The sequence below is a fragment of the Panthera uncia genome, chromosome B4 (genome assembly GCF_023721935.1).
Source record: "Panthera uncia isolate 11264 chromosome B4, Puncia_PCG_1.0, whole genome shotgun sequence".
In the NCBI taxonomy this organism is placed as follows: domain Eukaryota; kingdom Metazoa; phylum Chordata; class Mammalia; order Carnivora; family Felidae; genus Panthera; species Panthera uncia.
Window position 1 is genome coordinate 8128703 of NC_064809.1, and position 144179 is coordinate 8272881.

A 144179-nucleotide genomic window follows, 5' to 3' on the forward strand; every position below is an offset into this window, starting at 1 on the left:
CACACACATACATCCTGAGCACTAGGAAGTTCAATGGATTTGCCTAAAGTCACACAATTAGTTCATGAGAGAGGCTGCATTTCACTTGGAACTTCAGAGCCATATTATTTTCATTAATACACATTGTTTACTACGAGCATCATACAAGGGATTAGAAAAGCAATGACAAGTAGAACACATGATGGTGTTAGATCTTATGGCCTCGTCTGAAAAAATATATAATTACATAAGCAAATGGTATCACATGTGCAGATGCTGGTACATGCAACTCACAGAGGGCAATGGGGTACCTCGAGGACCTACCCCAATGTCAGGGAAGGTTAATGACCAAAATGACCTCAAAGCAACAGCAAGAAAAAGGGTGTCTAGCTTTAGGCCAAGTGGCAAGAATATACACAATTTCACTGTATCAAACCCACCACTATTTTCAAATCTAGACAACCATTAAATATCATGGATCCTCTGAAAAATGGAAAGCCTATGATAATGCTATAAATTCAATAATTTGAGTAAAATGATTACACAGCACATAGCTTTCTGAAAATTTTTTAAGGATTAATGACTGTTTATAGAATTCAAAGCAATGCCTTTTCAAACTCAGCCAGTCTAAGTGCAAAGCGTGATTAATAACCCTGTGAGACTAAATGTTTGATGATACGGAGAAAAACAGTAAGTTGCTACTGTGGTACAAATGAACTTGGAATGTGGCAGAAAGGACATTGGAAAGAACTAGAAACATGCATTGTTACTTTCTTGGCTCCAGTTGTTGAAAATACACTTAAACCTTCTTGTTTGTTTAAGGAACAACTCTCTGTGTTCTCAAATAATTGAAAGTAAGCATCAACTTATTCTGGTTTTGGACATCTCAACTTCACTGAAACTTTAAAAAATATAATGGAGGTTGGGGGCCTTGGCATTTGCTAAGGGGAGAAAACTGTAAGGCTCAAGATAAGAGTTTTGCTGATAGACCAATCCAGACTTTCATCTCTCAGTAACTACAGTAGTTCCCTTTTAACATTGGGATCCTTTACTTGTGGACACACAGCCCATCAGACAAGGCAATAATTCTGTTAAAGATATCTCATTTGGTTTTTCAGAGTATTGAGAGTAACAGTAGAGTTTGTGTCAAATTCCACTTTGTAAATACACTAGGCAACTAGATAATTGAATCTGGTTTCCTTCCATTTATTCTCTGTATGTCAGTGAATACTAGTTCAGTGATTCCTTTCTTTCCCAGATTCATATGTCATATAGAATTTGATGTTGTTCTATGATGATTAAAACAGTTTAGTTTTACCAAGTTGGAAAAAAAAAGGGGGACCGCCCAAGATGATTACATTAGAAATAAGGACTAAAATCTTTGCCCCAAGCAACACTTGCCTCATAGCATGCCACTGACGTTTGAGACTCCATTCCACTCCAAACAATTGTTATTACATTTACCTTATCCATTTCACAAATCCAGAGTCAGACACTAAACTATATGCGATGGAAAAGGGTCAAACATCTGAAACTTTATAACAAATTAACAACTCTTCATTTTTATCTCTGAAAAGTTTATCATGCCTTCAACAGGAAGTGTATGCTAAGAGATGTTTTAGCTTTTCCTAGTTTATTCCTCTGTTAATAAAATAACAATAGCAATACTGACATAATTAATACGTCTATAGCCCTTTTTATATACCAGACACTGTTCTAAGCACTTTGCATGGAACAATGCCATTATCCCCACACAGTCCAATAAGCTAGGTAGTCTTTTTATCCTTATTTTACAGTGAGGAAACTGAGGCACAAAGGTTTGATAAGTTGCCCATCAATATATTCCATAGCTAAACCCCAGGCTACCAACAGATCAGCTAATATGCCAGTACATTTTATACAAGAATTAGCCTGGGGCGGAATCCATTATGGGACCCATGGTTTTGATGGCCCAGTGAAACAGTGCCAATATATTATGTGAGTGTGACTTATAAACATGAGCTCACTTCCTTCGGCTCTTTGTTTACAAGTTGTCTTCTAAGGGAAGCTTTTCCTGACACCCTCTTTAAGATGACCCCCCTCCCCAGCTTGCTTATTCTCTTCTCTGGTTTATTTTTGTCCAAAGCCTTTCCCATATAAGTACTGGATGTGTTTTCATATTTTTTAAAAATTATGCGTCTCTTTGCACTAGAATGCAAGCCCCGTGAGAACAGCGTTCTTCAGCTCATGCCTCGCGTAGTGCCTGGAAAAATAGTAGATGTTCCCTAAGTGTGAGTGGAATAAAACAATGAATGAATATGTTGAATATGTTAGCGTCTTTCCTAATCTTATAAATACTATGGAGATTATTTTTGCCTCGATCTAGTCAGACTTTCATTATTTAACACTGCAAGATATCTTCTCTTTAGTGATAGTTCCTTATACATGAGTAGGGAGCCTCCGAAGATAATTTAATTTATTTCTGTCATTGGATAAAGTTAAACTTTGGAAATGTTGTTCCTTGAACCTCTGGAGACTTTCTCTGCTAATCCTTTGGCAGGATCATGTTCCCTTGGTCAACTTTAACACCTACCCCTCCTAATAACAAGGAAAAAGAGGAAGGAAAAAAAAAAGAATGTTGACCTGTGCCAAGTAGCCCTTTGTCTTGCGTGTATATATGTCAAAAGCTGCTTCTATCTATATCATTTCTATCTATAACCATATCCATATCCGTATCAGCCTTTTATAATCAAACTACAGCACAACGTGATTCCACTTGCAGATGGGTCCCGTGACTCAGGAAGGCTGAGGGTCCTGTCAGGAAGTTCCTGTTGGCTACTTAAGCAAACCATGGTGCCTTACAATCCCTAAGAAAACCAGCGTTGACAAGTAAATTTTGCTCAGGGCAAAGAGAGTAAGTGAGTGAGAGCAGAGGTGAGCGCTGGAGACCATGTTTTACAGACACTCAGAGAAAGAGTAAATTCAATAGCTATGCAGGTGATCAAAACAATTTAACAACCCAAGTACCTATGCTCAATACAGATTTAATGTTGTTGGTCACATGTTTCTGAAAACACCACCAAAAATGTTACTTTTTCTCCTCCTCACCTCTTCATCCAAGAATTCTTTTTTTTTTTCCTTTCCTATTTTTCTGCAGTTTATTTTACTATATAGATCTTTCCGTGAGGTTGCGATCACAGTTTAAAGAACATTTTTTTTCCCCTGGAATACTTCTGACTTATGTTGGACTTCCCTAACCCCAAGAAGGGAGCACCCCTGACCAGCTCAGAATTCAGAGGCCAGGTACTCACCTCCATTTCCCAGAAACTTCTGGACAAAGTGTAAGAGTCTGGAGGGACAACTTAGGCCTCAAAGAAAGATTACTTTAAAAAGCAACTGGAGTTCTTACTAAAGTCCATGTACCTCTCTCTTATGGAAGAACAGAAGAAAGGAGAGAGAGGGAGAGGGAGAGGGAGAGGGGGAGAGAGAGAGAGAGAGAGAGAGAGAGAGAGAGAGAGAGAGAGAGAGAAACCATCTTCTAAGGTGGTAGAAATTGGTCAAATAGTGCGTTATGACTTTGACATATATATACGCGCAAGACAAAGGGCTACCATTATGACCAATCTTCTTGTTTTCTTTTTCAATGATTTCAGTGTGTCACCAAGAATCCTAGCCTGTATCTTCCAGATGAAAAACTTCAGCCATCCTCAGCTCCTGTATTTCCATCCTTCAGCCTTCTACCTTTGAGACCTGTTCTAGGCCCCATTTGCAATATTAGCCCAGCTTTATGATTCCTTCTTCTTTGCCCCTGCCAACATTTCCTTTATTCAGAAAAATGTGAATAACCTGTCAAACCATTGTACAGCATCCTCTCCTTCTAGGGCCCTCCATTTCTTTTCTCTTATCCAATCCTTAATAATCTCCAGTCCCTGTCTTTTCCCATCACTGCTCCTAGATTAGCCTTCCCTTCTTGGCTGTCCGCACCTATAGATCATGGTTACTTTCAGTCAGGCCCCAGTAATAACGTTTGTGAATGGCTCTCAAAGTTTTCCTTTTATGTAAGTTCTCTTCTGAGGGAGGCTGTGAGCTTTCAGGAGGCAAGGACCATATATGCCCTTTATGTGTCCCTCAAAATGTCTCCTACAGCTTGGAGCATGGAGAGAGTTCTTTGTGGGTGATTTTGGAATAGTCTCAACCATACACGTAAATATTGTAAGAGATATGTTAGTCTTTAGTCTTCATTTCTATATTTTCATATTTAAAAACCGTGTTTTGCTAGCTGAAATCATTTATATTCTATTTACTTCTCTAGAAGTTGTGGTAGCTTGAGTTCCTTCATCTCTCCATTTGTGGACAGGCCTAGAGAACACTAATCTGGGTCATAGCAAACCAATTTTACGGGAACTACAAGAAGCACCTCATAGTCTCTAAATGCATTAATTTCCTGTCTCTGATTCAGCTCAATGGAGATACCTTTAAAATAGAATCAATGTCCTCTCTATTGTCTGATATTCAACTCCTAGGTAATTTTCCTCTAATTTAAACTTATCCTGTCATTTACTCTCCTCCTTTATCAGGTCACCTCTTCTTTCTTTCTTCCTTTTTCTCTTTTCTCACTTCCCATCTATGATTTTTCAATTCCTACTTACTCTTTTCTCCCTCCTCAAGGTTTTCCCTTCGCAAAGCACCATGCAATTCCATTTTCCCAAGTGGTACAACATGTAGACCTCCCCTATCATGTGAATTAATTCATGGATTCATGCTAGCTTTCTCCCAAATAAAGTCAGCTTAATTCTGAAAATGACCTACAGGGCTAACAACCGTTAGAATTGGGGGGATATTCTAACAAAGTAGATGTTTCTATGGAGAAATTTTCCTATAATTTATAATGATGAGAAAACATCACTTTAAAATACATGTACTGAAGATTTATCTACTGAAATATTTGTTAAATACCTATCACATGTGTTTTACTGTATAATAAAAGTGTTTAATACATGTTCAGTGGGATAGAACTGAACTAAAGCTATTTTTTGCTGTTAATTTTGAAACTATCTTATTTGTGAACTTTCATTCAATGACCAGTAAGTAGCCAAATTAAAATCCTTTTCCCCCCACATTTTTCTTCAACATTCCATACTTAACATTTATATTGATGAATGAATATTACCTCTAGTAAAAACACATAACAAAATTTATCATCTTAAGTGGTGCATAACATAAAAAATACGTAATATAAAATTTATCATTTTTAAGTGTCGAATTAAGTAGTGTTAGCGTTAGCTATGCTCACATTGTGCAACAGAACTCTAGAACTTTGCACCTTGCAAAACTGAAACTCTTTAACCATTGAACAACTCCCCATTTCCTTTTCCTCCTACCCCTTGGCAACCACCATTCTACTTTCTGTTTCTAAGAATTTGACTGCTTTAAGAAACACATGTAAGTGGGGCCACACAGTATTTGTCTTTTTGTGACTAGCTTATTTCACTTAGCATAATGTCCTCAAGTTTCATCTATATTGTAGCATGTGACAGGATTTCTTTTTGTTTTTAATTTTTTTAATGTTCATTTATTTTTGAGGGGGGGGGGCAGAGTGTGAATGGGGGAGGGCCAGAGAGAGAAGGAGACACAGAATCTGAAGCAGGCTCCAGGCTCTGAGCTGTCAGTAGAGAGTTGGAGCAGGGCTTGAATCCACGAACCATGAGATCATGACCTGAGCCGAGGTCAGACACTTAACCAACTGAGCCACTCAGGAGACCCAATAGGATTTCTTTTTTTAAGGCTAAATAATATTTCATTGAATGCATATACCACATTTTGTTTATCCATCCGTTGATGGACATTTGTGTTCCATTCACCTTTTTGCTATTTTGACTAATACTGCAATGAACATGGATGTATAAGTATCTCTTTGAGATTCTGCTTTAATTCTTCAGAAGAAATTACTGAATCCTGTGGTTATTTTATTTTTAATTTGGGGAGAAACTCCATGCTGTTTTCCATAGCAATTGCACATTTTACAATTTTACTAATAGTGTACAAGCATTCTACATCCTTACCAATGCTTCTTTTCTTCCTTCCTTCCTTCTTTCCTTCCTCCCTCCCACTGTCCCTCCCTCTCTCCCTAACTTCTTTTTTTCTTTCTTTCTTTCTTTCTTTCTTTCTTTCTTTCTTTCTTTTCTTGTTCTGTTTTTGGATAGTGGACATGAGGTGATGCTTCATTGTGGTTTTGATTTACAGTTGTCAAATGATTAGTGGTGATCAGTATCTTTTCATATGCTTTTTGGCCACTGTATATCTTATATGAAGAAATGTCTATTCAACTCTTTTGTCTATCTTTTAGTTGGATTATGTTTTTCTTGTTGAGATATTACGGTTAATCCTTTATATGATTTGTAAATATTTTCTCCCATTCTGTAGTTTGCCTTACACTCTGTTGATTGTGTTCTACGGTGAGCAGATTTTGAGTCTGATGCCATGGTATTTATCGACTTCCTTTTTAATGCCTATGCTCTTAGTTTCAGATCCAAGAAATCACTACTAAACCCAATATCATGAAGCTCTTCCCTTATCTTTTCTTCCAGCAGTTTTATAGTGTAGGTCTTACATTAAAGTCTTCAGTCCCTTTGGAGTTAATTTGTGGAAAAGATGGGCCTTTCATCACTGTGCATTCTTGGCAACCTTGTGGAAGATCAGTTGATTGTATTTGCATAGGTTTATTTCTGGGGTCTCTTGTCACATTAACCTATATGTCTGTCTTTATGCCAGTACCACACTGTTTTGATTATGGTAGCTCTTTAACATGTTTGGAAATTAGGAACTATGAGGCCTCCAGATCCATTCATCTTTCTCAGGATTGTTTTGAATATTCAGGTTCCTTGGGATTACATATGAATTTATTTTTTTTTCTTTTCTTGCCCCCCCAAAACCCAAACAAAAACAAAAACAAAAAGACACACACACACAAGTGCCATAGGGATTTTGAGAGGGTTTACATTGAATCTGTAGATCGCTTTGGGCAGTATGGACACTTTGACAAGATTGAGTCTTCCAATTCATGAACATGGGATGTCTCTATTTATCTGTATCCTCTGTAGTTTCTTCAAAAGCATTTTGTAATTCTCAGTGTGAAAGTCTTTCACTTCCTTGGTTAAATTCATTCCTAAGTATCTTATTATTTCAGATGTTATTTTTTAAAATTTCCTTTTCATACTGTTAATTGTTAGTGTAGAGAAACACAACTAATTTGGTATGTTGATTTTGAATACTGCAGCTTTCTTAATTTATGAGCTCTAACAGGTTATATATTTTTTTAGAACTTTTAGACTTTTCTACATATAAGAATCATGGCACCTTTCTTTCAGTTTGGATGTCTTTTCTTTCTTTTTCTTGTCCAATGGCTCTGGGTTGGACTTCTAATATTATGTTGAAAGTAAGTGGCAAGAGAGAACATCCTTGTTTTATTCCTCATCTGAGAGTTAAAGCTTTCATTGTTTTTAATGTTGAATATGATGTTAGCTGTGGAATTTTCATATATGGGTTTTATTATTTGAGGTACTTTCCTTCTATTTCTTGCTTGGTTGAGTGTTTTATCATTAAAGAGCATTTGGTTTTATCAAATGCTTTTTCTACATCTACTGAGACGATCATGTGGTGTATCGTACTGATAAATTTCATGCATTGAACCATCCTTGCAGGAATAAATTCCACTTTGCCCTGGTGTATTATCCTTTTAGTATGCTACTGAATTTCATTTGCTAGTATTTTTTCAGGATTTTTACATCAACATTCACCACAGGTATTGGTCTGTAGTTTATTTTTTCTTTGTAATGTCTTTATCTGAATTTGGCATCAAAGTTCTATCTGTAAAGTACACATACCCTAAACCATTATGTTAATAACTTTGAGAACTGAAAATGTACATATGTTGCTATTAAGTCATAAGTATTAAAAGACAGTCGTCTGTAGGCCATTCAGAGATTCTCCATAGCTTGTCATAAAGAGGAAGGTATGGAGATAGGAGCATGGACCGTGGAGTTAGCCTGTATTTCTCAGCTTTCCTGGGGCTCCTGGGTGGCTCAGTCAGTTAAGCATCTGACTTGGGCTCAGGTCATTATCTCTCAGTTTGTGAGTCTGAGCCCCACGTCAAGTTCTGTGCTGACAGCTTGGAGTCTGGAGCCCGCTTTGGATTCTGTGTTTCCTTCTCTCTCTGCCCCTCCCCCATTTGTGTTCTGTCTCGGTCTCAAAAATAAATAAACATTAATTTTTTTTTTATTCTCAGCTTTCCTACATTGAGAAATTTACTTATCTTTGGAAAAGTGGGATCAATGTGCCTACCTTCAACGTTTGTTATAAGCTCTAGAGGTAATATATATCGATAGCTCATCTTTATTACTTACCAAAACAGGTGCTGCTTACATGCATCAGACTTGTTATCTCATTTGATCCTCACTACAATCCTAGATGGAAGGCTCTGTGATTATCCGCATTTTGTGAAGAAGAGGAAACTGTAGCCTGAGGCATTGAGTCACTTGTCTGAGGTCACAAAGCTATTACATTAGTGCAGGGCTTGAACCCAGGCATCCTACTCTCATTTTTCCTTTTTTTAATTGCCATGCAGTAGTACTTTCCATGTTCAGTGTGTAGCAAAATACATAGTTAATCACTCTCCTGTCCTACTCTTTCCCTTCTTTTCCTCCCCCTCCCCCTTGTCTTTCTTCTCCTTCTCTGCCTTCTTTTTCCTTTTCAAGACCCACATTTGAAGATTCAGATCATTGTAGCACCTCTGCTTTCTAAGCGAGCTGGGGAAACATCGCCATCAAAAGAAAAATATATTCATGACAATTAGTTATTAAACTAAGTAGATTACACTTTTCATTTTGGTTGCTCTATCTCTGGTGTTTGAGACTTATTTTATGGTAATAATCTCAATTATATGTTCTTTGTGTCTGGGGCCTCAAACCATTCAAGGTCACACTCTGCATGTATATTGAGCATCTAATATTCCAAACCCAGTGCTCGGCATTCCACAACCATTGTTTTATCTGAATCTCACACCAGTCATGGAAAGGCTCCAAGTCAAGAACTTATTGTCTTATTCCACGCTGGTCTCATGTGGGCATAGCTATTTAAAAACAGCCAGAATAAGGGCCCACTCTTTTAAAACTCCCTGACGAGTTTCTTTTCTGTGTATTTGGAAATTCAAAAATCCACAGTGGTAACTTCGTTAAGGGTGTGGTATAAACATATATGCTTCACAGTTAAAATGTACACTGCGACACAAAGAAAGAATGGTTTTGCTGAAAACATTTTTTTAAAACTGGGCATTTAAAAAGACTGCCCTGAAATCAATATTCATAGAATTTCAACTTCCTTCTCAGCAACTTTACTCAGTACAGACAAAGCCAATTCTTGTCCCGCTCAAAATAAATCCCCTTAAAGGAAGAAATGATGTCAGACAGTGTGGTCGTTACGGAATAAAGGTTTGTTGTCCTCAGGTGCAGATGGCTGCTTGGGAAACCTTGACTCAGCTGAGTGTCCACAAGGAAAGTGTTATTTCTGTGTGCTCAATGCATGTACCCATTTACCAAGCGATTCACAAGTGCATTGCAGGCAAGCGCTTCCCTGAATCCCTGGCAAAACTAAGGGTGTGGCTCTGGCCTTGGCATCAGCAGCAGAAGTGAAGCGGATTAGTAAAAAAGGAAAAGAGAGCCAGAACGAAAGTACATGCTGGAGATCTTATCTTCACTCACGAAACTTTCCAGCGTCTGGGTGCCCAAAACACACGACAGCAGAGGTTCACAGAGATATCAAAGATGGGGCAAGACAAAAAACAAAACAAAACAAACAAAAGACCACAAACGATCCAAATTCATCCAAACGGGAAGCTGCACTGCTTCGGTATGAGACAGTGCTGAGAGTCGACAAAAATCCTGAAAGTGAAAGTGGTTCCCTTTTAAGTTTTGCAAACTCTGGGAGGTGATGACAGCTTCCTGCGGATTGGCCTGTAGCTGATCAGATTTCAGGGGCTCGGTCGGCCCCCAGGTCAAGTTCTCATCCCGTGTCACAGTGGAGGGTGCACTTAGACAAGAGCCCATACGGCAAGGTAGCTGTACATTCTCCCTCTACCCACCCCACTGCCCGTTTAGGCAAGAGAGGCCAGCTTCTCTGATGCAGGCCTCATTCTGAGTTTGTTTTAGGCTTACAATTGCACGTGAGTATTTTCATTAGACGGGCAATGGTGCACCAGGAGTTAATGTCCCCAACGTTAAAGATTAAAATCACCTGGCAATAGTGCTTTCAGAATGATAACTTGCAACATGGAGACACCACTGGCTTTGCAAGTCTTTTGTTATAACTCATTGGCTCAGAGAAACACAAATTTAGGTGGCTAGAAAGTCAACATTCCATACTATTTCTCTTGTATATTGTATTGTATTTCTCTTACATGATAACTACGGGAAACAGATATTTTGAAAAAATATAGGAGATTCAATTCTATTTTAGGCGAAGCATGATTCTTCCCCAGGGGGGAAGAAAGTGTGTGTGGGTGTGTGTGTGTGTGTGGGTGTGTGTGGGTGTGTGTGAGAGAGAGAGAGACAGAGACAGAGACAGAGAGATAGAGAGACCGAGGAATGACAGAGAACATGTATTTTGCATGTCTGAGTTATGTCTTTCAAGACATGTGACGTTTCCCTGCTTCTAAAATTTTCCAGGGTTGCCATCCAGAATCAACACGCTCAGCGCAGAGACCATCATCACCATCTCGGGGCCGAAGGCCTAAACAGTCACAATTGTTCAATACGACCAGGGAAGCCTTCTTTGGAAATTGTCACTCACAGGCAAGAATCCCCGCATCTCAGACAAATCCTCCGAGATTCTCAGTCTCTCCTGCTGTAACTTCATCTTCCACTTCTGCCATGGGGTCATTTCCAAACACCGGGGCACCAGACATGCTACCTTCTGAGGCCCCAAAGCTAAGTACAAGAGAATGGAGTTTCACTACGGGCTCAAAGCCTTTCTACCTTGGAGACTTCACAGTCTAAGTCAGGACCCGGCAGTAACATGATCATTTGTTGTTTCAGAATGTTAATTGCTCCACTGAGTTATCTAGCTATTTAAAAAATAAAATCAGAACCCCATTAAAATAAATGAATCCGTCTTTCCTATGCCATGTCAAGAGTTAAAAAATTATCGAATTACCGAATATGTTGCTCATTCTCTCCTGACTGTTCATGGTTTCATGTTTAGGGTTGAAGTCAGAAATAACATTTGACTAAATTTCCTTTTTTCCCCCCTAATGTTTATTTATTTTTGAGAGAGAGAATGAGAGAGTACGAGCCGGGGAGAGGCAGAGAGAGAGAGGGAGACACAGAATCCGAGGCAGGCTCCAGGCTGTGAGCTGTCAGCAAAGAGCCCGATGAGGGGCTCGAACTCATGAACCATGAGATCATAACCTGAGCCGAAGTCGGACGCTTCACAGACTGAGCCACCCAGATGCCCCTAACTGAATTTACTTTGATTCTGGTTGTGATCCTGACTCGCATTTGCAAACGTGTGCAAATCACGTGGAGGCTGCCTTCGACGTCTGACTTACGTGGGTCTTCTCCCTCTTATTTTCACACAGATGAAGGTACAAGCCACCAGTGTTTTGAAATCAAACTTACAATATCATCATTGCTGCTCATGAGGATGAGGAACTTGGGCCTTTGTCCCCAGTTGCTGGTTTTGTCCCCACTGACTGGCCCTGCCCATTCTTCTGGCTGGTTTGACAGGAAGGGCACATAACAAGTGTTAACCCCCAGGATTTGGATGGGAGATAGGATGTGGAGTTGGCTTTGTCTTCAGACCTTTGCAGAGAGTTGCTGAAGCCACAGTGACAGCAGGACAAGCCCCTAGTGCCATTCTCCACAGTTAAGAGTTCACCCTGAGAACGTGTGCGCCCTCTCGTTCCTTGAAAAGCGAGAACCAGCACCCTTTCCATGGCAAACGTGAGCAGAAAGGGCTAAGAGAGAAACAGCGAACAGGTAAGAACTGGTAAGAGGAAGAAAGGAACGTATTGTCAACCGTAAAAGTTTTGCCCACAGTATATACCTTTTTCTCCCACTGCTAAAGAAAGAAACTTTATTCTGTACCCATGTGGATCAGCCTTTCCCGATTTAGACTGAGATTAAGGCCCCTGGTTTAGGAAGAGTGTATAATGAGGATATTGCTGTGTTCATCACAGTGTTCTCTAGTCAAAACCTGGATTCTCATTCTGAAGAAAATTGACATTTCGTTAACTGGAAATGTACTCGTTAAGGGCCCACTAAGCACGAGGCTGAGAGTTTGTGGGATTATAATATAGTTGTTTTAAGTTTATTTATTTTTGAGAGAGAGAGAGCATGAATAGGGGAGAGAGAGAGAGAGACAGACAGACAGAGACAGAGAGACAGAGAGACAGAGGGAGAGGGAGAGAGAAAGAGAATCCCAGGCAGGCTCTGCACTGTCAGCACGAGCCTAACGTGGGGCTTGAACTCACCAACCACTAGATTATGACCTGAGCTGAAACTCAGAGCTCAACGAACCGAGCCACCCAGGTGCCCCTGGGGGATGTACTCTTAACCACTAAATAACTTAACGGCAAGAAAAAAAAATCAGATTTACTTCATAAATAGCATAACTAAACAAGTACTTTTAGAAGTCCGTAAATAGATTATGGAATCAGCTACAGCATATATGTTAAGTACGGTTTTGAAAATAGTTCCTTTAAACCTATGATATAGAATAGTTTAATCATATGTTAATTTTTTCCCATGACGTCCTATAACCAACAATAAGTTGCTCAAGAGATGTCAGAGCATAGAGCATTCACTGGCCTTCACCCTTTACCATGTCCAAAAACCTGTTCCATGATTGTGATAATTACTTCCTCTTTGACTTTTGTGTCATACTGAAAGCCATTTTCTGCTAGATCATTGCCTATCTGAATATTAAAATATAGAAATTACTGCCAGACTGGTTAACTCTCAATAGCACACATCTTTCTCAGTCTAAGGGGTTCTATAAACGATGTGCAACATCTTAATAGTTCCTAAGCTGAAAACCTCCACATCTCTTGGTCTCCCCCACTGGGAACAAGCCACGGTCCTACAGAATTAGAAAGCCAAAGTTGGTCCAAAAAAAGCAACAGGGTGATGCCACACAATTTCTTTTTCGTTTCTTTTCTTTTCTCCGTTTTCCTTTTCACTTTCCAAATACTGAATCATGATTTTCCTTCTCAAGAATTTGGCCAAATCCCTAGGGAGGCAAGAACACAATGTTTTTACTTGCATTTAGATTCATGAAAGAAACATGGGGCATAGTTTGGAAGACCATCAAGATTTCTGAAACTTAACAACATGTTCCATGAAAATGAGTAGAGGGTTCTGACTCCCTACTGGAGGCACCATGTTGTTTCCTCCTGTGCCTCCTTCGGTTAATCATTAATGTCTTCAAGAGCCTGGTAAGGTTTCAGAGTTGATAGCCAGTGCACAACCCATTTAAAGGAGATAGAACCTGTAATTGCATAATACTTCCCTAATTGCTTCGGTTGAAAATAATAGCATATTTCTCTTCTCTCTTATGCTTTAATACGGAAAGATTGGGAGATGCCACAAATTCAAAAAAATGTTTAAAACTAATTATGCCAATAACTTAATCTGAATACTGTCTTATTTTTGAAAAATGTAATATTGAAGTGAAAAGACACTTCTCTTTTTTCCTAAAAATATCCAGTTATTTTTAGAGTTTAGAAAATAGGTATGTATTTCCTACAATATATGAGATATATCATCCATTCACAGTTTTTTTTTTTCTACTTGGACTTTCTAAGTTTTAGAAAACAGAAATCATATCGTTAAGGTTAAATATACTACAAACATTGCAAACTTCTGTAGTAAATGGAAATTAAATATAAAGTGAGACTTTTCTTCCTTTTAATCTAGAGAAACTTTAAAATATATAAAACAGAGGGGAGAATCAGACTTTCTGCTCCTTTTTATTCGTCTTCCTAAAACACATTCTGTAAGTAGTACCATCAGTCAATTTATCTGAATGTATTTTTCCTCTGGCATCTTACAAATAGGATGTGTTAAGACTTTGCCTTAAGTGGAACTTGTAAATCCACTTTGACACAAGTGCTAATTTCAGCCCAGATCTGGCACTAAAATGCATCCACTTGATTTTCTTTATCCTTAGTATCCTACCCATTACTTGAAGTTGTCCTTCTAACTATCTACTTAAAAATTTTCAGTAGAATTCTCATGTCTCACACTGAGGTCTGGGAACTAACTGCTGAGACTCACCTTGAGTGTTCATTCACTGTCACTGACTTCTCCCTCTCATCTGAAGCTAGTGAATCCCCATTTCTGGGATGCGTCCTGGAACGTGCATTTTTCAGACCCTTAGAAAATTGAGAATTATCGATCAATCCATTTCAGTTTGTCCATATCAGTTGGTTGATGTAACACGAGACTAAGTGATTATGCCCGTGGAAACTAGTACATCATCACTGGTGTCCAAGCCTATTTTTCTTAACCTTCTTCTGCTGTGTTCTCATTCCACCTTCTCGTCCTTCCTTAAACTGGACTTTGCTCAGATGATTGAGTATGCTCTACAACCTTCACCATGGAGATTTCACCTTTCCCTATTTTCTTCAACTTGTTGTATACTGTGTGTCTTCTCTGGTCCAATTAAGCTCTGTGACAGCAAGGATTTTGCCAGTCTTGTTCATTTTCATATCCATGGTCCCCCCAAAAGGGTGTCACACGTTATTAGATATTCCATAAATATCTGTGAATGAATGAATGTATTGAGGAGAGGTTTTGCTCTTGGTTCTCACATGCTTCTTCTATAACCATGTGTCTCCTCATTTGAAGTACACCACCAAATTATATGGCATCCCTCTTCTAATTTAATTAAGGCACCAATGCAAAAGGACTTTTCCTGCCTAGGTACTGTGGATATAAAGATGAATAGGGCACATTCCCATGTGCTGGAGAGGTTCAGAATCAAAAGTGAAGGCTCATGACCCCCATCAGCTTCCTCTCACCTTAATTCAGCACCTGATTCATAGTTTGCTCTCTGTTACATCCTTGAGCAACATCTCTGATGAACTTTCTGAAAGCTTGAGCTCAGTCTTCTGCTCCAGGGACACTTATCATCCTTTGACACTGGTCACCCATGGACAGAATACAGCTCATGCAATTCAATAAAATGTGTAACTGTACCACAAGGTCTCAAAATACAACGTTCCCCCATTCCAGATATGATTTATGAATTCAAATAATTTTAATAATACTTACTAAGCACACAGTATTTTTAAAGATTTAAAAAAAAGTTTATATATTTATTTTTGAGAGAGAGAGAGAGAGAGAGAGAGAGAGTGAACAGAGGGGGCCAGAGACAGGGGAGACAGAATCCCAAGCAGGCTCAGGGCCGTCAGTGTGGATGGAGCCTGATGTGGGACTGGAACTCACTGACGGAGAGATCATGACCTGAGATGAAACTAAGAGTTGGATGCTTAACTGACGGAGCACACAGTATTTTTAATGCATCATGCTAGAAGCAGAATGAGAGAAACATGTATGTAGTGTATACTATATACAACCATTATAATATATAAATCTCTCGCCATACAAATTTGCTATCAATTTTAACATAAAGATTTACATAGATATCTACATTAAATATCTCATTTGATCTGTAGAGTGGTCTCATTGTACAGATGGTAGAACAATGGCTGAAGTGGCTGAGGGCCCACAAAGGTGTCACTTCCGTTACGGCGTATTGCACCCCCTTGTTGCTTATTTCTTCTGCTAGTCCCGCTGAACATGCTCTTGACTGGCCCTTTGGGTCACATGGTCCCAATGAATGTATCTAGGATTTGAGGTTCTCTTCTGGTTTTAGTTTTCTCCCTTCCTGCCTTGTGCTACCTGGTGTCAACTTGGCCACAGCCCTGGCTGACACCCCGGCCGACACAATCTATTCATCTTCCTGGTGACAATTCTCAGACCCAGGTAACCTCAATCGTGGGCCCTCTTTACACATACACTTGAAGGTACAGCTGATAAAATGAACCCATTTCATTGTCAATGTAAGCTTTTGAAATAGAACCAGTCCATTTTTGCTGTTCAAAAACCCTTTTATTCACGATCTCTTGCTGATTCTCTGGTGAAGTCATCAACTTCTGACTCTCACACCGGCTGTATGTCTCTTCACTTTCTCAGGCACAGAACTCTTGTCTTTTTCTGCCCCATGAAAACGTTGCTCGAATATAACGTTGTGTAATTCAGTAGTCGTATTGCATCAGGCTGGTCTCCCGCCACACGTCCTTACTTCTGTCAGAGCACCGCTGTTCTCTCATTTACATAAACTCAATCTGACATATCCTTAGCCAAGAAGTTCCCTTACCTGCTCTGCATTTTCCCCAAGTGCCCATCTCATTAGTCCAGAATTGCTTCTTCTGTCATCTTCACACTGATATCACCACCCAAGAATTATATAATGATTTCATAACCGCTAAGGATATATTCGGACATTCTATTATAAGACAGAAGGTGGACATATTTGTGGAATAAATTAACGAGCACCCTACTGAATACATTTTTGACATATGGACAAATAAATAGCTGAGGTACGTACCCCATACCCCAACCCCCCCAGGCAGTTTTACGCTAGGCCTTTTCTAGGTAGAGGTCACATCTTCTTATTAAGAATTTTTCTCCTTTATTGCCCTCAATCTCAAGGTTCCCTGTTTCTTTCTTTTTTTTTTTTTTTAACATTTATTTATTTTTGAGACAGACAGAGACAGAGCATGAGCAGGGGAGGGTCAGAGAGAGAGGGAGACACAGAATCCGAAACAGGCTCCAGGCTCTGAGCTGTCAGCACAGAGCCCGATGCAGGGCTCGAACTCACGGACCATGAGATCATGACTGAGCCGAAGTTGGACGCCCAACCGACTGAGCCACCCAGGCGCCCCAAGGTGCCCTGTTTCTAATAAGCACTCCAGAATTTCATTTTATTTAGTTGATTTTAGTTTTGAATGTTCAATGACCTTGCGGGAATGGAATACAGTGTTTGCGGATTTTTATTAAACTCAAAACAATCCAGAACTTATGTATCATACAAAATCCAAAAAGACCTTGAAACTTCTTGTGATAAAGAGGCATAAAGATAAATTAATAACTACTGGTAGGTATCTTGCAGTGAGTAAATAATGAATATTCGAGGGGGGGGGAAGTTGAATCATGTTCTTGGAAGATGCTTGAAATCACCATGGAAGAATCCCTAAACAGCTCTCAGGACCCCTTCAAGAAGCTAACTCTTTACGGTTCTGATACCTGAAGTTTAATACTTTTTGCTTTAAGTGCAATCACTTTCCGTATATACTGTGTCCAAATCTGCGCCTCCAAAGGGTTCCCTCTTCTCTGTTTCTTTCTCTCAGATCTTTATTTTGCTTTTCATTTACAATTGGCAGTTTCATATGAAGAGTTATTCAATCAAGTATCTTAAATGCATTAGGGGAATGATGGTAACTATTGAATACAAATGTAACTCACTCCATGCCCTTTTTTACTACCAGTTACAGAGTTTTGCATCAAATCAAACCTGACTACTCCAAACCACATTCTTGAATAGCTTACTATTTTTAGTTACTTTACATTTTTGCAGAAATGAGCAAGTGGACCTCTTGACTCTCCAGCATTCTTTCCCCAAAGCGGGCTGCAGAGCTGTGGCTGATCTTTGAGTCACTAAAGACATGTTGTTATGTGTGGGTGGTTTTTTTCTTTTCCTTTTCTTTTTTTTTTTCCCAGAGACTGGTAAAGTCGCACCGGCTCCAGAGTTTCACCCTCATGCCCTAGCAATAGAGGTCATCAGTAGTGTGGAGTCAGTTTGGGATATCTCCCAATCAGAAACAAATAACACTGACTCCTCTGGGAATCCACTGAGACCATGGCAGGCCTTCCAATGAACAGTTAAGCTTTGTAGTGTGCCTCCTTGAGAAACAGCTGTTTGCCTAACCTTTGAACTGACCGATACATTAATCTGAAACATAATTTAGCTCTGTCTGAGCTTCTGGGGATGGCATAGCTTCCTTACATTCTACCAGACTCCAAAATAATACTTTTTGTGCTTTTTTTTTTTAAAAGGCTTTTTCCCTTTTCCAATTTAATTATGTATGATTATTTGATAAGGGAATGCCAGTGCTGGTGTATACTCCCTATACCCCTGCTCTGATAACTCTACCTCTATCTTTTTTCTGATCCTGCTGTTACTGATACTCATCAGAATCCATAAACCAGCTACTGCTGTCTGTCTCTGGAGCCCCTTTTCACACCAAAGAGAAGGCTGTGCTCAGGGCTTTCCTCTGGTGAGGAGAGGTTGAGAGGAGTGGCCCATGTATACAAGTCCCTGCATTGTCAAGTGGCTGTGCTTGTCAAAGAACACTGTAGCTTTCCACAGGAAAGCCCCAGTTGGAGGCAGCCTCCTGTGGAGTCTCCTTTTCCAAGCTGGAGAAGGTTTAGAGCGCTTGAAACTACCCAATTCTGTGATTCCTTTATTACAGCTAGATTCCTATCGGTGCAGGGGGAAGAAGAGGAGAGAAACCCTAGCGACTGGGAAGATACTTAGACAACAAATGTGTAACCGGAAGACCACAATCCCACTCTTCTGTGGTTGGAGGCAAAGGACATTGTAAAATCAGGAAAAACGAGCCTGTGACTTGAAACAGTTTCAAGTGAGAGAGAGAACAATGAAAACGCAATTGTGAGGTCCTCCCAAACCTCAGAGATGCGGTGGTCTCAAAGAGTCAGGGTTCGTTTGTCTGCGTGCTTTTAAAGGGAACCAGGAAACACAACTCTGTATGACTGAGTAGCAGCTGAGAGCTGACTCGGAGGTACAAAAGGGTCCACAGGCCCTGAGTGTTACGGGCTGATGAAAAGATCAGGAGCACAGATTGGGGAGACCGCACGCCGCCTGCCAAGTTTGAATCTCAGCCCCTCTGGAGCCACAGGAACTTTTGTCTACCTCGCCCCCCCCCTTGGATGTATCATCTGTAAAATGAGAACTGTCCTGATTCACTTCTCTTATAGAAATTCTGTAGGCATCAAAAGAGGTAACGCGTGTAAAGGAAGAGGCTGGCATAGAGTAAATCTCAATAAAATACTGACTAGAGACCTTTCATTCACCATCCACATGGCGGTGGATGAGGCATTCCACATTGCTTCACATGTAACAGGTGAAGGGACTAGATACATCCCCAAATAACTTCTAGCCACAGAATGCCATGAATCCCATGAATGTTTTCAGTGTTCAACATATCTACTCGTTAATATTTATAACGGTGACAGTAATCATGAATGTTAGTGTTGTATTTATCAGTTTAGATTACGCATGCTCGTACTTTTTTATTCTTACAAGAGTCCTTCAGGATGGGCATTCTTATATTTCTGTTTTGCAGATGAGGAAGTTGAGTTTCAGAAAGTTTACATGAGCTGCTCAAGCAAGGTTGTATTCACATTTTTGTTTTGACTATAATCCCAACAATTTTGATACCCTTGGGGTTGGCTATATTACCACAATGCATTTAAGATAGGTACACACCAAACTTAAATGTAAAGCAAATTTAATTGTCTCTGTGTATGTAGGATTAAAAACATGCAAAAGGCCTGGTCCCTGTGTTCCTAGGACCTATAGTTCAGGGCCTCAATTTTCTCATCTTTGGGATAAGGAGGTAGTACCAGGTATTTTCTAAGATCCTTCACCTTTGAGAGTGAGTTTTGCTGTTGGAGAAGATCTCCCTGCCTTGCAATTTACCCCTGTGTTTTCTTTTCCAATGAGGTATGTCCATTCTAGCAGACTCTATGCATTAACAGACCATCTTGCTCATTTCTAAGGATTTGGGTGAAAGACTATGGGGTCTCCAAAGAATCAGGCAGAGATTTCTCAGAGAAGGATTCACTCACTGTTCACTTGAAGAGCCCCCCCCCCCAAATCTTGGTACCTCATTTGTTTCATTTCTATTATTTCCACACACGATCTTCCTGGCACTTTTTCTTTTCTCACAAGGAAAGAAAGTTTGATTGCTGAGGTATTATTAACTCTCCTTTCCTGGAATATAGGCTTTAATTGTTTTTGGCAGAAAACTTAAAGAAAGGTCTCCTTCTGGGAACTTGGGTTGTGAAGAACATTGGAATGAGTGGAAGTTTCTATTTGCAATTAAGGGAGGTGATCTCCCATGTTTTCCCCGTCTAATCTGAGAGCTAGTATTTCCCATGAGAAAACCAACGTCAAGATACCCAAACACAAATATCACCAACAAAATTCTGTAGAATCTTGAAATCAGTGCCATTTTAGCTTCTGCATATCCTAACAACAGTACTATTTTCTGTTTGCTTTAAGGGGCCAGGGTGGGGGCAGGGGGGGACAAACAACAACAGCACCAAGGAAACAGCCCTGGTATAGACTTTATATAGACATTAGTGAAGGATGGTTTTAAAGTCAAAAACCCAACTCCATGTATTGGTAGGATAATTTAGAGTTGGCAGGTTTATGGATTCTTTGGATGATCCTGTTTTTAGTTTAAATCCCATTGTCTACATGGTAGCTGTTTCATTTTCCTTTAGACCCTAATAAAAAGGAAGCCATCAATGATAGCCTCATACCAATCAGTTCCTTCAGGGAGTGATATCAACAAGATGGCAGAATAGGAAGTCCCAGGCCTTCCCTCCTCCCATGGAGAAACCAACGTCGTCAATACACAAATCAATTCCTTCTATGACAAACCCAAAAAACAGTTAAGAAGGTTTGCACCCCAAGGTGAGTACAAAACCCACCATGTGGATGGTGGTTAAAAAAAAACTCATGGTACTCTCTCCCCAGCAAACAGTGCTATATCATTGGGAGAAACCTCACAGCTCTTTGCTTTTCCCCTGAGGAGTAAAAGAGTGGACTGGATTGTACATCCAACATTCTGATTTTTAGGGTCTGCCCAAGGGACTACTTTTGTCTTCACTGGTTTGAAGCCCTGTCACAACCCAGCATATACCAGGTGCCTAGGGGGAGACTGTACTAATGGTGTAAAAAATTTGTAATTTTCATTCTGGTGTAGAAGATAAAAGACCAAAGTATAAAAATAGCCATAATAATACAAATATGTTAATGGATACAGACCACGAAAAGGTATAATGTGTAACATCAATAACATAAGTGGAGAAGAAGATATAACGATTGTAAATTGTATCTGCACCCAACATCAGCACCTAAATATATGAGGCAAACTGACAAAACTGAAGGAGAAATAGACAAGCAACACAGTGATAGTAGAAGATTTCAATTATGTTCAAAACATCCAGACAGGACGTCAGTGAGGAAACAGAGGTCTAGAACACTACAGGTCAAATGGACCTGACAGAATATTCCATCCAGCAGCAGCAAAACATACTTCCTTCACGAGTGCATGAAGAACATTCTCCAAGAATAATGGTAGGGGACAGTATAAACCCAAGAAATGTAAAAAGACTGAAATCATACCAAATATGTTTTCCAGCTGGAAAGGAATGGAACTAGAAATCAGTAGCAGAAAGAAAACTGGAAAAGTCACAAATATGTGGAAATTTGATAACACACTGTTGAATGACTAGTGGGTCAAAAAAGAAATCAAAAGGGAAATTGGAAAACAGCTTGAGGAAACAAGGAAAAGGAACACACAACATACCCACACATACGGGATGCGGCAAAAGCAATAATATGAGGGAAGTTTATAGCAATAAATGCCTACGTTAAGAAAGAAGAAAGATTTCAAGAAATACCGTAAGACTACGCTGCAAGAAACTAGAGAAAGAAGAAAAAGCAAACCCCCAATTTGACAGAAGAAGGAAAATAATAGAGATTAGAGCATAAATAAACCTAATAGAGAATAGGGAAAAAAAATAGAAAAAAAATAGAAAAAAAATCAGTGAAACCAAGGATTTGGTTTTGTGAACACCAACAAAATTGACAAACCTTTAGTAAAGTATCTAAGAAAAAAGAAAGAAGACTCAAATAAAGCAAATCACAAATGTCAAAGAAGACAGCGTAACTGATGCAGAGGGTTCAAATACATACTTAAACTGATGCAGAGTGTTCAAATACGTCTGTAAGAGGCTCTTCTCTAGAGGCAAATGGAGAGGGGGCAGTTTGGAGGTTGGGGACAGACTGCCATGAAGACAAACCTTTGAAGACGCTATTGGAGTGTTCCAGCAAGAAATGCCAGTCTGCAAGATGGCAGTGGTGCAAGAAACAAAGGGAATACGTCAATTCCAGTGGCGCTGATAAGGTGATGATATAATGAATACCCTCTAAGTGCCCCTAGTGAGGGATAGACACCGAGGAGGCAATAGGAACGTGACCAAACAGCCCAGGCCTGTACTTTCTGGTGTGGCAGGAAAACAAAAAGCACAAAAGCAAATACGTTAAGAAGAAAATTATACATGTTGAAGAGTATCATGAAGGAAATAAGTTGGGGAGTAGTACCATGAAGACATGGAAAAATATTAAAGGTAGATTATGTCAAAGAAAAACCAAAGCTAGATGGGAAAGTGGTGAAGCCAATTTACTCAGGATTATTGCAATAGGGGAAAAGAGACCTCAGTATAGAATCTGATATAGAATTTAGAATCTTACTAAAACTAGGTTTTACAAGGGAGTACACAGAGGGGTGTAGGAGAAGGTTCTGGAGCCTTGACTAAAGTTTGGTCAGGATACAAATTTTGTCAACAGTAAGAATACTTGTTGTATTACATTCTTTGTCTAACTATCTTTTAAAATGTTTAAAAATGGACACTGATTTATGTGCTTATAAAGGAAATGTTGTACCCATTTTGTTAAAACAGAAAAGTGAAAGAGAAGAAGAGAAAGAGAAAGTGAGAATCACTTCCACCTGGTTTCTAAAATGGAGTATTTTTATACTTACACAATAGGCCAGCGATTCACTATGCTGTTACTTAAACATGTCAGATCAAACATATCCTTAGATAGATTAATTTTGTATTGGTTACACTATACCTGCAAATTAAAAAATTTTAATGCAAAATATGAAAATTATGAAATATGAAAACTTAATTCATATCTTGTTAATTAAAGATGTAAAGACATATCTGACATGCAACTATATATTCCATTTTCAGAAAACAGAACGTGGGGAGGCTGCAAAACGAAAGAGAGGTCTTAATGAGGGTTAAAATGGGAATCGTTTTAGGTGGGAGAGGTGGGAAACCCTTTAATTCAAATCAGGTCCATATTTATTAAACCTACTCTTGCAGAAAGTGCGCTCAGCCCTGGGATATAGGAAATCCCATCACTGTTCTCTAGGAATAAATTATCTGATGATTTAGGATCTGATGACAGTACATCAAGATATGATGTTACATATAGTTGTCAGGAGACTTCCTTTCTCCCCCTCTCTCTGTCTCTGCATCAGACCTTCCTTCCTCATCATGCTTATGCTTATTACCATCTACAGGTCAGCTTGCGGGTGTTTACGGGGAAATGTAGGGTGTTGCTGATTCCAAGTTTGTGATGGATGCTCGTTTGGGTTGAGAGAGCAATTCTCATATAATTTAGAGGGAAGTTATGACTTTTGGTTCTACGGTGCCCATTTATAAGGGATTGGTTAGAAATGTCAGAGTGGGAGCAGCAGCATGCTTATAAATGTTTAACAATTCATTCCCTGTGTGGGAGTAGGAAGGAAGCTCCTATTGACAGCATTTGCCAATTCCCATCGTATAAACACTCCCACTGTGGTTTATTTCAAGTCACCAACATGGCATTACTGAATGCGTGGAAGGGAAGAGGTGACCCTCGTCAGCTTTTGGAAGCTTGTAGGGGCAGCTCTGCACCCTGCTGAAGAGTGGCAAATAACTTGCAAAATTTGGTGGCCTGAATGAATGTCAGAGATAGCCTTTGTCACTAATAACTCATTATGGACACCTAAAACTCAAAACAATACCAACAAGTGTATGAAGAGGAAACAGTTTATGATGAAAAATGAATCATTCACAAGGCAGTGTAGATTTTATATAGGCAAAACTAAAAACTTACCAATGTTTCATTTTCAGTATTTTGGTTGGGGCACATTGCCAATTCTTACTGCCTAAAGCAAGGCTTTCTCCCCCTTGCCAGACAGGATTCAAAATATTGTCTTAAGTGCCAATGTGAAATAATATCTAGTTACTATATTCTAATCTACTAAATATCATACACTAACAAAATCACTGACAAACTAGATTTCATACACTAACTAAATCATTTGTAGGCAAAATTTAATGTTGAAGATGATCCAGAAACACAACAACGACAAAGGTACAGTGGTTAACTATGTACTTTCACCCCGGAATTTCCAAAATCTTGATATATCATCATTAGTTCCTAAATTATCAGATAATTTAACTCCTGGAGGAAAAGGCTGAGTACGGCTCATTCTTAGATTTCAGTGGCTAGCACAATTTCTGAAACAGAATAGGTTTAATAGATTTTGAGTTCATTTGGACTAGTTTTCTCTAGCTTCCAGTATCCAAATTGATTCTCTTATTAACCCTGGATTAAGGAATGTCTTCCCTTCTTATTCTTTCCATTAGCTTGGATTCACAGAAGAAAATACAAATCTATAAAACCTGACAAAGTAAGCAACTGGACCATTAACATATCAGCAAATGCAAATGTTAAGGAAATACATGAAAAATTTTCAAGAGTTTTATTAATCAAATATATGCCAAGCGAATGAATACTTAGGTTTCATTTTAGCTCACTTAATAAAAAATTAAAACCTAATATCTAATTGTAGGGATCTAGAGGTAAAATTCTGAGTTCCAACACTTTCTGCTAGCACCGGAAGATAATTCAAATGCTGTGCAGAGCAAAATAGATCAAGAGATGTAAGCCATCGGAAAAATACATATATGTACATATATAGTTGATGGATATATGTATCAGATGGGTAGCAAAGAGTCTCCGATATGACTTAAGGTGCTCATTGACTATTTTGTACCACTCAAGACATGAAAATAACCAAATATTTTACAAAGAGGGAAGACTAAATAAATGATATGATTCCATGCCAACAGACAAGTAATGGATAATTTAAAAAGGGTTCATCCATGTTGCTACAAAAGGCCATATTTCATTCTTTCTCATTGCCACGTAGTATTTCATTGTGTATACAAACCACAATTTCTTTATCCATTCGTCAGTTGATGGACATTTAGGTTCTTCCCATAATTTGGCTATTGTCGAGAGTGCTGCTATAAACTTTGGGGTACACGTGCCCCTATGCATCAGCACTCCTGTATCCCTTGGGTAAATTCCTAGCAGTGCTATTGCTGGGTCATACCGTAGGTCTATTTTTAATTTTCTGAGGAACCTCCACACTGTTTTCCAGAGTGGCTGCACCAATTTGCATTCCCACCAACAGTGCAAGAGGGTTCCCGTCTCTCCACATCCTCGCCAGCATCTATAGTCTCCTGATTTGTTCATTTTAGCCACTCTGACTGGCGTGAGTGTGGTTTTGATTTGTATTTCCCTGATGAGGAACGACGTTGAGCATCTTTTCATGTGCCTGTTGGCCATCCGGATGTCTTCTTTAGAGAAGTGTCTATTCATGTGTTCTGCCCATTTCTTCACTGGATTATTTGTTTTCTGGGTTTGGAATTTGGTGAGCTCTTTATAGATTTTGGATACTAGCCCTTTGTCTGATATGTCATTTGCAAATATCTTTTCCTATTCCGTTGATTGCCTTTTAGTTTTGTTGATTGTTTCTTTTGCTGTGCAGCAGCTTTTTATCTTCATAAGGTCCCAGTAGTTCATTTTTGCTTTTAATGCCCTTGCCCTTGGGGATGTGTCAAGTAAGAAATTGCTGCGGCTGAGGTCAGAGAGGTTTTTCCCTGCTTTCTCCTCTAGGGTTTTGATGGTTTCCTGTCTCACATTCAGGTCCTTTATCCATTTTGAGTTTGTTTTTGTGAATGGTGTAAGAAAGTGGTCTAGTTTCATCCTTCTGCATGTTGCTGTCCAGTTCTCCCAGCACCATTGGTTAAAGAGACTGTCTTTTTTCCATTGGATATTCTTTCCTGCTTTGCCAAAGATTAGTTGGCCGTACTTTTGTGGGTCTAGTTCTGGGGTTTCTATTCTATTCCATTGGTCTATGTGTCTGTTTTTGTGCCAATACCATGCTATCTTGATGATTACAGCTTTGTAGTAGAGGCTAAAGTCTGGGATTGTGATGCCTCCCACTTTGGTCTTCTTCAAAATTACTTTGGCTATTTGGGGTCTTTTGTGGTTCTATACAAGTTTTAGGATTGCTTGTTCTAGCTTCCAGAAGAATGCTGGTGCAATTTTGATGGGGATTGCGTTGAATGTGTAGATAGCTTTGGGTAGTATTGACATTTTAACAATATTTATTCTTCCAACCCATGAGCATGGAATGTTTTTCCATTTCTTTATATCTTCTTCAATTTCCTTCATAAGCTTTCTATAGTTTTCAGCATACAGATCTTTTACATCTTTGGTTAGGTTTATTCCTATGTATTTTATGCTTCTTGATGCAATTGTGAATGGAACTGGAGAGTGTTATGCTAAGTGAAATAAGTCATACAGAGAAAGACAGATACCACATGTTTTCACTCTTATGTGGATCCTGAGAAACTCAACAGAAGTCCATGGGGGAGAGGAAGAAAAAAAAACCAGAGGTTAGAGAGGGAGAGAGCCAAAGCATAAGAGACTCTTAAAAACTGAGAACAAACTGAGGGTTTATGGGGGGTGGGAGGGAGGAGGGTGTGTGTGATGAGTATTGAGGAGGGCACCTTTTGGGATGAGCACTGGGTGTTGTATGGAAACCAATTTGACAATACATTTCATATTAAAAAATAGAATATTACCAATAAAATAAATTCAAAGCAAAAATAAATAAATAAAAAGGGTTCAGATGGTAGAAATTAAGAAGTATTTTTGAAGTATTAACAAAAGTATAATGCAAAATCTGTAGCATTGTATCATAGTTCTAAAGCAGGAGTTAGCAAGCTTTTCTTTTAAACTTTATTTATTTATTATTGAGAGAGACACAGAGAGAGATAGAGAGAGAGAGAGAGAGAGAGAGAGAGAGCGCGCACATGTTGGGGAGAGGCAGAGAGAGAGGGAGACACAGAATCTGAAGCAGGCTCCAGGCTCTGAGCTGTCAGCACAGAGCCCAACACAGGGCTGGAACCCATGAATTGTGAGATCATGACCTGAGCTGAGCTTAACTGGCTGAGCCACGCAGGCGACCCAGGACATATATTGCTTTCTGAAGCATACTGTGAAAATGTACCTCCAATAATATGGAAAAAATAATATGGAAAAAAATCACACAAGACTGTTCATGGTGACATTATTAGTAGTAATATCAAAATACCTAAAATAATATAGATCTCTAGATGCATATGTTTACACATGTATGTGTATATATACATATATATGCATATAATATATATTTGGTATATATATATATATATACCCATATACACACACCATATACACACACACACCATATATATACATATAGTAAAGTAGCATTTAACTAAGAAAGGGATTGTTTTATAAAGCTTTACTTTTGAAATACTTTCCATTTCAGAAATTAAATTCTACTTTTGTGATGGTAAATTGAATGTCTAGATAAACTATTAATATATATCAAATAGATAACATAGCAACATACACACACACAAAAACACAGAAATCCAAGTAACTTTGACTGCATCACTCTTTCTGAACACCCTAAGTGGGCTATATTTGGGGGACAAAAGTATTACAAATAAACCTCATTGTGGTGCCTGGGTGGCTCAGTCGGTTGAGCATCCGACCTTGGCTCAGGTCATGATCTTGCAGTCTGTGAGTTCAAGCCCTGCATCTGGCTCTGTGCTGACAGCTTAGAGCCTGGAACCCGCTTCATATTCTGTGTATCCCTCTCTCTCTGCCCCTCCCCAACTCATGCTCTGTCTGTCTGTCTGTCTGTCTCTCTCTCTCTCTCTGTTAAAAATAAATATTAAAAAAAATTTTAAACCTCACAATATCTTTCCTTTTCTTCTTCTTCTTCTTCTTCTTCTTCTTCTTCTTCTTCTGATAGGCTTTCATTTTACAGTGTTTGGGAAGTAGAAATCCCCCAAAGTTTGTGTGTTATAGGACTGTGCTAATAAATGAGTAAATATATTGGTTGTGCTAGGACCAGTGCTATCTCTGCAGAAAAAAAGGAGATACAAAGAAGATACAAATAGGAACAAAGAAAGAAAATAAAGAACTCAGTAATTTATGTGCAATAGATTAAAAAAAGAAAAAAAAATAAATCTAAATGAATAAGCAATGCTACAGCAACAATGTTAACACACACACAATTGAGAATCCTGGACCTGTATAAAAGAATGAGAACGTTCTCAATGAATTGACACATTTTCATGAAGGGGCAAATCCATATCGAGTGACACCATACAAATAAACCAGACTGGACTCTTCTGAATGTCAAAGACAAGAAAGACAAAACATATCAACGAATCTAAGAAAACTGAAACGAAACAGAACCACCAAATATAATGCACACTTCTTTATGGGACTTTGGATGATCTTGAAAATACACAGGTGCAGAAGGCATTCTTACACAACGAGAGCTCAAGTATGGACTGTACAGGACATGTATCAGACTGTATTATGTCAATGTTAATGATCTGGGGTGCAATCATGGTTTAATGGTTTTGAAGGAGAGTATCTTTGTTACTGGAAAAAAATACGCATACGCAGAGGTAGTGCAGAAGTAGTTAGGAGTGAAGTGTTCTGGAGTCTGGGAGAGATTCCAAGAACTCAGGAGAAAAAGTCTGTATGGACATAAGTAGATGAATCAATTCAGCAAAAGGAAAAAAAATGTCGAAAACTGTGTTGTGATTCTCGGTAATCCATAGACCAAGTTCATCGCACTTCTTTGAGACTTTTCTGAAATTTTGAAATTGTTCAAAATAAAAAGTTGGTGTAGGAAGTAAACACTACTCTATTTTCCCTTTAAATCTGAATGACAGTTCATATAAAATTCTCAGAAAATCATAATACCATTATTTCCCCTGAGCACTTTGAAACCATGATTCTAATTTTTGCGGACACTAACTTGTTCTCAGCCTGTTATATATTTTTTAAACACGTCATCCTTTTTCTTTCTTCAACTGTTACAACTTTTCTCTCTGCCTTTGAATTTCTACTCTTTGTTCTAGCTAGGTGTGTTGGTTTATACTGACCCTAGTGGGCTTTGGAGCAGCCTTCAACTAACGAATTTATTTCTAATTTCAGATACGGAAAATGAGGAGTCATTTGCCTTAAAACAGTCTTCGTTTGGGGGCATCTGGGTGGCTCAGTTGGTTAAGCGTCTATGATCTGACAGTTTGTGGGTTTGAGCCCCGCGTCGGGCTCTGCGCTGATAGCTCAGAGCCTGGAGCCTGCTTGGGATTCTGTGCCTCCTTCTTCTCTCTCTCTGCTTCTCCCCTGCTCACATTCTGTCAACCTCTCACAAATAAAAAACATTAAAAAATTAAATAAAATCGTTTTTCAAAAAATGTTTATTTATTTATTTTGAGAGAGAGAGCAGGGTAGGGGCAGAGAGAGAGAGAGGGAGAGAGCAAATCCCAAGCAGGTTCTGCACTGCCATTGTGGAGCCTGATGTGGGACTCAATCCTAGGAGCTGTGAGATCATGACCTGAGCCAAAATCAAAAGTTGGAAGCTTAAACCACTGAGCCACCCAGGCACCCCGCCTTAAAACAATCTTTAAACTTACACCGTCTCTCTTCAGCTGTGGCTAGTCTATTGCTTAAGCACATTGCTCAAGCAGATATGTCGTAAAGTCTTTAAATTTCTTTGTCTTTAGTTGTTAAAGGATACCTTCCTAGTATTTGCTTTACTGATACTCCCTAAAAATGCCCTCGTGTATGATCTAGATTTTATGCCATATATTTGCTTTGTCTGTAGCACTGGGGAATGTATCTGTGTCTGACCAGTGCTCGTGTCAAATTATCAGTCTGATGTATGTAGTCACGTATGATGTGATTGGACCTACAGCTGGTTGTAGCACCGGCTTGGGTTCCCTGATTTACAAGGATGTCTTTGCAGTTTCCCCAGATGGGAAGAATTTTTTGTTTCTGTTTTGGACACAGATCAGTATCTTGTGACCCTACACTTTATGCATAGCTCAGTTGTAGATCCCCATATTTTAGGGCCTAAGGCTTTGACTTTCATTATTGAACTCCATCCTCCGTAGAATAGAAGGGTTTAGACTTGGAAAGTAAATGCACAGGAAGTGATCAGGCAGGAAGCGAGCAGAATGAGATCTATAGAACAAGTTAAAGGTGACAAAGTGATCAAATGAGGCAAAAATATTTTTCTGACATCATCTCATGCACATGAGGAACATCACTCATATATAGCTTTATTGGCCATCTATATGTATAACTTTACGTCCCTTTTCTGTTACGGCCACTTGTGTGCAATAGAATTGGCTCAATTATATTTATTTAACAAAATCCTAAATTTTCAGTTTGTAAAGGCACATTACAGGCATAATGCTCTTTCCCCTTCGCAAGAAATTACTCCTCTCTTCCAATGGTGAGGTCAACGTGGGATTTGCTGTGTTCTTGAAGCTCCTTCCTTCATGACCACACTATCTTGGCCAGGAGGGTAAGCATCTAAATTGTTCTTTCCCTGGAGTTCTGTAGAATCTGCTACTCGCTAAAAGTGATCCAGCCCCTTTCTGGAAGTGAGCCTGAGAAAACGGAGACATTTGGAGAAGATCCGAGAATAACAATCCCGGAAAGAGAGAGATAGACCAAGAGACTGTCTTCAGAATGGATTGCCCAGCACTGCCTGCCCTAGCTCAAGTCACACGGATTGGTGATGAGCTACCTGACCAAGCTCCCTTCCAATTCTGACCCGGAAATCATGGGCAGAATGATCATTTATAGGGGGCTGTTTTTCACACAACAATAGACAACTGGACTATTGAACAGAAAAAAAAAAAAGATCCTTTACGAAAGAACTATTTGCGATTAATAGACACATCAGCTTGCTCATATCCACTTTTTGACGCAAAACTACATTGAGAGTAAAGGGGACAGTGCTCATTAGCCGAGTGATACTTACCCACAGAAGTTCTGTTAAGTGACAGAAATGAAGACATGCCTCATCTCATTACAGACTGACACACTCTCCGAAATTCTGAGAATATCACACCTGGATGCCGAATTCAATTTGAGGCCTCTAAGCCCCAGATGGCCTGGAAGCATTTCAGAGAAGAGTAATCCCATCTCTAAGCCACACCTCCCCCAATTAGGAAATTTTTTAAAAAATGAGTAAAAGAAGAACCCCAACGACAGTCTACCCCACACATAAAACCACAGCGATTAACGAAGGAAGGTTTGGCTAGAGATGAAAGATAAAGCATGGAACTAACTACATGAAAATACACCTCAGGGCCAGCAACTGGTAACTGCAGGAAAGGGATGATCTGAGGCTAGAAATATTTGAAAGTTATTTTGTACCAGCAATAGAACAACGTTTTATGAGGTGTTACTAATAAGGTAAATACATACATATATGTGCATTTTTTCAAATTCTTTTCTTTTCCTAAGCCAACATTAATAATCTTGGAGCAAAAATGTGAACTTGTGGGAGTAGCAGATTTTGCTGAAGGTTGCAGGAGAGAAAACACACGTTTGTGTCATGATAACACCAATAAGCTAATCAACGTTCCCCCCTAATTCCTACTTGGACAACATTTTCCACAGGCCCCAGCCTCTCCCAATCTTGCCCATCACCATGTTTCTCCTGACTAGGCTATTGTTTGCGTGTGACCAAAAACTAGCTTTTAACCTCCTCCTTCTTAAATTGTGCACAGCACTTTAGTCTAGCCCCCAAATTTCCCTCTACTTCTCTCTTCACGTATCTACAGACCCCTTAAGGTAATTGGCTAAAGCATCGTCAACTTGCTGCAGGTTTGACTGCCACTTTTTACAGCCTCTGCAAGGAGCCAAAAATAGAGTTGCCCAATTACGGCAGCTTCTTAAAAAACTAGCGCCTTCAGTCAATGTCGGTTTTAAATAGCGCTTTCTCTTTTTTTTCTGTGAATCTGTAACAGGCTATCTGTTTGAGGTGTTTATTGTGGAGTGTCTCTGGAATCAATACCTCCATGTGGGGTCAGGGGAAGGATTGCTAATTGGGAGACCTTTTCACGATGGAGTGTGAGGTAGGGATCTAGCGAGCATGATGGTAAATATCATAGAATGCACAGGACAGCCCCTGATAAAGAATTATCCGGCCCCAAATGTGAATTGTGCCAAACTTGAAAAACCCTGTCTTTCATTGATCCCCAGGATCTAAACTAAATTTGGAACTAAATGTGGAACCAAATGGCCTTTATAGCCCCTCCTCCATCAAAAAATGAATACGGACAGGCTATTGCAGAAGAGGCTGACAGCTGAAGGCTGTCCAGTGGCCACACTCGCAGAAGCTGGACAATCACAGCTTCACTGGAGAGGGAAGAAAGCAGCACACTTCTGTTCCTTTGGTTCTTTGCCAAGATCATGTGGAAGAGTGCAGAAAACCAGTATTTCATGGTACTCTCCGTTTTGCTGAAATAAAGAAAAATCCATGCATAACTGAATGATCAATTTCTACTGGAGCAAAGCTAACTGTGTGACTGACAATGTATTGAATTTTGATTGGTCTGTAGATGCTTTATCTGTCCACCATGCTTCCTGTATCTTTTCTTGGGATCAGGCAGGGAAAATTAGAACCAAAAATATTTATTTTTCATTTTCAGTGTTGTAACACAATAAATAATTTATTTTTTAATAAAATAAATAAAATAAAGTAAAAATTATTACTATTTTTTTAAGAGAGAGAGAGAGAGAGCGTGAGCAGGGGAGGGGCAGAGAGAGGGAGAGACACAGAATCCGAAGCAGGCTCCAGGCTCTGAGCTGTCAGTACAGAGCCCGACACAAGGCTCGAACTCATGAACCACGAGATCATGACCTGAGTCCACATTGGACACTCAACTAACTGAGACACCCAGGCGCCCCTAAAAAATACTTATTTTTTAATAAATACTACACATCATGTATCTTGGTGCCGACCATTCTGAAATCTGGTAACAACAAATCTGTAAGTACTTGATAAGTTTTCTATCTCTGGCCAATTCAGTGCTACTCTCATAAAACCCTTAATCTTCATTCTGTGTAATCAAAAGCAAAATGTAGATGTTCTGGCTTTTAAAACCATGGGATGTAAGTAGAAGGGACCCTAGTATTCATCGAGTCCAATTTTGCAAGCAAACTACACATATATCCACAGCACCTCTCACAAATTATGATCTCCTTAATTATCCTCAGTGAATGCAACTTGCTACCTCGGTAGTATCTCATTCCATTTAAGACATATTGGTTTTATTTTATTTTTTCTTTATATTAAGTCCAAAAGTTCCCATCTACAACTACTTTTCACCACTCATAATTATGTCTATGGATACTTGTTTTCTATGAAACAATGCTGACAACTATTTTGTTTCCAAATTGATTATTTTTTCCAAATGTTTTCCTGATCAAAAGATTTTCCAAACTAAATATCTCTTTTTTCCTTCAACCTATATGCTTCATAAAGCATGGGCTTGACTCTGCTCATGTTCCTGGCTCTGGTAAACTCCAACAAGATATATTTTTGTTCTCTAATATCCCTTTGTCTTTCTCTACACTGAACAATTTTGCCTTATTGTTCAGAAAAGAAATTCAGAGTAACATTTTCTCTGATGGAACAAATCATAGATTGACAATCGAACAAAACTACCTTATTACATAATGTTATCATAAATTATTATTCAACATCATTTACAAAACAATAATCACTGTGTTTATTTTTATAATGTCTATATTGAGAAAGTAATGTCTGAAAATAACACAAAGATAGAGACAGAACAAATAATGGAAATTTTGTTTTTGTCATTATTTTCATTAGGGCAGTTTTAAAATTGCCCCTGAATATGTTAGTTATTTCTCTGATATTTTAAATGGTTAAAGCCCAAAGCATACAAATGATATTTGAATGTAATGAGGTTTTCCTTTCTGGAATGTAGTCCCTGTTATAAAAATATGAATGATAGTAGCAATGAATAGAATATGTTAATAATTATTCATAATGGTTAATTCTAGGTTTAATAATTAACATAAAATTGCAAAAAGAAATATTTGGTCATGTATAATGTGCATATTGTAAAATGACATTGCATAATCAATCTAGAGGTAGTTAATGGGTCCCATTTGAAATCCCTACTCGTTTATGTTTATGCTTATTAGTATATAGTAATTAATAAAATAATTGGTGATAAGAAAATGGAGCACGCAAATAGTTCTCTATATGTAAGCCCCCAGTGATGACACTTTCTTGGGAAAAATGATTCTCATATGTCACATTTTTAAGAGTCTGAGTTTAGTACATCCATTTCGGTCACCAGAATCAACTTTTATGGAGTGGATTCAGGACTCTCATTTTCTATTAAAAGAAATAAACATGTTTCTCCTCTTTGACTTTAAGAGAGTAGTAACCACAATGTATTATTGGCATAAAGAGAGAAATCCTTTTTTCTACAGTTCTCCAGGTTTTATGAATTTGGTGTCTCTTTGGCTCTAATTCCTACCTTCAGAAATAAAACTAATGTTCATTTTCATCACAAATATTTAAGAGAGAGAAGAGGCTCAGAATGCTGTATCACACAGGATAGGCCACCCGTTACAATCAATGATCCCCAAATCTTAGTAGATTCATCCAATAGAGAACTATTTTTGGTTCTGAGACAGTCTAACAGCATGTTTGTTGTAGGGAGAGATGTCATGCCGTAGGAACTTGAGGTCTCTGATTTTATACTGTGTGGAAGATTTTAGGGATCTGGCCCAAAAGGGACATATGTCACTTTCTCCCACACGAACAGAACTCCATCACTGAATGCTAGGAAAGCACAGGAAGGTCTAGCTGTGTTCCTTCACAAAAAGAAAATGAGATTCAGGAGTGCCTGGGTGACTTGGTTAAGCATTGGATTCATGGCCCAGGTCATGATCTTCCAGGTCCTGAGATTGAACCCTGCATCGGGCTCTGCACTGACAGAATGGAGCCTGCTTGGGATTCTCTTCCTCCCTCTCTGCCCCTCACCTCTCTCTCTCAAAAATAAATAAACATTTTGTTTAAAAGAATGAGATTCAGTGAATGGCACTGTCTCTCCCACAGACTGCTTTTGGAGAGTTATTTCCCTCAATTATGTTTTGCTGTAATTTCATCACCTAACTCTCTATCCCACACTCTATCCCTGGCCCTGGAAGGTGTTACAACCTTGGGTTATCCTAGCCTCCCAGTCCCCAGCCAGTCTGCAAGGAGAACTGGGACCAAAGAGGACCACTGAGGATTGTTGAGGGCCACCCTGAAGCAGAGTGGTCTCCCGGTCTTCAGAAAAGTGCCGTTCTGCCTCACCAGCTCTCTCCTGGTTGCCACTAACCTGTCTGGCCAACGACAGTCGCCACCAACACGTATCTCACAACCTGATATCTCTGTCAGCTCACCCGCCCTTTTTAAACCTAGCACACAAATCACTTTGTGTATGAACTATGAGTGAGCTAATTTTTTATTATCTTAGGTTACCTGATAACCCAGACAGTAACTGAGACAGAGGAGAGGAAGTGGCATCGCTGGAAGAGGAAGGAATTGATACATTGCTTTGTCAGCATTGACTGAAATTCAAGAGAAAATGACAGAGGAGGAGGCAAGGACACGAATTCTGATTCAACCTGCCCATCTAAACGATCTCCAAAAGAACTGAATGACAGACCAGAACAAATGAATGACATTTTAACATGGATTTTTATGATGTTTTGTCCACTTTGGCTGATTATAATATAATCTGTGTCAAATTGACAAAAAAAAAAAAAAAAAAAAAGCTGAATCTGTATTTTTCATGTTCTACAACTTTTACCCCACAGAACAGAATATGTGAACTTGAAACAACAAAAGCAAAACCCTCATGGTTGGCCAAAAAGTAGTTCAGTTAACTGTTCTTCAAATACTCATACAACGTCTTAATAATATTAGAGCCTAAAGCACACATAAAAGTATTGATGTTATTTGGAAAGTCCAAGCTCAGCTGGTGAGAGACAGGAGAAAGGTCGAGGCAAGATAAAGATAAAAGGCATTGGGATGTCATTCACTACTGTGATGAGAGCTCCTTTAACACAAGCCATGAATAGATACAACTCTGCTCAGAACATATGTTTGCTTGGCAGGTATGACTTCTTTTTGTGAAAGGTTTGCGAGGAGATTTCACACACAGAACACCCCATGAAGGACAAAAGGAGGGGAAATGTATCTATTCGATTTCTTCTGGTCTTCCATTTCTCACTGTCAAAATTTACTCGATGGAGAGCTAGCTTGCTCAAATGTTGAAAATGTGTCATTCAGCTCCTTGTCACCTTCTGAGGCAACTGAATGTCGTGCTGTCTCTTGGGACGTCTCAGGAAAGTGTGGGAATGGAAAGGAAAATCGGCACAGATAAGTTGTGGACCATGAGAAAGAAGAGACAAGGAAGAGGGAAAAGGAGAAGGTCTGGAAGGCTTTCACCCCACATGTGCCCATTCATACTTCTCATACCCATCTATGCCCTTCCAGTGCATCAGCTCCCTGGGGAAGTAACCACAAGGTGAGCCCATAGACCTGTGAAATGACCTCAGACCAGAACTGCGTTTATCACTTGATCTTCATCCCCATTCTAACTGGTGAACCATGGTGGCATTTTCAGTCTCTGGGTATCAGTGTCATCTAGAACCCCATACCTAGCATTCTTTTAAAAATCTCAGTATTTCCTATTCTCCAGTACACAGTGATCTTGGCAACTAGCCATATGGTTCTTCAGAGGAAAAACTGGAGGAATATTTACCATAAATTCTTGCTATGGAATTGCAGAGGTAATCTGCTCAAAGTCACTGCTCAAGGTAGATAAGCTTCCCCTTCCATCAGTGCGCCTGGGTATCTGGCACAGCCGAGATTTGGAAACTGGGTAAATAGCTCTGGCTTTTCATTGTACTAGTTGTCATTAGCCTTCTGCTAACATGATCCTGATTTATTTTTCTAATTGCATAAAACATATAGCATCCTGGGGCAGCTGGGTGGCTCAGTCGGTTAAGCATCCAACTCTTTGTTTCGGCTCAGGTCATGATCTCATAGTTCATGGGATCAATCCCTGCATTGGGCTCTGAATGACACAGTGTGGAGCCTGCTTGGGATTCTCTCTCTCTCACTCTCTCTCTGCCCCTCCCCTGTTCATGAGCACACACACGTGCTTTCTCTCTCAATAAAGAAATAAAAATACAAAAGAGAAAATATACAGCATCCTGTTCAGCAGCTTGTCAGTCTCACTCTCATGAGAATGCCATAATCTGTTGGCTGTTGGGAGAGATCTCTGTGGGTCAAGGTCCTGTTTGCCACTTTGGCCCTACTGCTTATGGTGATGATGAGCTCCATCTGGGTCCTGAGCTGGTGATTCATTGCTCCTACCTGAGCTATGCCATTCCAGAATCCCATCTTGCCCAGAGAGACTAGAGAGGCCAGGTCAATGGCGGAATTCCCTACCAAAAACCTCACCCTAGAGAGGACAGTCTCCCAAACTCTCAAAGACTCTGGTACCTATCACCACTGCCAATGGTACATACTTTTACTTCCCGGTGGACAGAAGATTCTTGATCTACTCTTGGGGAACTTGGTCATGTGGTGCATTCTTGAACTATACGTTCAAAAGAATCACTATAACATCCTCATGTACTAGAATTTTCTGATTTCCTAACATTTTTTCCAAGGAAGTTCTTATATTTCCACTTCATTTACTTCTGGCCATCATAAGACCGGGGAGCTAACAAAACAAATCATTAGGGCCCACTCCCGTCCTTTCTAAAACATTAAATCCTGATTCATGAGATTCTGAGCCCATCTAGTCTTATGTTCCAGACTAATAGTCTCAAGATCCAAACCCATACATAATTTCTGGTTTCTTGCTCTTACATAGCTAGGCACTGCCATTTCTTTTCCAATATAGGTTATCTCTACCTGGAGCAAGGCTTTGATTTCCCCTTTTGAAGCCATGCTGAGACCTGACTTTGGGTATGGCCCATAGACAACGTGTGGTGATGGAAGCACATCTCTAGGGGAGTAAGTGTCTTATTGCCACACCTTTCGTGTGTGAGATCATCACATTGCCTCCAGGTAAGAGGCAACTGAAGTATATCCTATGACAATTGACAAGGGCTGAAAATTTGGGGTTCTGTGCTGGTAGGTCCATCCACCCATTGCCCCATCCCATGTCTCAGTGCCCCACTCTTTCAATGCCCTAACTTTCTCATAGAAAAACTACCTACCAAGCCTGCAAATGTAGTGTCTTCTAGGTTTCTGAGTGTGTATTACTTTGGAAAGTATCTTCCCTGACTCTTTTAACCTAATAGTTAAGGTCTGTACTGTTGACATAAGTGATTTCTTCATTTCACAATGCTAATATCATGGCTCCCCAAATTATTAAGTTCCCTTGCCCTCCACCTGCACATCATCATTAACCACAGGTGGATGCTTCGGTAATTATGATACCACTTAATGCCAGCAGTTTTTGTTTCCAGAGAGCTGAGTAACTTAACTCCAAAGCCATATCCTAAGGTACCAATTGTGTTGACCTTGGCTGTCTGGAAAATAAAGCCTAAGGCAGAGAAAAAAGTGCTGACAGTTCATTGGGACTTTCAAGCACAGGGCTCTGAGACAGGAGGGCACAAATGCACCTGAGTGAGGAAAGAAGCAAGCCAGGGAGGTGGAGGAGGTGTACAAATACTGGAACCCACAGATTTAAAACAAAATCAAATATTGAAATACTTAGTCATTTTTAATACACTTTCTGTGGTCATGATCTTCTTGTGATCTGAATCAATATAGTTATATTTTGGGCGTATCACTTTCATGCTCTGCTTTACACAAGAATGAACAACAAACCTATTTACACATGAAAGCAGGAGATGGCGCATACTTAGGAGCAAATTACCTAGAACATGAAACGGATGCAATGTCTTCCGGGTCATCTGAACTAGAGGCAGAAGTTCACACACATAAAGGGGTGAGGACAATTACACACGGTGAGTTATCCAGGAAATGCCTGTAGTAGTGATTTCCTTAGATGACACATCATAAGTATAAAATCAATAAAACGGGCACTTTCAAGCTGTTCCTAGCATCTTCAAAACCTCCCTCAAAACATCCCTCCTTTTGGAAACTTGCCCCAGATAGAGCTGATCACTTTCTTATATGTATTCATTTAGCACGTATCACATCGTGTCATGGATTTCCTCTCTCTTCCCCAACTTGAAAATCAGGACGGCATCTTTGATCTGCCCTTATGCCCAAAACAGGAGCTCATCTGTGCAATGTTTTAGTAAATGGACAAATGAAAAAAAAAAAAAAAGACACTTTAATTTTCAAATGCCTCTAGCTGTTGGGTCTTGCACTTTTAGCCTTTGTCAACAATTTCCCAGACATTCCTCCAGGCATTCTTATACTTTATTCTGGCAAAATATTTTCTCAAGGGAGGATATTAAAGTCCATTTCACTTAAACATAAATGAATTACAACAGTTTGAGGATAACATAACCTATAATATATATAATCAATTTGAAATCTATTACTATTTCAAATACCTTGAAAATGCAATAGACAAATAAATAAATAAATACATAAAGATCATCTAGAAAAAGGAGAGAGAGAAATCAGTTCCAAAGCATCCGCATGTACTGCTTTGCATCTGAGCTTGTGTGTGTGTGCACGTGCATGTATATAGAGAAATTAGCTTTTCCCTAAACTGGAGAATTAGAATGCTTCGTGAAATTAATGAAAAGAGTATCCTAGAAAGAATAAAGGAGGCCTGGATAAATTAAAGATTTTATCTTCAACCAAACTGGAGTAATTGGCTAAATTAACTTGTCTTAAAGAGACACGTACTGAGACATTGCAAAATAAAGAAAAGATAAAAGGAAATTAGAGAATGTAATATGGAATACAAACAGCAACAGTTAGAAATGAAGGGGAGACTGAGAATCCCACTGTGGAGGGGAAAAGGTTTACATGTGTATCAGTGACTAAACATGTCAGTCCATCATGGGAAAGAATCCCAGCTTCTTTCAAATGACATATATGCAAAAATCTTGCATTCAAATTTTCTTCCCATCCCTATGTGGAAAAAGATCTATATATAAGTTAAAACTAAAAATGCATAAATATAAGAAATGGCAACTCTTTCCTCTTAGGCTATCCAAATTGCCCAAGATTATGCTCTTTACAGACATTTATATATAAATTTGTGCATAAAGTTTTTTGCATTTTTCAACCGCTGCCTGATGACTTTGGTGCTCTTTCTTTTTAAGTCTTGATTACGGAGTCATCATTGTAATTCTTCAGAGTTAGTTAAGGAAAAGGCACTATGAGAAAAACTGAAGTGGTATTCATGAATCATATGTTATAGAATAGACTACTGAGTAATATTTGTAAACATGCTTCTCTCCGTAAGAATCTCACAAAATGGAATGAACATGGGAAAAAAAAGTAATTAAAACTGTATGTATGTCCTAATACTACCTCATAAAAAAAAAAAGATTCAACCTTTGCCTTTGAATTTGGACTATTCCATGATCCCAAGGTCATGTCTAATGTCTATCCCCTTAGTGTAGCAAGGAAGAACAATTTAAATATTCACTACTTAGCCATTGTATTACTACTTACTGCTTTAAATTGAGAAACTAAATGTATCTTTTATTTTATTAGAATGATCACTGCAAATTTAGATTTCATAGAAATATTCAATTTCACATACCTCAGAATTTAAAGGACAGAAGCAATCTTGGTTCTCATTTAAAAAATATATTTGTGATGAGTTTAAAGCATGAAGAAAGGCAAATCATGACCTTTTTTCATGTGTGTTGATATGGAGAATTAATTTAGCACTTAGTCCTTACCTGTAAAGTTACCAGCCTGATAATCATACATCCTTTCTGCCCTTTCTCTGCTTTGTATTACCCATGAACATGTTTCTTCCTGGCAGTTTTCCCAAGAATCCTATCATTCCTCTATATTTACCCTGTGCAGGTATCATAATGGTAGCTCCTGGAGACAATGACCCAGTTTTGCAATCCAATGCTTTTGTGACTCTAAGAACGAGAATTTCAGTTAAAGGTGGTATCATGGCATTATGTTAAGAAAGCTAACATGACCCTTTTGTTTAGGCCTGGCCTCCCAAAAGAAAACCTGTGAATCAAGTCATTGTTATTACAATATGAAATATCCCAGGTTTCTAGTGGAACACATGATTAAATGTAGTTATAGAGTTCACACAGTCAGTTTCTGCCAGGTTCTTATGATGCATAACAGATTACAAAGTCATAGAAATTTGCATGGATAACAAAAAATTTTCAGCCAAAGACATCGCACCCATCATTGTCCCTGGGAAGCAGCAAAACTAGTCTCAGCTCCGTCGGGGCCATGTGATCCATCGAAGCCCCACAGATACTCCCAATGTTGGTGTTAGGGAAACCCATAAGGGCAGAGTGCTCAAAACTCTTTTTAAACTTTCCAAACTCTTTCTTTTTTTGTCCAGCTTGGGTAATAACTTGTGGCAACCTTAATGGGGTCCCTAAACTATTCGCTGTTCAATTTTGAATAATTTATTTAAATTCTTATTGACTATTTTTGCCCTAATATATCAGCAAGAGCTATTTTCCTCAGGAAAGGGGAGAAATACCATTCACATAACTTACACACCTCTGACTTACAATATTGTTATGGGTTTTGGTTGAAACGAGGCTTGAATATTCTAAAAATATGTTTAGATAACCTTCTCTTTCGGTCAGACTGGGAAATAGTCATGTCTATTCTCTTGCATATTGCTTAAATTTTATATTATGAACTGATTTGAGACATAGTATAAACACAATCCAAATGCTACGAGAGCCAGAGCGTGGATAGTGTAGTATAGGCAGGGCAAGGTCTTCCTGAAGGAAGCAGGGAATTCATGCAGATGTTGAATGGTCACTAGGATCTACACAGGTAGATGTGGGTGGACAGAGATATGAGCGTGAGCACAGAGGTAGGAATGGGCATGTACCAGGCATGATTGTAGCTCAGTATTATATGGTCTTGATTTTTTTTTCTTTTGGATTGTAATGAAAAATCATAAACGTTGCGTGAGGCTCAATCTTAGAATTCTCTTCTCATCTGTTCAGGAGAGTAACTATTATTGTGAATAAACCTAGAGAGGAGGCAGTTTTGGATAACACACCGGTGACTCTCCACTTTGCTAGGAAGAAGATAATGTCTGAATATCTGCATGCGTATACATTTATTTGCTAATGTGATGATGATTAAAACAGGTACAACGTACTGGTTACTAAATGCTTCGTATGAAAACTCATCTCTAACATACGAAGTAAGTACTGTTTTCATCTTTATTTAAAGAGAAAAAAAAACAAGCAAAAGAAACAGAGGATTAACTTTTTCATGGCAACACAATGTCAAGTGTCCAGCTGACCTAAAGACCCTGGCTTTTAACCATTCTGTAGTCCTTCATGTGTGAAAGACAGCATTTCTCTAGTACAAAGTTCTGTACAGTAATGCCTGTTTCTCTTCACCTCACACATAAGATCATACAGTCCAAGCATGTCAAAGGCACATGATTGTAATTAGGGTTCTTGCATGATTGTAATTCCAGGAGCACTGGAAGGAGCTTCCTTCATACATGTGTCTCATCGGAAAACCGGTGATGAATATAATAGCAACAAGCATGGAGTAGTGCCTTTGTCACTCAGACATCAGGTATATTTACCCCAGTACATCTCAACCCTGACTGTACATTTTTATCACTTGATTCACTGAAAGAGAGAACAGATAAAAAAAAATTTTTAAAAAGCTTGGGGTGCCTGGGTGGGTCAGTCTGTTGAATGTCCGACTCTTGATCTCAGCTCAGGTCATCATGATCGAGCTATTGGGATCAAGCCCCCAGTCGGGCTCCGTGCTGAGTGTGGAGCCTGCTTAAGATTCTCTCTCCCTCTCCTTTTGCCCCTCTCCCCTGCTCATGCTCTCTCTCTCTCTCTCTCTCTCTCTCTCTCTCTGAAAAAAAAAAGTGTTGGGGCCTGTGCCTACAGACCCTGACTATTTGAATATTTGGCATGGGTATGGCCTGGTTATTGATATTTTTAAAACCTCTCCAGTTGATCCAAATGGAAAACTAATAACATCCACCAATGTATCTTTAACCATTTGCGTATTTTTTAACCATTTGCATAAAAGGAGGACAATATCTGGCCGCCTGAGTGGCTCAGTCAGTTCAGCTTCAGACTCTTGATTTCGGCTCAGGTCATGGTCTCATGGTTTCTAAGATCAAGCACTGCATCAGGCTCTGTGCCGACAGCTCTCTCCTCTCCCTGACCACCACCTCCCCCCAAAATAAATAAATAAAATTTAAAAACAAAGGAGGATAATAACTTTACTGAATTTTCTAAGGAAAGATGGGAAACCAGGAAGTAAAATAGTGAAGTTGGATTGTTTGCTTTCACTAACCCTTATTTTTGTCACAAGCCCCTCATCCGCCATAAATTGTAGCTACATACTTCCTTCAAAGACCATTCTAGCTAAGCAGAAGAGCAACAAACCCAGCTTAGGGCAGGACTAGTATCATTTGATTAAAATCAAAATTCTATACCACTGAATTCTTGAGAACATATAACAGATTTCCCTTTACTGGTATGTAACATGCGGTTGAAAAGATTTCCGGTGAATATTTTTACATTTAGATAGGTATACGTATTTTTGCACACGCAGAAACAAATCATGAGCTTAAACAAGTTAGTAAAACATTACATATATTTTCCCTTATTGAAAATTTACAGCGTGCGATAACTAAAATTTTGATTGGGAAGCTAAAAATTGTATTTAATGTTAAATTTCCCAAGATAATTTGACAAATGCTTTTCACATGAGAGTTAGCTTATATTGTGAGGAATCAGTATGCTATGGAAAGAAGATTGTTCAAAGCACACATAAATGATGCAGAAAATCATTCAGGTGCCAGCACTATAATTAATACTAATAATCACGTCGCAGTTTGTTACAAACTTCTAAGTAATGATGATATTCTGCCTGGGAGTTTCTAGGTCATGGATAACAAAATGAATTATAGATATTTGCAGGATTTGTTTCAGTGTAGTACGAAAATCATTGATAGAAGTAGAAATGATACTCCACTGTGAGTTCAATGGGATGGTCTTAGATTATAAGAGACTGAAAAGCTGGGTTTATATCTCAGATAAAAGATTACAGACCTTGTGCGATTTTTTCTTAATCCTTGCTGTCGTACTCACTGATTATCTGTTATTATTAGTGTAGCCACTGGACCAAAAAATGTATTTAACATTTTTTCCATTCAGCTTAAATGAATGCTTCCTATTGTTAACATTTCAGTTGATAATATAGCATACTTTTGCTATGAATTTTATAGGTCTAGAATCAGTCATTGAATACCATCCGGCTGAAACACCTCAGTGACAGAAATTAGTTAACATTAAAACCATTGAGACTGAATATTGAAATTTAACCAGGAACATATGGTGTCAATTCTTAGCTCAAACATTGTTTAATAAATCCTCCGAACTATAAATTCCTTCCAAATTTTAGCAACACCTTTCCAAATACAGATCTAAATTACTTTTCCAGTGTCCTTACAGATACATTCACTTCCTTCTCAGAAAGCTTACTTTTTGCCTCAGAAAGCCCTTTGTACCTTTTTCCTGGCTCTTATCAACTTCTGGCTTATTCCTTCACTGGAAGTAAAGGATGTAAACTCCCAGAGGACAGACGCTAGCTAGCTTTTGGTTCTCTAATTGTGCCCAGCACAGTGACTTTCAAAACAAAAGTGCTTAGTAATGGCTTTTAAATTTAATTGAAATAAAGTAATTGTGACCTAAGTATGTAGAAATTTTGTCTAACCATTGGCAATGAAAAAACTCACAAAAAGCCTGCGATTGTGACTTAGTCTTTAATTTTACTTCCCCCAATATGATCGTCAGTCCAGATGTATTTGTACCTTCTCCCCAAAGATCCACAAGAAGTATGCTTCATGACCCTACCCAAAATAGAGTGTTTATGTTTGGGAAAAGATGCAGTGATTTTTCCGAGATGCTGATGTGTCTAGTGCTTTTTCTTTTGGCAAAATATTACTTATAGAAAAACAGATACTGTGTGTCACTTTCTAAAGGAAGAGACAACTTGACAACTGTGTGGCATGAGACACAACGTAACTGGTTTAACGTATTTATCTTAAATGAAATCTGATTGCTTCAAGACTAAAGCCGTAGCAACACTGCTGATCTAATGGCACATGTTTCTGTTCGAAGGAAATATAAAGCACACCCAAATTAATTTTAAAAATCTAAGGAATATTGTCTATGATACTCTCCTGCTCCAGCTTAGGAGGTGAATTTATAGCAGTTGGCACATTAACCATGTAGAAATTACAGATTGAGCTGCATTGGCTTAGTTTATCTTGATATTCCAAAGAAAGAGGTTGACATATGCCTATTTCTTCATTGATTTTAAATGATACATTCTTTAAAATTTTGCCAGATATTAATATTCTCATTATTAAGTAATCTCTCTCTTTAAGTAACTTTATTTTTTAATACATATAAAATTACTTCATTTTATCTAAGCATATCTACTTTATAATTCTAGCTTACTTTTGGTGTTATGATACTTAGGTAATTCTGATAAAGAAAGAGTGCCTCTTTACAGAATCCAATCATGAATACAAATACAACAGGCAGTTTTACTTCATGAACATTAATATCACAAATGGATTTGCAAGATATTGTGAGCAGGGACACTTTTGGTTACAATTTGTAACTGAAAAAGACGTATTGTTCATACAGAGAACATATTGCTAATATAATGAAATACTATTAAAAATTACTTATGGGGTGTGTGGGTGGCTCAGTTGGTTGAGCGTCGGACTCTGGATTTCAGTTCAGGTCATGATCTCCCAGTGTGTGATATCAAGCTCTGCATGGTGCTTAGTATTCTCTCTCTCCCTCTCTCTCTGCCCCTCCCCCTGCGCACGCACTCTCTCTCTCTCTCTTTCAAAATAAATAAACAAACAGTTAGCCAAACAACCAAAACCGTCAGCCGAACAAAAATTATTCAGGAAAAAAGCAGCAGCAATGTAAACTGGGACCTATTACTCTCACTGTAAACTCTAATTCTTACGTTGTTACGGAGCGATAAGAAATAGATTAATTCCAACAGGCCTCTCAAATTCTCTGTTTATGGTCATAGAAATACTCTGTCTTTAATTTAATAATTAATAACATAACTGAAGAAAATATAATCTTTGGTTTAAGGCAATGGTAGAAAATATCAAAAGAAACCAAGAGAAAATTATGTATTAATTTTCTGCTGTTGGATGAAAAATAAATATGGCACTGCTAACAAGGTTTCTTTATTTTCTGAGATCATATATACTTTTAAGCAAAAGTTAATTATGACTGCAGCATAACCCAAGGCAATATACTTCTTGTGATCAGAGTAAATATCCAGTGCACACAAAGTAATTTAAAATGCAAATACTATTATCGTTAAATACTAGTTATGCATCAGTAGAAGGGGCATTATGGGAGTTGTTTAGAAAACTGAATCAAATGATTTCTCTTTTAAGACACATCTTCTATTTACATAGTCTCTTTCTTAAAGTAGTTCAAACATTTAAGACCTAACAAAAATCTTTACCTAGTATCCTTTGGGTAAAAGTATGTATTAACATCTCGCATTTTATGGAATAAAAAAATTAGTCCCAGCTTAAGGTCACTGACTGAATCAACAAATCCTTCAGTTAACAGAGCACCCTCCAGGCTATTCTCCACTGGCTCCCCTTGTGTTTGTTCATCCTATTGAGGTAGAAGTTTAAGTTCTACCCACAGAGCCGATCTCAGATAGGTTCCATTCTTGCTATTTTGATAGATACATACATAGTTTTACAATGAGACATCAGCCTTTCCTTTGTGTAATTCACCAGGAATAAAAGAAGGGTCTTTGTGGGCTTGGTATACAGCCACTCTCAGAGAAGACTCCACCAGAAAGTGTAAGCTACTGTAGAAAATAGAGATTCAATTTATAATATACAAACAGCAAGATAAGAAAACTAAAGAGTGTTTCATAAAAAAAATATTAAGATGTAATATGAGATGAAGAGATTATAGTAACACGATAATTTATTTCCCTAATAATTATAAATATGGAAATGAATAATAACAGTAGTTATTTTGCTAAACAATATATAAAGCAAAATATGAGAAATAAACCTATACTCGAAGAATTAAATTACTCTTATTTCAGTAATTTGTAGAATGAGATAATCAGTAAGGATATGGAATATCTGAATCACATTTATTAATCACCTTGAGCTAAATAAAATTTCTCAAATATAAACCAAAACACTGCTGAATATTATTTCTGATGCAGATGAAATGTTCACTGATTTAGACCATATGATATACCACAACACAAATTATCATAAATTCCCAAGGATTCTATGCTTACAGATAATGTTATCCAACTGAAATGAAATTCAATAAGGAAGAAATAATGGATATTACCCCCTTATAGGATATATCATTTGCAATTATCTTCTCCTATACAGCAGGTTTACTTGTCATTTTGTTGATGGTTTTCTTTGTTGTGCAAAAGCTTTTTATTTTGATTTAACTTCGTTTTTTGTTTTCCTTGCCTGAGAAGACATATCTAGAAAAATGTTTCTAAAGCCAATGTTAAAGACATTACTGCCTATGTTTTCTTGTAGGAGTTTTTTTGGTTAGTGAGAGTCAAATTGGTGCAGCCACTGGTGAAAACAGTATGGAGGTCCCTCAAAAAATTAAAAATAGAATTACCATATGATACAGTAATTGTACTACCAGGTATTTACCGAAAGAAAATAAAGATAGTAATTTGAAAATATATATGCACCCCTATTTTTATTTCAATATTATTTACAATAACCAAGATGTAGAACCAACCCAAGTGTCCATCCATAGATGAATGGATAAAGATTTGTCATACACACACACACACACACACACACACACACACACACGACATATGACTCAGCCATAACAGAGAATGAGATCTTGCCATTTGCAACAACTTGGATGGACCTAGAGGGTATAATACTAAGTGAAATAAGTCAAACTGAAAGACAAACACCACATTACTTCACTCATATGCGGTATTTAGGAAACAAAACAAATGAACAAAGAATAAAAGGAACAACAACAACAACAACAAAACAGACCCTTAGATACAGAGAACAAATCAGTGGTTGCCAGAGGAAAAGTGGGTGGGGGGAAGGGTGAAATAGATAAAAAAGAATTAAGAGTACACTTTTTGTGATGAGAAGGGAGTAATGTTCAGAATTGTGCAATCATTATATTATACACCTGAAACTAGTATAACACTGTGTGTTAATTCTACTTTAATTTAAAAAATAAAGCAATAATGAAGAGGTATATTAAAAAGCCTTCAAATATTGGAAGGTGAATAAACTGCTTCTAAATAATGCATGAGTTATAAAAGAAATTACAAGTGAAATTAGAAAATGTTTTGCATGGAATGATGATGAAAATATACCATATCCAAACGTGAAAAATGCAGGTTAAGAGGAGTGCAAAAGAAAACTTAACAGGGTGCCTGGGTGGCTCAGTAGGTTAAGGATCTGACTCGATCTCCACTCAAGTCTGGATCTCAGGGTCATGAGTTCAAGGCCTGCGTTGGGTTCCATGCTGGGTGGGAAACCTACTTTAAAAATCAAGGGTGGGAGGGACACCTGGGTGGCTCAGTCCTTTAAGCATCTGACTCAGGTCAGGATCTCACTGTTTGTGAGATCAAGCCCTACGTTGGGCTCTGCGCTGATAGCACAGAGCCTGATTGGGATTCTCTCATGCTCTCTCTCTGCTTGTACTCTAAAAGAAAAAAAGAAAAAGAAGAAAACCTAACATCTTTACATGCTGCTAGTAGAAAAGAAGGTAGGCTTCAACCCCATGCTCTTAAGTTTCTAAGCTAAGAAAGTAGAAAAAAAAAATTACCAATATAAAATAAGCAGAAGAAAAGAAATCTTACAGAAGAGAGAAGGAATCAATGAAATGCAAAACAAACAACAGAGTAAAATAATAAAGCAAAAACTGATGATTTGGAAAATATTAGTAAAATTAAAAACCTTCTAACAAGACCGATGAGGAACGTAAGACAAAAAATACAAATTTCTCCTATCAAGAATAAAGAGACCTGGGGCACCTGGGTGGCTCAGTTGGTTGAGTGTCCAACTTTGGCTTAGGTTTGAGCCCACATTGGGCTCTGTGCTGACAGCTCAGAGCCTGGATCCTGTTTCCCATTCTGTGTCTCCCTCTCTCCCTCTCTGTCCCTCCCCAGCTTGTGCTCTCTCAATCTCAAAAATAAATAAATAAACTAAAAAAAACAAAAACAAAAACAAACCCAGAATAAATAGACATAAAAAGCACACAATTTTATGCTAATACATTTTAAAACTTAGATGAGGAATACTGTTTAATAACATGAATGCAAAAGAAGTAGAAAATTTGAAGTAGACATTAAGGAAACTGAATTTTTATGAAAAAAGTGAGGCCACAAAATGTGAAGAAAATAAGTCTCCATGCTCAGATAGCTTCACTGGCAAATTCTGTAAAGGTTAATTTATTTAAGGAATTAATAATACCAATCATATACAAATTTTTACCAGATAATTATTCCAAGTCCTTTTATGAAATAAGCAAAACCTTATTAATGAAACCTAATTGAAATATAAGAAGAAATAAGCTTATTGGGGCACCTGGGTCGCTCAGTCGGTTAAGCGACCGACTTCCCCTCAGGTCATGATCTCTTGGTTTGTTAGTTTGAGCCCCGCGTGGGGCTCTGTACTGACAGCTCAGAGCCTGGAACCTGCATCAGATTCTGTGTCTCCCCCTCTCTCTGTCCCTCCTGTGCTCATGCCCTGTCTCTCTCTGTCTCTCAATAACAAATAAACATTAAAAATTAAAAAAAAAGAAATAAACTTATAGATTCTCATGAATACAGTTTAAAAATCCCTAATGAAAAATTAGCAACTCTAATTCAGCAAACATGCAAAAACCGAAACAAAACTCAAAAACTCATAATACAACGTGAACATATGCCTAGGCTGGATTTATTCCAGGAATGCAAATTTATTCAAATAATCACAAATCAACTTAAGTTATCATAAACAGAGGTGAAGAAAAATATGTTACCATTTTAATAAAATTAAAAAGCATTTTTTAGATTTTCAACATTTATCCACAACTACAAACTCTCAATTAAGTACATGGTGCCTTTGTTAATTTCTTTTAAAAATTTTAGTTTTGCTTTACATATTTTGAGGATGTGCAATTAATGCATATAAATTATAAGTTGTCAAGTGTTCCTTTTGGAATATAATTTTTAATGTAATAGTACTTATGATTATAAAGTGCTTCTCTGTCTCCAGTAATGGTTGTTGGTTTACAGCCTACTTCTGATATTAGTATTGCTATACTAGATTCCTCTTGGTTTTTATTTATATTGTATGTATTTTTGTCCTTTATTTTTAACCTTAGTGCATCCTGGTAATTTAGATTTGTGTCTCATAAGCAGTAATTTTTCTTTTTTTTTTTTTTTTTTTAAAGCCAGCCCCCAAAAATCTTTGCCATTTATTTTTTTTTAAGTTTATTTATTTATTTTTTTGAGAGAGAGAGAGAGAGAGAGAGAGAGAGAGAGAGAGAGAGAATAAGAACATGAGCAGGGTAGAGGCAGAGAGAGAGAGGGAGAAAGAATCCCAAGCCTGCTCCACATTGTCAGTGAAGAGCCCAACACAGGGCTCGATCTCACAAACCATGAGATCATGACCTGAGCAAAGTCAAGAGTCAGAAGCTTAACCAACTGGGCCACCCAAGGGCCCCAATCTTTGCCATTTAATTGTAATATTTAGTTCATTACATTTAATTTAATTCTGTACATATTTAGCTTTGCATCTGCTATATTGCCATTTTCCATTTTCCTCACATTTTGTTGTTTTCCCTAACTTTCTTACCTTTGTGCAATTAATTATTTTTTTGCTATTCCACTTTTCTATATCATAATTCATTACTTTTATCTGTTTCACAGATGTATCCATGGAGATCCTAGAGATTAAAATGTGCATTCTGGATCTATTCAGGTAACATAAATTTGTATTTTTACTAATTTCCACAGATTTCAAGAACATTAGAAGACTAATTCTATTATTGTTTTGTTTCTGCTTTAGTGTTCATACATTCTAGTTTCCACTAAATACACTACATTTCCAGAATATACTACAGTTATTGTTTTATAGCATCATCACTTGTTAGCTTTACTCACATACTTACACCACAGGTAGTTCATTCTTCTCTGAGTCCTTGGGCTTTTTACCTATTTTCCTTCCTACCGAAGTTTTCTTTAACACAGATCTGCTGGTGACAAATTCTCTCAGCTTCTGTTTGTCTGAAAAAGTCTTTATTTCACCTTTATTTTTAGCAAGGCACTTTTGCTAGATATAGAATTCTAGGTTGGGAATTATATTTTCCCTTTGCTGCAAAGATAATGAGTCCATTGCCTGTCTTATGAATTTGTTTGAAAATCAGCGCTTAATCCTATTGTTACTTATTTGAAGTAAAAATAAAAATTGTTTTTTGGTTCCTTTTAATTTTTTTTAAATTTGTGCTAGACTTTAATGCATCTAATTGTGCTTTTCTTTAGACCTGCTTGATGTATTACAACTTTCCTTCTTTTCTATGTTTGTTTTTGAGAGAGAGCGAGAGCAAGAGTGAGTCGGTGAGGGACAGAGAAAGAGAAAGACACAGAATCCGAAGCAGTCTCCAGGCTCTGAGCTGTCAACACAGAGCCCAATGTCAGGCTTGAACTCACAAACTGTGAGATCATGACCTGGGCTGGAGTCGGACACTTAACCCACTGAGCTACCCAGGCACCCTGATGTATGGCAACTTTCAAGATTATCTGTCAATATCTTTTGTTGATTTTAGAAAATTCATTGCAATTTTCAATTCATACAATTCAAATGTTTCCCCATCCTGTTTTCTTTCTCCTTTCTTCTTACGACTCCAGTTGTACGTGTAATAGTCCGTTTAAATTTTTTGTCATGTCCCCTTGTCTTGCTTTGATCTATTTCTTTGATATTTCCTGGCTTTCCTATGCTTCCACATGGATACATGTTTAACAACTCAGACTCTTCTGTTGTTAGGTTAATTCCAGTTACTGACTTCTCCGTTCTAGAATTTCTATTTGCTTATTTTTAATAGTTAATGAAATTCCCTGTCTTATCACTGAAGTTCTTAAACCTATTAATCCCTGTCCTTTCACTGTCTGCATCTGATAAATCTATTATCCGGATTCCTAGGTGTTTTTTCTTTTGCCTTTTGTCTCTGCTTTCATTCAGGTATTGTTTTTCTATTATGCCTTATTATTTTTAAGTGAATATTGGCCATTACATATTACAATTTAGAGAGAGAATACGAGATCTAGGATCACATTACCTTCTCCTAGAGAAGATTTACCTTTACTTTGTGCATATGGACCAAGGGCACTAGCAATCCCAAATCAACTTAGTCTAGTAGAGATGAAGGTGACTTAAAGAGGGGCCTCAATCCTTCTAAGAGCTATTCTACTGCCATTTCACCCCTTCTTCCTTTAGAAGAGCACCGTGCAGTCCAACTGAATGCCCGCAGTGTTTGTGACACCCCTTTCTCTTGTCCTGAAACTCAAACATTTATTCCTCCAGCAATGAGCTGATAGATGCTCTTCTCAGACTGAGCCTCTTTGTGATTTTGGCACAGTTTCTCCAAGTATCAGAGTTCGCTCTGGAAACATAAAATGTCTTGAAATGACAACCAGTACTAGGAATGGGGTCACCACCATTTGGAATCTTGGCCCCTCAAGTCTTCATTTCCTTAGCTGCTCTCCAGTGACTTCAAACACATTAAGCTCCCGCCTCCCACCCACCCCCTGTTTTCCTAATAGTTCTTTGGGACAGATGGGTGATGTCCCACTGCCATATAAAGAAATTCTCCTGAAACTGTTGGCTCTTCCTTTGGAGGTCTCATTTCATATCTCTACTCAAAGCTCAGACATTTTCTGACTCCACTACAAACATTTAATCAACTATAACCATACCTATTTGGGTTGACATATTAAAATTCTTTGAAATGCCTAGCATTAAGGAAGCATATCAGTACCTAGCACCTCTGTTCTTGTTATGTCTCAACCCAAATAGCTTGAATCAGTCTTGACTCACCCTTTTCACTAACAGACAAAATCTCTTGCATCAATACATTTTTTGGGTCTATCTTAAAATATATTCAAATTCTTACCACTTCTGTTGCCTCATCCAACCCACTATTATCTCTTGCCTAACTGTCTGTGATATCCCCATCACGAGTTCCCTTGATTCAGCCTCTTTTTTAACGTTTATTCATTTTTGAAGGAAAGAGAGACAGAGTGTGGGCAGGGGAGGGGCAGAGAGAGAGGTATACAGAATCTGAGCTGTCAGCACAGAGCCCGACTCGGGGCTGGAACTCACGAGCCGTGAGATCATGACCTGAGCCGAAGTCAGATGCTCAACCAACTCAGCCACCCGATTCTGCTCTTTATCACTGTCTGGCCAGAGTGATTTCGGTGGCAATAAATTATTCATGCCACTGTTTTACTCAAAATCATCTAATGACTTCCCATTTCACTCAAATAAAAGCCAAAATCATTGCAATTGTCTACAAAGCCTTTCCCCATGTACACTCCTGATCATCTCTTACCTCTGAATTCACTTGCTAATTGCTCTCTGGTTACAGATTTCTCTTCCTAAATACTCTCCGTGAAGACATTCGTATATGTTTTCCTCCCTGCCTGCGGAAGTTTGACAGATACCTTCATGGCTTTCTCCCTTACTCTTTTACATCTATATTCAATATCTCCTGCTCAGTGGGCCCGGTACAGAGAAGTGATCCAATGGTCAATATATGAATATATGTTTAAACTTAATTTTCTAGAAACAAATTAACAAAACAATAAAACATCATTTATACATGGGTAAATAGATGGTAGATAGATAGACAATTAAACTTTGATAACACCAAGTGGATCTCTCACAAACTGCTAGTGGGAATGGAAATTAGTTGACCATTTTGGCAACAAATTTGACAATACTCAATAAAAACAGAAGAGGTACTATAGCACTCAGAAATTTTATTACCAAGTCCATAACCTACAACAACCTCTGCATGGACACGACGCACACACATACACAATGAGAAATGTGCTAGGATGTCTACAGAACATTGTTTGTAATCAAGAAAAACTAGAGAGTTTTTCTGTAGAGGGGCACCTGGGTGGCTCAGTGGGTTAAGCACCCAACTTTGGCTCAGGTCATGATCTCGCGGTTTGTGAGGGTCATCATCTCTCAGTCAGTGAGTTCGGGCCTCGCATCAGGTTCTGTGCTGACAGCTCAGAGCCTGGAGCCTGCTTGAGATTCTGTGTCTCCTCCTCTCTGCTCCCCCCTCCCTCATGCTCTGTCTCTCTCTGTCTCTCAAAAATGAATACACATTGCAAAAAAGAGAAAAACTACAGAGGAAAAACAGCAAGTTAAATCAACAGGGGAAGGAAAAAAGCCTGTTTTATCCTTATACTATAATAAAGCAGTTAAAAGTAAGGAATCCTGTGTTACATTAATCGACAGGTATGCATCTCCAGAATATTATGTGGAATAAAAAGCAAGTTATGAAAACATCCATATAATATGGCATCCTTTGTGTCAGTATTTTAAAAAATTAAAACACTGGGGTGCCTGGGTGGCTCAGTCTGGTAAGCATCCGACTCTTGGGTTCAGCTCAGGTCATGATCTCACGGTTCACGAGACTGAGCCCCATGTCATGCTCTGCACTGAAAGTGCGGAGCCTGCTTGGGATGCTCTCTCTCCTTCTCTCTCTGTCCCTCCCCTGCTCATGCTCTCTCTCTCTCTCTCAGGACAAACAAACTTTAAAAAAGGGGAAATCAAACTACCATATTCAGTGTATGCATGCCCATGAAACAAAAGTGTAAGAAGGTAGATAGGAAAGAAAAACATCCACTCAATACCATGGTTGTATCTGGGAGGAAGGAAGGAAGGATGGGAGGATGACAATGCTTAAATTGGATCTTTTATGACTTGATTTTTTAAGAGAAAAAAAATTAGCAAATATGGCGAAATGTTTCCATTTGTTAAGTGAGGCAGATGTGTGCTTGGGTGAGTGCTAGTATTTACTACTTAAGGTTTCCGTGCATTTAATGTTTTTAATATTAAAAAAAAAATTGACCATAGGGGTATATATTTCATTTCCTTTCATATATGTACAAGACGAAATCATTCCAGTAGTTTATCTGGAACAGAGTAAGAGAAGGATGTAAACTTTAAACATCTCAAGTAATACAGGTATTAGTTATTTGCTGATACTCCAAGTACACGAAGTTTTGTAACAGATAAAAACCAAGGATCATTGAGTTAATACACTGAGCTAATGTACTCAAACAGTTAAGGCACCTCATGTGGCAAAAGGCCTAGTTAAGTTGGGAGTCCGTGTATTTTTTCCCATCTGAAAAAGGTCCTACAACCTCAAAATGCATTAAAGCATTAATTTCTACTTTGCAATCAGTTCCCAGCTTTCTAAGTTAACCTCTCCCTCATTAGGGTTAAGCTGAAAGCAAGACATAATTAAGAGATTATATTCAGAGAGAAATTGATATCTGTGGCTCATCAATCCCCTACACATTCCTGAAAAAAAAATAATTCTGCTCATAAAGGAAATATCCACAAAAATATTTTAAGATGATACAGCATTTTACAAAATCGAAAAGCATTTCTTTGGAACATGAGGAAGGATCATTTTGCCTAAACTAGCTTACAGATTTCACCTATCATAATAGAGTGACATTGTTCTCTCTGCACTGAGAATTTTTAAAATATGGTTTTAAAGGTGTGTCAAAAACATTAATGCAATATACTTTTATAATAAAAAGCATGAAGGGAACTTAAATGCCATCTGGTACGTACATTAATATTTTTAGGTTAGGGATCTAAGGTCTAGAGAAAGTTGAAAGTCTAGGATTTCATAAGATGCTGTGGTAAAATTTAAAGCCTCAAAGGCTTCGTTCCCTCCTAGTTTCACCTTTCTGCTCTCTCGTTGCTTCAATTAATCAATCCAGGAGTTTTTGTTTAACTTCAGATACCTTTATTCTTCGTTATTTCGCTGCTTCCAACACTTCAACAAATTTAAAATTCTGTATTTCTTTATTGACAAATATCCCTTTACCTTTAGAATTAAATGTGTTCAGATAAAGAAGACATAGCATTTACCATGAGAACTCGAACAAAATCTCTCCTCTAATAATCTTCCTGAAAGAGTCTTTGCTTTACCTTTTCATTTTTTTCTCAAGAGAGATATTTCATCATCCCAATATGAAAAGATATATCCTAAGCACAATAGAAGTAGGACTCTGAATATACGTATTTAATCATATATGAAGTGTACTCACTGGAGTTTTCAAAGATGAGATAGTCAGTGCTTCTAGAGATTCTGGAATAGAATATTCTAGTAATAAAATGTTACAGTGTTCTCTTCATCGATGCCAATTACACCTCTACTATTACGTTCTTTCTGTTGTTCCTGATACTTGTTCCTCTGTATGAATTGTCTGGAAAGACCCCAATTTTTAAGCTGTACTTTTTATACAAAGTAGTTTAGGTTTTCTCCATCCCCTATTTGCCAGAAAGCTGAGCAAAATGAATTACTTTTTTCTAGATGAGCCAGATGGTCACCTTTATGTTAGAACAGTGATCTGTAAAAGTTTAAATTAATTCATCTACTCCTGCTAATTATTTTGGGATAACCAAACTGTGTTACTGTTAGTTATACTTTTATCTTGGTTTTCTTCTGCCCTCCTTTACAGACATTATTAAAACTTACATAAGACTTAGACACAGACTCAAGTTATTTTTTCTATGCAAAAATTTAATATGGCTTCTAATTCTTGAAACGTTTGGCCTTTAATAATAATAATCAAAAATTCCTTAAAAATAATGATGTTCAGGGGCACCTGGATGGCTCAGTTGGTTAAGTGTCCGACTTTGGCTCAGGTCACGATCTCACAGTTCATGGGTTCAAGCCCCGCATTGGGCTCTGTGCTGACAATGCAGAGTTTGCTTGGGATTCTCTGTCTCCCTCTCTCTCCGCCCCTCCCTCACTCTCTATCTCTCTCTCAATAAGTAAATAAAAACTTAAAGATAATGATGTTCAGAGTTTTTACACACTACTTTTTATTTCTCCCGCATTACCATTTTGAGTTTCCCTTGGAACACGTATTTCTTCAGGAATCTATATCCACGCAGATGCACAAGGATCATGCCATGGGCGCCCTCTGGACAGTAGCCAATACAGTCAAAGTAAATAAGTCAATACATACTGAGCTCTGTCGAGCTTCCACAGTCTAAATCTTGGGGCAGCAAATCCATTCTGACCCCAAAATCACTTCCCTGTGGCCTGAGTATACCAACCATAGTACATTATATCAATAAAACCTTTTTGACTCCCATTCTTACAAGGGATAGAAGAAAAGGGCCTTATGTGATATGATTCCGACCATTAAAAAAACCAAACTTGTAAATTCATTGTATCATGAAAGACAGAAAGGAAGCTTCGTAATTGCAGTATGGTGCACTGCTTGACTACATTTCAAAATTCTAAAATCCATATATGTGGGCATTTGATGACCAGATGAAGAATGCATAGAATGGAAAATAAATAGATATTGAATAGAAGGGAAATAGTGCATGGTTATGGTATAGAGGAAACATCAGTGAGCATTAGAAAACACAAGTATTTTTATTGGATAAATTGGGCAGGTGACACCGTGTCAATTTGAGGTGTGTAGTGTGTTAGTTTGATACATTTACATGTTGTCATATGGCTTCCATTGTAATGGTATTTTTCTGCATTCCATATTTATGGTATGGAGTTACTGTCTGGATTCAATCTACTGTGCATTAGATATCTATGGCTTATTTCATACTCACTACGAGTCTGTACCTTTAAACACCACCAGTCTTACTCCCTCCCATTCCCTGGTAACCACTGTGCTACTGTTTTGTTTTTGTTTTTTACAGGTGTGACTATGCCAGATTCCACATATAAGTGATATCACGAAGTACGTGTCTTTGTCTGTCTGACTTAATTCACTTGGCATAATGTGCTTGAGATCCATACGTGTTGTCCCAAATGACAGAATATCCTCCTTTCTCATAGCTGAATAATATTCCATTGTGTATATAAACCACATCTTTTTTTTTTTTTTAATCCATTTATCTTTTGCCAGGCATTTGGTTAGAAACCATGAATTCAAATCTTGGTGCTGTTACTTACTATTCACTTACTAGTTCTCTGACATGGCAGAGATTTCTCTCTCCTTTCTGAATATCAGTTTCATTGCCTGCAGGATGAAGGGAATATCTATTCTATAAAGGAGTAAGATTGATTGAGATCCTACAAGAGAAAGCCCCCAAAATATCTATACAATTCAGGTTGACAGATTTCAGGAAAGGGAAGTTCCTGCTTTATTGGTAGCTATGAAAACTCCCTTTTCTCTGTAAATCCAAATTGGACAAATTTATACATAAAAATATAAGTTTTCTGTTTCAATTAAAAAATTTTTAAATATTTATTTATTTTTGACAGAAAGAGACAGAGAGAGAGAGAGAGACAGAACATGAGCAGTGGAGAGGCAGAGAAAGAGGGAGACACAGAATCCGGAGCAGGCTCCAGGCTCTGAGCTGTCAGCACAGAGCCCGACGTGGGGCTCAAAGTCGAAGAACCGCGAGATCATGACCTGAGCCAAAGTCGGACACTTAACCAACTGAGCCACCCAGGAGGCCCTAAAAATTATAATTTTTAACACGGGATTATTTTTGTTTTGCATATTTCTTTGTACTGACTAGATGTCTTTCAGACTTCAGCCAATGCCATCCCTTGCCTTGGATAAAGGGTGGACATATCCTGAAACAAAAATCCCATTGAATATCTCAATAAGGTTTCAAACATGTGATAACGATAATGATCTGAAATCCAAAATGCTTTTCATTTGCAAACACCACACATTTGATAGAGGGAAAAAATGTGACCTTCTAGATTATTTTTTTGAGAACCAAGAGCCACGTCAGACACTGAGGGCATGGTTTAATAGATAAATCACTGAGCAGGGAAAGATAATAACCATTAATAGTCTCCTCTTGCTGTGAGACAGTATTGTCATTTTATAGCCAAGGGTTAAGTAGTACCAACTATTTGCCAAACACTTCCTAAAGGTTCACATATATTTACTTATTTAATCTCAAACAACCTATCTGGTAGGAGCCATTGTTTCCCCACATTACAGACAGTCAGAGTTCAATAATATGCTCGAGATCATTGAGTCTTTCAGGAAAAGGTTTTAAAGCAAGTAGTCTGACTAGGAAGTCCTAATTACTCCACTTGACTGTTACAACAATGTCTCTCACTCCAAAATGGCAGCATTTCACCAAAAGTGAAGAAAAGGGGGGCAAAAGATGCATCTAGAACTCAGGGTTAAGCAGGTGCCTGAGAAAGGTTCTATCCTTTAGGTCAGGTTCCATGGGGGCAGGGAGCCACTGACAGGATTGGAATACAACTGACAAATTCAATGGAGATGGGGTGTCCCAGGGACCTCCTTCCAGTGCCAACAGAAATTTCTCTGAGATATCCCACAATGGGAGCAGCTGATTGAGGTGTAGCGGGGAGTGCCCTAAAGACAATCTTGGGGAATTTTGTTCATCCTGGTGGGATAAAGAGGACACGGGATATGACAAGATTATTTACCCAAGCCAGGTGAGATGAGTTATCCCTCCGCTGAAGCCACTGTAAAATCCTTTTCACTGACTTGCCTGTTAAGGCCATTGTATTTAGATGGCGAATTATAAGTGTTGTCTTCCTATTAGTATCTTCTTTATTATATTTCAGCAATAGGAAATAAGACCACTGTGTGGGCTCAGGGGGACTGCTTAACAGGTGCCAAAATGAGACGTTCTATATATCCAAACACACAAAAATTAGTATTCCTCACGCTTCCATTATTTTACAATTGGGGGGAAATGACATGCTCTGTACATGTGTGAAAAAAATTAGCTTCTCATTCTGGATGCAGACTGCTACTTATAAAATGTTACTGCTTGATTTTCAATGTCTGATAGGCTGAGGCGCGTTATGGAAACTAAATGCAGCTGACAAATTCCAAGAAGGATATTTTCTCTGTGGAGTGTTTCATTTCTCAGGACATTTCATTATGTTTTAACAAACATCTCAATGTATGCTCAGAAGTGGAAAAAGTTCTACTGTAGACTTCCTCGCAGGGTCAATTCTATGGGCATGTAAAGCACAAAGGAATTGTGTCATTGGGACCACGTGTCTTCACCACCAGCTCCGTCGTCACCAGCATCCCTTCAATTTTATCTGCATGAGATCTGTTTAATGAATACAGAGACCTGAGAGCCAGGATAGAGACCTGCCTGCTTGCCTTGGCTGTGGGTGCATTTTATGCAAATGTTCTCTAAAGTATTTGTCTCATTTCAACTCCATCCATTTCAGTGGCACGCCTTGATTCTTCTGTCCCTCCCAATCTTGGATGAAGTTTGCAATTAGTGTGCAGTATCTGAGAGATAAACCAGGAACCAAGGAAGGCATATTTCCCCTTCTAACAAATGGGCTGTAACTATATACGTATTTGTCTGTATAGACATATTTTATTACTAGAACACCAAGGAAAGAGTCCAAACCTTAACTGTTGATATATTCTTCCCAATATGAATATAATTGAAAGTTACATTTTCAACTGTAGATGTTCGTCTGTACACACAAAGAATAAAACAGAAGTAAAGCAATAATCCCAATATTTCAGGCAACAAATTTTTGCTTAACGTGTCCATCAAATATTTTACCACAAGTAGTGAGAGAGATTATAACGGATGTGATAGATATCTAATTCCTCACCGGTGCAACTCTGTGTCCTTGTCACATGAAGTTACCTGCCAGCATTAAGAAATTCCTAATTATGCTATAATAATGTAAAAAAAAAAAAAGTCTTGTGGCTTACAAGTGCCGAGTGATTTTGAATATTTAGCTACGTCATCACTTTACCGATGAGTTAGAGATATTATACATACAGATAATTTTTTCTAAATCTGGACTTTTTAATAGGATGCCATAATATGTCTCTGAAGGAAAAATGGGTACCAGAAATAACTACGGAGACCTGTTTGAGTCAGCTTTTGAGCTACCCAAGGTAAGAAACTTTTTAAGAGATGCTTTGTATTACTGCTTTAAACTTTTTTTTTTTTACTACAGCTACAGGTTTTAAAGATTTCTTTGAAACAACTGAAGAGTGAACTTTAATTCATGTTTTTTAAACAAAGGTTATATGAGACTTACAGCAGTCTCACAAAAGAAGAATATTGGCGAGACTTGCACACTATGCTCGGAGGGCAACTGACTTTCAAATTTCTCTACAGGTATTATTTCCCATGAATAGGAACAAAGAGCAAAAACAGTTAAAAAAGCATATTCAAATGTGTGCATAAAAAGGCATGGTAAATGAATACTGTTTAGTTTGCTGACATAATTACTTGAATGTAATTTTTATGAGTCGTAGAAATCTTGGCATTTTCACTGAACCAGATAATTAGACTCTGAATAGAACAGGGTCAGAATAATTAATACATCAAAACTAGATGAACTTTTTCTAATTATTTTTATTTAATCTCTATTATAATTATTGTTATACTCTGCTGAGCATGACTGCCTCATGTTCATAGATTTGAATGCAGTCTTATAGTTGCATCCTGGGACTTTGTGGAATATTAACAAACCGTGGCATGGAGAAATTAGAATGGTGTAGTTTCATGATGGAATTCTAAATTGGAATTTCATATTTTTCTATATAGTTGCACAAAATTTGTTCCATAATCGTAAAAATATGAATTTTAAAACAAAAGTCTACTTTTCTTTCAAGTTATACTTCTCCGAAGTTCAAGAAAAATTATTTTCACGGTTTTTTTTTAAAGGCATATCATCAGCTATTCAATTCATGTGAAATCTTCTAGAGGGGGATGGCATGAAAATTTACCTTTTTGGGTTTCTAATATCATGATAAATCTTCATTATTAAAGCAAATGTATCCACAGGCAGTAAAGAGTATTACCAACAATCACTAAAGACTGAAATTCGTGTTAGAAAGTAATGGTGTAACTTTCTGATCATAGCTACCTACTTGTGCCAGACGTTTGGTATACCCATGGAGATACAGAAAAATACACCATTACAGCAAACGAAGCCAACACTGATAAAACATTTTTAAATCTAGGGATTGAAAGATTATAGAGGCTGGTTATTAAATGATTAGTAGCTAATCTATTCTTCATATCTGAAGTAAGAATGCTCTAATACAGACAGGAAGAGTTTATCCACAAAAATAGCATCCACCGAAGACTGCAAACCAAGGTGCCAATGAGAAGGTCTGAGGACCCTCTCAACTCTTGGTTCTCATTTCAATGTTGTCAGGACCACCTTCTCCTGACCTTGCCATTATCTATCTCCACTGTGCAAAAGTCTATGACTTTCCCTTGTACAGGACTGAAAATGGATGGTCTCAAGGAGCATTGTGCCCTTGGATATAAAGGAGGCAGCAGGAATTAGAAAACTATTGCAAAATCCTGAAAATAATCTGTTCTGAGAATTTACAGAATACTTCAAATTCCCTAGGAACTAACTTATCTGCTAATACTTAGAATGGAGGCCAAGAGACACAGAGTAGTGTTCTGCCATAACTTCTGTGGAACCAAGCTATTTAAATGTTTGCATGACCCTGAAATTTGACTGGGGCAGATACATCTCGCCACAGAGAGCAGATAAACTAATTAGGAGATTCTGAAAACACTAACGTAGAAAGCAATATCCATCAAAGGGAATAATGCCCTTTGTAAATGTCAACAGTGTAAAAGAGTTTACCTCATTAAAAACAACAACAGCAACGACAACAACACTGACCTTGAGCCATTGAAAGCCATTTTTACTCAAGGAAGAATATTTGTCACAAATACGTCAAGTAAACATAAAATGGGAAAAAAATGAGAGAAGAGGGCAAATGTTGAGATGTAAATGTCTCTGGCAAAGATACAGAAAAACTATGAGAGACAAGAAGATACCACGATGGAAAAATTAAAGTTGCCTTCAGCTGTAGGAAAGAACATAATTGACATGGCAGAAAATGAAACCACTGATGAAGACAACAGCCTTCTAAAAATAAAGAAAAATAATACTGATGGGTGCTATAGAGCAAAGAAAAATAAAATATTCCCATTGGGAATGAACTAAGACAAATGAAGTAAACCATCGTTCATTAAAAGAGAAGACATTGGGGGTGCCTGGGGGGCTCGGTCGGTTAAGTGTCTGACTTCGGCTCTGGTCATGATCTCACAGTTTGTGAGTTCGAGCCCCATGTGGGGCCCTGAGCGGACAGCTCAGAGAACATTTTCTATGAATTTAGCACAAATAAAACAAAACACCAGAAAGACATTACCTGTGTCTATAAGACAAAGGGTTCACTAAGTACCCCTCTCCCACAACAAGCACAGATAAAGTGATTTAGAACAAACTTGGCAAAGTTTTTGAATTTCAAGATTTAAATGAAAAATTCCACAACTATTTGGGCAAAAACTAAAAGAAGTCACACAGATCTCAGATTCCATTTAAGTCAAGAGTGCCAGGATATAATGAGAACAAAGTTTTGAGAGAAAAATACTGTGGTCCAAAAATGCTTTGACCAAAGCACAAAGTAGTTAATTTGCTGGGATAACAGAGTGACTTCCACGCTTAAATACACAGAGTTCAAAACACAAACTGCACACGGATACATTCCTTGAAATTTTTACCTAAAAATATACGTAAGCAGGGTTAAGACACATAATACGAACATTAAAGAATGAGGTATTTGAATCAGAAATTACTGTGTTGTATTTTATTAGTTTAAAGTGTATTTGCTTAATATTAACACGAGAAGCCACACCGCAGATGCTCACACTGAAATGCTGAGTCTGTATATATACTAGTAACGTAAGTATCAACATATCAAGAATGATCTAAGTAACAATGTAACTCCTATTTCTAGTAGATATAAACCTTTAGTGTATGATCATGAATATATTCTGAACTTTATATGAACAGATGCCATAGTCATCAAATAACTTTGGGATAGCTGGCTTCTTGGAAAATAGCTCTTAAATTGGATCCTTACCTTACACTTTAAAATGAATTAAAGCAAAACAAGTGATAAAATTTATAAAATAAAAATATCTTAGAAAAGCTGAAAATATAAGTCACAATATTTCTGCTTCTGGAGTGATCACTGAACTTTTAGGCATAAAGAGCAAAATTCACAAAGTGCAAAATTAAATATTGAAATATTCCTCAGAAGGAACCCATAAAAGTTTCTCTTCCCAAAATCAATAAGTAGATATGTGGTATAGTTTTCATTAATAAAACAATGATATGCCACAAATATTTTATCCAATAGCTGTCATACAGACCATCCTAACAGAGTGCATAACAACTGCATTACAGAAAAAAAATGACACAATTTAACAGATATTAAATAATATATAACTTCCTTATACTGTAAGGTGTATATCTCCCAACACCACATTAAGAGGTTTACCTTAATAATGTGACTTGGTAATCCAGTGAAGAAATGGGCAGAAAACATGAATAGACACTTCTGTAAAGAAGACATCCGGATGGCCAACAGGCACATGAAAAGATGCTCAACGTCGCTCCTCATCAGGGAAATACAAATCAAAACCACACTCAGATACCACCTCACGTCGGTCAGAGTGGCCAAAATGAACAAATCAGGAGACTATAGATGCTAGTGAGGATGTGGAGAAACGGGAACCCTCTTGCACTGTTCATGGGAATGTAAACTGGTGCAGCCGCTCTGGAAAACAGTGTGGAGGTTCCTCAAAAAATTAAAAATAGATCTCCCCTATGACCCAGCAATAGCACTGCTAGGAATTTACCCAAGGGATACAGGAGTCTGATGCATAGGGGCACTTGTACCCCAAAGTTTCTAGCAGCACTCAACAATAGCCAAATTATGGAAAAAGCCTAAATGTCCATCAACTGATGAACGGATAAAGAAATTGTGGTTTATATACACAATGGAATACTATGTGGCAATGAGAAAGAATGAAATATGGCCTTTGGTAGCAACGTGGATGGAACTGGACAGTGTTATGCTAAGTGAAATAAGTCCTACAGAGAAAGACAGATACCATATGTTTTCACTCTTATGTGGATCCTGAGAAACTTAACAGAAGACCATGGGGGAGTGGAAGGGGGAAAAAAAAGGTTACAGAGAGGGAAGGAGGCAAACCATAAGAGACTCTTAAAAACTGAGAATAAACGAGGGCTGATGGGGGGTGGGAGGGAGGGGAAAGTGGGTGATGGGCATTGAGGAGGGCACCTGTTGGAATGAGCACTGGGTGTTGTATGGAAACCAATTTGACAATAAATTTCATATTTAAAAAAAATAATATGATTTGGCATTTGCAATAAACCTCCTAGGTAAGTGTTACCCATCTTTTTACTAATGAATTAACAGAAACAGAAACAATGATGTGATAGGACCACATAACTCACAGGAGTTGAAGCAGGATTTGAACCCAGATCTAAGTATAAAATCTGAATGCTTGATCCATTGTAAAATACCTTTCCAAGTTTTTTATATGCAATGTAATAAAAAGTTTTTCCCGTGTGGTTCTTTCCTTTACCTTTTCCTATACTGGGCTAAGCATAGTGACTGGCTTATCATAAGCGCTCAGTAAATAATTGTTGTGTGCTGATTATATGTCTATAAGAAACTGTATTACAAACTAAGAAATATAATCCTGAAAACAGATACTTTAGCCCAAGAAAGTTTTCATTGGGGTTTGGTGGAAGGATATGGAAATGTGGGACATGAACAGCACAGAAATAACTATACTCCAAGGCATATTTATAAACATGCACCACAAAGTCCACCAATAAAGTGCTATCTCAAAGGAAAAGAGGCTGTAACCACAGGATAAGTGGAATCCCTCATACAAACTCTGCTTTCCACATGATTTAGTTTTTGAAATATCCAACATGGCTGTTTTGGATACTCTTCCATTCTTATATGGCTAATAAAATCAAGTGTTCTTGGTCACCGAGGGTATGATGACAATATTAAGATTTCTGCTTAACTAAGAAAAATATTAGTCTGGCTTAATCTGTTATGCCACTAAAGTTAATATGTTGGGCAAGAATATTGGTAGGAGAAACGGGGATACATTCACGTCAACTTAAGGTAATCCAAAAGAACTACTAGCTGGCCTAAATTATGTCAATAGAAAAGAAGCATCGATATAATCTTGAGCTTGCTATTCTATGTAGCAGGCGAAATAGTAGTATTATATATTCAGCTATGATGATGTTTAGTCCTTGTAGATATAAATTTAGGATGTGACCATGTATGAACTTAAACATTCTGACCTAAGGTAAATAATAAGTAATAATAAATAATTGGAGAAAAATGCCACCCAAAGAGAACAGATTCAATCTACCCCAAAATTTATTTACAGTAACCTTTTTCTTAAACCAGATTTTATTCTCATTGTATAAACTTGTCCTTGTTTTTTCCATTCTATTCCTTATTTCTATACCTATTTTTTAAAATGTTTGTTATTTTTGAGGGGGGGGGGAGAGAGAGAAAGAGAGAGAGACGAGCATAACAGGGGAGGGGCAGAGAGAGACAGAAACACAGAATCCAAAGCAGGCTCCAGGCTCAGAGCTGTCAGCACAGAGCCTGACATTGGGATCAAACCCCAGTTGGACGCCTAAACGACTGAGCCACCCAGGTGCCCCTACTATCCCCATTTTATTGAAAAAAAAATCCCGTTTTTATGTTTAAAATACAGAATCTGAAATTGCCCATTAAACAACAACAACAAAAAATTAACGAAATTGTCTACTAAAAGTCCATAAACCACACACAAACACAGATCCTTAAATTGGGTCATTTCTATTTAGAAAGAGTCTAGAAATTTGTCTGCAAGTTAGTATCTGCAATTCTTGTTTTTATTATTGTTTTGTTGGCATTTCAGTCTCACTTAATTGATCTATGCATAAGAACCCTGATTAGGGGGAAAAAAATTGGGCATACATTGTGATACTCTCTTCTAGTCACACAACACTTTATTTGCAACTATCGTTCTGTTGCCAATCTCTTGGCAGTTCATTCCATTGCCTCAAATGCTTGATATGCTTCCTGGCATCTTAGTATTTTATCAGTGACTATCAACTTACAAGCGATCCAAGAAAATGGAGTAAAGAGCCGGGCTCTCCATTTGGCAGGTCTTGTCTACCGGTGCTCATGTCTGAATTGTTGACGATTCTTAAAATCATGACAGGATTTCTGTGAACTTTTTAATGAGCTTAGTTACAAACATTTTTGTTTATGCAGTTTGGAGACATCTAGAGAAAGCGAACCTTTGGGAAGACTTGATTCAACACAGGGAATGAGGAAATAGCTGAGAACAAATATTAACCAAGTGAAATAAGTATTAAGAAGGCAAGGTAAGAACGCAGGCCATTCTGGAATCTGTACATTTCACTGGACTGAGAATTTCCCTTTGGCAATGCCTAGAGGACCATGAAGACTGGGGAAGGAGGGCTCAAAGATCTAAAAGCATGACAAGAAGAGCCATTTGTGAAATACTGTTAAGAGTATGCCTGACTTTAATCACTTACTCTCATCAGAATTTAAACTCTTACTTTGACCTCTTAAATAGTTGATATTTAAATACATAAAACACTCTGTACAATTTAAAAAAAAAAATCCAAACTCCTGCTTTCTTCTCTGTTCTTAAAGCACTTTTCGAAAACATTATCTGGCACAATTCCCTTACCTCGCTGACAACCAATGCCGTCGGAACACACACCGAGTGCAGGAGAGCAAGACCGTGGGGCAAATCTAAATTGCACTCTTTTTGTTTTTATTTTCAGGAAGCAAAACGTTTTTGCTTTATAAAATATTCAGTCCCTGAGAATTGATTTCTAATTTGAACAGTTCCCATAATTTCAACATCAATTTGGAAATATTGCAAGATGATTCTAATTTTTATTTCAATAAGCTTAGGAACCTGTCTAAATCCAAATCAATAATACATGTAAAGAGGCTCAGGTACCAGATAGCCTTCGGTGAATGTTAACCTTCCTTCTCTTTCTCCTCTTCAGGTGTAAGTTGAAGTTTAGGTGTTTGGAACGATCACATAGAATTACAAAACCTGAAGCCAACAACAACTTCAATACCTTTCCCAAGTTTTTATATTTATATATATTGAATTTAAGCATAGTTTAGAGCCAGAAGTCTAAGGATTTTATTATATGGCTAACATCCGTCTTTTTTTTCCAATAAAAATTGTTGGTTCACCTTTCATGTAATAAATTGCCCCCTTGCCTTGCCTTCATACCTAAGATTATCTATCAATCATCTTTCTATTTATCCATCATCATGGACTTCTGGGAATAATAAGTTGAAGTTAATCATCTCATGGCTATTTCTGTTTTAATGTGCATATATTCACAATGTACAGATTTGATGAAAAAATATTTGCTCACAGGTGTGACTGATTTTGAGAAGTGTATTTTTTTTTTCTATCTGAAAACTTTTACAGGCTAGTGACAGACTGGAAGATCTTTTTTTTTAACTGCATCATATTTAAAGATATGAGACACTTCATGAATGTGTGTACATCCTTGCTTAGGCACCACACTAATCTCTTAACATTCTAATTTTAGTACATGAACTACTGAATTGAGCACTGCATTTGTTTTTAAGGCCTTAGGATATAAGAGTCGTGTGCTATCTTCTTTTATGGGGGAGGTGAAGGTGTGTGTAGACGAGCCACACAGTCCCCGCTTAGGATAAATGTTAATATTCTAGTCCTAAATGACTTATATTACGTGCAACTGACATTCCTCATTGTGTATTAATTGACATACACACAGGTATGGGGAAATGCCATCTTGTGCAAAATTTAGATATGTTTGCATAGCATCATCTCTCACTTTTCAATACCAAACTATAAAACCATATAGCCGTGCTCTGAATTAGATGGTCCCAGAAGACCCGTGTCCCCTCTGGTCTGTGTGAATGCATGTATGCACATACAAATTCAAATTACCCTTCACTCTGTCTTTTACAGCTAACCAAGTTTCAAAAATGAGGAAGAAATTCTTGCCTATAATGTTTCACTGATAGTTGTTTCCATTGGAATCGGGAGCTATTTTTATCTCAGAAATGTTAAAGTTACATCTCAGATAGAAGGTAAATAGATACTAATACATAATTTGTCAGGATTTTACTTTCCATTTCCTTTCCTTAAAATTCTTATACAAAAGACTTTGGCTAACTTTCCCCTAAATGACTGAAATTGAAATGTAAGACTCCATAATAAAAAAAAATACAAAAAGTGGAACACTAAGGTGTTATTCAAGTTTTTTGATCAATGATTAGTACATACAGTCAAAACAGTGGATGCTAGTCGCAAGGGGAATTATATTAGCTTGAATTATCTGTATATGTATGTGAAATACTGCAAATGTATCTTACTTCATACGAAGTCTAGTTGGTACAACTTTAAACTTTAAAACGAATGGAAGATTAAAGCACATTTCAAGTTCTTCATCTCTATTCATTTCAATCTGGCTGTGTCGCGAAGGAGAAACAAATTTCTGAAACTGGTTATTTTAGAGTCTGGTTATCTGAAAGCACAAAGTAAATTTGTTTAGATTATCTTCAAATGCTACTGAATTGTGCCATAGTTTTATGTGAGAATCTGACGGATCTGTGAACAGACAGACGCCTGTCCTTCCCTGGTTCTTAAATATTTCTTTTCTCAAATGTGCTTGATTTTTTTTTAGTTGCTTCCTAACTATGGGCTAGATATACAGATATCTAGTCCATATATCTGGTGTGTTTATGGGAAGGAAACAAGATATAAATATAAGAAACTATCTTTAGTTTTGATTTTTGCAGGTCCACAAATATATTCTTACACTGCCTACACAAAATATATCTCTCCATTGAGACAAAATTTATTCCTACAAAATTAGAAGTACCTTATTTTAATAGAGATTCAAGTCCCTTTTATATCCTTACTCCTACCATTGAATACTATTTCCTTACTCAGTTACTGTGTTAAGAAACATTAAAAGAAAACTTAATTGGAAATTTAGTATTTAAAAATTTATTTTTCTGGTGCTTGCAAAGTTTAAACCGTATTACAAAATGCTCCGGAATTCCCAAGCTGGTGGGTTTTCTGTTGTTGTTATTGCTATCCTATAATATTTTCAACCATTTCAGCTTCCATCAAAGGGGTATAAAAGTAGCCTTAAAAGAATAAAAACATATATTAAATTACTTTAATATAAATTTCTCTAATACCTCCCATAGATGCTAATTTTACAGTTTAATGTTTAAGCTTTATTTACTACACAACATGGCCTAAGCCAAGTTTCTTAGAATTTAAAAATAGGAATACCTAGGAATCAACATGTATGTTTTCTGAAATAAAGGTAATTATATTTATCTGTATTGGTTCATTGTATTTATTTATAAAAGAATCCATTCCTCTTTATTTTAACTTCACTGATACAATCATCTTTATTTATTTTTTATTATATGAAACTTATTGTCAAATTAGTTTCCATACAACAATCATCTTAAACCACTCATCAGAAAAGTAATCTGAGGTCTTTGTCCCTCCTTATAACCCAGCAAAGCTATTCAGAAGCAAAGGTCCTTACTCAGGTAAATGCATTTAAAATCCTCCTTGCCTAAAAAAAAAACCAAAAAACAAAAAAAACAAAGAAACCCACTCCCCCAAAATTAATTCATTGTGTCAAGCTATGATAATATCTAACTCCTTTATAATTATCATTAATCTTTAAATTAATGACAATTCAATATTTACGTATTTTAACTCTACAATTTTTTTTCCTAAGAATGTTGTCAGCATACCTATACCTAAAAACTTTTTTGCAAAGTAATTTTTTCCCTCATTGTCAACTTAAAAGCAGTTCACTCCTTGGGGCACCCAGGTGGCTCTCTTGGATGAGCATCCGACTTCAGCTCAGGTCCTGATCTCATGGCTCTTGAGTTCAAGCCCCATGTCAGGCTCTACACCGATAGCCCGGAGCCTGCTTCAGATTGTGTGTGTGTGTGTCTCTCTCTCTGCTCCTCCCCTGATCACACTCTGTCTCTCTTTCTCAAAAATAAATAAACATTAAAAAAAAAAAAGCAGTTCACTCTAGAAAATTAAACTGTCATCAGTTAATTGCCCCACCTATAATTATTTGAGACATGGATGCATGTTGGAGTGTGTGTGTGTGTGTGTGTGTGTGTGAGAGAGAGAGAGAGAGAGAGAGAGAGAGAGAGAGAGAGAGAGAGATAAGAAGAAGTAATTTAGAATGTAAAATGCTGAAGAAAGTCAGGGATATTTTTGTTACATGGCAGAAAGCAATTAAGTAACAAGAATATTTAGAAATTGTGGTCCTCTGAAAGCTTAGCCATTCAGTGGCAGAAGGGAATCTGGTCCTGTATGTGTATTTCCCTCTTACCTCCTCCCCCCCCCCCCCCCCCCCCCCCACCTTTTGCAACCTTGGCATTGTGTTGAAAACCATGAAGTTCGTTAAAAGTGATTGCAAGTAAGGAAGGCTTACTTCTTGGCTGCCTTAGGATGGAGTGGGCCAAAGGCAAGAGATTGAAAAGGAATGTGAGCTGTTGGAGAGGCACCCGGTGCATTTCTGCACTTTGATGTCCTGCGAAAAGAGTTGTGGCACTCCAACGCATCAAGGGCACAGGGAGTGTGTTAGAGACACAGGCTGTCATTGCCATCCAGTGGCAACGTGAGTTACTGCATGTTCAGCCACGCTCCACTCGTGTTGCCTGTGGCTAAATGAAGATTGACAACTTGTCCTGACTCTTAAATGGAAAATAAAATACAATGACTTTATTTTGTTGCCGATTTTAACAATTCAAGATATACGGTAAGCAAACAAAAGTCGTTTTTTAATTATCTTTCCTCTTCAGTTTGAGTTTTACTGTTTTGTCTCAAGGCTTGAGGGAGGGTGTGTTGGATGAATAGATTTGTAGGCAATGAATGCTCACTAATGTTTTTGAAATAATACCTTAAGTTCTTAAGGTTGACTCTAAATGACCAATCATGGATTGCCACCGATTTAAAAATTCAGTGGTTCGGCCATTCTTTTTTCCACAGCATTACTAAAACAGAGTTGTACTGATACTGATTCACAACAAAGCCATGATCAGATTGATGAAAGTTATCCAGATTAATAGGAAGGCTGTACATGTTTAATAAACGTATAAAGTGAAAAAGAAGAATCAGGCAGGGCAGAGATATTCTCCCCTTCGGTTCAGTGTGACAAGGCATATTTTATATTTTTCCATCACCTTGCTGCCCTCAGTGTTTATTCTATCCATATAAGAAACACTTCCATCTTCTGGATAGATTTCAGTGGAAGTCCCACCCAGGTTCCTTAGCTTTGAATTTATTACCAATTTAAATTGCCTCACTTTTGAGGCGCCTGGGTGGCTCATTCGGTTAAGCATCCGACTTCAGCTCAGGTCATGATCTAGCAGTCCGTGAGTTTGAGCCCCGCGTCAGGCTCTGTGCTGACAGCCTAGAGCCTGTTTCTGATTCTGTGTCTCCCTCTCCCTCTGCCTCTCCCTCACTTGCACTCTGTCTCTCTCTGTCTCTCAAAAATAAACATTAAAACAATTTTACATTGCCTTGCTTTTCAGCAATTTTCATAAAAATATAATAGTATTATATTTTTTCTTCTTTTCCAGTGCCTTCCAAGAGCCGAAGTCTAGATACCATGTATCTATTAGTCTGTGTTTCTCATAGATTTCGATAGGATTACCCTAGAAAAATGGTACAAGTTCAGTAATTTTTTAAGTGGGCCCCACGCCCAGCCTACAGCCCAAGATGGAGCCTGAACTCAGGATCCTGAGGTCAAGACCTGAGCTCAGATCAAGAGTCATTCGCTCAAATGACTGAGCCATCCAGGCGCCCAAAGTCCAAAGTTCAGTATTCTTTTTATCCACCATTTTCCTTATTATGTAGGATTAATTCCTATTTTTTTGTGTGTGTTATGCATCTGTTGACATTTTATAGGCACTGATTTTCAATGTTGCATTGTTATTTGTTTTTAGCAGACTATCAAGAGAAATGAGATCTTATAAGAAAGATTGTGTTCCATATTTTTCTACGAGTAGAATTATGTTTCCTAAAAGCGGATGACTTCTTGTGTGGAACACACATTTATATTATTCTACGTGAATACAGATTTACAATGCATGGAAAGTAATCCACAAAACTGAAATAAAAATTGAGTTAATCTGAGATTGATTTCCTCAAAGTTCCTGCTAATCAGCTGTAGGGGTCCTCTGGCACAGAAATAACTTTCCACTTAAACTTTGGACCCAATGGGGCATCTGGGTGGCTCAGTGGGTTAAGCATCCAACTTTGGCTCAGGTCATGATCTTGCCCTCAGTGATTTCGAGCCCCGTGTCAGGCTCTGTGCTCACAGCTCGGAGCCTGGAGCCTACCTCGGATTCTGTGTCTCCCTTTCTCTCCGCCCCTCCCCAGCTTGTGCTCTCTCTCTTTCTCTCTCTCTCTCTCTCAAAAACAATAAACATTAAAAAAATTTAAACTTTGGACTCAGTGATGTCAGACTTTTCAACGAACTACGATCTGCCAAAAATAGCTTCAAAACTAAAAAAAGAAAAAACAAGTTAAAATAACAACTTAAAAGCATATATAAAAGGTATGTGTGTATTGTATATATTAACACTTTGACTCACAATGACTCTCTTATATTAAAAGAACTTTTATAAAGCAGAATCAAACCTATAACTGAATGGAACATCTTCATGTATATTCATTGGTTAAAACAGTTTGAATGTTTTTCTTTAAGAAGAAAAACATTGGTATTTGTTATCCTTCTGTTTTTCTGTTATATATTGCTTAATATGTAAGCAAATGCTTTCTTCTAGAAAACTTGGAATCCATTCAAATTACAACAACAACAACAACAACAACAAAAAAAACCACCCTGCATATAATTTGGTATCCTTGAAAGCTCGATCTAATACACTTTTTTTGTTTTTACTTGGGCTACATGTGTTTATCTCCTGCTGTTTAGGCCTTAAGTCTGCATGCTGAGCTATATTTGTGAGTCTATTTAAATAGACAGTTTAACTAACTAATCACTTATTACTACTGACATTAAAAATGCATGTATATACCATGTCTATTTCTGTTCTGATCTCAGTTGCTGTTTTGGGAATATTTGAGTTTATAAAGTAAAACATTGGTGTTATTATTCCAGATCCAGTGTCATATTAACAGTTTAGGATTTTGTGATGGTTTTGTTTTCGGCACATGCAAGAAATACGGGGAGACAGCAGGAAGCAGAAATGAACAGGAGTTGTGAGGACAGACAGCAGAGCACTGCATCTAAATTTTGCCATTTGCCAGGAATTATTTTTGTGCACTAACTATTCATCAGAATTTTGCAGTGCTGTTGATTTAAATTTTAGATGTCGACATAAGCCATTTTGATACTTTTTCAAATGAAGTCTGTCTCAAGGTTTGGTTTTGACTCAGACTTCTGAAGTTCTGAATTTAGGAGGTGGTCTAGAACTTTATTTATTTATTTATTTATTTATTTATTTATTTATTTATTGTTGATGTTTATTCTTTTTGAAAAAGAGAGAGAGAGGGGCGCCTGGGTGGCGCAGTCGGTTAAGCCAGTCCGACTTCAGCCAGGTCACGATCTCGCGGTCCGTGAGTTCGAGCCCCGCGTCAGGCTCTGGGCTGATGGCTCGGAGCCTGGAGCCTGTTTCCGATTCTGTGTCTCCCTCTCTCTCTGCCCCTCCCCCGTTCATGCTCTGTCTCTCTCTGTCCCAAAAATAAATTAAAAACGTTGAAAAAAAAATTAAAAAAAAAAAAGAGAGAGAGAGAGAGAAAGAATGAGCAGGGTAGGGGCAAAGAGAGAGGGAGACACAGAATTCAAAGCAGGTTCCAGGCTCCGAGCTGTCAGCACAGAGCCTGAGGGGGAGACTGTAACCCACAAACCGAGAGATTGTGACCTCAGTCGAAGTCAGATGCCCAACAGACTGAGCCACCCAGGTGCCCGAAGAACTCTATTTTTAAAACAGTACACAGATTGATGATGCTTTGACTTAGGATTTGTCAGCTTTATTATGGTGAGAAAGCATTACATTTAGTAGAAACCATATTTGAATTTTGATCTCTTCCTACGCTAGGGACATGCAGTACATAATCTCTGGTGATGCTGGCCAGTGGCAGACCCAATTCCTGGTCTGCCACATGATTTTGAGGATCAATAACCAATCCGTTGATGACCATTCTGTACTCCTAAAACCATTCTGTTCTTCACTTTCAATACAATATTCAGTATGTTACATGAGGTAGCTACACTTTATTACCAAGTTGTGCCCAGCTTTGTGTTAGATGATTTTGCCCAATTGGAGACTGCTCTAGGGGCTCTGAACACATTGAAGGTAGGCAAGGCTAAGCCGCAATGTTCAGTAGGCTCCGTGTATTACGTGCATTTTTGACTTCCGGTATTTTCAGTGTGGTATGGGTTTATGCGGACATAAACCCCATTGTAAGTCGAGGAAGATCTATCCATAAATCTGGACCATTTTCATTCACTCTACAACTACACGTTGAGAAGTTACTGATCGTAAGACGAAGTGGAGTGGTGTGTAAAAATAAGTCACCTCGGCAACAATACTCCAAAGATACTGGAAATCATATAGTGAGTTGGAGACAACCCTTTCAGAATTCTCCCTTTGTGTTTTTACTTGAAGCAGCTCCTGAGGATTCCTGACACAGTTCCTTCATATGCCCATGTTTCTTATTAACTTCAATGACTAAGGTAAAATATAAGCAAGAGAAATAATTTCACAAGATAATTTGATATTTACTTTAGGAGAGAAACAAATGCCAGAGAAAAGAACATTGCATTTAAAAGAAATTAATATTTGGGGTTCAGTGGGTTAAGTGTCCTGTTCTTCAGCTCCACGCAGGTCATGATTTCACGGTTCATGGATTTGAGCCCCCCCATCGGGCTCTGTGCTGACAGCAAGGAGCCTGCTTGGGATTCTCTCTCTCCCTCTCTGCCCCCGCCCTCAAAATAAATAAATAAACATTTTAAAAGTAAAATAAAATAAAATAAATACTTAAGTGATAATGTGTGATATTTGAAAATTTAAAAAGAAAAAGTTCCTACTGGGAAGATATATCATAAATATGCCCAAATTTCCACATCAGACCTACTCTCATCACCCAAATTCATTTGATTTAACCCTCTGTTACTGATACACAGTTCTGATGGAAGTTGATATTTTCCTAAATTTACATAATGTTCTTCCATAGACAATTTGGTCTACTAGCAACTGCTAAAAGAAACCTTTAAGAACCTCAAGACAGCTGGTCCGAAATTTGGAAAAATAAAAATATAAATAAGTAATGAGTCATTATACAAAAGACCTATGAAAGAGTAGTCACTGAAGGTAGAACATTGTGTCATCTCTATGTTTTAGCAACTCTTGCAGCATACTTATAGTATTTCCAAACTTGCATTCAGATGAGTTTTAGAAATATACATAAAATTGAAGTAAAAACTGCTTTGCCAGTTAACAAAAATATACAAACACACACACACACACACACACACACACACACACACACACACACACATCTGTTCTCATTCTCTTAGGCCAAGTGATACTTTGGGGAAAAAATTAATACCATAATATTTCTTGGTATTTCACTTCAATTAAAAGCTCAGTTAGCAAATTTCTGTCTTATATCTAACTTCATTTCCAGAGCTACAGCTTTCAAAGATCCCTTCTGGGCCAGGGACATACAGAAGGGCTGGCAAACCTATCTGGGACAATGCATCACTATGAAATCATCAGAAAACAGTGTAGTTTCCTATCAAAATGCACATTTCTCTTACATGTCATGTGAACAGTCTTTCCTAAAAGTGTAAACGGCATCATGTAGGAGAAGAAACACAATTTTTGGAGGAACTCTAAAGGCTTGCTTTTTATCTGATCTTGATAAAGAAGGAAAAATATCAAAGCACAACAACTGTATTTTTAAACACCCACACAAATTCTATTCCCACCAATTCTCAACACTTTCAGACACGCAAAGTTTTAATACATAACCAGTTCATTGCTGCCTTGCTTGATGCATATAGCATGTTCTTCTGACAAATCCTCAGGATACCTGAGCATCAACATTAATCATAGACCTCAAAAATGACACGGGAGGATGTGAGAAATGCCCTCATTTTCCCCATTGCCTTTTACATGTCACAAAGGATATGGTGAAACACTTTTGATTGTGTTACTATGATGGGCTTTCCTCATTGTATCTAATTAGGAAGCAGAATCTGTTCAGTAAATTCAACAAGGAATGTGTAATATACAAATTTATTAACTACACCAGATGTTTGGAATAACAGAGTTTGGGATACTAAGAAGTAAGGATAACCCAAGAATGTACGAATAGCACATTCTACCCCTAAGTCTGAACTAGACCACCCAAGGAAGGAACCCATCTGGAATAGGACCCTGGACCCAGAGCTGAGATCCCTTCCTCACTGGAGAGAGCATGGCTGTGGCCCAGCGGATCAAGGAGAAGTCTGCTTGGTTTCCATATGATCAGGGATCACTAGCAATCTGCCCTTTCAGGTGCCAGGGGGAAGTCAGCCATTGAGAGGTGGCCACATGAAACTCACTTAGAATCTGTCAGTGGGAAAAGTACATTTGGAATCCTCCCTCTGGGGGTCAGGGAAGATTGTACTCAAGGGGATATCATGCCCTACTGGCTGCCATGCGCTGCTGAGGGAGTGTTCACACTGGAACCAGGAAGAATAACCCTCCTTCCACCAGGTTCCCTTTAGTGCCCCCACTGAAAAAGCTTTCTGATGCCAACTGGCAGGGGAGAAACAATTAGAAACCACAAGCAGGGCAAGGAAGGGTTTATTTGGAGCCGAAAGGCAATAGATTGGCAAATTAAGTAACCTTACTTAATTTGAAAATAATGCTGTCATTACCAACATCCTACACCAGAGCGGTGTATTTGTTACAACTGATGAACCTACACTGATACCTTGTTGTCATTCAAAGTTCATCGTGTACATTAGGGTTCACTCCTGGTATTGTCCATTCTATGGTTTAGACAAATATATAACGACACGACATGATAATGGGAAATACAAATGTGAGGGCAGAGTATATGGGAAATCTCTGTACCTTCCACTCAATTTGCTGTGAACCTAAAACTGCTCTAAAAATTAGTCTATTAACACACACACACATACACACACACAGGTAAAAAAAAATGTCATGAATGAATTTTTTTCTGAACCTACAATTGTGATACCCCTGTAATATAATATGCAGTGTGTGTTCGTTTTAAGAGTGGTAATTGAGATTTTTTCATTATGAAGACTGTATATGGTAGAGACAGGTAAATTGTACATTCATCGCTTCTGAGTTACTAATGGAATTTTCAGGGCACAGGGATATTCCAGTAAAGATTATATTTCCCAGACATCTCTGCAGCTAGGTGGGGCACGTGACTAAGTTCTGGCCAATAAGACGGGAGACGGAGGAAAAAGTACAACTTCCAAGTTACAACTGTCAAAGAAGTGGAAAGACACTTTCTTCCCTTTTCGCCTTCTATCTGGCTGGCAAGTAGACCTGGTAATGAGCACCATGGATCTTGAAAATGAAGGTGATTTTCTAAAAATGGTGAAACAACAAGAAAGAAGGAGTCTGGGCTCATGAGGACTTTTGCCGAGCAGAGTTGCCACATGAGCTCAAAATATATGTGAGAGAAAAAGAAAGAAACCTTTATTTTATTTAAGCCACTATTATCTGAGTCTTTGACATAATACTGTTGAGCTTCTCCTATCTCAGCACATACCACTGTTGACTAGAAAGTTAGCAAATTGTTAAATATGAAGCAGCACAGATCTACTAATTAAAACAAAACAAAACAAAACAACACTTTCACATGGAAAACTACCATGCAAATGCAAACCCTGCAAAGGTTTTCAACAAAAGTGAAAATAGTTCCGTTGGCAACTTAGAACCTATTATATCCATAATCACAGTTGGTTTCCTGAAAAATTATTTTTATCTGGGCTTGAAATCTAATGATAATTAGTCACGGTTTATCAAAGAAGTTTATTATATTGTCATTTTCAAACACCAATTCAAATTCAAATTCACCGAGTTTGATGCCTGGTTTTGTAGGAAAAAACATGGAAAATTGTGGTTTTGTTATTAATACAATACCTTTTCCAAACCTTAGTATCTCAATAAGTAAAACAAAAGAAAACAAAACAAAACAAACTATTTGGGGAAGGACAAAGTTTTCAAAATTTATTTTTTTTTTGAAGAAGTGTTTGAAAACCAACTATTCCCAAGGCTTTATTTTTCCCCTGAGGCTTTATGATGAGTTCTATTGCATAATGATATAGCAAAAGACATTTATTTGTCTTCTTATTTAGTATAAATTATCATCTGAGCCTTAGAGACAGGAAAATGATAATTACACATGCTCAGATAAAATTCTATTTTGTTGTTTGTGTTTTCAAATTGGATGCAGAATTACCTAATTTTAGGTAATTGTTGCAGAATTTATTTAGAATTATGGCACATGAAACTTTTTTGATAACTATCCTGCTTCTTAAATTAATTTTCAAGATACATCTTCAATAGAGTAGAAACTTCATTTCTTTCAAGTACATTTTGTATTACCAACCAAAATATAAGTGTAGATTTGGGTGATGGAAAATGATAATTCAAAATAGATCTACATCAATTAACAAAATGCTATCACACAAAAGTCCTTTCACATAGGAGACTTCGTAGTTTAAAACAAAAACTGAAAGCATATTAAGATAGTTTTAAATTCGAAGCATATATTTCCTCGTCATCAGACCTAGATTGGGATCAGTTTCCACTGTTAGCCAACTGACCAATGAAAAATTAGTCAACCTCTCTGGGCTGTAGTTTCATCATGAAAAATTTGGAAGATATCATTTATTCCATAAACATTTAAGTGTACATAGAAATACTACCCTAAATCTATCACAATTCCTGATGTGGAATAAACACAAAATACTTGACAATTTTCTTTTTACCACCCTTTCATTCCCTCTGAAAATGCTCAGGTTTGATGCCTTGGTCCTCTTCCTTTTAAACTATAATTGCCTTTTTTTTTTTCTCTCTCTCTAATGTATACTCATCACCTTTGAAGTATTGCAAAATCTAAATTAGCAGGTTCAGAATTAGTAAGATTCTATTGCATTTTTCGAAGTCATAGATTTTAGAATTACTCTTCCAAATAAAAGGTGGCTTTGATATTCACCCTGTATCAAATTTTAAAATTTTGAGGATGAATAAAAGATCGTTTAGTTGTTGACTGTGATGACAGTTTTATCAAGTTCAGATGGATTATCTCTGGCCTTCTCAAGACCTCAGTCAGGAAAAAGTCTTGAAGAATGATGTAAGAACAGAAAAAATTTAATAGACATTGTTGTGAACAATACTCTACAAGGTAAAACTCCTTCAGCATACTTCGTAGCTTCAATGTAAAGTGTATTCATACACTTTTATTCTGCAAAAGAAAGTAATTTAAATATTTATAAAATGTGATTTACATGAAAATACCACCCTACTTTTCATTTACTGTTTGTGTGTTACATTTGCTGTTCTTGTGTCATTCAAAGTTGCCTTCTTTAAATATACATTTGGAAACAAATTATATTATGATCCAAAATACAAAAAGTAAATACAATGTGGAATGGGGGAGCCTGGCTGGGGAAAAGTGGCGACAGTCACAGTGAAAAGAGCAAGCTCGTTGCATTTTCACACGAAACTACTGAGCAGGCTTATTTAAATCTATTTTCCTTTATGAATTATACATGGCTATCATCACCGAGTTACACTCCCAGGGTGAAAAAAAAATTTTTTTAAACGACAACTCACTGATAAGCTGTCAAATGGGAAAAATCCACTCATGTCTTCAAATCTGTAGTTGATTTTTTTATTAATATTTTAAATGATTTTCGGGAAATGAATTTGGGTTGCCTTTGACTTTCCAGGAAGAAGTATGTGAGAACGCTTGATCCCATTTTTCACTTTCAATAGATATCAAATCTGCATATGTGGTTGTGAAAACAATTTAAAAAAAAAAGAGTGTGTTCAGGGTCTTTTTGCAAAGTACACCTTGGCTTTTCTCTTCTCACGTGCCTGGGCTGGCAGGTAAGGCTGTGCAGATGTTTGCCTGCAGGAGGATCCTGCTAATTAGGGAACAAACTAGGCAGTGGAAACCAATCTACAGGTATTTTCAGGTAAAATTGTTGAAACAACAAGTCTATGGAGTGATTCGCACTGTTTGAGTAACTAGAAAGTTCTCAGCCTTTGATTAAACTCACATGTAGAAGAGGTGGGGACATCAAAAGGCAGCAGTGGTCTCATGGAAATGTCTCTGGACAGAAATCCCTAACAATAACAACATCAAAAATGATCATTATAACCATCACCATAGAGAAAAACAGCAGAAAGTTAACGCTCATTCAGGAAAGGCTTTGGGACCCCGTCTTTGTTACTGGCAGGGAGCCAGTGTTTTCCAGAAGAGCAACAATGGCAGTGAAGCTTCACGTCTTGTCCTTCTGTGGCCCCATCTTCTAATGACACAAATTCCTAACAGAGTTGTCTCATCCATCATCTAAATTATTTGTTTACAAAGTACACCAAATATTTTCTGCACCGGGTTACAGGGACATAATTCCTGCCCTAAAAGGCTTCATCGCTACCCTTGGAAATGCTACTTCTTACTTTCCTGCTCTGTGTAATGGACAGACACGGGTGATTTCCTGGTCTGGCAGCCAGAAAAGAGGGGACAGCCCTGACTCTAAATAAAAAATATTTTAAAAGTCATATGATCATAATTTTGGACAGCAGCATCTCAGAGAAGCCTATCTGCATTGCTTCCTATTCAATAGGTTATCCTCCAACCTTCTTATAAAAGAGAAGAATGAAGGACAGAAAATTTTAGAATTTCAAGTTCATCGAAATGGCTACAGAACGTTAGTAGTAATGATTCAGCACACTCAAATAGTAGAAAAGTAGAAATGTGAGTTCACAAACCAAAATATTCAGGGATAAGTATGTATTGGATTCAAGGTATTCAGAATATATCTATACAGTGATATCAATATATATGGATCTATGTATACACACACTCATACCATTCAGAAATAGCCTTAAAAGGGGCGCTTGGGTGGCTCAGTCGGTTGAGCTTCCGACTTCGGCTCAGGTCATGATCTCACGGTTCGTGGGTTCAAGCCCCGCATTGGGCTCTGTGCTGACAGCTCAGAGCCTGGAGCCTGCTTCAGATGCTGTGTCTCCCTCTCTCTCTGACCCTCCCCCACTCATGCTCTGTCTCTCTCTGTCTCAAAAATAAATAAACATTAAAAAAATTTTTTTTTAAAAGAAATAGCCTTAAAAGTAAACTGGCATTCAAATAGTTAAAACTAACAAGAGCTTTATCAATGATATTCCCAAATACGTAGATTGAGAAATTGCTATCAATGCCACTTTTGTTCATTACAATGCATTTAGACATCCGTTTTCATTCATGTAAAATTCTATGATAGAGCACATAAGTTCAATCAGTGTGAAATCAGTCCTTGGTTTTTAAATTACGACTGAAAGTCTGTCTCTCCATGTGCAAGGAAGAAATTCCTACCTTGTATACAAAAGAGTGAGATGTGATAAAAATGGATGCATTAAAATATGCACGTCCTATATTTTGAAATAAGCTTTTTATTTAGACATACTGAATGCTACATTAGCTCACATAAATAACATCTCAGAAGATGATAATCAAAAAGGGTGTCTGTAGTATGTCCCATTATTCCCTTCAGAGGTTTTCATGCATTTAACGAAACTTCTCATGTCTGCTTTTCAAACAGATGGGGTGAAGTGACTGAGGCCCTGGAATTTTCTGTGGCCCAGCTGAGATGACCCTCAGTGCTGAGGGCCCCCAAAATAACAACCATGATGGTCATTTGCCCAGGTTAGCACTAATGAATCAAAATACGTCTGAATGCCAGTCCCATGCAAGTTGATTATATGAACAGAGATATACTTTAAGAACTGTCCTTCCTTCTTAACCTGCAGATGAATTCATGCAGTGTTTATACATCTAGGGGTAGTATTTTGATTAAAGCTTTGCTGGGATTACTTAAAGAAGCGTGTAGACTAAGAAATAAGTTTTTGTAAGATTCTCAAAGTTACAGACCATTTAAAATATATTAAAATCTTTATAGATATTGAAGTATTTTAAAATACATCTACTTTAAAATACATCTACTTATTCATTCAAATAATCATAACGAATTACCCGTAGTTAGCAAGCCATTTCTATCTTCTCTTATAGTCACTGGCTTTACGTTTCCTTCTGGAGTGTTTGTAAAGGGCAACAATGATCACAAATGAGAAAAGTAAGAGTGTGTGGACTGATACCTTGAGACTATGGTAAGAATTTACTTGTAAATTCGGGGTTTGATGACTTTTGAGTTCTGAGTGCTGAGATGCTCATCTTCTGTTGGATTTCATATCTTTGATTTGTACATTGAAAATACTACTGGAAGCAGCAGGGTGGCTCCGCCAGTTAAGCATCCAACTCTTGATTTGGGCTCAGGTCACGATCTCACAATTCGTGAGATTGAGCCCGTGGTGGGCTCTGTGCTGACAGTGCAAAGCCTGCTGGGAATTCTCTCCTCCCTCTTTCTCTGTCCCTCCTCTCTCTCTCTCTCTCAAATCAATAAACTTTTAAAAAAGGAAGAAAATATTACTACTACTACTACTAATATGAGGGGGACAAATGCCTCCTTAGAAGGAGGGGGACTCTGCCTGAGGAGATGTCCTTCATAGGTTAACTTGGGAGAGGCTGAATATATTTTGCATGTACATCTTGGGGTAGAGAGGGTGGATGGTGGTAGACAGAATTCCAAATTCCCATCACCTGGAAAGCTGTATAATCCCCTCCCTTTGAGCGTGTATGGGATAGGAGAGGGCTGTGAATATGATGGGCATTACTCTGTAATTAGGCTACATTTACGGTAAAGACTAAAGGATTTTGCAGATGAATCAAGGTCCCGAATTAGTTAATTTGGAGTTATTAAAAAAGGAGATCATCCAAGGTGGGCCAGACTTAATCAGGTGAAAGACCTTAAAACAGGGACTGGGTCCTTCCTGAGTAGAAAAACACTCTCCTCAGGCCTTGAAGAAGCACACAGCGATGCTGTGACAGCAGCCTGACCCACGCCTTACCTGTAGTCTTGTGAGACCCTGCGCAGTGAGCTCAGTGAAAGCTTGCCTGGACTCTTGACCCATGGAAACCGTAGGATAATAAATATGTGTGGTTGTAAATTGCTAACTTTGTGGTAATCTGTTGTGGGTTAGTGGAAAACTAAGAAATCTACCGTGAAAGTTCATGAGGGCTGGAAATCATGACTATGGAGTATGTGGAACATAGTAGATGTTCAACGAGCGGTGCATGTTACCCTGTTCACCATTCCTGGAAAGCTGAAGTCCTATGGTGACGCAGACCCGACATGCCAGACAGGAGTAAAGGCAAAGTTTTAAGTGACTAGAAGGAAGAACTGAATGTGGAGAAGGAGGGAGAACTCTGGAGCCAGGGAGCGCGACGCCAAGTTTATAACGCCGGGCCTGCCTTTTCTTCTTCAGTAGGACGACCTATCCAAGTCTGCTCTGATTTCAGGATTCATAGCTTCATGACCCTTCGTGACTTTCTCACCGCTGATGTATACAGAGAACATCAGTTCTGCACATTTGAAAGCCTGAACTATGGGTGCCAGGCCCTGCCAGGAACGCTTCTGGTGCCAGTAAACAACTTGATTCTTCCGTTTGTGAAAAAGTCAGCAGAGATGTTGAGACGTGCGAGAGTGTGGGAGAGGGGAGAGGCGTCTGATCGGGTCAGTAGGACTGGGAAATGAGAGTGGGCGATGCAGTGATTTGCCCCAAGTTTCCACTGTTTTACAGGCGTTTTCATTTATTTCCTAGAAAAAACTGCTAATCTGATTGTGCACTGTTTGTAGCTGTGCTTATCCTTTTTTCTGATAAGAATAGTGTCTGTGTTTTCCCTTTCATTTCTGATCCAGATTTTGTTATCTCAAGAGTCTAAAAGTTTCTCCATATAAATGCAAGTTATTGATGGAAAGCCAGAGTCATAATAAAGAGATTTATAGCGTTATAAAGGTACACATATTTCTCTTCCATTGTAACTTCTCCATCTGTAGAGCACAGTGCAGATACGCACATTTACTTTCTAATAAAGGTGTCGATTTCTACCAACTCAAAACACTCAGTGCATAATTTGTATATATACTTCTGCATCCCGCGGTTAAACGATCTAAAAAGTAAAAAATCTGCCAATTACATGAAAAATTCCACCTTGATATGCAGTTGAAGAGATTGGAAAGAAAATATATATTTTTTAAAATATTTATTTTTGAGAGAGAGAAAGAGAGAGCGAGAGAGCATGATTCGGGGAGCAGCAGAGAGAGAGGAAGACACAGAATCTGAAGCCAGCTCCAGGCTCTGAGCTGTCAGCACAGAGCCGACGCGGGGCTCGAACTCATGAACTGTGAGATCATCACCTGAGCCAAAGTCAGACGCTCAACCAACTGAGCCACCCAGGCGCCCCAGAAAGAAAATATTTCTAAGAGACAGAAACATGTTTCTAAATTAGATAAAAATCTTAAGAAAACAATAGGAAGTTTCACCAAAATGCATCAGCTGAATTATTTATGGTAAATGGGAAGAATTTTGTTACTCTTGTGTGCTAATCAATGGGATTGCTTGAAATGTCATATTTGTGCACCAAATTTTACAACGTCTACGATATTAATTATTCTATTCATTCCTTTAGCTACGTAAGGCCCAAGAATAGTTGCGTCAAGAGAAAGAGATTTATTTAAAGATAAAGGCATTTATTTCTGACACAAATAAGGACAGCAGAGGCAGTGGTCCAAAGACAGTACTTTGACATGTTCAAAGAGGGATGCTCATTGACAGCATCCAACGCCCACGCTCTTTCCATCCTTCTCCTCTGAATTTCCTAATACGTAACTGTTTGCCCTCGTGCTGCCCTGTGCCCAAGACCGGAGTCCATGTTTCAAGTAGGACAAAAGAGCAAGAGAAAATGACTGGTGAGGTTTCTTTGAACAAGACTTTGTCTCCTCTTTTCTGGAGGGATGGCCTTCCCGTGCACTTCTGGCCACCATCTCGTTGGACACGACTGTGCTGTATGGACACTCTTGGCTGCTACATAATCTCAGTGCTTTAAAGAATGTAGTTCCTTGCCTCTTTAAACAAAATCATCATTGTCTTACTAGAGGATGGAGATGGCTCTAGGTAGAAAACTAGCGGGGTGCCTGGGTGGCTCGGTCGGTTGAGCATCCGACTTCGGCTCAGGTCACGATCTTGCGGTCCGTGGGTTCGAGCCCCGCGTCGGGCTCTGGGCTGATGGCTCAGAGTCTGGAGCCTGCTTCCGATTCTGTGTCTCCCTGTCTCTCCCCCGTTCATGCTCTGTCTCTCTCTGTCTCAAAAATAAATAAATGTTAAAAAACAAAAAGAAAAAAGAAAAAAGAAAAAAAAAAGAAAACTAGCTATGTTTCTGACACATGTGAACGTGAGAAGGCTGTCTCAGACAGTGGAAATCTCTCTTGCTAGCATGTACAAGAATATTGCCACATTTATGTGAGATAACTCTTTCATACAATGGATATTTCTGTGAAATGGCAAAGAAAGATGATTACATGAAAGCATTAAACAGAAAGAAGTGATACTAGAAATTTCCAACTCAATTCAATAGATCCTGAATGTCTACAGTCATGCATGGGTTCATTGATGTATCACTCATTCAAGAAAACAGTCATTGAAAATCTACCATGTACAGGTGATGAGAGAGAACAGATGTGAGTTCCTGGTATTATGGCTCATGCCATCCAGTACAGATAGGGTCTCTGAGTAATCACACAACCAAATGTACAAAGCAACCCTGCAAAACGTTGTAAAGAGTAACAAGGTGCCATGATTTAATTTATGTGGGGAGGCAGGGAGAGCCAGATGATTCTGGATACAAATATTCTGTCTAAAATGGACACTGGTCTCAAGGAGGTTACAGTGGATAATTGGTTGGGACAATGAACAGGGGAGGAAACTTAAAAAAATTAGAATTCCAATATTTAGTGGTTTTTTATTTCTATCATTTTCACAAAGACCTATCTTTCTTTATTTTGATTCTGGGCCGAGAATGTGAACAACAAAACTCTGGAATTCCTGTGCAGAAATTCCTTCATTGGCATATGACTGTGTTCACAGATTACAATTGAGACCCATGCTCTTATAACCCGCACAGTGTATTGGTGAAATTGCCACTGGGATGCTGCGCTCACACTTACTTACCTTGTGTGTTTTCAAAAACACTTTGTTGTTACAATTTTTTTTGATTTTTTTCAAATTTATTTACTTTTTCAGAGACAGAGACAGAGTGTGAGCGGGGGATGGGCAGAGAGAGGGAGACACAGAATCCCAAGCAGGCTCCAGGCTCTGAGCTGTTAGCACAGGGCCTGACGTGGGGCTCGAACCCACAACCCGTGAGATCATGACCTGACTTGAAGTCGGATGCCCCACTGACTGGGCCACCCAGATGCCCCTGTTGTTGTTATTTTTGTTTATTGCTATGCTGCTTATTACACTATTGCCTTTTTTGGAGCCCGCTGCTCACCCTGTGTGCATAAGACACGCACTAATGCCCGTGGTCACATGGGCATGTCTGGGTCTCTGCGGAGTGAGTGGCCTCAGCCAAAACACAGGCAGACTCTATCCTGTGGATGGTTCTAAATACTCTTTATTCAAAGAAAATGAGTTGTACTTTTTTTTTAATGTCCTAAATCACGGTCGTCCACTGCGCAGAGGCCCCAAAATGAGGAGTCTTTAAATATAAATGCTTCTGAAAGTCACTTTTCACGTATCCGTGTTGCGAGCACCCCTTCTAACAGTGTCTACAGCCGACCTGAAGCTCTGTTCCCCTCCACAGTTAGAGTGCTCTGTTCAGATGTGTTCTTGCCGGGTTTCTCCAAGGAGCAGGGCACTGACATGCTGACCCTCGGGACAGCGGCCATATGCGACAGTGAGGGCCACCCTGGGCTCACCCTCATTTTGACCTGGCAGAGGGTGAGAGCTGGGACGTGGCAGCTGCCGATGTCCCTGCTCCGGGCATTCTCGTTCCCCTAATTAGTAGTCGTGCTTCTGCAGACCCAGAGGAGGCAAACAGCTACTTGCTCTCCCTCCAAGTATCAGAAGGGACCCCTTTGACCCCTTTGACCTAAGATACTTTCCTTAGCTCTTCATTAGTGGCTGAAATTCAGTAAACAGACTGAAAGCCTTTCAACCCATAATTAGTCATTACATTTTGAAGAAGCCCATACAAAATTACATTGCAGAGCCCTGTCCAATAAAAGATCGCTTCCATATATGTGATTTCATTTTTTCCTTACAATCTCCCACGTGGCAGGCAGAGCAAACACGTTTGGCCCCACTGTACAAACACGGAAGCTGGGGCTAGGGAGACTTTTACCTGAAATAACATGAGGTTTAGAATTTTTAAAAAATTGTTTAATGTTCGTTTATTTTTGAGAGAGAGAAAGGGAGACAGAGTGAGCGGAGGAGGGGCAGAGAGAGAGAGAGGGAGACACAGTATCAGAAGCAGGTTCTAGGCTCTGAGCTGTCAGCACAGAGCCTGACACAGGGCTCGAACTCATGAACTGTGAGATCATGACCTGAGCCGAAGTCAGACGCTTAACCGACTGGGCCACCCAGGTCAGGTGCCCCTAAAATTTTTTTAACCAAAGTCTGACAACTCTAAATCCCGTGTTCTTCCTACTTGTTCATTCATTATCTGAATATACACGTGGACTACAGTGTTTTTGAGGCATGTACAGAATAAAACTGATTTCATATCCTCTGAAGTTAAGTTTTGATAACACGGAAGGTGAAATTAAAAAGACCATTAGCCCCTGGGGGGAGGAAAATCCAAAAGAGCAGTGCTATATATATATATATATATATATATATATATATGTATATACACATACATATATATATATATATACATATACGTATATATATATATGTGTATATATAAGAGAGAGAGCAAGAGAGAGGCAGAGAGAGGGAAAGAGAGAGAATCCCAAGCAGGCTCTGTGTTGCCTGACAAGGGGCTTGACCTCACGAACCATGAGATCACAACCGGAGCCAAAAATCAAGAGTCGGATGCTTAACCAACTGAGCCACCCAGGCACCCCTGAGTGGTGCTGTGTTTCGGCAAAGTGGAGGGGGAAAGAACTGACAAAGTCAAAACTGGGGTAAAAATATCTATCACCTGTGTAATTTTCCTGGCATAGTAGAAAGAGCCCTCACTTTTAAGACAAACCTAGATTCAAGTTCCAGCCAGATAGCTCACTAGTTTTGTGACTGCGGGAGAGCTCCAGAGACCTCCTTTGTAAAACGCAGCTAATAACCCATGTATCACGAGCATCACATGAGAAAAGGAACACAGCACTGAGAAGTACGCAGGCGGTCACGCTAGCCAGCTGCCGCGGCGGTGATAGAAGCGCTCATAGCAACAGCAGAGTGATAATGGCGGTGATGGCAACGATAGAAATCAGTGTTCAGCACTGTCTACTTTCCAGCAGTATCTAACTTTTCCCCACTTTGCCCTATTCTACACATGCCATTTAATGTTTGCCATTTAGTGACTTCTGGTTCAGACCTCCACTTCCCTTCCCTTTCCCCCTCTCGTTATTACCCCTCTACCCTCTGGTCCTTTTCCCAAAGACTTTATATCCGATTCATGTTAATAAACATATTGATATATCCTGAGATCCTCAGGAGTACTTTTATATATATATTTTAAAAAAATTGTCAAAAAATAGCACTTGAACCTTTTGCATCTGTAAAGATTCCGGTTCAGTAAAATACCTCGGAAAAGCTGATCCTTCCTTAAAATAGGAAGTGGGGCTCTCTCCTTGTGGGTTCATGAGGCTGTCAGTCAGGAAACCACAGAAAGGGGTTGAGGTGTGTTGCTTTTCAGGAGAAAACCTTGAGCCCTGGGGTGGATGCTTGCACATATGAACAGACCCACTGATTCAGTTTGTAAGTACGCACATTGGGAAGGAGTACGGAATTCAAGAACCCTCAAGTTCAAGGTTCCGTTAAGAATTCCACAGCAGTCCAGGGACTGAAGGTAGATGGCTCACGACTTGATATATTCAGTCACCAAAATCTACCGAGCAAGCTCTCAGGTCAGGCTCTCTCTTAGAGATTAGAGATAACAAAGATACGAGGACACCTTTTTGAAGTTTTTTTTTGTTTTTTTTTTGTTTTTTTTTGTTTTTTTTGTTTTTTTGCGAAAGCTCCGAACATTGGGAAAGCAGTCAGTGAAATCAGAAACTAAATTTATGCAAGAATGGAGCCAAATGGCTGCGTGGATTTGATCAATCCATCTCCTGCAAGAGGGCATAAAGTGTAAACTGAAGTTGATCAGTAAGAAAGATTACAAGCCACTACTGGCCCTCGGGCGTTAGTGAGCATTCTGGGACCTGAGGCCACCTACGGGGGGATCAAATCTGCACCTATTTTCAAACCCCAAAGCTTGACTCTCTGGGATTTCATCCTCAGCACCAACCAGAAGGATATCATGCCTCTAGATCTATAGTTATGTCCACGGTGGCCAACGGGTCAAGAATGCCAGTGGCTGAGGCGGAGAGCGGCTGAATGTGAATACCTTTCAAGACAGCTGGGGAGGGGCGCCTGGGTGGCGCAGTCGGTTAAGCCTCCGACTTCAGCCAGGTCACGATCTCGCGGTCCGTGAGTTCGAGCCCCGCGTCGGGCTCTGGGCTGATGGCTCGGAGCCTGGAGCCTGTTTCTGATTCTGTGTCTCCCTCTCTCTCTGCCCCTCCCCCGTTCATGCTCTGTCTCTCTCTGTCCCAAAAATAAAAAATAAATAAAAAACGTTGAAAAAAAAATTAAAACAAAAAAAAAAAGACAGCTGGGGAAAGGTGTGTTGAGCAAAAGACAGGGGAGAAAGTATGGATGGCGAGGCACGTGACTAAGAACAAGTAGAGAGTGGAGAGGTACGAGTGCACCTCGTGACTTCAAATTACTGCAAGGGGCATTTATTTTGTGCAAGAACACAAGAATGGCTTAATCTGGCATTTCTGGTATGATTCCTTCAAGTGTCACCTACCTCCCGTAGCTCACCTTAAGAAATAAAATGGAGCTGGGCTTAAATCCTATTTTTTTCCAGGGCACCTGGGTTGCTCAGCCGGTTAAGCATCCGATTCTTGGTTTCGGCTCAAGTTTTGATCTCACAGTCCTGGGACTGAGCCCCATGTCTGGCTCTGTGCTGACAGTGTGGAGCCTGCTTGGGATTCTCTGTCTCCCTCATCTCTCTGCTCCTCCCTTGCTCACGCTCTCTCTCTCTCTCTCTCTCTCTCTCTCACAAAATAAATAAACTTTAAATCCTGGTTTTTCCATGAACTAGCTGTATATTCTAAAGCTTCAATTTCTTCCTAAGTGATTTGGAGGAAATATTCACCTTGAGAGAATTAAGTTCTATAACGTGTAAAATTTTAAGTACCAGTATGAGAGAATTGCCAAATAAGTTGTGGTTGGAAAAAAAACAAAAACAAAAACATATATGCTAAACACATGCACATTCTAGAAGATCCAAGGCTGCTTTTTAGAGCAAAGCTGAAACTTTTACAGCGATTAGGACACATTTCCCTCAAAGTACTTGCTAGGAGTTTCTACCACCGATGCGCACAGTGATTATATCCACGATATCCTCCATACAAAGAAATCTTTCTTCAGAAGGTATGAGTATGTGAAAACATAGGTTCTAAAGTCATCGTGCCTCGTCTCTTAAATTACACCGTTTAGATCTAAAAGACAGCTATTTTCCAGGTAACCCATCATATGGTGACCAGCCACACAAATGTGCTCTATGGTACTGAATAAGTAGCCATTCCTCTCCCCCCACCCCTCCCAGGGCATGTGACCACAAAGCCCAAGTGTCTAGAATTCCCTTCAGCTTCACTGAAACATCGACATTCAACCAACCCTAACACCGGTGGGGTTCATGGAAGACTTCCATAGCACAAGATGTCCTGGCTGTGGAGGGGCAAGAGCTCCACGGAGCAGATATCACGCCTTGGGGCCACAGTGCAAGGTGCATGTAGGGCCTCCTGATCAGGGAGAGAAGTGACTGGGAACGAGACACTTCCTGGGTAGCACCCTGCCTACCGCATCAGGGCCCAAGGGACCATTCTTGATTCTCACGCTGTCCTTTTTCACACGGCTTCCTATGGGCAATAGCCACTCGTTCGTGTAATTGGGTCATTGCCCAGCAGAGATCCCCTCACAGATGATAAGAGCAGCGGTGGCCACTAATGTACTGTTAGTAGTCATAGAGAACTTCAGATACAAATGGAGACAGTTGATCAATAGTCGACTGGTCTTTATAATTGACAAGTAATCTCTGAATATTCCATAATGTGTAATTTCATGTGGTTTCATGGGGTTATGTGACTAACAATAGAACCTGTATCTATTGCTAATAACAAAGTTCTCCTCAGCTTTTCTAAGTTTAGGCATAGATTAGTGTCAACAGTGACATGAATTCTAGTCCCATTTTTTCCACTAACTTTCTGAATGACTTTCAACTTCCTTTTATCTTAGAAACACTGCGTGTGGCGGGGTGGGGGAAGGGGGAGAAGACGAGGGAGATGGATGGGTGGGGAGAGAGAGAGAGATAACAGCACCCATCTACTCTGGGATATCATGAGAAATAAACAGCATCAAGGTCGGATTTCAAACTTATTTGGAACGGTTTGCAGCAAATTCATTTGAGTTTTGGCAATATCAAGCTGTTTTATCATGGAACCACCCACTTTCCTCCCTCCAGGGCTATCATGACTCACTCCCAAATTATTTGTCCTTGGGAATATTGTTTTTCTTTATCCCTTCTATTTTAACTCCCTTTGATCTACTTTAAACAATTTAATATCCTTAATTGTTTTTTATCTGGAGACATTCATTGAATCTATTTCTCCTGATATGGCCTATTCCCAGCATGGCACTTTAATTTCCTAACAAAATCTGGACCCAAATAAGAGGATGCTGCACGTGAGCTAGAAGGGGAATTGGTGTGGCTCAGAGAAATTAAAACTGTTTCATACACTAAACTCTAAATGCAGAATTTTTGGACTTTGATGTTCCTTCACTAATAGCTCAAAAGTGGACTTTCTCATAATTTTTTTTCTATTTAAATGGAAACTGGAATAGTCTTTCATATACTAAACTAACACTGGACTCATCTGTTAAATATCTGTATTGAAATGAAATTTGTTTTAGCCAGTAAGGTTCACCAGTACTGCCAGCATGCTGTGTTCAAAAGATAACGGTGATCTTGACTTAGGACGGTACATGTTGAACTTTACTCCCCCATGAATATGTTCTGATTTTATACGTATAAATATATAAAAATAAACAAATAAATATACAGTTATATATAAGTAGGTAGGTAGATAGATAGATACTTAGATCTTCCAATATTGAGATATTAGCCATCCTCCTGCTAGGTGCAGGGCAGGGGAAGAAGACACAGGATGGAAATGTAGATTCAATTACTCTCCTCTGAAATGAAATGGATATGACTACATGATGAGAAATTGCTTTGAGGAGTCACAAAAATGTAAGCGCTTCCTTCCCTGAGTGTGGACTACTCAATTATAAAAGCCACAGGTTGTTCAGGAGCACCCACTCCAAAGGAAACCTTCCCCGGCCCTGACTTTGGAGAGTTTCTTGCTTGGTCCCCTGTCCCGATCCTCCCAGTGACCCCTCCCTACCCACCACCGAGATCCCAGAGCTTCGTTGAAGGGAGCTCCTTTCCTGAGTTTGCACTGAGTGACTCAGACATCTGGCAGGAGTAGGTGTCAAACCACAAGTACAGCTTGCTTCCACTCGTGGGGAGAACGGTAGTGATCTCCACTTGACCCACCAACTAAAAATACAAATTCTGCTGTGACTGCGTCAATCACCATTGCTCAGAACACACTTACCCATTTAAGCACTTTACCTTTTGTATCTGTTCACTGTTTAACTTTGCAGATTTGGCATTGGTTCGTTAGTATCATGTTTTAATTATAAATGTATAGTAACAGGGTCATGGCTTTAGAATTTAACCTGTACTAACAAACAATGGAGATACTGAAGCTTACTGATATGAACTGTTAGCTTTGTTTCCTTCTCATAGCAAACACAAACAACTCTTACATCTAACGCTCTTTCTTTTTTATTTTTGCTAAATTGTATGCTTTTCTCTGACAAAAGAAACATGCATTGGTTGTGTTGGGTAGTTAGTTGGAATAGAAATAATTTGCAATGGTCTCTCGCTTTGGAATGGATTCACGACAAGAGAGAGCATAAAACTCTTCCATGTGACTGAAAATCATTTTGTTTGTATACTTCACTCCCCAGATATAAGTGGAAGTGGTGTCCCTTCTCCATCCCTTTCTCCACAACACTAAGCCTTTTCAGCAAACTAAAGCGTTTGCGAGTTCATGGAGCAGAATTTCCCTATCTTCAGACATCCAGCAATGTCCCTCTCAATACTTCATCCCAAATTAAGCAGAGTCTCCTTCCTCGTTTGCTGATGCGTACATTGAATCAGGAAACACTCCTGTACCAGATCCTAACACACACCAGCCTCCTCGTCTTAATGCAACCCAGTCAGTCCTGAGATAATTAATAACACTCATTGCTGCAACTTGGTTCTTTACAGTTTTTTCTCCATGCAAATATTCTTGTATCTGGTGGTTCCTTCCTGGTTCATTCATTCGCACGTGCGTTAATCCATCAAGCGTTTGTAAAGTGTCTACTCCAGCCTTCCCAGCGACCCAAGTCTTTAGGAATAAAAATGAACGGGAATCTCTGGGGAAGTAGGCAGTATTGTAGAGGAGACGCACACTGAACATAGAGGCAGAATGAAACAAATACAACATAAATACTAATCAGTGCCGTGGGAATGCGAAGTGAGAAAATGTTGACTCTGAGCTATGTGGGAGAAAAGAGGTTAGTTGGACGAGGTGGGTCTTGTGCTGAATTTCAGTGACGAACTAGTGACGAATTAGGGAAAAACATGTGGAAGGTAGAGAAAAATCATGGAAGTAAAAGAAAACTGGTTGAAGCACATGTAGTAAGGAAGATGGTCATGAAAGCTGGTGGATATTAAACACCTACCTCGTTATGTGGTAAGTTGCATTTTTACAAAGCCCGAAGGCCCGTCTTTTTTTTTTTTATTCAAGTTTCAAATGTATTTGAATGTGGATGCCTTCTTTCTTTTTTTAAAGTGTGTAACTACTTATTTTGAGAAAGAGAGAGCAAGGGAGGAGGCAAGGCAAGGGAGGCAGAGAGAGAGGGAGACAGAGAATATCAAGCAGGCTCCGTGCTGTCAGTGCAGAGCCCCAATGTGGGGCTTGGGAACCCCTAGATCATGACCTGAGCAGAAATCAAGAGTCGGATGCTTAACCGACAGAACCACCCGGGCACCCCTGGATGTCTTATTTCTCAAGAACGGATCCATAAGATAGTTTTTCTACAGTCTTTAAGTGTTAATTTTTTTTTAAACATTCCCCTAAACTTGGTTAATACTGGGAAAAATAGCTTCACCTCCTTTGGCCTCTGAGTACACTCCCTCACTGTATGAGAGATGTGGTAACTTCTGCAGCTACAAATCCTATTTAGCAGACGTTTCTAGTGAAACCCCTTCAGGCCCACGTTTATTTTAGGATGACCATCGAGCAGAGCAACGAGCAGGTGTTCACGAGTCCTTAAATTAAGTACCCACTGTTTGCGAGGTCCTGATGAAGATGCAAATTATATAAGACACGCTTGTTGGAATACGCTTGCTGTCTGCATAGCATACTTATATGACAGGTTAAGTAGTTAAATGTGTGGTCAAAAGTATCTTGCTATTGCAGTGCCGGGGTGGCTCAGTCAGTTCAGCGTCTGACTGTTGATCTGGGCTCCAGTCATGATCTCACGATCATGAAGCCCCCCATTGGGCTCCGTGCTTGGCATTCTCTCTCTCTCTCTCTCTCTCTCTCTCTCTCTCTCCCTCCCTCCCTCTCTCTCTCTGTCCCTCCCTCACTCTCTTTCTCTCCTCAAAATAAATAAACTTAAAAAAAAAAGGAATCTTACTATTGACTGGCAGATGAGTGGTACTGAAAATCAGAACTGAGCTTGGAAGAGGTTAAGATCTCCGAGGCAGAAAATAGAGACAGCGAGGAAGGTATGGTCAAGGACAGAGCTGAGAAATGAGAAGGCGCCGTGTGAGAAATGACCTCATTTTCTAAATCTCTGTTGCCTGCCTGCTTGCCTTCCCTAAATGGGAATTGTTGTATCACCTCTCTGGGTCTTAAAAAGATTTTTTGAAAATGATAATGATGGGATAAGTGTTACTGTGACCACACCTCAATGCTTTACGCTGTCGGGCAAATGTCAAGTGGTTTTAGGAGGCAGAAAAACACAACAACAAGAACAACAAAACAGCAATCAAAGGAAGATTCACTATGGCTCTAAGAGTGCTGTTTTCTTCTTGGTAACAGTTGAATTTAGTTTATTCCTAGAGACAAGTTGAGTGTGAATTTCCTAGAGTCCTGAAGGCTAGAATCTAGACAGAAAAAAAAAAAAAAAAAGAGGGGCGCCTGGGTGGCTCAGTTGGTTAAGCATCCGACTCTTGATTTTGGTTCAGATCATGATATCTTGGTTCATGAGATCAAGCCCCGTATCTGGCTCTTCGCTGGCAGTGAGGAGACTACTTGGGATTCTCTCTCTCTCTCTCTCTCTCTGCCCCTCCTACTCTCTCTCTCAAAAATAAATAAATAAACTTAAAAATAAGGAAGGCAGTGGTTTATTTGATGATGCCTTCACCATCTTCACCCCCTTGTTTTCTAAACATTCACCTGCTCTTTGAGGACTCTCAGTGCCAAGGGCTTTTCTGCTCAGGGTCTAAGGAGCCTTCATGCTTAAGTAGATGGTCTACTTTGCCCTTCCTTGACCTTCCTGAGGGTCAGAGGTTGGCTATTCAATTAGGATATATTACTGAGCCACTCAAATTCCACCCTGCTTTCTCACCCATTTGTGCTATCTTTCCATAATCAGTAGTGGAGAATAATGTGCTACACCATTACCATAAGGTGGTGTCATAAAAGTTCACTCTGAACAAACACAAACATATCACCACATAAGCAAGAAAATGTGGCCAACGCCATGTTAGGTAGGGGAGTGTGAACCCAAGCACAAGAGACTTGAAAATAGTTCCGTCCCCGCACCTGTTCCACCCTGAGACCCATGACATCTGTACCTGCTCCGTATTGATATTGCCCCGGGTGTTATATCTGTCTCTCCGTCTCTTGAAGCTTCCTCCACAATGAGTTACTTTATCAGTGAACTTAAATTCCAGCCTCTAAACATGTTACAGAATCAAATTAAACTACAGATAATTTTGTTCTGCAAACTGAGTGTCATCTGTAATTGCAATACTGATAGGGGGAAAAACACCCTAATTTTGAGCCCTTTGTTATGAGTCCATATCTTCTCTATGAAATCAGAATGTCAGTCTTGCATCCTGTGGAACCAAATAAAAAAAATGTATCATGCCGTTACACAGGATATGACACCAACTCAATAAGGCATTGGGGTGTGTAAAAAAAAAATCACTGGTACAGAGAAAAAGGAGGAAAGTAATATTGGCCGACATTTTCTTATTATTAGTGTTCTTTTTAATATCTAGCATTTTATGCCCTTTATCTCAGTTCAGAATCTTATGATCAATAACATTTAAACAAAATCCTGAATTAGGCACTCACATTCTGTGGTTTAAATGTTTGGTCTTTAATGTGCTATCTCCTTCTCTTCTTTTAATTATTTGTCTAATTCTATAATTTAGCATGTCAAATAAAACATGTTGAATAAAGTTGTATTGCTTTAGTGAATGGGTCAACAACTTCCTCCCTTTGCTGTTTTCTTATGCAAAATGCAAGGTGATCCATGTGACCTCACTTTATTTCCCCTTCACAGCTGTTTTAAAAAAAGGGAAAATAATGAAAATTATTTTATTTGTCAACACATGACATTTCAGTGCTTCAAAAATTATCTTTTAGAATTCTGATAGGAAAATATTTTCTAATTATGTGCTCTATTGTTTTGATCTTCATTTCATTATTCATAAACACCGAAGTAGGAACTTCCACGTTTTCTGTTCTCACCAAAGTTAACTGGTTTAAGGCATAAGTAGACAGATACATATCAAGGTTTGGGAAGATATTATTAAAATAGTTTCATTTTTGTGAGGACAGTTGTAACATGAAATTATCTGTAATTTTCAAGATAAAACAGTGGTATTTTCTGAATGTACGTCCAAAGTAGTATTTACTGTTTCAATGACAACTCCCTTTATGGATGTCTTCCCTGAAAAGCTTAGATTGTAAATTTAGCAAATCTAAACTTTCTTTTTAGTCCCAAACCCGGATACCACCTTATAAAATATCTTATGGTTTTTGCATGAGTGGTTTTGGAAACACACTTAAAATACTCAAAAACTCAGCCCTATTTAATTTATACTCAATAAACCCTATTTAATAAATTTGAAATCAGTTTTCCAAATCTCTTCTGTGTTTTTCCTAATTGAAGAGCGAACTATTTTATAAGACGCAAGCTCCACTTCTGATCATTGTATCACCTACTTTTTGTGAATCTTTCTCGGGTAAAACCCCAAGCCATCCAAATGTGAGTGTGACATGCAGGTGACAGTTTGGGTAGGTGGGTGAATACGAAACATGAGTCCTATCCACATACCCCACACAGACCCAGGGGATTATTATTTCCCAATTCAGAACTGACAGAACTGCTCAGAAATACACATCCAGCTGGTCAGCCTCAACCAGCACGAACACATTTTCTGTTGGAGAAACAGGAAGAGAGTCATGTGATTCACAAACTTTGAAATAGTATGATGAAGAGAATAAAACTCTACTAAGGTCAGAGTGAAGACATGTCGATGTGTTGGTTTCTTACATTCATCCATAACTAGATGAAGGAAACCTTTTCATACTGTTTAATGAGAAGTGGCTCTAACATACGTGCTTTTTTTTTTAAGTAAATTAAAAACATTTTTTAAAGTCGTGTCCTTCCAGACATAAAGAAAAAAAAAAATGGAAACATCTACTCATGGCAGGCTACAGTTTTAGCTACTAGCTTGATTTTAACTTACGAAAACTTAATTCTGCAAAATATAATGTGCATTTATGTTTAGAGGAAGTATAATTATTTTTTGGATTTTAAGTAATAAAGCTATGAACACCTGCTAGTCTCTGTCTTCTTTCTAAATGTATATCACAAAAGTACTAAAGAATGAAAGTAATCGCATCTGACAGAAAAAAATGTTTAGTTTAGATGTCGATGTGAATTTTTTTCTTTCTGCGAGAGAGGGAAAGAAATGGGCTGTATGTGGAATAGTTCAACTGAGTGTACATATGCAAAAAACCCCAGACATTAAATGTAATACCTACTTTCCCAGATTCATTGACTTCTAAAATCAATGTTTTCACTAACACATACCATACAAGTAAATCTAAATGTAAAAACTAGATGAAGTTTACAAAGAATAAAACTGTCCCAGACTATTTTTTTTAGGTTTGTCAAAAATGAACTAAGACATAAACTCAGTCCTAAATTGTGTGTGGAATAATATTTCATAAAACTATATGCAAGTAATATTCTACAATGTTAACATATAACAAGTGATCAAAATGCATTAATATCAATAATGAACTATAGATTTTAAACAACCTACGTACTCTGATTGATGTTTCAGCAACGTTGAGTACTGTAGAAAAAAGAGTGACCTTGACAGCTAAACTCTTAGATCAAACCAATTTCCCAAATCTGAAACAAAATCCAAACAGTAGAGATAAGAGGGAAACCACCCCCACAGATTTGGTTTTATGTATGGATTAATTCACCCAAGGGAAGCAAAACAGGGTATGGCACAGACGGCCAGATTCATTTCCACAGGAAAGAGCTGAGAGGAATGTGGTTCTCCTCAATTTAATGACTAAACACCCTACTGCCAATATTCCCATAGGTGGAGTGAAGTGCTTTGTACCATTAAACTCAGTAAAAATGCCTCCAAGAAACCTACAAATGAGGTTTCTTTGATGCTCAAGGATCTTCTCTACAGCAACTGATGGTCCTAAGTAAATCTGAATCTATATCTGAAGCATGTCAGAACTCAGAGACATATAATGATGTGTAGATATTAACAAACTCTACACCATAGGAGAATACAGGCTTGATGCTCGTTTGCTTTATTTTGATCGGTGTTTGTTTGTCTGTTCTAATTAAGATCTGTCCAAAATTAACTTAAATTTTAAATTAAAAAGATATATCCACAGATAAATTCAAAGACCTTATAAGACCAAGTTATAGGGAAACGTCTTTAAGACTAAAAGTTATACATTTTCCTACCTTAGGATCATTGACTTGGGGCTAGAAAAGAGAGATTATGATAAACTAAGGATGCACAGATTATCATGAATATTGAAAAGTCATTGCAGCAAAAGGCCTTTGCAGGAAAAGTTGCAGGGAAAATATCCATTTCTACTTTCAAGCAGACCTTGGAATACAGGGAAAGGTCCACATAGAGACTTTGCGTACATTTGCACTAGAGAGTGAGGGGACATGAGTTCAGTTTCCAACTCTGAGGAAAACCAGCTGTGCTATCTCGGGCAAGTCCCTTAATTTCTCAGAGCCTTGGGGACTTCAGATTTTAAATAAATTAAACTAAATATTCTTTAGGGGTTTAAATTCTCACTGAGAATATTTTGAATTTAGTTCATCCGTGCTGACGTAACTTCAATGCCTTCTTTGTGACAATATCTGTTGCCATTTTAAATTCATTTTCCTTTCATTTATTTCTATTTAATTATTTTGCATTAGTAAGTACCTATAGGTAAGCACAGATGTCTGTTCATAAGTTCTGTAAGGTAATTTCCCGCATTTTCCTCCCATCTGCCCGTTTACATATGATGGCACTCACAGTCATTGGCGACATTAACTTTTTTTGTTGTTCGAATACGTTATTTTTGAACTAACACAGTTTGAAAGGAAAACAGAAAGGGAAAGACTTAATGCTCCGTTACTTTATCTAAGATACTCATGCCTGTGCACTGAATTATGTGGCCTAAACAGTTAAGGTTTGAATGGAACAGTAGCGTTGTTTCTAGAAAAGAGAAATCGGAAGCTCGGAGATTTGGAGGGTCTAAGACCACGAGTGATATCTGGCCTTGTTAATGATCCAAGGTGGGACAATTGACAGTTTTTCAATAAATCATACTAACAAAAGTAATTTGAGAATGGCCAAAGAGACCACTTGGCTAGTTAGAGATGAAGGTTTTAGTACTGACCTTGCCACTGATTTCTGTTAAAAAGTTCATACTAGGATCTCTTTAACGTCTTCCCTAAGTCTACTTTGTTACAATTATCAGTATATACATTTATGAAAATGGGCTAAGTCCTAATTTTTGTTTTGGACAGGAAATCTACTTTCTAAACAATGACTCGAAACAGAGTCTCTTGGCTAAAACCTCTTTTTCTTAGAGTTCCATCTATTTATGCTTCTAAATTTATTATTTTTGATGTCCTCTTTCAATTTGAATATCACACTGAATTGAAAACTTGAACTTCTGTATTTGAGCACTAGCACCTTTAACGATGAAAAATAAAAGAAATCACACACAATGATAGTTTGGGAACAAAGAAGAATAGAAACATACACTTAAGAAGCCAGCAATTTTAAAAACCAAGTCACTGTTTAGAATAAATGAATATGATGTATCATGGGGACCTATGTGATATTTAGCCCACTGTCATCTTGTGCTCCACATCTCAGACACATAATGTGGTAAAAATTATCTGACAAAATGACACTTTTCTCATCGGTTTATTGCAAATGATTGTAATAATGTGAACCTTGTGGAAATATAGAAGCGGATATGACCACAGTGCCTTTCGACTCACTCTTCTCACTAGTAGCTTATCAAAGTGATCCCTTATTGTTTTAAAAATGATCCTTCAAGGGGCGCCCAGGTGGCTCAATCGGTTGAGTGTTCGACTTTGGCTCCGGTCATGATCTCGCGGTCTGTGAGTTCCAGCCCTACATCAGGCTCACTGCTGTCAGTGCACAGCCTGCTTCAGAGCTTCTGTCTCCCCCTCTCTCTCTGCCACTCCCCTACTCATGCTCCCTCTCTCTCCAAAATAAATTAAACATTAAAAAAAAATTTTAATAGAAAAAATGATCCCTCGTGTCAAAAATTGCAGTGTATATCTGATTTCTAGGTCAATGAAGGAGGATTGCACAGGGTTAACTTGAAGGCCCACATTCCCTCATCAGTAAAAAGGTTGTGGTTAGCTTTTTTTTTTAAATAAGTTTTTTAAATAAATTTTTTAACGTTTATTTATTTTTGAGAGACAGAGAGAGACAGAGTGTGAGTGGGTGAGGGGCAGAGAGAGAGGGAGACACAGAATCCAAAACAGGCTCTAGGCTCTGAGCTGTCAGTACAGAGCCCGACACAGGGTTTGAACCCACGAGCTGTGAGATCATGACCCCAGCAGAAGTCAGACACTCAACCAACTGAGCCACACAGGGGTCCTGTGTTTGGCTTTTTTGTTCCAGTCACCAAGGCCCACTGTGATCAGAGCCTCCCACAGATCAGTTCAGCTTGTTTTCCAGTTTGTGTCTGTGCTCTCCCATTGTTGTTCCTACTAGTCAAAACAAGCCAAAAACAAAAACAAAAACAAACAAAAAACAAGAACAAACAAAAACAAAACAAACAAAAAAACAAAGGAAGAAGAAAAAGAAAAGGCCAGGCCAGGGGCGCCTGGGTGGCTCAGTGGTTAAGTATCCGACATTAAAAAACAAGAAAAGAAAAGAAAAGAAAAGAAAAGAAAAGAAAAGAAAAGGCCAAGAATAATGGGGTGGTTTTCCCTTAAGCCTTGGCAAAAATGCATAAAATGCACCCAGGAAGCAATAAAATGTAGTGCACCTTGCATTTCACTTTGATAAATTCTAAATATAAAAACAAGAATGTTGACCCAAAAAAAAAAAAGGGAACACAGGGGGGACATGGGCAAAGTGAATGCTAAAAACCAAGCAGGCTGGCGCCACGCTAATGGAGCCCTTCCTGGGACAACCCTTACGGGCACTTGATGTGGCCAGCCTGTGAGCCGTGCTTGTAACTGGTCTCACCCCACTGGAACCCCCAAGGGGTGTTTGTCAAGGAAGGGAGGGGGGGAAAGAGGCTCGGTAAGGCTGGGTGGCAGTCACGCACATCTTACCTCTCACCCAGCAGTGACCTTAGTATGTTTTCATGTTTATCTAAAAAAGATAAAAGGTATGATTGCTCAGGAATGAAAACATGGGTAACAGTCAAACAGAGGAAAGCAGAAACAGCAGTTTAAGACGGTGAGGGAAATGTAAACCAGCCCTTGGAAACATTTGACATTGCCTCTCTCCCCGCAGAGGTCATGGTCGTATTCTATTGAAACAAATCGGAGCGACCCAGCAGACGGTTTTGATAACGGGGAGCAGGGCTTTCGTGGGTGCGTGTCTCACTGTCAGAATTTGTAAGATCCTAAAACTTACAACATGGGTCCAGCCAGGACAAATGGCTTCAAATTTTCTGAACTGCAAGGAGTTATTAGATTCAGGGATTTAGGCAGCCGACTAGTAAGAACAGAAAGATTTGATTAGGTTCAATGTATGTAATGTTGTGTTTTGCCACAAAAGGGATTATGTTAGGCTCCAGAAAAATGTAATGAGGGGAAAACGCGGAGTCTCTTCGGGTACAAGTTAAAAAGGTAGGAAGCCTCGGAAACGTATCATTTGCCCAAGAGAAACTAAAGATCAGATTGCCTTTGAATCCAGATATTGTGTTTGTCACTCGAGGTCCTAAGTCAAATACACTTTTGGTCCTCAATCCAAGTTGATTCTGACCTTAAAAATTTCCTGATGAAACCGAGTGTTAAAATATGACAAGCTCCTGGAAGAGCTCAGGGGAGTGTCTCCGCATCACGGGGACAGACTGCCATTTATGCAAAGTTTCTTCAGTCACAGGCTTTCTGTGGATGGACGGCAACAAAAAAGTAGTTAAATAAAAAGATCAATTTTTCATTTGACACAAAAGTAAATCATTACTTTCTTCTGGGATGTGCAGTACCTTTCCCCACTGTTGGTTCCATTTCCCATCATACCCTTGACCTTGGAGGTCAGCTGTCATTGGAAGATGAAGCTCTGAATAAACAGAGCAGACCCTGTGGTGTATCTTATCTCTGCATTTTGCCTCAAATCTCCGGGCGGAGCTTTAAATTATTCATCCACTAGTGCTCCCTCCCAGTTACACATCTCCATCACCCGCTCCCCTGCCCCCTCCTGGTTTGTGAGTGAAGGCGGTATCCTTGGGAACCTTATCAGAGATCGCAGATTCAGGCTCCAGAAATGAAATAAAAGAGGAAATTGGCTGTATTAGCATAAGAGGAGTCAGCCTGGAGTTGAATACACACATCACCCAGGAGCACACTGGCTTCCCTTATCAGTACTGTTTGATCACTACTTTCTTTTTTTTTTTTTTTTTATATATACATTCTTTAATTCCATCCAGCCCACTCCTTTGTTCCAACTCATATGAGGGAACATACGAAATAAGGGCAGATGGCATGAGGTCCTGAATAGTTTTCAACATTCCCAACCTTTTCTAGGTTCAATAAAAACAGCATAAATAAAATGCTCATTTTAAGATAGCTTTTACAGCCTCACCTCTCTCTCCTACCCCCAGGAAAAGAGTTGTTATTGTGATTTCAGAGGGCGGGGGGTGGAAGGAACTGTAAATAGTTAAAGTTTGATTTGACGGATGTTGCAGCAAAAGCGAGAGTATCATTCAGGAACATAATCTAAGATATAGGTTAAATACAGTAATGCATTTTCCTTTTTTCAGTGGAGGCACAGTTACCAAACTGCGATTTTATTTTTTCTGCAAGCGCAGTTTCTTTCTCATTTTGTCCTTCACAATTATTCTTCGAGACAAGGCCCTTAGAATATATTGTGATCAGGGATGTTGCCACGATCGGTTTATTTTATCTCTAAAAACAGTAGCCTGGAACCACAGTTTTTAAAGATGCACTTCATTAATGTGCTCTGTTCACACAAATGTACATTGTGAGAAAGATACAACATTCCTTGGTGAATTTTTCTAAGCCTTCTTTACAATTCCAGGGTCAATAAGCATAGGTTAATAAACTTGTACTTCATGCTTCCTGTTTTCTTTCCAAACTCATTGAATGTGACCTCTAGTTTGCTCTCCAAGAATACTTAGGGGTAGCCAAAGTATCACACTGGCCGCTTAACCAAGTTTATGAAAACTTTCAAATTTTCAGTCTTACTGATGTGGCACACTGCTCATTGCTACAGATTAGATGACAGATGGCATATTTTGTTTGTTAGCGCCTGGCAATTACTACCGTATCTTTCCCAAGGAGAATAATAGTTGCCATTGCTTCCTTTAAGTCCGGGCTAAATATTGCTGTTGACGTAGTCCTTGACAGTTTCCAATTCCCTTGCCTGTGCTTCTTTCAGTGCAGACCCATGACGACTGTTTCCAGGAAATATAATTGCTCCTCTCTGCACCCATCTCCAATAAAAGGGAAGACGCTAACTCTTACATCTCTTTGGTAGATGCTAAGGCCAAGACTCTAGTTCACTTCTTCCCCCTCTGAAGTCTGTTCTTGATTTCACTATATTCCTTTAGGTAAGTAATCGCAAGAGCCTTACCCTTAATACCCCAAATCATATGCAAAACTAGTGAGTGACATAATGATAACACAGAAACTGGTGGCAGGATTTGGCAGAATCCAGGACGATCACATTTCCAGTCACGCGATGTCCTTTTTTGCTTTTTTAAATTTTTCTCAGAAAGATTTCTAAAAGATAGAGAAAAATGAAGGATGACTTAGATTCTGAATCAAGGCAAAATACAACGTGTTGCCTGAAATGAACCGACAATATTTTTCTTATCTATAACTCAGCATTGTGATCACTGATGTAAAGAAGAAATGATCAACTTATTGGTGCAGTGTGAAAAGTTTGCTAGTCTAGGCTCTTGAAGTGCAGTAGAAATTTCCATGGAGAGTCAACGGTGAGAGTGAGGTAGGTAGTTAAGATTCTTCAGATTACTTCTCCATAATCGAATCATCAGCAAATGTTTACCCACTGCCTATAGCGTGCCGACCTGAGACATCCAGAATAAGTAAATGTATACAACGGAAGCACATGTTCAAAGAATTAATGTTACCTACACATGAATATGGTTGAGAATAGTAGAAAAGGAATTAGATGGTAAAAACGCCCTGCCTTACACCATCCCCAGACTTGCTCTTTGTAACCAAGCAGTTTTCATGCGTTCTGTTTTTATTCGTCTACGTGTTTTAAAGTTCTAGTCTTCACCACCACCGTAGCCTCTAAAACTCCCTTTCTGGGGTCCTAACAATAGTACCTAACGCTCGCCGAGCAATTACTTTGTGCTGGGCATTGTCCCACTTTGTGTATTAGTGCAATTATTTCTAAAAGTCACCGTATGATATAGGTATCATTCTGCCAATTTTACAGATGAAAAAACTGAATTTCAGAATGTACTTTAAAAGCTATTGCCTAATGTAGTGTTCTATTTGTTAAATATAATACATATACATACTATATAATATATATAGCATATATAATTGAAAATAATTTTGTTACATTTATTTATGTATGTATGTATGTATGTATGTATGTATTTATTAAATGTCTTATTTATTTTTGAGAGTGAGCAGGCAAGCAGGGAAGGGACAGAGAAAGAGAAGGGAACAGAAGATCCGAAGCAGGCTCTTGTGCAGACAGCAGCAAGCCCAATGATGCGGGGCTCAAGCTCACAAACTGTGAGACCATGACTTGGGCTGATGTTGGATGCTCAACCAACTGAGCGCCACCCAGGTGCCCCTCAGATTTCACTACTTTTAAGAAAATGCGTATGCTTGAAAATGTTAGTGTTTCCTAATGAGGAATTATAAGAAGAATTGATTTGTTGTGCTTACAACTTAAAGTTTGATGTAAACTGTCAACCACTATTTTAGGTAAAGGTGGATGTTTTCAATAGAGGTAATTGGCCACAGATACTTAAGTGAACATCTTACCATTTTGAGGTGTATTGTATATTATAATTAACCTGTTTTTCTATGTTACATGTGAATATAGGCTTCCTTTCCTGACATCATTCTTTCTCATCTTCCTGGGTAATAGATTAGGATGTATCCCTGCATATCATTGACCTTCACAGTGGTCTCTACCAGTTGATTCACAATAACATGCTACGGATCTATTCAGTTCATCCAAATTGGTAGTCAGTGGGACCTTGCAATTCAAATTCTCAAGTATCTTTTGTGCTCCAGCAATATTTATTATTTTATGGAGATTTTTTTTTACATGAATCTTCTCTGCTTCTTAAGAATTCCCAGTCGTGTAGGGGTGGGTCTCCTGGAGAGCTCATTGGTATCTCTTCCCTTTCATCTTGTATTTTCAGACTGTGCTTCACATTCTAAATTTCTCGCATTTATCTTCCAAATCTGTATCTGAAGCTTTTGTGTGGTGACCTAATTTCTACAAGCTCCTTTTTCACAGCATCCGACCCTCTTACATTTGCTCTTTTTCTTTGCGTGTGGGCGTGGCCATGAGCCTGCGTGTGTGTATCTTCCCATGTTGTTCTGATGCTACAGAAGATTTTTTTCCAGTTATTTTCAACATCTACTTTGTTCCTTTACTATTATTATAACAGGGTCTCAGGAGTCAGTGAAGATACAGAAGTGTATCTGAGAGGCCAATTTAAAGAAGAAACCTCTTTTTTTTCTTTCTTTCTTTTTTTTAATTTCAGAAAGACAGAGAGACAGAGGGCCCAAGCCAAGGAGAGGGGCAGAGGAAGAGAGAGAGAGAGAGAGAGACACAGAGAAAGATTCTTAAGCAGACTACATGCTCAATGTGGAGCCCGACTTGGGGCTCGATCCTATAACCCTGGGATTGGTGACCTGAGCTGAAAACAAGAGTTGGACATTCAATTGATTGAGCTACCCAGGCACTTCAGGAAACCTCTTAATAACTCATATATTTAAATGTTTCTCATGAAGTAAAAGGATCCATTCATTAATTAACCCTAGCTATCAGGCTATGCACAAGGTACCTTTCACTTCAATGGACATGTTTTTGAATTCCTGTTATGCTTATATTTCTTAAATATTTTTTTGCTATTACCATTATGATATGTTCCATTGTCAACTATAAATATTTGCCATGCTGGGGCCACCAAATATGTGAGTACGACACTTGTGTACATGCACGTGCGCACACACACACACACACACACAAGTACAAATAAGAAATAGGGGAATGAATTATGAACATTTTATTTTATTGGGTCACTGTCCCATAGAATAACCAAATAACCACTTAAGACTATTCATGTAAAATAAACTCAGCACACAACTATGGTTTCTCCAGCAAACCGATTGAGGTTTTGCAGAGAAGGCACACGGAATTATTTCCACTACACGGTACTCTGGGTATGTGTCCAAGACTTGAAATCAGGAACCTGAAGAGGTAATTGCACTCCCACATTCACTACAGCATTATTCACAGTAGCTAAAATATGTAAACAACCTAAATGTCCATCAACAGATGAACGGATAAGAAAAATGCAATGCATATATCCAATGGAATTTTATTCAGCCACAGAAAAAGAAGGGAATCCTGTCACAGGCGCCAACATAGAAGAAATGGAGGGAGAGTATGCTAAACGAAAGAAGCCACAGAAGGATGACTAATGAGAAATTCCACTTACACGGGGGTATCTTTAAAAGAGTTAAACTCCTGGGGCGCCTGGGTGGCGCAGTTGGTTAAGCGTCCGACTTCAGCCAGGTCACGATCTCGCGGTCCGTGAGTTCGAGCCCCGCGTCAGGCTCTGGGCTGATGGCTCGGAGCCTGGAGCCTGTTTCCGATTCTGTGTCTCCCTCTCTCTCTCTGCCCCTCCCCCATTCATGCTCTGTCTCTCTGTCCCAAAAATAAATAAAAAACGTTGAAAAAAAAATTTAAAAAAAATAAAAGAGTTAAACTCCTACAAACAAAGAATACAACGGTAGTTGCCAGAGGCTGGTGGTTGGAAGAAATGAGAGTTGGTGTTCAACGGGTATAAAGTTCCAGTTCCACACAATCCTAAGTTCTAGAGATCTGCTATGCAACACTGTGCCTGTAGTTAGCTCAGGTTAAATGTTATTACCACAATGAAAATAAAAATGAAACCCAAAAGACTGTTTCCCTTTGTTGTAAAAGTCAAAGCAGAGATCAAAACTACAGAGAACTGTAGGTCCATTAAAAAAAAAAAAAAGTGGCATGAGTTATTTCCAAGAATCTTGAAAAACCTACCTGTAAGTTAATGAGTGTGTGTGTGTGTGTGTGTGTGTGTGTGTGTGTGTTTCCAGAAAGCAAAACAATCTAGAGGGTAAATGATTTTCCAAAATGGTACTGTGGACTTTTTGCCTCCAGGATGAGATGGTGACTCTGATTGGCTGGTGTCAGCAGATATTTTACATTGCAGATCAGATGGGTGAAACCACAGGTGGGCAGAACGAAAATCATCTCCGCATATGTATGTTGCATAGATGAGAGGAAACGTGAGATGACTTTTCGTTTTGTTGATTATTGAACACCTATGCTTCAGGAGAAGAAATCTTCCGGCCACTGATAAGGTGATCGCTCCAACAAAAGCGGGAAAAATGGCTTTGAAGTTATTCCTCATGCAGTCACAACAACCAGCATCAGAGAAAAGTCCTGCTGGGCTCCGAGCGAGAGGCACGATTGGTGCCCCTTCAGATGTCACTTTATTTGTTGAGAACAGGTGAAAGGTTATAAATTACCACCTAATCATGATTCGGGACCAAATAGACACAGTAAAAATTGTGAGTATGGTCACATGTCAGAGTGCAAATCCTTTTACTTGACAGTGTTGTGTGAATAGAACATGACTATGCTTTTCCAAACTTCCAAACAGGAAGTGTTTTCTGAGGGAAAGGCGCTCACATTAGATTTTATATGAAGAGTAAGATAAAAACTTGAAACTGACAATACAGAATCAAGCATTGTTTTCTAAGTGGAATATTTATTTATTTTAATTTTTTAATGTTTATTTATTTTTGAGGGAAAGAGAGACAGAGCCCGAGTGGAGGAGGGCCAGAGAGAGAGGGAGACACAGAATCTGAAGCAGGTTCCAGGCTCCGAGTTGTCAGCAGAGAGACTAATGTGGGGCTCAAACTCACGAACCGTGAGATCATGACCTGAGCTGAAGTTGGACGCTTAACCAACTGAGCCACCCAGGCACCCCTAAGTGGGATATTTAAATTAATTATATATACTATCTTGTCATGCAACTATCAGACTAGAGCTTAAAATGCCACTATTTTTAACAGCAGAAAATATATATCAGCTTATTAAGATGACCAAAATCTAAAATTTTATCCCCCCCAAAATAAATAAAAAATAAAATAAAATTTTATTCCCAGATCGATAGGGATAAATATTGTTTAAAATTACCCTAAATTTGGAAATAAGAACAAATATATTTAGCTATGATGATCTGTTCCCTTGTTTTTTATCAGTGTTTTCTATTAAAAAGTTAACATATTTAAAAAAAGGGGGGGGGTGGGTGCCTGGGTGCCTCAATCAGCTATTTGTCTGACTTTTGATTCTGGCTCTGGTCATGATCTCACAGTTTGTGAATCTGAGCCTGCTTGGGACTCTTTCTCTACCAATCTCAAAATAAAGAAAAAAAATTTTTGAAAAAAGTTTACATATGTTTATGGTATTGAAAGGCAATGAGCATATATGAAGAGCTTTGGTATAATCCAAAACATTAGGGCCACATTGCAGGCACTACATTCTAAAAACCTCAATAATGCTTGCTATGTCATTATTATTATTGATCAAGAATGAGCAAAGACCATTATTCTCAGTTCCTTTGTAGAACAATTGGTTTTAAAATGAATGAAATTAAAAAAAAAAATCTATTAGCAATCAGTGAGACCTGGAGTGAATTTCAAGGGCTATGCTGTGGCAGCCAGACCTTGACCCCTGACTGCTCAGCTCCAACCTGGACAGGGTAAATTTAAAAACTGAATTGAGACTCCCAGAGAGACGGGCAGCTCCTTCCCTATCATTACATTGGAGTGGAAAAGGACAACAAGAGTAACAACAAACAGAAGGGCTATCGTCCTTTTATTCTGTGTTTTTGTATTGCCCTCTGCTCTCACTCAATCCTTATTTATACATCGAAGAAGAAAGAAAGACTAAAAGGAAAAGTAAATATACTGTGAAGTCTAGAGAGACTAACAGTTTCAAATGATCAATTTTTCATTAGTACTATTATTATTACAGTGATTATTGTTTTTTGGAAAGGCCTCTCATGCTCTCTGAAACTAAAACGATCAGATGTTATAAATCTTTATACTCACACACATTAAATAGGTTTAATGAGATACAGATGATATGCAAAAACTTGCACATAGTTAATGTGTAGAATTTGATGAATTTGGGCATATGCATACATCGATGAAATTATCACGACAGTCTGGGTAATGGATCTATCCATCACCTTCAAAAGTTTCCTTATGCCTCGTGTGTGTGTGTGTGTGTGTGTGTGTGTCTGTGTTTTCTTGTGTGTGTGTTTGGTAAGAACACTTAAAATGAAATCCACCTTAACAAATTTTTAAGTGCACAATATAGCAATCTTTGAAAGGTTTTTAAAAAATGTTTCTTTATTTTGAGACAGAGAGAGACAGTGTGCAAGTGGAAGAGGGGCAGAAAGAAAGAGAGGGAGACACAGAATCCGAAGCAGACTCCCGGCTCCGAGCTGCCAGCACACAGCCAGAAGCAGGACTCAAACCCATGAACCATGAAATCATGACCTGAGCTAAAGTCTGACGCTCAACCCACTGAGCCACCCAGACACCTCCACATTATAGCATTCATAACTACAGGCACTGTGTTGTACAACTGCCCTCTAGAACTTACCCATCTTGCATAACTGAAACTTTATAGCCCTTGAACAACAACTCCCTTTTATTTGGGTGTGTGTTCGTTTGTTTGTGCTTTCTGGGATTTTCTTCCCCTTTCCAAGTTTGAGAGACGGTAATAGTTTTCTTCCAAATGTTTCCCTTTATGTGGATTATCTGGCTTGTCCTCAGTCAAATCAAGTTGCTTCCTTTTATTTGGGGGCATTCATTGACTGTGCAGATTCTGAATTAACTATGAAGTCACATGGGCTTATTCTGACCCTTTCTAAATTGGATTCGTGTTGAACTCTTGCTTGAAGTGCAGACACTGCAGGAAAGCAGCCCAGACGCCCACCTAACAAAGACTATGCGCTACCCGTGGCAATAAAACACTTGATCTGGTAAAGGCGGAGGCGGCAGAAAAGAATGGAGAGGGAGGGTGGGAATTGGGCTGAGTTTCGCCTTCACTGCCATCTGATTTATGACCTGGTGTCAGTGAAAGCTGTCAGAGGCTGCTTCTTTGTGGCTGCTTGTCACTTCCTTCTCCTTGACCCCAGCATCTGAACTGTTCTGATGAGGATGACAACGACGGTATTAGGCAATGGTGACTAGCATATACACAGATCACCTCTAGGAAAAGGGGACAAGGTTTTGGAACACAGCTTTATGAAGGGCACAACGATCAGGGTGGTGGTTGGGGATGCCAAAGCAACATAAATGTGTCACACAGAAGTCCCGTCCTGATGGAGGACTCAGTCTGACTGAAGAGATAATACTTCTCAACAGGAAATACCTATTAAGAAAAAAAGAAACAAGCCAGGTGTGTCTTAAGCTGTGTGGGACAGACTATAAGCGCTAAAGGCATTTGGAAGAGGAGAATCAATGAGTGTTGCCATGGTCAGGGAAAGACATCCCCTAGGAGAGGATTTCCAGGATTCTCCAATGGGGTAGAACAGCTGGTCATCCTAGGTTATAGGTGTCCCGAATGCTGCTTTCTTTTGGCAGAAGAAATGTAAAGCATCCACTTTCCTTGGGCCATCAGGCTCCACGCGGCATGAGAGCAGCCATACTCTCTTCTCACATGATTTAGCAGCTGCAAAGTCCTTGCCAAATCTTGCAGTTGTGTGTGTGTGTGTGTGTGTGTGTGTGTGTGCATGCGTGCACAAGTGTTTTCTCTCCCTCACACTGCCTGCATGAATCAAAGGTGGCATCATAAAGAACCTGAAATTTGCATGATTTGTGAGAGGCTCACATGTGTTGGCAAGGCCAGCAGCAGCTTAAACAAAAAGGGCAGCTGTCCTAATTCCCAGCTCTCTGGCACTGGTCTGCCTACCGCCCCTCCTGCCTGTTTCCCGGGTGCCAAACAGGTCAACTGCACTGCTTCTCTTTAAAGTAACAGCATCCAAATATTTCTAATATAAATATTCCCAGTCCACACATTGCTCTCCATCACGTCATCTCCCTGATGGTCAGTCCTTTTAAGTTTGCATTTATAATTAACAAAACAATAAATCTGTATCACTATGTGAAGTTATTAAATGTATATGATGTGGGGGCTAAAATCTTCATAAGACACTAAATAGTATATACACAGCTATCCTTTCCTTCAGAGGGCTCCCATGATATGATACGTCAAATGTCTTTAAAATGAGCTCCTGGAACGCCTGGGTGGGCTCAGTCGGTTGAGTGTCCAACTCTCGATTTTGGATCAGGTCATGATCCCAACGTCCTGGGATCGAGCCCCATGTCAGGCTCTGCACCGAGTGTGGAGCCTGCTTGGGATTCTCTCTCTCCCTCTTCCTGTGCCCCTCCCCTGCTCATGCTCTTTCTCTCTCTCTCTAAAATACAAATAAAATAAAATAAAATAAAAATGAAATAAAATAAAAAATAAAATAAAATAAAATAAAATAAAATAAAATAAAATAAAATAGAATAGAATAAAATAAAATAATAAAATGAGCTCCCTTATACTGGAATGAAAAGACAGAAGGACTTCTGCTATCAGCCAAGATCCAACATCAGAGGTGGAGTTTACCAATCAGCCTGAAAGAACTGAAAAAACAAAAACAAAAACAAAAACAAAGAAACAAACAAAAAAACCAAAAACAGACAAAATACATGAAAACTGTTTTTTCAGACATAGATATCAGGCAACACGAGGTGATGATTCATGAGAGAGGGGAAGCAAATGAAGTGAACCCTAAGGTTACCCCAGGTGACTGTCTGGTCAGAGCTTCCAGGCTGCTGTGCAGGAAGGAGGAACCAAGCAAGCCTGGTCGTCTTCCTGCAAGAGGGGTGGGAAGAGACATACATAGCAATATAGCTCTCCCTGAGGCCTTCAGCCCAGGGTGGACTGGCGCAAGTCCGGGAGGCGTCTATCCAAAGGTGGGCAGAGAAACACTAAAAAGAAAAACACAATGTGTCTTCCAGTCATTCAGACTTTATAATTCGAAGGACATTGGTTAGAGTACTCAGAAGGGTCTTGCCTCCATAGAGGGGAACAATTTAGTCCTCGATTAGGGCTTCTCTGCTATGTTGCTGGCTTTCAAGGAAGAAGGGACCAAAAGAGAAGAAGTAGATGGGTCTGTAGAAGCTGTAAAAGGCAAAGGAACCACTTGTCCCCTGAATCCTTCGGGAAGTAACGCCAACAACTGGCCAACACCTCTGGTTTCAGCCTAGTGGACCCACGTTGGATTTAAGAAATACAAAAACATGAGATTATAAATTTGTGCTGTTTTAAGAGTCTGAGTTAGTGGTAATTTGTTATAGCAGTGGCAGAAACCATTAAAGATGGGAGTAACAGCAGATTAGACACCGCAGAAGGAAATGTTTGTGAACATGAAGTGAAACAGAGAAAACATGATTAAAAAATGAACACAGCCTTAGTAAAATGTAGAAAATCTTAAGTGACTTAATACACGGGTATTTGGAGTCTGTGTAGGAGAGGAGAGAGAACGGCAACAGAAAAGTATATTTGAAGAAATAATGACCTAAGTTTTCCAAATTTAATGAAAAGGATAGATTCACAAATCTAAGAAGCTCGACACACTCCAAACACAGGAAACACGAAGGAAACTACACACAGACACGACATAAGAAAATTGCTTGAAACCAATCATTAAGAGAAAAATCTTAAAAGTAGTCAGCATAGAAGACACATTCAGTACAGAGGGACACAGGAATGGAAAAATGGTTAACCTGTGGGTAAATTTAATACATTTTCCTCCTTGTTTAAATCTTTAAAAGTCACCTGATTGTTGTGGCACCTGGGTGGCTCAGTTGGTTAAATGTCTGACTTTGGCTCAAGTCATGATTTCGTGGTCCATGAGTTCAAGCCCCATGTCAGGCTCTGTGCTGACAGCTCAGAGCCTGGAGCCTGTGTCTCCCTCCCTCTCTGCCCCTACCCCTATTGTGCTCTGTCTCTGTCTCTCTCTCTCAAAAAGAAACATTACAATTTTTTTTAAAAAGTCACGTGATTGTTTGTAACAAATATAATGACAATTTAATGGGAGTATATAACATATGTGTCAAAGGTATGACAATTACACAATAAAGGAAGGAAGAAATGGAAGTATATTGCTGTAAGCACCTTGTATTACACGTGAAATGGTATAATATCCTTAAAGATTGATTGTGACAAGTTAGCCCTGTACAAACCCTAAAGGAAAAAAACCCAAAACACAAAAAACAAAAACCTAAGCCAATAATTGGAAAAAAAAAATCCTAAATATTAGTTACTTAATCCAAAAGAAGGAAGAAGAGAAGGCTCGATGAATGAAGGATAACAAAGAATAACAAGATGTTAGACCCATTAATAGTCCTTAAATATAAATGTGGTAAACATATGATAATAGCATACTGTATTAGCATGAAGGAAAACTGATTTTCAAATCATTTCAAACAATGTGAATTCATCTTCCTTCACTATAAACCCATAAGGATCTTTTGTCCACAAAATCACGCTCGGCAGATTCATGGAAGGATTCATCAGTTCTGTTTTTCAAAAGACTGACACATGAGGAAAAGAAAAGTTAACAATTTCCCAAAGGTGCAAGAGGGAATGATGAGAAGAAGGTAGGGGCCACTCTTCTATTCTACAGGAAAGTTGAATCAAACCCACAGTTCACCTTAAGTTCAATAAACACATACCTAGGTACCTTCAATAACATTTTGAAAAGAGAACATTGCCTCTGCTACTCAGACACTCACAATATGTAAACATCATTGCCAAATATTAACATCACAACTTTGCGAAGTAAGTCATTGTGATAGTCATTCACGACAATGATCACAGAAAATTCTCCTCCATTGAAGGTAAAATTTTTAAGTCAATAATCAAAAATTACAGGAGGAGATAGGTACAGGATACATAGCTGTATCCTATGAATAAATAACAAGTCACTATGTACCTGTGGGTAGATAGTTATGATTACATCAAGTATGTCTGAAAGTATCTAGGTTTCTCTTCATTTTTTTCTATTCAACTATTATGTTGTAAGCACCTACGAAAATGGAATGTTTGTTTGTTTCTTTGTGTATTATTTATTTATTTTAAATGGAATACTTTAAAAATTATGTGTCACTGGTCTAGTATGTAGTTGTAGAGGGGTACTGGTGAAATGAATTCCTTTTTATTTCAGTCTATTAGGAATGGTATAACACAGTGGGGAGAACACTGGATTAGGGATCAGGAAATGATTGTGAACTGTTCCCACTCAGCCACGAGTGTTGTGTGCCCTCTGAGCGTCATCCCGTCTTTATATGTTTCTTTCTCCATATCTGTAAAATGGTTTATTGGCAAACCACACGGATTTGTTGGCAAGATAGGATACTGTCAGCCTTTGGGTTCTTCTTATTAACTTATACAGTTCCCCACAGCATGTAAGAACTACATCTCATACTTTAGTAGGATCCGTATTTCAGGCATAAAATGTAACCATTTTGTTATATTATAAAACAGCCATATGGGCCACTATTAGATGAGGTGAAAAAATTCTCAATCTTCTAAAATCAACAACGCTAACACATTATTGATGGAAGCACACTGATCTGCTATTTACACATAGTACACAGGAATTCTGCATATCATTAGTTTATGCCTCACAGGTCAATAAAACTTCTCTTGTCCAAGTCACTTAGGGATTCATGTTTCATATTCTACAGACACCTCAGCATCTTCATCGTGATTGTTACTTTGTTCTACAATTCATTCACTCATCCATCATTCATACATTTATTTATAGATTCATTAATTAATTCAGAAACACGTAGGAAGCTCTTCTACATGCCAGACACGATTCATAGCACTGAGAATATAGCCCTGGACCAGACACATATGATCCCCTTCATGAAATTTATAGTCTGGCTTGTAAAACATTCATTTCAGATCTAGTCAGTCCTATGGATGAGAACTAAATTGTATTATGAAAGCATGTGATAGGCTCCTTGGTTGGATGAATGACCCTTTTAATCTCTTAAAATGTTGGCGTTTTCCAGGGTATTATTCCATAATCGTTTCTCTTCTCAATCTACATGTTCCCTGGCTAACCTTATGCACTTCCCTGGGCCCACAATTTGACCACACTCCGTCACTCTCCAGAACCTTATACCCGTATATCCAACTCCTGACCTGACATTTCCACTTGCAAATGTCACAGTTGTCTGAAATGCTGTACCCCCAAAATGGAATTAAAATCCTCTCTTGGAGACACTTATTTCTCTTCTTTGTGCCCTTACTCTGTCTTGTGAGTTCTTTCTAACTGTGCTCCATAAACTATTTTGTGTCTACAAAAGCATTTAGTGCTTATTAGCTGGGAAGTCAAGTAAGAACATTCTGGAAATAACAATTGGGTCAAACTGTTCATTGAAGAGTGATTTGAAATAACAGTACAGCAACACTTCTTTGTTTATGGTTTTACAGTAAACCAAAGTTACCAGAGTATCACGGTTTGGGGTTATGAACCAAAAATGCTACTTAGGTTTGATAGGTAGCATTACATGAATCGTACAGTTTTTATTGAGAAATCAGCTGCAACAGGCACCCCTCCACCCCCAAACACACACAATGATTGCACAACTTATAACTGCTTATATCCATCACAGATGTCAAGTCATGGATCACATGGGATGATAAAAGCAATAGCATATTTCAAACGAGGACACATTGCCTAAATTAAGGAATCTGCCATGTACTTTGAAGTTTTATGAGACCTACTCAGCTGTTAAATGTAAAATCGATTTGTAATTCTTACTTATTTACATAAATCAATTTCATTAAATTTAATTATTAATGAAGAGTATTAGCAAAGTTTATCATATTTAATCTAGTTTCACATAGGTCTAATAAATGTGTGGCGATTCAAAGAGTTTAATACAAAAATAAGTACACTTAGAAAAGAATCCTATTATAATTCTAGGTTTTAAGATAGTCATTGTTAATTACAGTTTAAGGGGATAAAGTATGGGAGCAAAATTACCAGAACCCTCTTGAACAGTAATCATCATTTAAAATTTGTCACTGAACACTTACACAGGAAAAAAAAAAAAAGGAAGTTTTATCCCTTTTCACCCACAGAGTCAATTCCGTGCCTTCTTCCTTCTTTCTCACCAAAGTTTAATGTCTTTGGGACTTACCACAATAATCCCTTTTGGTAAATGAATTTTTCTTTACTGTAGTCATAGTATTTGGAACTTTAACAAAGAAAGATGGATGGAGATATCCACCCACCACATTAAAGTTTTGTTTTTCTTATTTATCGACATCATTTTTTTTTTACAACATTGAAGCAAAGTTAATGTTTGGTAATATTTAGATTTGACACCATTGTCCATATTTTTAAAAAACACATTAAATCAAACTGTACTCTCCTTAATAGATAGCATGTTGGAAGTTTGTCAAACAAAGTCATTTCAAAATTTGATCAGCTCTACCTAAGTTTCTAATTGGGGCTACATGAAACAAATACCTCTCCTCTCCAAACACACACTTTCTTCTCTGTATTCATAAAGAACCCCTTACTGGATATTTTCCAAAAAAAGCTTATGAAAGAGACAAACATTTACCTTGAGTCATAATTCTATAACTACATCTATGGTAGAAATTTAGAACAGAGTTCAGACTCAGAAAAACACATAATTTTGTTCTAATTTATAAAGCCAACATTTTTTTTTCTAATTTGAAAACAAGCATTTCAATGCTTCATTCTCCTCCACATTGTTCTTTTAGAAAAGATCTCAAAAATTCGTTATTCCACAACACATGAGGACAGTTTGAAAAGAAGCAAAAGTATTTTCAAATCAGGCTTTCTGGATAGAAAGTTAATACTAATTTGCTTATATAAGTTTTTTAAGCACATATGAATATTTAAGTTCGCATTTTGATTGGTGGCATTTGTAGAAATGGATAGGTATCCTAGATAAGCTTATCAAAATACAGTGCTAATTTACTTATTGATATTGCAGGAAGAAAAATCTATATGTACCTATTGACTGATATATCCTATTTTCTATAAGTGGGGTGATTCTATTTCATGAATGAGTATGTAAAACAAGCCAGTTTTAATAGAGTTAAGCAGAGTTTAATAGAGTTAACCAGAATTTAGGAGAGCAATGGCATCAGATAAAGAAAAAATAGAACATTTGCTTTAAAAGACTACGCCAGAATTATTTTTCAGTTGTTTCTACTATGGGATGAAATTTCTTTCCATACAATCTAAAATGCTGGAATTAAGTTATCTTTGGGGAAATCCCTACCTAAAATATAAGACACCAAATACTTACCAGGAAGTTCACGACATGGAAAAAGTTTAAGAAAGAAAGAAAGAAAGAAAGAAAAAGAAAAAGTGAGAGAGAGAGGAAGGGAAAAACTCAGTCTCTACTCATCACTAGATCAAATACCAGGCATAGCAATGGTATTGGAAACTTTTTCTGTTACAAAAAATACACACACACGCGCGCGCGCACACACACACACACACACACACACCCCATTAGTTGAAATATGGGATTCCCAGAATATTTCTTTAAATTATTTGTTCTTAAGAAAAAAAAAACAAAACAATGCATCCACACAGCATAACAAATCCCTCCAGCTTCTCTTACCATCAGAAATAAGGGCCAGAGATTTTGTTTCCTGTGAATGGATCTCATATCATGTGTTAATGCTTCAGATAGTTGGCCACATATGATATCTATAGCCATTAATTGAGAAGTCGAACCAGCCTATTGTGTATGTCAGATTTTTAATCCTGATTATTTAACATTTACCCAACCAGATGTACTCTATTACATTGCAACTATGAAATATTTTTTCTTAACTTCCTAAAAGGGGTTAAAGGAAGTCATCTAAGAAATATCTTACTCTCTATTTGCGATTATTCTCCTCTTAGTCATAATAATTCAAATGATTAATTCCACATGTTACTTTCAGGAGCAAAAACAATAATATGGATATCTATTTAAAAATTCTACCCATAAATATATGTTTGACTTTTGATCCAGTTTGTTTATCTACCCTCACACCCACTTAGCTTGCCTGTACAGCATTGATACTATTGCCTAAATAGCACAGCACTATATTATTTTAATGGACTACTGCCCTCCCCCTGTTTTGGCATTTTTCCAGGAGAACAGTTTGGAAAGCCTTCCATCTTGTGTTCCGGGCTGTCAGTCCACAAATTATCACAGAAGGCACAAGAACTGGCTAAGCGAGTATTTGTAGTCAAAGAAAGAATCCTCACATTTTGGGGGAAGGGGGATGCAGGGAAGAAATGAGAGAATTCCTTCTCTTCCCACTGAATTAGTAGGGAAGCAGCTAAGGAGTGCGCCAAGGAGTGTGCTAAGCAGTGCTATTTCTTTGGACTGTTGTCCATTCAAAAGAATTATAAAGCAGTAGAGTGAAAATATCAGTTCAAGTGATGACCGTAAGTGACAGTGGCAGTGACAGGGGGTGGTCAGGGGGTCACTCAGCTCTGAGAAGTAAACACGGGCAGTTACTTGGGGTTGGGTGAAGTGAGAAGAACTTGGAAGTCTAGCCCGAGAACTGAATATAGGGAAAGTATGGCGCCCATTTAGACAGGTTGTCTATTAAATTAGCTTTTCTGGAGCTGGGAAGAGTCCAAAGGAAATCAATAGGCAGAAATCTAGAGAGACAAATGGTTAGCCCCACAAAGGTCAAACACCAGAGAGAATGGGCTCAATCTCTGGGTAGAAACCTGAGAATCAAACTTCAGCCACTGAGTAGAAAGAGGGGAAGAAATCCTACTGCAGATGGAATCAGGTTAACCAAGACATTCATTCATTGTTTCCTGCATTCTGTCTTTAAGAAGAATTTATAGCAATCACATATTAGACATAGACTGGTACTGGTTGGGGTTCCCAACATCAAAGGGCATGGGGTCTGGTCTGGGAGACAGACAGGAAAGGCCAGTGAAATACAGTGTGCTAAGTGGTGTCATGGAGCCATGTAAGAGTCAGACAACACAGTGAATATAGCATGTCACTAGGCTCTTAGGCCTCAAGAAGGTGGTAAGCTTGAATGAAGTACTTTGATATGGAGTTAAAAATCTGGACAAGGGCACCTGGGTGGCTCAGTTAGTTAAGTGTCCAACTCTTGATTCCAATTCTGGTCATGATCTCATGGTTTGTGGGCTCGAGTCCTGCATCAGGCTGTGTGCTGACAGTGTGGAGCCTGCTTGGGACTTTCTCTCTCTCTCTCCCTCTCTCTCTGCCCCTCCCCTGCTCATGTTCATGCTCTCTCTCAATAATAAATAATTAAAAAAAAACAAACCCAAAAACCTTCTAGACAGATAAAGGTAGAAAAGCCATTCTGTGCAGAGAGAATATTAAGAACAAAAGAAAGCTTGAGTACCTGTATTTTGGAGACAGAAAGTGTCTCAGTAAAATTTGGAGCCTGGTACTTGGGGAGAAATGATAAGAGGTAGGTCCAAATAGCGGCAGGGTCAAATTGTGAAGGATCTTGTTTGCCACTCTGGAGAGTTTGGATTTCACACACACACACACACACACACACACACACGAGGTTCTAGGGAACTCCTGGAATTTTCTAAGCACAATTGTATGTATGTGTCAAAAGGACCTCTCTAGAACCAGCGGAAAAAATTAGCTGAGGAAGGAAATTAGGGAAGAAGTCATCATGTTGTCATAAAATATGCATCTGAATTCAAGTGGCGGCATGGGCTGGAGAAAAGGAATATTTAGAAGTGAGGTAGATCCACAGGATTTGATAGATGATCGGATATAGGACAGAGGAGGAAATATAAGAATTCATAGTCTGGTTGGGGAAAGTAGGTGGATAATGGCACCACTCGTAATAACAACCACACATAGGGAGGCAACTGTGTTTTAATCTTGAGGCCTAATCTTGTGTTGAGGTAACTGGACCTCAAATGTAATCCAATTGCCATCATGTTGGTCTTGACCTGTTTCTATCTGTTTAAGGGGCCTTATTTGATTAAGTTCTCATGTTTCCAACATTTTATCTTAGAAATTAATTCTTGATTACAGCCTTCACATTTCTCAAATGCACGATGTTTTGCACCAAATTTTTACCATGTTTTCTCTTTCCCTTCACTTTCCTCCTTACTTAAAGTTGGGACATTCCCTCTGGTGATGTCACTTCTGCTTCCCTTGATAAATATCTCCCTTGGTGGTTGATGTAATGTTGAAAATAGGACCAACCCCCAGGAGAGCAAGTTGGGGTTTGTTTTAGCTTGGGCATTTGAGAAAATTTAAAAATAATCTAACCTGACTCCTTCTGTGCTGTGCCCTGGACTGAAAACGGGCACACAAAAATGAAGACTCATTCTCTAATAGTTCATGGCCTATTTGAGGAAATAGATACAAAAAAGACTGATCATTTCATTGTTATAGGGTTAGTACAGGTGGCTGGAAAATTGGGAAGCAGGGAGTGACACAGTGTTTCTAGAGAGGGAAGAGAGAAGTCAGGTGATAATTCACAGGAAAGAAGTCACAAGTTTGAAACATAAAAGATGTAGAAAGTAGTCAGAGATAGAGCTAAAAGGGAGACAGGTTTAAAAGACACTTTGGTTTAAAGGTGAGAGGTATTTATACAGGTTTGGCTTGGGTGGGGGGAGGCAAAGTAATTGGTAGAGAGGAAACAGTAGATGTTGTAGAGGAGACAAAAGAAAATAAAGACTCAAGCAGATGAATAGACTTCAAGAGTAAGAACACACCTTCCACCCAGATGAGCAGAGCTAAGAATAAATAGAAATATCACAGCATGTGCATGTGTGGGGAGGTACATTTTAGCAGAGTTCCCTTTATTATAGTTTTGTTTTTTTTTTTTTTCTATTACGTAGTTCATCATTAACAGTGGGGGTGGATTTGGAGCGGTTCTAGTACAAGGGAAGATGGTTGGCTGAGGGAAAGAGGTAAGAGATCACCAGCTGCCTTCAGGAGAGAGGTCAGAGTTTTCATCAATGATAAGGAAAATGTCAGAGGACTTTGAACCAGAACTAAAATGAAACAGTTGAACAGTAGCATTAAGGGGCCCACGTCACCAGTCAGCAGTAACACCTGTGGGAAGGTCGAGAAGTTTCTTTGAAAAGGGGTCAGAGGTACAGACATGAGGAAAGAAATGACAAGTGGCTTGGTTCATCCATAGTTAGGTGGTTGTAGAAAAAAATAAAAAGACAAAGAGAAAATCGGTGGTTAAAGATAAGGCAGGAGCCCAGTTATTGGAGCTGTCGGGTGGGCTAGATGCCCAAATCAAGGGAATGTCCAGTTGCTGTTTTTTTTTTTTTTTATTCCCAGAGGCAAAATAGGTCTGGGAGGATCAACTTATTGATTGTTCCTCTAAAATAATAAATGAGAGCAACTAAAATTTCTTCTGGATGCTATAAGGCAGCTCTTAGTGTCCAGTTGCATAAGTTATGTCAGAAAACAAACAAAAGACATGGTCATAGAAGCGTTTTCTATTTTGACTTTTATTACAGTTATTTTTGAGGATCTCTAGTCATTTTGGTTACTATCTGGAGGCAGGGCTTTTATCCAATTCATTTGGAAATATAAATTGTACATAAACCCTGCCCAGGAAATAAATGCCTCGTAAAAGTGTTCCACAAACTATTCTTGAAAGAATGAATTATTAGATGTATCTTATTCATTCATTAAAATAATAAAAGTTATTCAAGAAAACATGAATGTTGTTGAATATCTAAAAGATATTCTTGAACAAATAAAGGGATGAATTAATGAGGAGATACTTTGAACGTACATCATTCTAAGCTGTCAATTTTTCTAGTATTAGAACTAATTTGTCATTTGTTTGCTTTCTTTTAAAACCAGATAATAAGCTCTCTGTATGTTTTTCAAGTGCAATTATCATGGCATTGTTGAAGTATCAGAAAAAAAATCTCTCTTACCACAGATCTGTCTCTGTCTCTGTCTCTCCCTCTGTCTCTGTCTCTGTCTGTCTCTCTGTCTGTCTCTCTCTCTCTCTCTCTCTCTCTCTCTCTCTCTCACACACACACACACACACACACACACACACCAGGCAATTACTAAACTGAACATTGCCACTTAGAAATAATAGCTGTGCTTCTCCGTGCCCACCTATGGCTATATGGATACACAAAAAGGCGTAGTGGCCTCAAGGCTTCCAAGATAATTAAATTTGACATATAGGAGGTGGTAAGATCATAAGAACTGATATATGCCTTTTGTAATTGTTAATATGGTGATGAAGGGTGGATAGTGCCAGTAGATCTTTGCAAATAATATTTTTCCAGGATAGCTAATTAATGTATTTAGAAAATAAAAACATGGAGGGGAAGAAAATGAGCATGTGGGGTACAATGATTCTTGAAAGACACTGGGGAGTTGAGGCAAGCCTTTTCCAGGAAAGCCTGAGGAGTTAATGGACCCATTCTGTTCCACTGGATATAAATACTTGGGAAGAGGAAAGTAAAAGAAAGGACTCTATGATGGGAAAGTTCTTTTCATTTTTCAGCTAGTGATACTGTACTCAATGCTGCAGGAAAAACCTGATTTTCCAGAGTTGCATTGCTTAAAAATTACTAACACTCCTTTTCAAAGTACAAGAGGCACCTGGGTAGCTCATTCAGTTGAACACCTTACTCTTGATTTCAGTTTGAGGTCATGGTCCCAGGGTTGTGGAATCAAGCCCTAGAGGGGCTCCATGGAGCCTGGAGCCTGCTTAAGATTCTCTCTCTCTCTCTCTCTCTCTCTCTCTCTCTCCCCCCCCCCCCCCCCCCTTCTCTCCCTCTCTCCCTCTCTCACACTCACACTCTCTATCTAAAAAAGGTATCAGGGCACCTGGGTGGCTCAGCTGGTAATTGTCTGACTTCGGCTCAGGTCATGATCTCACAGTTCGTGAGATCAAGCCCTGCATCGGGCTCTCTGCTGTCAATGCAGAGCCTACTTTGGATCCTCTGTCTCCCCCTCTCTCTGCCCCTCCTCCACTCACACTTTCTCTCTTAAAAATAAATAAGCATGGGGCGCCTGGGTGGCTCAGTCTTAAGCGGCCGACTTCGGCTCGGGTCATGATCTCGCAGTCCGTGAGTTCGAGCCCCACGTTGGGCTCTGTGCTGACAGCTCAGAGCCTGGAGCCGGTTTCAGATTCTGTGTCTCCCTCTCTCTGACCCTCCCCCGTTCATGCTCTGTCTCTCTCTGTCTCAAAAATAAATAAATAAACGTTAAAAGAAATTAAAAAATAAATAAATAAATAAATAAATAAATAAATAAGCATCTAGACAAAAATATTAAAAAAAAATACTTTCTTGACTTTTCTGTGGTATGTTACACAGTGCTGTGCTTCTCACCATCCTTAGATGCTGTAATATTGTGGATGTGCGTGTGCACGTGTGTATGTGTCTGTGTGGACTATGACTGTGTCACTGCTACGACATCTCAGAGAACTGTGATCTCTTGAATCGCATCCCTAAAGGGAGTGGGGCCAAAACAGAGTCTGGTTTACCTCTCATCTCATCCTACCTTTCTTTCACCCCATTCTCTCAATTGATGGACTTGCCTCCTTCATTGTTTAAACAGATAATAAGTAAATAAATAAATGAATGAATGAATGAATAAATAAATAAATAAATGAATAAATGAATGAATAAAATTAGATCTTAAATTTACCAAGAAACCCTCCATGTCATCCTTATCTGCACGCTGTTTGGAGTGGTTTGTTCCCTCAGCGATTCTTTTGTCTCCGGGATCATGGCTTCTACGTCCTCGTCTTTCCGCCCCAGAACACACAGTGTTGTCACTGCTCCGCTGAAACTGGTCTCATAATTACAGCCCCTAAATTTACATCTGCAGTACAGCCTTCTCTTCTGAATTTCAAAATTATTCATATCATTGTTTACTTCTCTAAAGAATGCAATAAATGGGGAGGCGGTATACATGAAACATTTAAAAACAACGATTCTGGAGTCAGATCTCACAGTTTCACCGGTTTCACCACACCCTGGCAGTGTGACACTGGACCTTCTTAGGTTTCGGTTTTCTCATCTGGAAAATGGGGATGGGACTAGTAGCAAAGTTATCATGAGTATAAATATGTTAATTTAAACTGATTAAAACTCAGACTGGCACTTGGTAAAGTGCATGGTAATACTAGCTGTCCTTCTTTTATTATCCGTAGTCATTACTGATTAGCACATCGAAATAGATTCCTTGATTTTTAGTTCTCACTCCTGTGCACTCACCCAACATGGCTCTCATCTCAATAAATGCCATTACTGCCCAGGCAGAAACTCAAGCTGCAATCTAGGATTGATCTCTGTGCCCTCTTGTGCCCTCACCCCCCATGTCCAATCCAAAAGTCATCCCTGTGCTTTGAGTCTTACATTTCCCTCCCCTTCTTCCCGTCACCTATTCTGAGGACCCAGTGTCTGTGGTCTGGTCTACAGAACAGATTCCCAAGTGGCCATTTAACTCGCAAACCCGTCCCATTCCAATCGCTTCTCCCCACTGCACCAAGATCAATTCTCTTATAATGCAAACTCAGTCATGTTGTTCTCCACACACCCCTCCCAGCCTGACACCCAGAGTGGGCTCCCATTGCAACTGGAACAAAATCCAAACTCTTATTAACCGTGGCCTGCGGGCAGGCACGGTTGGTCCTCTGGCATCTACTACACCACGCTACTTTTGCTTTCCATACTCTAGCCATTTGACTCCCAGGATGATCCCCACCAGCACTGGCAGACCAATAATTCCAGTGGTCTGGGAGGAAATGACACCTTCCCCTATGTACATACAGGTGGTGACCAGGTATCTGGAACATCCTTGAGAATGTTTCGGTAGGAGCATTCTCTTCTGAGTTTTGTGACCTGAGCAATCTGCCTCTAATGCCCCCTTTGGATCTGCAGACCTTTTAAGTAGGATTTTGAATTTAACAGAACTCAACAAGCCTTTTTCCATGAAGACTTTGGCCTTAAGACTTTAAATTTGTTTTCCTGTGACCTCTTAACCTGAACAATATGTTTCATGTTTATTTTCACTTCAATGGAAATGACAAGTCTAAAATACTATCGTATTTTATAAGGCTTCTTAAATGATCACCTCATTTTCCAACTTCACATCTTATTTTTTTAACCTCCTCTACCTGTCGCATTGAAAATACGGTATGAAAAATTTTTTAAAAAATGGATTTTTTACTTACTGTCATTAAAAAGTTTAATGTGTGTTCTCTTTGACACAACTGGGAAATGTTTGCAAATGCACTGGCATCTTAAGCAACCTCCCTTGTTCATGGCCAAACACACTCTATTGGCAATGCCTTGCCTGTGATGGGTCTGGGATTTACTTATTGACTCCTGCCTTGACTGGATTTACATTCCTTTATCGTACTTTCTTTTGGGAGTCGTAGTTTATTAAAGCATATCTTCTACCTCCACATTCTCAGCGAAAACTAACAGATGCTACGTAATATTTATGTCATTAGAGAAGAGGAGAGAACATAAGGATAAAGGCTTAAGGACACGGATTTTGGTTTCTCTAGCCAGATTTTTCCCACTCTTACATAACTAGTACTGATAAGATGATACTTTTCAGTAGTTCCTTAAGAAGGTGTAAAAATTGCCACATATTTTAAGGGGAAGAATTCCATTTACCAGGATTAGTAAGTAGAAAGGCTTTCTCTGTATGGATGGAGTAATTTCATAGAAAAATGTATTGTTCCGGGGCGCCTGGGTGGCTCAGTTCGGTTGTGCCTCTGACTCTAGGTTTCAGCACAGGTCATGATCCCAGGGTCATGAGATCGAGCCCTGTGTCAGGCTCTGCCCTGAGGGTGGATCCTGCCTAAGATTCTCTCTCTCTCTCTCTCTCTCTCTCTCTCTCTCTCTCTCTCTCTCCCTCTGCCCCCATCCCTGCTCTCTCTCTCTCTCTTTCTGTAAAATTAAAAAAAAGAATGAAAGAAAATGTATTGTTATTTTAGCTGCCTTGACATTGCATATTGGGTGCTTGCATGCACTTTCCTAGGATCTCACATAAAAAAAAAAATATGCTATTTAGTATGGTTGTCCTTTACACTGCAAATTACTTCAATGATTCAAAAAACAATGCAATATAACATGGCAGAAATGATGTCTCCTTAGAACTTCAGTCCATGTAATGCCATGAACAGACATGTTATCCATAAACAGAAATGTTCCCCATACTCCAACCCCATTTTTATGATACAGGTTTGTGTCTAAAGCCAGCTTTCTTTTAATTAGATCAATGATAGTGTGCCCAGGAATCTGATATGTTCAGTAAACTGATTCTGGATTAGAACATACACGTACTAACACTATTTGATAATAAATTGCTAGATTGCCATAGAAAACATGGAATGTGTTTGGAAAATCGGAAAAACTCAGGAAGTCTGACCTGGAACTCACCTGGAAAAACTCAGGAAGTCTGAATGCTTTGATCTATATACAAATAGACTCCACACAAATAGAGTCAACGAGAAAAAAAAATCATTTAATGTTAGGAATTTGCCAACTCTCGGGATCGCTCAAGTATATATATACTATATACTACAGTCACTTTTCCTTCAAAGACCTAATTAATTTTATTATTTAATTGAAGAACTAAGTTGTTAATAAAGAAATGTGATAATGTTAACTGTATACTATCAAGCTAGAATCTATAGAGGACTATTTTTTTTTACCCCACCATTTGGATTTAAGTTGCTTTTACTTGAGGATACGTCCCACACATGAATTCCTGGCTCTTTTAAATTGGTGGTCAGTCTGAGAAATCTCAGTGAAATATTGTAAAACTTTGCATGCATAAAGTGCTTTTTCTGTAAGTCCACACTCTTAAATCATAACTTCTCAGAATAGGAAGGAAAAGGAAGTTACAAGGAATAGTGTTAGAGAGTAGACAGAAGGGCCAAGAGGAGAGAACAGACTCCCTGAATTGTAAAACAGTGGAAGGTCTGGGGACCCCTTGTGTGACAGAATTTGCCCCCATGACTCGGCCAGGATTGCAAGGCAGTAGCCAGAAGGTGTAGCCAGAAGAATACGAGATCATAAATTGTCTCTCTGAAGTGACCTTGACTTCTGAGAGAAACAGTGAACGAAAGCTTTTCTCAGAATTAAAGGGGATGGCCCGTAGGGGACTACTGGGCTCACGGAGGGCAGGCCTCTCCAGAGGAGCGATTTTCTATTATTGAAGAGAATGCTTTCTCTGCTTTTCACTCTCATTTCCCTCATTTGTTATTCAAGATCCAGTATCTTGTTGATATGTGGGTTTGAGGTAAGGTTCCCAGAGTGGTGGTCACACAGCGGAATCATATTACCACAGGAGAGATAAGGATCTCTCGAAGCCTGTGTGTCAGCTTCTGTAGTTCTGTTATCTTTTTAACTGTGGAAAGGTGTGTTAGACCCACACAAATAGAGTCAACGAGAAAAAAAAATCATTTAATGTTAGGAATTTGCCAACTCTCGGGATAGCTCAAGTGGAATAAGCAAAAGATTATAGTCCTAATTCAAATTCTCCCTGCAGTTTAATAAAATAAATAAATAAAAAAACTTGTATGCAGGGAAATACATATGTGGGAAGGTATTAGAAATTTTCAGAGTTTCACTTCATTTTCTGATAGAAGAATTAAGATTTTGAATTCCACTTTCATGAAGACCTCCTTTTGACCTAGGGAAAGTCACTTAAATTCTTGTTGCTTTAGGACTACCAGTTCTAAATTAGACATTATAAGGATTCAGACATTAAAATAATGAATTATGTGAAACCTGCATAGTAACAGATGCATAGTCACAGTTGAACGTAGAAATAAATGCATAGTAACAGTTTTATAAACTACTGTGTCCAAGAGTATAGACTCTGGCAGTCAGAATTCATAATGTAGGCTGCTAATAAACCCAAACTTGTCTGATGCATATGCCCATCATAATTTACTTCTCCAAGACAACAGACCACACAGTATGCAAAATCTCATTGACAGAGAGGAAAAGTGGGGGTTGGGTACAGGAAACCTCTTTTTTCCTTCCTACTTGACCTTATAATTTAACAGAAAGGGCTTTGAATCAGCATAGTTATAAAGCATATAACTATGCCTTACTAACTCAGAGATTAGGGAGTTTATACAAATGAATTACTTTGACCTGATCAGTATTATCATTAAAAAAGAAAAGAAAAGGGGTGCCTGGGTGGCTTAGTCAGCTAAGCATCTGACTCTTGGTTTCGGCTCAGCTCATGATCCCATGGTTTGTGAGGTGGAGCCCCACATCGGGCTCTGTGCTGACAGTGGAGGCTGCTTGGGATTCTCTCTCTCCTCTCTGTCCCTCCCTGGCTCATGCATGCTCTCTCTCTCTCTCTCTCTCTCTCGCGCTCTCTCTCTCTCTCTCTCGGAATAGATAATAAACATTAACAAAGCAAGAAAAGAAAAAAAAGAGGAAAAAAATTAAAAGATATGGGATAGATATTCAATAAAGTATAAAACTTATGCAGCGAGAAGTAGGAATTACTTTCTTGGGTTTTTAGCAAGTATTTCCTCTGTGTTTTGGCACTTCTTGCAATTTATTATAACTATTTCCTCCTGTGTACTATCTAGCAGACTGGAGGCCAGCAGCATATTCTTTTCGGCACTCCTGTCACCTTGCATGGTATCTAGTATATAATAGACACTCATTTAACACTGAATGGGTGAAGAGATAAAATAAGAAATAAAGAACAAGCCCACTTAAGTCGTTTTCTTCTGATTCTTAAATAATGCCAAACTGTCAGTTAAGGAAAAAAAACATATTTCTACATGTCAGTGACTTCCTAGTTTCAGAAGTAGATATATCAAGATACTAGGTGAAAGGCCATTCTCAGAGTAAATTCTGCTTTGTGCATGTCAGAAAGGAAATTACAATCTTCCAGAGAGCCTGCTCTATCAAGATTTCTAAGCTAACTTGTAGGGCAAAGTGGCTGGGTGTATTTAGATAAATCTTTGGCAGGCATACCAACTACTGGAGGTTTGACCTGACAATTATTGTTTAAGGCTGTGTGCTAGCTAGCACTGGGCTCGGTATCCTTAAGATCCCCAACACTTTAGCCACATCACTGGAGGAAGGTCAGAGTTATTGGACCCCAAGTGTATGAGTGTTCTGTGCAAACCCCATGGAAGGGAAAAAAATTATAGTTTTACCCTTGAAGAAGCAGGTAGCTCCACAGAGTCAGCAGAAGCACACAGAGTTAACCCTTAGCTATTTGCTGAGCTATTTGCTGCAAATAAATCCAGATTTCTTATCTTCATACTCAAGAAGTTTTAGAATCTCACCCATTCTGAGTTACCCCATGCTATCCCCTTACTCTCCCTTTACTAAGACCTAATCCTCAAAACAAATTATTTGCTGTTCTGGTAGCTAAATGTCTAAGCTTAGGGCTACTTCTGCTTTATCTGTTTGACACCTGATTTTTAAATATTTCTATATGACCAAATTCTTGTTCTTCTCTATCAGATTATAAGTCAAAGCCACTTATATCCTGCTTACCTCAATACAAGGAATTGTATTCCCTTCTGACTATACAGAATATTTCATATATTCCTCTACGTTAGCATAAACCTAGTCCATATTGTATTATTACCTTCCTAATCCAGACTGTGTGTCTTCCTCCACAGGCAGTAACACTCTGAGGTGATAGTAGCTATTTCTGAATCATCCCATTGCCTCCCAAAGTGGGATGTTTTATGTATGTGGGTAATGAATGGGAGTATTATTAGAGATGCCAGAAATATTCATGGAATACAAGAATGAACTTACATTAAAAATTAAGATGGAATGATAAAATTATAGGATTTAAAACTGTATGTAAAACATTAAAAGTCCAGATATATAATTTTTGGTGTGTGTCAATAACAGAAATATATATAAGTTACAAAATGAAGATGCTAATAAGTAAATATCAGGAAAGGATTATTCATCATATATCTGGGGATGAATATAAGTGTTCAGAAGGTCTTTAGGGAAGAGATAATTCTTCAGTGACTTTGAAAGCAGACAAGTATCATGTTTCATATATATACAGTACTCACCATCATCAGAGTTTTTACAAACTTCTAGAACACTCTAAGTAGATATTAGATTACTGACAGTTTTATCACACAAAGGACTAAACTGATTAAAATTTTTAGTATAATTAGCTTTTCTAAAGACAGAATATTACTTGTTCTTGTTCTTGCATTTGGTCCCTGATACCTGCTGAGAATTACAGACTTCTCATTACATACCATTCCTTAAGTATTGGTACCTTAATGTATATAGTTTTGTGATACTTAACTTTTTTTTATTATAATGTACTCAATATTCATGGCACTAAAATTAACCAGATTTTTTTAGAGAGAAAAAAAACCAATGTAAAATAGTTGTATGATATTTTTATAGCTATGCTTTATGCCAAATCACTAAGATAAATTAAGTTTTTTGAAGGGAGGTGAGATTATAAGATAGCAAACAAGAAAAGTCAACAACTTATAAATGGATTCTCAGTTATAGAAAATTCAAGTCTCTTTAGCTAACGTTATAGGGGTTACAGAAGAAATTCCAGTTATGTACTAAGGTTTACATACTTTCAAATGTAAAGATGAATGCTATTAATAAATGTACTTTATCTTGTATCATCAGAAAGAAAATAAATGTCTTATCATAGAAACCATGTTAAAAACTCGTAAAATGTTATGCTTTTTTTTTTCCACAATATTCAGCTAGGTCACAATTAACAAAAAAAAAACCACAAAGCTTTAAGGTTTGTCTTTTAAAAAGATGCAGATTGGTAATTTGCTCAAACAATTTAATTCTTAGTTTTCCAGAAAATAATGATATATTTAATCATGTTCATCGGAAATCATTAAGCAATCTCAACTATGTAAATCTGGTGCCACACAAATATTACTATGTCTGTTACGTATAAACCTACATGAAGCAAAAAATAAAGTGCAAGTGGACCATCATGTAGGAAATATCAATAATGGGTGGTCAGCTTACTTCGTATGTAAAAATCTACGAAAACTGACTCAGCAGTTGCATGTTTTCCAAACACCTGTCCGATACTTAAACAGTGCACTTTGTTTAATTTTTTTGTTTTATTTATTATTTAAGTGGAGTCGACACACAATGTAACGTTAGTTTCAGGTACACAACATAGACAAGCTTGTATGTTATGCCATGCTCTCTGCAAAAGCAGCTTCGCCATTCGCCACCATGCGAGGCTATCACAGTATCGTTGACTACACTCCCTATGCTGTGTCTTGTATTCCCATGACTTACTCATTCCGCCTGTATCTTCCACTCCCCTCTCTTCTGGCAACCATCGGTTTGTTCTCTATATTCATGGGTCTGTTTCTGCTCTTGGTTTGTTTATTCGTTTTTTTAAAAATTCCACATATAGATGTGATCATATGGTATTTGTCTTTCCTGTCTATACCTATATGCCTTTAATGTATATACCATGTCTTTTTTTAAAAATTTTTATCCATGTGTTTATCGATGGACACTTGGGTTGTTTCCATACCTTGGCTACTGTAAATACTGCTGCTGTAACATAGGGGTGCATATATCTTTTCAAATTACTGTTTCTGTTTTCTTTGGATAAATACCTAATAGCGGAATTACTGGATCATATGGTATTTCTATTGAATTTTTTGAGGAACCTCCATACTGTTTTTCAAAGTGGCTGCACCGATTTGCATTCCCACCAACAGCACACCCTTTCCACAACCTCGCCAACACTTGTTATTTCTTATCTTCTGTATTCTCACCATTCTGAGGCGATACTTCATTGCATGTTGTTTTGAATTGTCTTTCCCTGGTGATGAGAGATGATGAGTATGTTTCCGTGTATCTGTTGGCCATCTGTATGTCTTCTATGGAGAAATATCTATTCAGGTCCTCTGCCCACTTTAATCAGATGACGATGATGATGATGGTCTTTGGTGTTGAGTTGTATAAGTTCTTTATATATTTTTATATTCACCCTTTATGGGATGTCATTTGCAAATATCTTCTCCCATTCCATAGGTTGCCTTTTTGTTTTCTTGATGGTTTCCTTCTCTGTGCAAAACCTTGTCATTTTGGTGTGGTCCCAATGGTTTACTTTTGCTTTTGTTTGCCTTGCCCCAGGAGACATACCCAGGAAAAATGTTTCCACAGCTGATGTGAAAGAAACCATTGCCTATATTTTCTTCTAGAAGTTTTATGGTGTCACGTTTTACATTTAGCTCTTCAATCCACCTTGAGTTTATTTTTATGTGTGGTGTGAGAAATTGGTCCAGTTTCCTTCTTTTGCATGTAGCTGTTTCATTTTCTCTGCATCATTTATTGAAGAGACTGTTTTTCCCCATTGTATATTCTTCATCATAAATCAACTGACCATATAATTTTGGTTTATTTCTGGGCATTTAAAAATATATTTAAATAATGGCCTACGGGCCCAGTTTGAAGTCAGGTATATGAAAATATAAGAATTGTATTTACTTATGGCTTTGTTCATTCCTGCCATAGCAGACTCCTTTGTATATAAATAGTTACCCCTTAAGAAAGCTTAAGAAACCCAGGGGGAACCTGGGTGGCTCAGTCTGTTAAGCATCCGACTTTGGTTCAGGTCATGTTTTCATAGTTTATGGGTTCAAGCCCCATGTGGGGCTCTGTGATGACAGCTCAGGGCCCAGATCCTGGTTCGGATTCTGTGCTTTGTTTCCCTCTGTCTCTCAAAAGTAAATAGACGTTAACAAAAAAAGAAAGCTAAAAGTTAGGAAGTTGATAATGGAATTCATCAAAGCCTCTTAAGATGTCCTAATGGAATGAACTTTAAAATTAGTAATTGCAGGGGTGCCTGGGTGGCTCAGTCAGTTAAGTGTCCGACTTTAGCTCAGGTCATGATCTCCTGGTTTGTGAGTTTGAACCCTGCTTGGGATTCTCTGTCTCCCTCTCTCTCTGGCCCTCCCCCAGTTGCTCTTTCTCTTTCTCTCTCTCTCTCTCTCTCAAAATAAATAAGTTAACTTAAAAAAAATTAGTAATTGCAGTTGATAAGTAACACCTGAAATGTTTTTCTTCATGCCTTTGGCCTAATAAATCTGTAATCTCTGATTAAAGATAGAAGTTTCTTTGGATTATTTTGAAAACATACAACAGAATCTTACTTACAAAGAAAAAGAGAGGAGAGTGGGATGGAGAGTCCAGTGGGTGACATGTGGGGTTTATACTACATCACAAGGCCATGACATGCTGCAGGCATTTGAATAGCAGACACACTGACTCACCCAGAATATTTGCCTCAAATTAAAATCTATATGGTGAATTTTGAAAAATATTCTATGCTATTAGTAGGTAGGAAATAATTTTCCTTAAATTCCACATCTGAAATATGTGACAGAGTTAAAGAAAGAAGAGACGCAACTCTTTAAGTGATATAAAAATTATTTGCCTCAATGGGGTTTAGTAGAGGAGTGAAACATGAGAGCCAAGGGGACATCGCATGTTCCTGAATTTGCGGGATTTAGATTGTGTTTCAAACAGAAAACTAGACTCTCGTGTTTCCGGGGTGAATTCAGAGTTTCTGTGAAGTTTGCGATGTGGAATAGTAATTGAAGTAAATCATACAGGGAGAAAAATGGACTAGGTTGAGACATGGGGTTGCTCATTGCCTTAGCTTTTACTTCTCTGACCCATGGAAACCATGAGAGTGTGCATTAAAGCAGTCATGTGAGAATGTAGGAACAACAGAAGCACACACCTAACATGAGCCACAGTCATACTGTCTAGAAATCTTTGTGCATCTTTCTCCATCTTTCCATATTGTACATATTCAAATTTCTCTCCATCCATCCATGTATCCAAGAACTATCTCTGCCACAATAAAAGGTCACAGGGAAGCACGCCTTTAAAACTCTGGGATATTAGGCCAATTTTCCTCTTTGTGGGAAATCTCTTGGAACTGTGAGGAAAGATATTTTCAACACTGAATGAGAATGCAAAGAATACCAACAGTATTGGAGATATATCCTAAGTGGGCAGAGAAATCACCTTGAGTTGGAATTAAATACAAAACTGTTTAACGGCTGGATAAGAGGGATGCTTTTTATTGAGCGCGATTCACCCACTGGGCACTTTGTCATTAGTATCATGTGGATAGTAATTCCTAGCTGCAGTAGAATTGTTACCATTAGAAGAGATGGTGTGTGTAGAATATATGAGATCAGCAAACACAAGGCCAGAGGGCAAAGTGAAGAGTCAAACTCTGCTGGACGAAGGTCCTCAGTGGAATATGTTATCTTGGGACTCCCCACCCCTTTTGTCCTCCGAAACCCTGTACTTACTCCTAAGATCTTCGCAGTGCATTTTCACATAAAAGCATCGCTGTATGTGGCTATCTGAGTCTACATTTGGCCACATAAGATTTAACATATATTGATGACACATCAATTATATTTCAAGCTGGGAAGATTTCAAAGACGGATGAATGCAACATAGTTTCTGCCCTCCCAAAAGGACACACTCAGAGTCTGTTCTGTAGATGCGTAGACTGGAGAGGGGATGGGTGTGCGGGGACAGCCAAGAGGGAAGGAAGGTGGGGGAGACAAGCAGTGCGACTTGTTTACACAGATAAAATTGATATCTCTAGGCTGCTATTGACTGAAACACAAAGGTCTAACACACTCTGTAAGCAACGTGCTCTTTCTAAATGTACTCGCTTATTTTAGGACACAATTTCTGCAGAGATAGACATGATGGTGGCCTTATTGTGTTCTTACAACTCCCAGGGAAGAAAATCCTCTCACCATCCTCATCACTGGGCTTTGCCTAAGAATGAAAAAAAATGAAATGATATCCAAGTGAATTACATAGCTCTGAGAAAAGCCACTTAGCCATTCCAGACATAGAGTTAGAATTATCTGGTAAATGACTAAATTGCCCCCATCTCTGGCGCCAAAATTCCCCTTTTCTTGCTCTCTCTCTCTCCCTTCTCTCTCCTGCACACACACACCAACAGGTAAACTGTCTCTCTTTTCATATATATACATACATGAATACCTATATGTGGGTCTATGAATGGATGAATGGTTATTTATGTCAAAGCAAGAACTGGAAAAACATAACTCCTCTAAAGTCTCTAAAGAGAACCCATGGGACTCAAGTATAAAGCTGGGGAAAGAAAGAGAGAGATGTAAGTGATTTCATTTGACTATTGACCTTGAACAAGATTGTTTCCTAGGATATGTAAACATGTGAGTACCATTTAGTTTTTTCGAGTTATTTATTTATTTATTTATTTATTTATTTATTTATTTATTATAGAGAGAGAGAGACAGCATGAGTGGGACAGGGCAGAGAGGGAGAAAAAGAGTCCCAAACAGGTTCTGCACTGTCAGCATAGAGACCGATGCGGGGCTCAAACCCACAAAACCGTGAGATCATGACCTGAGCTGAAACCAAGAAACCAAAAGTCGGACACTTAACTGACTGAGCCACCCAGGTGTCCCTATTTTTTTTTTTATGGCATGAGGAGAAAAGGACAAAAGTTCAGAACTAACCTGAAGACATATATGGCAGGTGGATGGGGCTGGGATGTAGGAGAACAGCAATTAACAAGGAGTGCCACAGTTAACGGGGTGGCTTAGGATGAAGACTGTCACAGGATCTGAGCCACTGATTAAGACCACAGTCACTATACACTGGTTTTTCTTCTCTAATTTCTGCAAGAAGAGGAAGAGGCAAGAACTCAAATCTACACATCTGGCCAGTGTTTCCTTTATTTTAGACAAGAAGCTTGGGTGGGGGGGGGGGACATTCCTTGCACTTTGGCCTTCTGAAGTCTTACAGAAATTTGCTATTTGCTGATTTAGTTGTGACTCGGTGTTACTGAAGGTAGTCCAAATGCCTCCCTCTGACTCTCTTTCTTTCCCACTCAGTTCTTCCTTCTATTATTTCAGATACATTAAATTTGTCTCTTCAAATAACTTACAAACACTCTGAAACTCAGGGTCATATCTTAAATACCTGTTTTTACAATGCAGTTTGGCAACTTACTGAATGGATACTCATGGAGTAGTCTTGTAATTGGTGCTCTAGCAAAGACCACAAGATAAGAAAGACATTGCTGTTTCCCCATAAGGCCTAGCATATTGATTCTCTATTGTTTGTTATTCTGCAAATGGATTGGAGAGAAATATTTGGCTAATTGGTAGGGCACCTTTCTGATGGTTCAATAATCAATCTTTGATGGGCCATAATAAAATACACTCTGAAGAAGCTTCCCAAGATAAGTGATAATGATACGAGTGACCTTAACTCTCAAGATATTCTTGAATGTCTTGAATCTAATAGGAGTATCTGCAGGGTACATTAGGAAATTAATATAGATTAGCCTCATGGTTCCAGATTTGTGTCTATACAACTAAGAGGGCCCTGTTTCTAAGCATACGAGTAATTGCTGTTATATTTTGTATGAAGCATTTTCCTCTTTACAACAGTATTTTCTGCACAAATTAAACTATGGGTTTTCCAAGCTTCTGTTTTATTTTTCTAAATACAGGTATAGATTCTGATATCATGTATAGATTCATCAGAAACAAAATTATTAATCTTTAAGTTAGTAACTAAGTTAGGAAATCCATCTTCATATTAAAGATGGTCTTAAGCATCCAATTAATGAGTGGTGAGATGCAAACAAAAAAGCCATTCAACGTTAGCCAGAACTGTTTTCTTGGAAAGCAGTTAAACCGTGTTTCTATCCAACAAGTGTGTGTCTATCTTCTCTGAAAAATTGATACTAGCTAATACCTACATGTTAAAAGGATCTACCTATGTGTCAAGGCATAGAAGAAAGATTATATAGTGTTCTGGATAACAGCAAGGAATGGTAGCCAGATAGTTTGGGTTTAAATCCAGACTGTCACTTACTTGCTGTGTGACACTGAGAAAACTGTTTAACCTCTCTGTCTCATCTTGCCTCACTTGTAAGAAACTTCAGGAAGATTAAATTAATAAATGTGCATAGAATGCTCACAACTGTGCCTGGCTCATAGTAAGTGCTACAAAAGTATTTACTATTATTATTGTTATTAACGTATTTATTAAAGTGTTTTCCTGATATAGATTATTAACAGAGCTTCTCAAGGAAGCTGCCGAGGAAGTAGATTTGCCTTGACCTCAAGTGTAGAAATTCACAACCTATTTGTTGACTAGCTGCCTATCACATACTGGTTTACAATATGTCTGATTTTCAGTGATGAGCAACTCATTACTTTGTCAGTAACTCAGTCAGCAGGACGATACGCTTGCTATGTGATCTCCCAAGCCTACTGAGTTTCTTATACAGGATAGAGCTAAACTGATGATTTTGGGATCCCTCAAAGGAAGCACTTCTTTATGCTCTTGCACAGGCTTTAAAATTTTTCAAAACAAACCTAAGAATGTAAGAATGATATTAGCTGATTGACATTGATAGAACCTGTTTTGATATTTGCATGAACATATAAGTGTGGTTAAACCATGTAATTATGTCTCTGGAGGGTAAACCAGATTCTTAAGAGTGACATACAAATGTTCTTGCAATGTAGCATAGCTCCAATTTTATATACATGCATACACGTGTGTGTGTTTGTAAGCTGCTACCTACATAAATACATATATATTTCTTCCACAAAACACAACACTGCTGACACTAATTAACAGTACATCTAGAGCAAATATGTCTTTTTCTTAAATCTTACTTCCTGAGCCAAAGTTTCCCAGGTAAATATAGGCATTAATACATTAGGGGGCTGTTATATAAATCAGTAATGTCTGCCTTATGCACATGAAAATGACCCTGACTTGTTATGGACACAGCTGTAGCCTCTTAATTGTACTAAGGTCTATACATTCCCTGACATTTACATATATCTTATCACTTACTCCTTTGTGTCTCCATGGCCTACATATGTTAGATAAGGTGTGAAATCTTTAAGTATCACGAATAATGAGAAAACAGATTGTAGTTTCTCTAGCATGCAAGCTGACGCTGATGAGTTTGGCCTCACTTGCTCGTATTTATAATGTATTATCTCATTTCTATGTGTGTGTTGGTGTGTATGTTACATGTAGTTAAATGCATTTTTTTCAGCTGTACTCTTAATTGACTATATTCTCTGCGTGTTTGTCTTCACATTTCTTGAAATTCTAGGACATGTGCTCTTAACCTTCACTAGGACAATATGACATTGAGATTAAATAATGTGTTCACGGTCATATGCGCAGGTAAGTAATGGGCAGAACTATGAAAAAAAAATCCACTTCAACAGGGTTTCAGGTCTTATTAAAATGAGCCGGTCCACATCTTTCACCTGTGCCACTAGGAAATCTATACTAGGTGAGTCATAAAGAATAGAATTTTGCTTTACTCATTGATAATGCTAGTAGAGTAGGTAACAGAGAATTTAAGTTGCTATAAATTTATAGCACATTTAAACATATTTAACGTGAAATTTTATCTCATTTCAAAATACCTACTTTATCCAATTAAAAAATATATATATTTGTTGATTCAACAGTTAAATATTTATATAAAAGATGTTCATTGTAGTTTTGATCTTGAGTAAAAAATTATATAGCTATTTTAAAAACTGAAATAGATCTATAGGTCATGACATATAAATGCATAAATTATAAACAGAAATTATATTTGCAGACCAGCATGCACAATACTACTTTATTATTTTATTAGAAGAAAAGGTATATAAATCATACATGAATATTTATACATTCGTGTGCGCACTCACGCATGTGTGTGTGAAGGATTCATGCCAAACCTTTAACAGTAAACATCTAGGAGTCAATTACTGGTAGAAGATGGAGGAAGGAGAAAACCAGTAATTTTCGGCTTATGTATTTTAAACTTCGCATTTTCACAAATATCATGCAGTAATTTTAATACAAACAGAAATCAAAATTCAAGTGCATAAAAATGTTGGATGTATTGGTCAACATGTGGTCTTTAGGGTTGTAATAATCTCTCAGAGTGACTTTTCTCATGTGAGTATCCAGCTTACTATACGAAGGCAGCTCTGACCAGCATAGGCTAAAATACTACAACTGATGAAAACAAATATTACATTCCACAGACAAGGTAAAAAAGGAAGTCAGAGCATTTAGGAAATAACGCCAAATCTCACCAATCACCCAAACCCAGGTTCATTTCCTTCTCAGAATTTCACCCACACTGGCCTGAGATTTTAAACTGAATAAATGGCCTGTGTGGGGAGGAAATGCATGCGATTCTTTTATACTTTTTAAATAGCAATGCAATCTGGGGAGACCCCCGGTGATGGAGCAGGGAGCTGGGCAACAGAGGGGGAATAGGTGTTGTGTGAGATAGGGCTTAATGAGATAAGGGAATATGTATTTTTGTGAGGGGAGAAAACTTCATAACATTTTTCATATGAAACATACACAAGAATAATGGAATAGATTCTATCTTATGAAATGTGGCCCACAGTAAGTTACCGCCGCATGTCTCCCTTCCACAGCAAAGAATGAATTGGAGACATTCACTTATAATGAAAATTGTCTGTATTTTTCTCAATTGAGAGAGTTCATTGAGACTTCATAGAGCAGGTTTATTATATATTACATGGGAAGGGAAAAACACATTTTTTTTTGTTCCAATAACAACCTTTTATCAGACGCCACAATACACCTTCGCTGCAGGTGTATCAAGAAAAGAAGCATGTGGCAGATTGAAATAGTCAAAGTGGAGTTTCTGTTCCAAATGTCCCTCAACTGCAGCTTCCAGCAAATGAAGGGAAAGGCTATATACATATACATATACATATACATATACATATACATATACACATATGTATATATATATAAATACACATACACATATATGTATATAGTGTATATACATATATGTATGTGTGTGTGTGTATAAATAGTGTGTGTGGGGGGCTGGGGAATGGTAGCATCTCCTCCTTCCACCGCCTCCCATGGTGCAGATTCTCTTGTCTGTTTCTTGTTATTGTCCCCCGCTCCCCCACACCCCCCACCCCACTGTTCATTAAAAAGAAGGAAAAAGGAGAAAGAAAAAGATTGTGAACACTCTCCTATCTGGTGGTCATGCTCCAGAGGCTTTGAAAAAATAGCAGTCAGCAGATGCAGAGAGATAGACAACCTTGCACATGAACTGTGTTCTGTCGTTCCGAGAATCCTGGGATCTAACATTTTACTGTGACCTGTCATCCCACCCACATTTCCAAGGTGGCCTCAGGCCTTCCAGGTTCTTCTCCAACAGTTCTCATGTTTCTTCTTTTGAGCTGTTTCAAACACTTCTGAGTACGGCTTTAAAATCTGGGTTTTTCCCTGGAACTTGTCCTTGACAACTTTCCCTACAATATTCCTCTTTGAGCAATACCAAATGACAGAACTGTCACTAAACAACCCCTTCACTGATGTCCGAACTTCGTTTACATCAATTCCTCTGGTGACACTGACGTGCCACAGACTTCATTTATTTGCACGCTCTTGTTCGATGCCAAGATTGGTGTGAAGTGTTCTTTTCCCATTATGTTCTCTGGAAAAATATTCTGTGATTTTGTGATTTTCTCTTTGTCCAGGGATACTTCGGAGAGCTGGTTCAAATCCAAGCAGTTAGGAAGTTTTAAGTTATTTTTGTTGTGTATTTCTGGTATCTGGGATTACATTCATGCCATGTGGGGTCTTTCTTAAACACTCTACTTGGTGGAATTTAAGTTTTCTTGCAGGCTGAGTACATGAGCAATTCTTGCAAGTCTTCCATTTGCTCTAAGAAAAGAATACCTATTCTTTCTTGGCATGTTACATTGTCTTCTATGTAAATATTT